The sequence below is a fragment of the Geotrypetes seraphini genome, chromosome 18, assembly GCF_902459505.1.
Source record: "Geotrypetes seraphini chromosome 18, aGeoSer1.1, whole genome shotgun sequence".
Lineage (NCBI taxonomy): Eukaryota > Metazoa > Chordata > Amphibia > Gymnophiona > Dermophiidae > Geotrypetes > Geotrypetes seraphini.
In genome coordinates this window covers 2100364-2244542 of record NC_047101.1, presented here as the reverse complement: position 1 = coordinate 2244542, position 144179 = coordinate 2100364, and the positions used below count along the sequence as shown (strand labels likewise).

The window sequence follows — 144179 nt, the reverse complement described above, 5'->3', positions numbered from 1 at the left end:
ACAGACAAGGAAAATGCTTGAAGTACAGCTTGGAGTGTGGCTGTATACATTTGAAATCTTGAGCAGACAGGGAGCTGATTTTGGGTTTGAGTAAAGCTGAACTCCTGCATTATATAAGATATTATGACTCCTGAGGCAGGTGGGTTACCACCGAAACACACCATCAAAGGAGTCGAAGTCAATTCATTTCTTTTCTCAAGCTTCAATTTGATTGAATAAACGTCTTCTGTTGGTTGGAAAACATTCTTTTGGCTTCTTCTTGTTCCTCACCCAGGGATATTCCCATTTGGGTTCTTTTCGATTCCATATCGGTTCAAGTGCACCCTTGAAATTCCTGATCACGCCATTACTGCTAAGGAATTACTTCTAAATTTAAGTCAGTGACTCTTTTCTCCCTTCCCCCCCACCCCCTCTATCCAGATACCCTTCAAGGAAATGTTTTATCCAGCACTTGCCAAGCATGGAGTTTGCCTTCAGTTCTGCTACTATTTGTTTTCAGTCGAAATGCAGCAGAAAGCCCCGGGCTGGGATTAAGAGATAAACAAACCAGCCACTGCAGAAAGGAACAGTAATGCCGTGAGCTGCTCCTGAGCCGGGAGATGCCAAACTGCTCCAAATATGCACAAGATAGATTTGTATGCAATGGAGGCAGCGCTGGCAAAAGTCTGTCACACACATTCAGTAGGGAATAGCTTGAAAACCTGTCCTGTGGCTGTGAGCGGTGCTAATTCACTCACATTGTTTCCAGGCTTAGACAAACACAAAGGAGAGATCTCTCTTTGCCCATTTGCCTCAGACTCCAGTGCATGTATTGGGTGCCTCCGTCACTTTTCTGATGCCAGTGAGACTGGCCCATTGCCAGAAATCCCATTCAAGATGAGCAGAAGGAATTGAGGGCACTGACTGCAGAGGGTCTGGGTGGAAGGAGCATTTTGGAGAGTGTACAGTAGACATGTCAATTTATCATTTGTTGGTCTATGCATTATGTAACTATAAACAGGGAGAAATAATACCCAGTGCACGATACTAATTATTATTATTTCTGTGGGATATCCTCAGTTGTGATGGTGAAGCTGACAAGAGCTGACCTCCCAGAGGAGCTGAAGGCACTACCGCTCCCGCGATTGGCCGACCTTCAATAGTGGGAAAAAAGGGTGTAAATCACTATAGGCCACGCACCATCACAGGAAATCTCTCGTCTGCTTTGAATTTTTTTTTTCTTTTATACCAATCAAAATGTGCACCGATGATAGTACGGGCTTGTTTTGGCCCTGGGTTATTAGGTTATGCATTTTACTAGATGTCAACCTTGTTACCCGTTCTGAGCTCGTTGGGGAGGATGGAATATAAATAAGGTAAACAGCTTTCCCCCCTCCAACTCCCCCCCCCCCCACACACACACACACCAGCCGCTCACATAGAGTGGCTTTAGGCCCCTGCTTAGAGAGGCTGATGTAAGAAGTCATGCATTGCAACTACCAAAAACACACGCTAGGACAGTCAAGTGATGTTATGCAAACCAACTAGACACGGCCCAGTTTTCTGCATCTTCCTTCTCCTTTCCTGTCAGGGCTGGTATTGAATCCTGGACCCCAATGGGAACGGGTTCAATTCAAGACTTCCTGCAGAAGATGTTGGTACCTCCCCCCCTGGCCCTTGTCCTGTAACTACTGAAGCAGAATCTGTGCAGCCATGATCAGGTCACAAACACAGAAACCTGATGACAGATAAAGGCCAAAAGGCCCATCCAGTCTGCCCATCCGCAGCATCCACTAGCTCCTCCTCTCTCTAAGAGATCCCACTATCCTCATAGGCCATAGAAGTCTGCCCAGAACTGTGGATCGTGTGGACTAAATAAACAACACACTGAGACTTTTGACCAGAGAACCCCAAACTGGAGCTTCCCCTGTGAACCAATAATATTTATCTAATTCCCAGGAAATGTCTCACAGCCTCCTCTTCTTCCATCTCGGAAAATGGCATTGCTATGACTGGTGTCAGTGGAGTGGAAGTGATGACTTTAGCCCTGTGGATTCCCAACTTGGGGCTTCAGTGCTGATGGTGCAAAATCAGAACTTAAAACTTCTTTTCACCTCAGAGGCAGAATCCTCCCCCACCCTCCCCCCCAGCAGCACTATCGGGAACCTGAGCTAAGCTTCAGTGCACTTTGCTGTGTTAGAGGTAATTCTGTATGCAGAATATTAGCATACATTTGCATTCTAATTGCATCAGGATTCCTGGTGATTGTGGGTCTGCTCTGATCCTTGCTAGCGGAGCACATTAATCAGTGCCCTGTGACTGGCAAGGTTTACTCCATCAGTCTGTGAGCTTTTGATCATTAAACATCATTAGATATCCTGCTTTGAAATATTAAAGGATGTTTAGAGAGGGAACAGTTTGCAGAAGTCATATACCTGGCTAAATGGCCTGGGTAAAATGTACCCCCCACCCCCCACCCCCACCACCACCACCACCACCACCATGCATAAAGATGCGGGCTGTGCATTCTTAAACTCTGCACACCTGTCAGCATCTTTTGTCTCCACCGCAGTTGCTCTTTGCCACCACAGGCAGCTGCCTAGTCTGCCTAATGGTTAAACGGGTCTGATTTTCACATTATCCATAATGAGTACAGATGAACACATCTGGATGCAAATCGCTCTCATGAATATTCATTACTATGCATGAATAGATCTGCATGCGCTGCTTCCACTGTGTGCAAATCTTGGTCATGAATATTATAGTAGATGACAGCTGATAATGGTACATCCAGTCTACCAACAAGATAATCTCATAGCATAAGGTATGCAGACTTGACCTTGATTTGTCCTTGCTGTTTTCAGAAGTCTGCCCGACACTGGCCTTCTTCTCTAGCTACTGAAGCTATCAAAGCCTCATTGCAGCCTTGATCGGGATACAGACCATAGACGTCTGCCCAGCACTGGCTTTGTTTCTCAATTACTTGTGTTGCTGTCTAATCACCGCTAAGTTTAATAGTGAAATTAATTAATATGCATGAATAGATCTGCATGCCCTGCTTCCACTGTGTGCTGATCTCTCTTATGGATATTCACTGTGGATATCCTGAAATCCTGATTGTTCGTTGTATGTTGAGGACTGGATGGAGAGCCCACCAGTCCCTCCCCCTCCCTTATTTGGTTTTGGTTGCTTGTCATTTTTTTCTCTTAGTAAGAACATAGGAATATAAGCATTGGCACACTGGGACAGACCAAAGGTCCATCAAGCCCAGAATCCTGTTTCCAACAGTGGCCAACCCAGGTCCCAAGTCCCTGGCAGAAACCCAAAGAGTAGCAACATTCCAGAGCTGAGATTGTGATGTCATAATGCCTCATTCCACCAATGCCTAAGAGCCAACCTCATCAGTGAGGTCACAATGGCTTGGATCACATAAAACATAAGAGCTGCCATACTGGGACAGAGCGAGGGTCCATCAAGCCCAGTATCCGGTTTCCAACAGTGGCCAACCCAGGTCCAAAGTACCAGGCAATATCCCAAAAGAGTAAAGCAGATTTTATGGTGTTTATTCTAGAAATAAGCAGGGGATTTTCCCAAATACATCAATAATGGTTTATGGATTTCTTTAGGAATTTATTCAAACCCTGCTAAGCTAACTGCTTTTTTTTAACCATATTCTCTGACAACTAATTCCAGAGTTTAATTGCACATTGATTGAAGAAATATTTTCTCAAATTTGTTCTAAATTTACTACTTAGTAGCTTCATTGAATGCCTCTTAGTTCTTGTATTTTTAGAAAGAGTAAGATCGAAGGAACCAGGCAAAGAGGGGGACCTGCAATCAGATGGCTGGACACATTGAGAACAACCCTGGGGATGACGCTGGAGGACCTTTCCAGACCAGCACAAAACTGATTTCTTTTTAGATCTGCAATTCATCAAGTCTCACGAGTCGATGGCACCTCACAAGAACAAAGAAGTGATTCACAAATGCTATTTCCACTCCACTCGGTATTTTATACTTAGTGGAGCATTCCTATTGGCTGTGTGTGCGCACACCATAAAATCTGTTTTACTCTTTTGGGATCTCGCCAGCTGCTTTTGACCTGGGTTGACCTCTGATGGAAATGGGATACTGGGCTTCGGTCTGTCCTATGGTCTTAGCCAAGTCTAGGACAATCAAGCCATTGTGACATCACTGCTGAGGTTGGCTCTTGGGCATTGGTGGAATGAGGCATTATGACATCACAAGCTCAGCTCTGGAATGTTGCTACTCTTTGGGTTTCTGCCAGGTACTTGAGACCTGGGTTGGCCACTGTTGGAAACAGGATACTAGGCTTGATGGACCTTCGGTCTGTCCCAGTATGACAGCTCTTATGTTCTTATGTGAGCCAAGTCTAGGCCAATCAAGCCATTGTGACATCACTGATGAGGTTGGCTCTTAGACATTGGTGGAATGAGGCATTATGACATCACAATCTTGGGACCTGGGTTGGCCACTGTTAGAAACAGGAAACTGGGCTTGACGGACCTTCGGTCTGTCCCAGTATATCAATTCTTATGTTCTTATGTGAGCTGAGTATAGGACAATCAAGCCATTGTGACGTCACTGAAGTTGGCTCTTGGGCATTGGTGAAATGAGGCATTATGACACCACAATCTCAGCTCTGGAATGTTGCTCTTTGGGTTTCTGCCAGGTACTTGGGACCTGGATTGGCCACTGTTGGAAACAGGATATACTGGGCTTGATGGACCTTTGGTCGGTTCCAGTACAGCAATTCTTATATACCTATGATCTTACTAGGAGAGAAAAATGATAAACCCATTTTCCATAAAATCGTGTAGGTAAACTCGCCAGTGTCGAGGATGCCTCCTTCCCTCCTTTACCATCTTTGGCAATTTTGAAATGCTCCATTTCTTCACATTACCTTCTAAATTAGTATATCCATTGCTTTCTAATAAGCCACAAGACAGAAACACATTTTTTCTGTCATCACTTAATTATCTCCTTTAAGGGTCACTGAGAGATCTCTGTCTGCTCTCCTGTACATGGCATTAGTAGATGATGGCCTGGGCTGTGCTAATAATTTCACCTTCCGAGGCACTAAACACAAGACAGTATAACAATAGGAAGGTCAGCTGGATCCCTGCGCTCCCTCGGGGATACCATCATCTCCCACATCTTTCTTGGGAATAAGGTGCTAAAAAGCTAGATCAGAGCAGGAAGGCTGAAAGTGTAAAGAAAAAAGTTTTGCTCTTTGTACTGGTTGTGAGAGGAATGGGGGGGGGGGCTTTTGTACATATGACTGAAGGATGCCAATTTAAAAAAATGTCATGGTTCACTGCATAGAGTTTCAGGAGAGAGATTTTAAGCCCTTCTGGATTTCTGACAAGCCCATCCTGGTGCTTTATGGGAGCTGCAGGATTCAGTTGAATTAGAAAAATCAGAGACTGCAAATACCAAATGGGCAGAACTCGCCAAAAAGACTCTCCTGCAACTGGATAACTTGGCAGTTCTGCATAAATTAAGTACTACCTGGAAAATAGAATCTCAGGCTTATGAACCTGGAGTCTCTGTAGCTGAGGGAGGTGAGATGGCTCTTCTCTATACATAGTCCAGGAGCAGAGCTGCTGGAGGGAGACCTTATAGCCAGCCCTGGCTGGTGCATTATGGGATAGAACCATGGCCTACATTGCTTTGGGATTTAAGTTTCAAGTCTCCCTCATGGAATGGATAATTTGGCAACTCTGTAGGAGCCAAAGATTTATGTATATAATGTTCAGTAGGGGATTCTTCCATTTTAAATGTTGCCATGTATGATGAACGGATTTGGTACCATATTTATGTCATATTGATACTGGTTTAGGTTATTTACATACAAGATTTCTATACTGCACTAAGTCAACCATTCTAGGTGGTTCACAAGATCACATACATAATTCAAAACATGAAACTAATAGTTATCACATTACATAATTGCTAAAATCATGACCTGGACTCTCTTGCAACCCCGCATTATCCCAATTAAGGTTTCTTTCTACTCCTCCATATCTAAATTATTTCATATGCCTGCTAATAAAGTTTTCAGTCAGAATGTGAAATCTTTTCAATCTCGCAATGCTCTAACAAGTCAATGTTTCATTTCTATGCTGGACATTTTTTTCAGATTCACAGATTAAATGATAGACGGGTAAATATCCATGTTGTAAGGAACAAGGACCTCAGACATCACATTAGTGGTGGGAGAGGGAAGCAAATTCAGGACCAGCACCTGGAGGATGTGGGAGGGAGGGAGGGAGGGAGGGGGTGCTACTACTTCATGCACTTCCCCCCCCCCCCAAACTATGCCTGTGGTAAATCTGTAGTCGCTGTCATGTGTCTTGGTCTTGACTAGATTGTAAGCTCTATGGAGCAGGCATTGAGGCGTTAAAGTCTGGTACTCAAGCTGGAACCTGAGGGAAAATCTGAACAATGACTGAGTCTAATGCCAAGCTGGAAAAGTTCAGAAGAAATAGACTTGTGTGTGTGTGGAAGTAATTTCCACTGAATTTTCATAAGCTGGCAACGGCCACTTATTTGCCTTTTATTAATAGTAAAAAGGTTTCTGTTTGCAGTCAGGTTGACATAATTTTGATAAAATGAAATGGCTAAAGCAAGGTAACAAGTCCCTCTTTTCTTTCTGCTTCTAACAATGCATCTTTGGAAAGCAAGCCGTCAAATCAGCAAGGACTTTGTTTTCCATTAAAATGCAAAAGTGATTCTAAGAGATTGTTAGAGAAGGTTTGGATTCCTGTCTTTTCCCAGTGACAGCCTAAACTGCCTCACTTTTACAGAGGTAAGTGGGTGGAGGTTAAAAAAAGCGATAATAATGACTTTCAAGCGGATGAAGAGTCCTGCGTAATCCCTTTCCTTGACTAGAACAGGAGAGAGAGAGGTTTCTTTATGGCAGTGAAGTGCTTGTGACAGTAAAGGTTGTGGATGTTCCATAATCTACCTACAGAAAAGGTCACCTAAACATAAAAACATCTCGCAGCTTTAAAAGAATGCTACATGGCTGCAACATTGTTACCGTCAACGAGAAACATCCATTCAGGGAATAATTTTGTAAACAAGAAAGTACAGAACCATGTTTTCACAAGTTCACACAGATGCTTCAAAGCAGTGTTCTTCAACCTTTTTACACCTATGGACCGGCAAAAATAAAAGAATTATTCTGTGGGCCGGCGGTTGAAGAGCACTGGGCTAAGTCGTGGGCCAGACCCCACCCATGTCTAGCCAATCTCCACCCCAGACCCCGCCCCCATAATAGTACTAATTGTAACACTATTTTTTACATTCATTTTTCAAAGATACACAATATAATCTTATTAACACATAATGGTTAACCACAAAATTAAACTATATAAAGCACACTGACAGCAGATGTAAAGTCTCAAAATTGACATAATTCAATCACTAAATTGTCTCCCTCCCTCCATGCTATGCCTTATCTTCAGGCCGGCTCCCTCTTCCTCACTGATGCAGTGCACAAAGCTGTGGGCAGCGGCTCCTTGCACGTCCTGTACCTCATCTAGAAGCCTTCCCTCTTATGTTGCAACATCAGAGAGAAGGCTTCCAGTTCAGGCGCAGGACATGCATAGGAGTAACTGCCTATGGCTTTGTGCACTGGATCAGTGAGGAAGAGGGAGCTGGCTCGAAGATAACGCCGCATCGATCGCACCGTGGACCGGCAGGAAATTTCTGTGAACCGGCACCAGTCCACGGACCGGTGGTTGAAGAACACTGCTTTAAAGAAGGAAAGGCGAAAGCAGAAAACGGGGCCAGCCACGGGGATAGGGATGTCACTGGAGCCAGACTCGAGTTAAAAAAGCTAGTGAGTGGCCATGTTTCGGCACGTGCCTTTGTCAGGGGTCCTTCATTCTCTATGAGAGTAAACTCAACCAGCGGCTTTGACTGCCCGCCCGTCCCTGGTGTTCAGTCTGGGATTGGCATTGGAATAGCCTGGTTTTTGCCATGCCAGCTACTGCCATTCACACTTAACCAGCCAGCTTATCAGGTAGAGAGGCCTGTTTTATCTTGGCATATCCGACTCAAGCCTGAAGCCATTGCAATTAGTTCAAAAATGCAGTAGCAGGGGTAATAAACGGAGGGATGACCATATAACCCCTGTTCTTACAGATCTCGCTTGATTAGCTGGTTTACTGAAGGCTTAACAACTCTTACTCTCACTCCAAGAAATGGGTCTGATTCTCATGGAAATATCCAGGGTCAAGCATAAAAAAGTAACTCAACAACCACTTTGAATTTCAACGGGAAATTTTACGTCCTTACTTAGGGTGGCAGCTGATTTAGCATTCCTTAGTATAAGGACTAGTTAGTCATCATGCTTATGTTTTACTATTAAACAACATTTAATGTTTATAAGCTATGTTGATGTTACTGACATTTTAATGTTACTAGCTAGCAATTTTGTTTGGGGGGATTAAATTCTTTATTGATTTTTCAAACTACAACTGCAAAATAGATGATTCACTTTGTACATTATATAATAAGCGCAACAAAAGTTACATATGCACAAATAAATTTCCCCCATCCTCCCATCTAATAAACAAATATATCAAACCTTCTGGAAACTATTCATAAAATCCTTGGATCAATTCTAATTCCATTCCCTTACAAATCTATGATTATGTTCAATTGACATAACATAACATAATAGCAAATTTCTAGACCGCATAACCATAAGTTCAATGCGGTTAACAAAAGATTATGCTTTGCAAAAATACAGGAATAATATAATATACAGAAATCTAATTGATTAGAAATTTAGAAAAGTTTATAGTTTTCAACAGTTTTCTAAAATGTTCATAAGACGTGGATCTAATTAATAATGGACGGAAATCTTTGTCATAGTAAGCTGCTTGGTAGGAAAGACAATGTTCCGGATGTTTCTTACTTTTACAACCCTTGAACGTAAATAGGGCGTGAGATTTTCTACTATTCTCATGCGCCACAATAACAAGATATAATGGGGCAACACCAAAAGCAACTTTATAATATAACCGTCCTAACTTAAAGATCACCCGGGACCCGACCGGAAGCCAATGCAGCTCATGGTAACAGGGAGCTACGTGGTCAGACTTCCTCAGACCATAAATCATTCTTACTGCTGTATTCTGAACCAGGGTCAATGTAGCCAGATTTTTCTTAGTACTTGTCAAATATACAATATTACAGTAGTCCAATATATTCGGAAGTAGTGTCTGAACTAGAATTGTGAAAGAAGCGGCATCCAAGTAGGATCTGATGGTCCGTAAGTTCCTTTTGAACCACTGCGTCAATCTGATTTTTTTCATAGTCAAGCACTGCCTAGTACCATCCTTAGGTTCCAACTACTGGAGTTCCCATTGAAGCTCCTTCCAGCCTATCTAGACCATCTCAAATTACCGGCGTTCCTATCATGCCATCCCCCCCCCCCTTCCTCACATCATAGCAGGAACTTATGAATTTGGGGGATAAAATAGATAAATGGTGCAGGTTTGCAGATGTAATGAATGGTGTTTAGCATGTGAATGTTTGGTCTCTCGTGTAATTTTGGGTCTATGGTTATTTAAGCAATTTTATAATTGTGAAAATATTTTTTTCTGTAACAAGGTGATAAACCAATAGTTTAATAAAATATTTGAATGTTAGTCTTGAGTATAATAGCTTTTCTGTGGAGTTACATGCACATTCATTAGGGATATCCTGAAAACCCAACTGACTGGTGGTCCCCCAAGACAGGGTTAGGAACCACTGTCCAAAGATTACCATATGGCTCCAGAAAAAGGAGAAGGACTGAGCCATCTGGGTTTTACTTCTATTTAAAGCAACGGACGTAAAGCCTGGATGTCTCGATCCATCCTCCTTTTTCTGGAACCATATGGTAACCCTACTTGTTGCCCAATCAGTCAGCAAATTTGCCTTTCTTCATAGAGTAAACACATGTTTCAGGCTGTGAGAATTTGATTCCAGCCTCTCTCTCTCGGCAGCAAGGTAAATATTTATGCCTTTTCTATTTTCACAGCTGGTGTAACTGCCAGGAAAACAAGGTCTGAGAAATGAAGAGGTGACATGGACTGTGGCAGCTTCTCTTGAGTCTAAAGTCCCTATGCTACCATCAAAAAGACACATCTAGCTTTCTGGGATGACTGTATCAATGCAGTCATCTGCTTAGAGAGAAATCGCCTCTGGGAACACCATAGATGTAGAGAAATATTAATTCATGCACGGAAGATACTCTGGTTATATGTCCACATAAAACAGCTGCCCATGTGCTAATGCCGAGAGGAGAGAAGATGACACCCACAGACCGGCAGCAAACCCTAATGATATGACTATGATGCTGTGTCATAGAATTTGGTCTTTAAGATTTTTAAGAACTTTAACTGGTCAGAACAGGTCCTCAGGATGCCAGGGAGATGGTTCCACAGTTTCACTCCCACCACGGACATCATTGCTGTTCTAAATGTAACATACCAAACGGCATTTTCCTTCATAGAGGTCAGTCTCATAGTACCGTCTGACCTCAACGCCCTCCTCGGCTGATACACCTCCCACAAATTCTGATCATCTTTTTGAAGGCGCGGCCTCCAGAATTGTACACAATATTCTAAATGAGGTCTCACCAGAGTCTTATACAGGGGCATCAAAGCCTCCTCTTTCCTATCGGCCATACCTCTCCCAGGTGTCCTTCTAGCCCTTTCCTCAAATTGTTCTGGAAAGAGTATGTTGGAGTGATCAGCATTTGTTTGGTGCGGGGAGGGGGGGGGGGGGAGCAAGTGGCTTAAAGTTGATCGGGGTAGCACAAGTCTGAAATTTTGCCTAAGCCACATAACCCCAGATTGAAGTAATACATTCATTTAATATACCTAAAAAATGACTTTGGTATGTTCATATCAGCAAATGAAGAACATTAAACCAATGTATTAGTTCCCTGCGGGGTTTCTTTGCTTTTTCATTTTGTTAATAAATATTCCCTCCTTTCTTAATAAGTCTGGGGAGGGGGGAGGCCATGATTGGTCAGTGATCTATTAAGTGAAGTAAACCTGTAACTTGCCGGGGGGGGGGGGGTCATTTGACTAAGGAACGGACTTAGTGCGCCCTAACACTGCACCCTATGGGCTCCTTTTACGAAGCCGCATCAGCGGTGTAACGCATATATTAGCACGTGCTAATTTGCTAGCCGCTACCGCCTCCTCTTGAGTAGTTTTTCGGCTAGCGCGGGGTTTAGCGCGTGCTAAAAAGTTGCGTGTGATAAAGCCGCTAATGTGGCTTCGTAAAAGGAGCCCTATGTGTTAGCATTAGCGTAAAGTCAGACCAGGAGATTACCGCCTCCTGTTTATTTGGCGTTAAGGACTTCTTTGTTGTGGATGCTCTAACCAGTACATGTGACAGCCCATCCTCTGCCCCCCACAAAACGTAATTACAACACATTTAGCATGTGCAAAGTGGCAAAAGTAAAACGGAGATGCTTCGGTGCACCTTCATGCGTTGATGCTTAGGAAAAGGGCCCCAGAGCGTTTTCACCCACTTTCCTGCAGTGTTCAAAGAAGCAGCCAAAGGTCCAGAGACAAAGACCAGCCTGCGTGCTTACAGAGAGAGGGAGAGAACCAGAACCACCATGAAAAAACCAGTCTTTTCATCTTTCCAGTCCCTTCAACTACTGCAGGAAACGCTCGTGCATGAATCATGAATGATTAGCATTTTCCCAGCAGTTTAATAAGGTTCAATGTGTCATCTGATTAGCAAATTCAGTAATCCTAAACGATGTTATCATCTTTTATTGTGTGCATAACCCACTCGCTACCAGCGTATGTTTGCCCCCTAATTAACATTAATATTTCAACTGCTTGAAGAGAGGCAAGCCTGGCTTTCTGAGTGTCCATCTGGGAAGACACATGTCAGACAATGAGAAAAAAATGATTAAAGAGCTGAGAAGGCCCAGGAACTCCAGAAACAATTGCCCGAGGCCTGTGTTCAGTAGCTCTTGCTTTGAAATTATACTGTGCATTTCGAAAGCACTCACATGAAACCTGGACCAACCCTTTCAATGAGCGTAATGTTCAAACCCCACTCTTTTGGGTCCTTCTGACAAATGTCCGTGAGTCTTTGGACCCCCCCCAGGCAGTTCATATATGCAACGTACACTTTCACCCTTAGCTCTGCCATGTATACACACACAAATGCATCCCTGGGCCAGGCTTCAGCACAGAGGGTTTCGATTTATTTACATTACAAGTGTGGCGCACTGAAGATGAAATACCTCCAGCCTGAGCAATGAGCTGTTGACTCCTGTGCTCACCTCCAAGGAAGTCTTTCAGGTGACAATATACTTGGATATGGCCTGATAGGTGCTGGATGGCATAACCCTGTTAACACAGGGCACTTCTACAAACTTGAGGTCACCTTCACAGACTTCATTAGCTCATATGTCTGGAACCCGGATTCTGGGATGCGGAATACCCAAACACCGAACTTTGTTTCAAACTAAAAAAATATATTACCAAAGTCCTAGGTGAGCACAACAGCATAGAGAAGAAACAGACGGTCACTTTACAAATCTTCGCAGAGACACAGACCCTGAGTGGGTCCTACACAAAACATTTCATTGCTTTACCTGGGTAATGCCACTGAAAGTCTGCACTATTTACATAGTGCTGAGGGAGGAGGAGCCAAGGCAGGTCTGAAGTTATCTAAACAGCACCAGTATTTAGGGCCCTTCCCCAGGCTCAATAAATCATGGCTTTTTTTATACTTTTATTTGTGAATTTACACATTACAGAACTCTGCCAAAGGACCCCCCACCCCCTTCTATGCAACATTTCCTGCTGTTTCAGTGCAAAGTGCCCCATATAGCTTTGCCAATGACCCTCACTCCTGCCTGCAACACCCTCGCTAGTCATCGAAACTGACAACAAGCTGTCTTTGGTATTATTTACAAGAGGGTCATAATCAATCTCTATTTTTGTATCATACGCTGTCAATGAATAGCCAAACTCGTAATTAATAAATGGAAATAAAAAATAGAATTTCTACAGCATCCCAAGTTCAGTCCCCTGTGATCAAGCCAAAGTTGTATTAATAGCAACCAGACTATGTGAAAGGAGAAAATTCTGAATTTGGAGGCTACAGCTGGAAAGCAGAAATCTGAAGCGGTTTCAAGAAGTCATCAAGTATCCATTGCATCAGGAAAGATGGGGGGCTCTAATTGTACCCTTCAGTTTGTAAAAGTTCAAACCTTTCAAAAGTTTAAGCGATGTTTCTCTAATCTGCAACTGAATCATTGTTCTGGGTGTGCTGGCATAAAATTAAACCCCAACAGAAAGTGGGACACTGATTTCGGAGCCGAGCGATGCAACTTCTAGAGACAAAAATCAGAGATTATATGATGTAACAGCATGAGAAGCCATTCTCTAGATTCATACTACAGTCACCTAGAGAAATGAAGAGGTATGTTACTGTAGGATTTCAGAGAAAAAGCATGCAACCCTTTCATTCTCTGTGGCTTTCAAAGGTTGGCCAAAGTGTCATTGAGGCAGTGTGAATCAACATATTACGTACATGAAATATCACATATACAATATGAACAATTTCTAATGGATGCAACTTAGATTACAGTAACAAAACAAAAGTACATTTATAATCTTAAGTCATAAGAGTGAAAAATAAGATTTCAACAGACCTAATAACCAAATATACTTGTAACAAAACTCATTATTTAAAAAAAAAGGTTTTGAATGTGGAAGTGGAGCAGTAAATACTTATGATTTTAGTTTATATTCCTATTACATGATTTACTCATTCTTCCTCTCTAATCAATAAGGGAGTGATAGGTGGCATTTAAAACTCTCTGTAGGTCACTTGTTTGCAGAGGCAACCCAAATGCAGAAAAGGATAATTACTGTTATTTCGCTTAATATTGTGAATCAAATAACTCCCTGAAGCAACTGTCAACCCGAACATGGGTCCATACTGGGCTGGAATTATTATAGATCTACAGTTATCGAGATGGAAGTACAGTTGACTTTATTTGATGGTTTAAATCTGTACCATATACTTGGCCCAGCTGAATGACTGTCCATAACATTAGCATTTGCACTCCATCACCCGCAATAGCAATTGAAAGCTAAACACCATCAATCACACACCTCAGTGTTATTGGAATAAATATTTGGCCGCAGCTTTATTATCTCTCTGAATATTATCACCATTTACAATACAATCTGTGTCCAAAACCAACAAACCCCAAAGCATATTTCACACACCCCCAGGGAGGTATTCAATGTCAAAAGTCTTTAAACTTATAACATCCCCCCCAAACGTGACCCACTGTGATGCCAGGCTATGCTTCCCCTCACAGCAGTGTCACCTATGAGTGTTACATTTATTTATTTATTAGCTGCTCATCACCCAGATCCAACTGGGCCAAACCCCATTTTCCGCCTGGCTCAAAGCTGCAACCGCCTCTCCCAACCCCCAAAATTCAACCAAACCCACTCAAGTCCACATAAACCCTGTAACCCCCTCCCCCAACACTGACACAAAACCTACCACCAGCACACATGGGAGGGAGGAAGGGATACATTTTTCCTGAAGAGGCTACTCTACTCTTCCCCTTTCCTCACAGAACTCCCTCCAACCTGTCACAACATCCAAACAATTCTATGACTGCTCCACCCCATCACCTCTGAAACCTCCCCAGTCCTTCTTCTTCCTTACAAGCTCTGTCTATTAACTCTTTCTTATCTCCTCTTATAAACTTGTCAAGCCTTATTCTAAACACCCTTGACATCACCCTGACCCTCTGCCCCCCCCCCCCATGTTAACCAAACCACCCTCCAATAAATATTACCATCAGGTGGCATCAGCTCAGCTAATGTTATGTCACAGTAGATGAATCTTGTGTTCTTCTTTAATCTATTTATGATGACGTATCCTTCATCTTTCCTCCATGACTCCGTGACACACCTCTAAGCTGAGTAAGCAGAGAATGAGTGGAGGAAATTGCAGGTGTCCTTGATTAGATAATATTTTTTGCAGGATATAGTAAAGTATAAAAAGGAGTTAAATTTGGTTAAAAACGACATTTTGGTAAGTGTACAAGAAAGCTTTATTGCATGTTCCACAGTCAAATGGTGTTTTGGATTTGGCAGATCCACAACCATTTTCTGAGTATATTGTTGATAAAGCTAATCATTTATGTGCCTGTTTTGAGATTTCTATTGTAGACATACCTTCTTGCATATCATATTGAGGGATTTGGTAAATCCGGGTCTCCATAAAGGAGTACCTAAATGGGCCGCTGCGTGTACGGATCACCGGACTAGATGGACCTCGATCTGATCCGGTGAAGGCGTTTCTTATGTTCTTATGTTATGTTCTACAATGGCTGCTTCTGCTCCACCTAACTAATATTTATTTATTTAAAAGATTTCTCAACCGCCTATAGCTAGGCAGCTTTACAATTAGCAAAATACATAAAATAAAAACAAATAAGATTCATACAAACATCACATATTACAAATCATTCAATGGAAACAATTAACTCACAGCAGTCCATGATATATTAATCCAAAAACCAAAATGTACCAGAATAATCATTCATTGGAAAGCTTCTATAAAAAGTGTAGTCTCGAGGTTTTTCTTAAACTTCTGAATATCAGAAAGAGTTCTTGGCGGTCCAGTTAATTTGTTCCACAAAATTACTCCTATAATGGAAATAGCAGAAGATCTCGTATTCTCATAGTACACTTTTGAGAAGTCCATCAACAACAATCATATCGCACCCTCAGACCGCAGAGTTCTAAGTGGTTGATAGATCACCATAGCCTGTGATAAATACCAAGGAATCCCATGGTAAATGACTTTGAACACCATACTAATGTTTTGAAAATAATACATAGGTGTGCTGGTAACCAATGGAGTTTCCTCAACCAAGGTGTTATGTGTACATAAAGATTCACTTCTCCATGTGGTTTAGAACAGGTTCTATGTCAACAGATCATGATCTAAAATACCTCAGTCCCAACTTGGATATTTCAATTCCAATCTGTATGCCCTTTCTAAAACATTGCTTCACAAACTAATGGCATTATGGTCTATTGTATGTTTGTTTCTCAGGCAACTGTGCTCCTTCACCATGTTTCACACTGAATACCAGCCAATACATACATTGGTGTTATATTAGAAAACTTTTGAGGCCTTTTGTACACCTACAGGATGAAGAATATCTATTTCATGCAAGGAAAGGGGATCCGCTTTAGGCTCATCCTGGAATTTAAAAGTAGAGCTAAAGAGACTGTTGAGAGATTAATTTTTCAGGTTATTGCAAAAGTTGAAACCTAGCTTTTCCCCTGGTGATTTTCATTCTGACCTTCAAACATTGGTTGTTGGGTTTTTTATTTTCTTCTTCCAGCTAGAGATTATACTGGCAACAGTTCTTAAATCTTTGCAGTTGGTGCAGTATGTGACAGCCAGGTTAATTCCGGACTTTTCAACAAAGGAGAACATTGCCCATTTCGGCTTCTGGTGAAGTTTCAAATTCAATTCGAAAGTGCTTTGTTTGATCTGCAGCTGTTTATGATCATTAATCAGTTTTGTGCGAACGTTAGGTTTAGGCATTCTAGAAGTCAGGGTCATTTGGAACGTCCTTTAGCGAGTTGGGTTCATTGATCTGCTATGCAATCTTGGATTTTCTCTCTGCCAGGAACTGCACTATGGAACCATCTATTGCTGGATATTACAAAAGAACCAGAGGTTCTAATTTTAGGTTTACCATTTTTGGTTGGTTGTAATTATTTTTAGATTCAGTGCTGTTTTGGAGAAAAAAGTGATATTTGGTAAGTGCACAATTTGATTTGTTTTGTGTTTCTAATGTTTTAGGCTATATGATTTTATTATGTATGAATTCATTTGGAAGTTTTATGATAGATGAACATTTTCAAAGCGATCTAAGTGGGAAGAAGCCAATCAGAGCCTTAGGCCCCTCCCCTGTGAATCCCAGAAGGGGAAGGCCTGCCATTTTGGAGTGGCGGGCCTACCAGCCAGAGGGTGTATGCATCCCTCTAGGCGGACTTTCACCTTAAAAGGTACAGGGATCTGGGAGGTGCTGGGGGTGTCACTGGGTGGGGAGGGAAGGTCCGGGGGGGGGGCAGCAGGAGGGAGTGGACATCCCTCCTGCTGCAAATATTTGCAGGGGAATTCAGGGGTGGTGGGAGGAAGTGGGCACTCCTCCTGCCGCAGACATTCATGGGGGGTTGGGTATGGTGGCAGGAGGGAGTGGGTATCCCTCCTACCAGCTGACTTTGCGGGAGGTTCGGGGGTTCCCTGCTGTGGCCGCTCAGCTGATCATATCAGGGAGATTTCCTTGCTGCAATAAGCTGAAGGCAAGGGATCAGGCTTTATTCTCTAACTGGCATCTGTGACATGAGTGCCAGTTAGGCGTCTGTCCAATAGGGCAGACGTGATTCTGTATAGGACGTTGGTCTGCGATTCTCAGCCGCTTCTTAGGCAGTTCTATACAGAATTTCCCCTGTCATGGTAATCGCCACTAGATGCCATTGGCTAACACAGCTTAGTACAAGGGCCCTTTAAGAAACTATGGCATCTGAACTTTCATCCTAATCTTTGAAAACTGATGTTCCATCCTCAGAGCCTTCGATAACCGCCGTGACACAGTTCAACTAAACCAGGGGTGTCCAATGTCAGTCCTCGAGGGCCGCAATCCAGTCGGGTTTTCAGGATTTCCCCAATGAATATGCATTGAAAGCAGTGCATGCACATAGATCTCATGCATATTCATTGGGGAAAACCTGAAAACCCGACTGGATTGCGGCCCTCGAGGACCGACATTGGACACCCCTGAACTAAACCAAGTCCCTTTCATCTCCCAAGTTCCAATCAGGTATAAATCGCCATCTCATCACTCGGATGGCGAGAACCAGAAGCTTCCATTTTTCCCTTTCAAGTATTGCACTAAATAGAAATAGAGCAAAAGAGAAAAGAAAAGGATTCCTTTATTTATTGATTAACTTTTGGAAGCAAAATCTTCTTCAGATCGAAAATGGCATTTCTTTTTTTATGTACTGTATATTTTTATTATGTTATACTGTACAGCGCAAAAATGTCAACAACAAAAATGTCAAAAACAAAAATGTCAGCAACAAAGCACAAATTGGGGCTGTACTGAATATTTAAATTTGATTTGATTTGGCTCTCGTGATTTAAATTCAAATACGAAGAATCCAGGACTCTTGTACAAAATCCTACTGAAGTAAACACTTGATCTCTGGTTCCCGCTACTAGGACTAATCATTTCGATAGCTCTGCTAGACGATCCCTGCTCTAATTAAAAGAGAGAAATAAGACAAATAGGGGTTAGGAATTTCTCAGCGAGAGAATGCTGCTGCTTTTCTGATTTCTTCATAGTCAGCCAAATAGTAAATACGCTCTTTGGGATGGCTCTGTTCCGTCCGTAGATTAACCTGCACGCATAAGCATTTAGCACGCACTAATCGGTTAGCGCACCTTAGTAATAGAAGGCCTCAGTGTTTCTTGGAAAAGTTCTAAGGTGTGGTCCATCTGCACGCAGGGTCAAACTCTTACAGAGTGATTGTCTATGAAAACTACTCAATGTTCCTCTCCACCAAAGATAGTTTTGGTCCTACAAGCTCAGCATTATTTCTATTCTACTACCACTATTATTATTAATTATTTCTATAGTGCTACCAGACACACACAGCGCTGTACGGCATCACAAAGAAGAAGAAAACAGTCCCTGCTCCAAAGAGCTTACAATCTAAACAGACAAGACAGACAAACAGGATGTCATGGATACAGTTAAGGGGTAGGGTTAATCAGTTGGCTGGGTTGAGGGCAGAGGAGTAGGGTTAAGGATTGAAGGCTATATCAAAAAGGTGGGTTTTCAGGGAAGGGGCTTGACGGACAAACTTGGGTCATTTATTCCAGGCAGGTGGGGCAACTAGATGAAAGGAACAAAGTCTGGAACTGGCAGTGGAGAAGGGCCTTTGAGAGCTAATTTTAAAAAGGTACAATCTTATTTTTTTCTCTCTTTAAAAGTGGACTAATATGGCTACCACACCACTAAACTACTGGTAATAGATGCAATGCCCGAGTCATAGTTTTGTCCAACACACCCACTATAATCCCATAACAACTGTTATGGTGAAATTTTGAATGGTTTGTTGCCAGGTCATTTTTTTCTCCACAGTTCAACATGTTACCTGTTAAAGAGCTGACAACTCTAAAAACAGGTATAGTTGGAATACTAATTTCAACTTCCAGTATTCTCCTTCACCACAAACTAAATATTACGTCAATGAAAAGTCACTGTTTAACTTAACACCTAAATCCTTGATCTCAGAATGTTAATGGAAGACTCCTATAATAGACCTTCTCAGATATTTCCTGCCAATTAACCATCCCAGTTCATAAATCTTCTCATTTCTATTTATCAGTCTCCAGTCTACATTTCTCAAGCTAATTAAAGAAATTGATGAAGCATTTCTTCGAACTACCCACAATCCAACCCAAGTCTTTCCCCAGGGAACTCACTGCATACAAATAGCTTGATCAAAAAAGATGAGAGACCCCAATGGAAAATATTCAAATGGAGAGATCAGATTGGGTCCTGCTCCAAAACAATAGACGAAGAGCCTAAAATAGCACTTTAGACGTAAACATGATTTATGAAATCACTGTCTAAAAGGATCATTTTGAAAGGGAATGCATAGTTTTAAGTTGTAAAGTATTTTAGTCATTCAAACTCAGATGTAGCTTCATATGCATGTGAATGACCGCTAACGGATGAACTTTGAACTGATGGAGTTTGGGTTGAGTGTGGGTGAAGGTCACAAGTTTGTGCATAAGATTATAATATACTGTAATTTGTTCTCGTACTTGAAAAATATTGGCACAGACTGCCTGTGTTACTACTCATGGTGCCTGTTTGTCTTGATAAAATACCCTTCACATACAGTAGATGCCTTAAAAGGTACTTCAAATAGACTCCCCCTTATAAAAATGATCTATTTTAATACCCATGAGTGGTCCAGCCTTAGTCCACTCAAAAACCTGTGACGAAGAATCAGGCAGAGCTTTTGTAAATAAAAATGATCTAGGTGCACAACGCTGGTGGAGAATTATCGCAACAGATTCACAGCTGTTATTGTTGCCCAAGTATTGACTCAAAGGTGTGGAGATGGAGATATCCCTTGCTGCATTTCAGTTTCTGCACATGCTTTCGCCTGATAATATACTGTATTTTTCCCAGTCTGAGGCATGGATATAAAATTTTTAAAAAGTTCAGTAGGGCATGGACTTTTTATAAAGAATAGGCTTCTTCGGTCCTGAAGCTCAGGGTTGCAGACCAGATCCTGGATTCTAGGGTATGACATCTGGGATAAGTTCATATCCAAACCAAAGCCCAAAGATCTCTCTCTCTGGATGGCCGTGCTTAAACCACATCCTGCTGAAAGCACCAGGTGTGTCAAACATTCAGAAGAGTGGGCTTTTGTCTCTTTCATGACGTGTTACGATAAAAACCTTTATTGAAAAATCTTGCACTGTAACTGTGGAAAATTGTAACCCATTCTGAGCTCTATGGGGAGAATGAAATAGAAAATTTAAATAAATATATGTAAACATAGCTAGCTATTTTGGCTTTTGCCTTGTTGGGGGGAGGGGGATTTTATTAAAAGCCTGTTTTGCATGGAGAAAAACCTCCTATAAAATCCTGCAGGTATAAAAATGTGGACTATGCTTAGACATTTGCAAGGGTGGAATTGAAATGTCCCTGGGTATTTTACAAAATACATGTGTATGCACACATTTGCACCTGCTTCGGAAAAGAGGATTTGTGGGTGGTAGATCTTGTACTGGGTTCATATTATACAGACTTTTTAGCATAAAACAGGTGTCTTTTTGGTGTTCCACTCGATGAGTCTCATTATAAAAGGGTCCTAAGGTGCGCTAATCTAATTTTTAAAAATGTAGGTGCTTGTCATCCAACTTCCATCCATAGAGGTGTGTATCAGTACCTACATCTAAAGTAGGTGTGGTTTATGCCAGAAGTGGACATAGGCACTGGTAGATGCCTCTATGGACATAAAAAGTAGGCACTGGAAACGTAGACCTGTAAATCCAAGACCTACATTTCCAGTACCTACTTTCAACATGGCTGTGATTCTCTAAATCAGTGTATCGCACACTAGTGTGCCTCTTGAGATTTCAGGTGAGGAGGAGAGGTGCTGGCACTGGCTGACTACCTTACAGGATGTGTGTCTCGCAGTGAGAGGCACATCCTGTAGGCATCAGCCAGCACCAGCGCCTCTCCTCTTCAGCCCTCTTCCCTGCTGGAATCCCCTACTGGCGTCTCAGGGCCTATCAGGAGGGCCTTTGTGACATCCATGCACTTCCGGATGCCTTGAGCTGCGGCCACTACGTTTAGTGTGCCATGGCTTAAGAAAGTTTGCGGGACAATTCCAACTATACTGTCTACTATTCAAAGCAATAAATGGCACAGCCCCCAATTACCTTAACAACCGCCTGAACCAAAACCTCACCACTAGACAAAGAAGAACTAAGACTCCTTTCACCTACCCCCCACTCAAAGGCACCCAGCGCAAGAAGATATTTGACAGTCTTCTAGCAACGCAAGCAGCAAAACTGGACCATACCATCTCCAACCTGATGATAACAACAAGCGACTTTAAAACTTTTCGCAAAGAAATCAAAACCCATCTACTCAAAAAATGTATTCAGATGTCATAACTCGAAACTGGATTCCCCTCAGCGTAACTCCCCTTCCTCCCCCCTTCACCAGTTACCCTTCTCTTCAAAGCCTAAAGCATGTCAACTGCTTCCCTAACTATATATACTGGAAATGCCCTATATCTCTTATTTGTACAGCATCCCGAATTGTTAGCCCAATCTTCCCTGCCGTATCCCATTCCCTAAACTGTACTGCACCATTCTTCTTGTAACTCTTCTGGAAATGTCCAGAAGTCTCTTTGTAATTATCCTGGAAATGTCCAGTTGTCTCTTTTGTAATCCGCCCAGAACCGCAAGGTTGAGGCGGAATAGAAATCATTAATGTAATGTAATGTACTGTAAATGGTGTTATTGTGTGGTTGACACACAGTCGGTGCCACTTAAAGAATCTGGCCCATGCGTGCAACCCAAAGGAAGGCATGGCCATGGATGGCTCAGGGGCATTGGGCATCAGGAATGACACCTGATTTCAGCAGCTATAATAATAATAACAATTATTTCATTTTTATATACCGCCAAAGCCATGATAGTTCGAGGCAGTTTACAAGAGGTGCTGGACAATCAGCAAAGTGGTACAATACAAAGTCATCGTATATAAGGTACAGGTTGGGAGTGGTTACACTCGACTAAACAAATTTGTTTTTATTGCTTTTCTGAAATTGAAGTAGGATGATGTTACCCAGCCAGTCGTTCCATTCACCTGGAAACCAGCTCTATAAAGGGTGCCTGATCTGGGGTGCTCTTTCTAGAATAGCATAGGGTGGCAATTTTTTTTCTGGCTCCCAAATTTGAGCATCATTATTGAGTCCAGTCCTATATGTCTAAAAGCCCATGGGGTTCTCTTAAGATTGCTCAATTTTCTGATCAGAATCATAAATGCTGTAAGTTAATAATATTTCATAAGTTAAAGCAATTTTAAGCTTTCAGTGGGTTGGTTTTGAAAGGGCTTCTCCCCCCCCCCCCCCCGAGTGAGTAGGGAGAGCATTTTCTGGATTACGGAAACCAACATTTAAAATCCTGGGGGGGGGGGGGTCCTCTTCTTTCTCCTTTTAGCAGAATCAAACTTTTCCTGCTGAATTTTTTTGTTTATTTCCCTCTGACTTTCTCATGTGTTTATTTATTTTTATTTATGTATTCAATTGTCTATCCTGTTCTCCCAGGGGAGCTCAGAATGGTTTACATGAATTTATTCAGGTACTGGAGCATTTTTCCCTGTCTGTCCTGGAGGGCTCACAATTTGACTAACGTACCTGGGGCAATAGGGGGATTAAGTGACTTGCCCAGGGTTACAAGGAGCAGCGTAGGCTTGAACCCACAACCTCAGGGTACTAAGGCTGTAACTTTAACCACTGCACCGCTCTAGAAATCAAAATGTAGCCGAAGTGAGCCAAGTCTAGGACAATGAAGTCATTGTGACATCACTGAGGTTGGCTCTTATTGGTGGAATGAGGCATTATGACATCACAATACCAGCTCTGCTTATCAGAGGCTGAAACTTTTCACACTATTATTTATTCAGTTTTCTATATTGTTCTCCCAGGGGAGCTCAGAATAGTTGACATGAATTTATTCAGGTCCTCAAGCATTTTTCCCTATCTGTCCCGGTGGCCTCACAATCTTATCTAATGTACCTGGGCAATGGGGGGGGGGGGGGTTTGAACCCACAACCTCAGGGTGCTGAGCCTGTGGTTTAACCACTACCCACACGCTCGTTCCCTGCAGTTTCTGTGTCCAGGCTTTCATTTCCAGGTTTTGTTTGTTTTTTCTACTCATAAGCAGATAGATAACGGTTGTTTTGGAAAACATTCACTTTCCTGTACAGCTCATCCCTGCAATGTTACAGGCTATAATCTCTTTCAAGTGTTTGATAAGAAGGCAAAGTAAATGGTGGGATCATTTTAACATCGACTAAGAACTTTTGCCAGGTGTATGTGGATTAAGTCATAATTTCCTTTTGTTAGTCTTTCTTCTCCCCCTTGATGTGGGCTTGTTTTCTTTCCTGTTCTGTGTGCTGATTGTACTCCAAGGATTAAAATTTAAATAATAAAAAAAAAATCGTACTGGGAAAGTGATAGTACTTTAATTCAGGGCCAGTGTTGCTTGCAAGCGTGAGCGAGCTATTTTTAGCAGTTTTTCTCTGGTGGAACTGAACTAGGAGAAACAGAGAGTGGGTGAGAGACAGCGGAAGAGAGAGAGGGAGAGAGGAGAGGGGGGAGGAGAGGGAGGCATCCTTGGAACTATTCAGCGCCGGAAGATCTTCCATTGCAGCCTACAGTACGTTTGCAAGGTCGGTACGGCTTTATTTACACCGTTTTTGCTTCCTCGGTCTATACTGCAGTAGGTCCGAGTTGAAAGAGCTTCCTGGGCCTTGCTGTGGTGCAGACATCCTTTGAAAAGCTGCCGATTCTCAGATTATGCATTAGGAGGGAGGGAGCAGAGCTAGGAAGGATCTGTGCCTCTCTCCGGTCCTGGGAAGCTGCCTCTTTCAGCACCATGCTGGCGGACAGCTCCTCCGATCTCTTCGCCCCTTGGAAGATACATTTGCAGATTCTGCCGATGTGTGGCCGATGTCAAAACAAAGCCAGCTCCTAGGGTTTGTTGTTCTTTGTACAAACCTTCCCTTCCCCGTCCTCACACGAAAGTCAGTCAGTCTCGTCCCTACCTGCATTTTAAGGATTTAGGATCTCCTGGCAAGAGGAGAGGGATACTGAAAGTCAGCATCCTGGGGTCGTAATTATGCTGGTGGGTTTGACTCCCAGATCTATTTATAGCATAGACTGGCTATGCAATTGGTCCCCCCCCCCCCCCTCTCCCATTTAGGTTCCAATGACAGGTCTGTTTATTTGTATTATTAGACTCTGTAGAAATCATACAATGCGCCTTTTATAAAACTGATGTGAGCAGGAAGCAGGGGTAGATGAGTGTTTACTGTAGCTTTAACCTTCTGGGCGTGCCTGGCACTCAGATCCTCCCCCCCCCCCCCCCCCAGCTGCCTTTGTCTGATATGTATGAATGGATGTGCAGAGTGGCCTGCTCCCACATCAAGGCCAAGGGCCCTACCGATCAAATACATGCTTCAGGATCTGGAAAGAACAGTTTGTGGTCCCTGTTTGGTTTGGTTTTAAATAAAAATGAGCTTCCAAACTGAATTTCTTTTGAAATGTAAATATCTTGTTCATAATATATATAGATACTAGCTCATTACCTGGTGTTGACTGAATATTTATTTATCCCAATCTTCCATTATCGATAGACTTGTATTCAGTGATTACGCCTGGTATAACAAGAAGTATTTGATTGTTTATTTCGTGGACATCTTCATTTTTAGCAGCAAGAATGGCCCTCTGTATGGTGCTGAACTTGGACTTAAAAGGCATTGAGAGTGTTAATCTCAATGAGCCCGAAAACTATGGATTTATACACGAATATCTGTTATTTTTACATGTCAATTACATGTCACTCCCTTCCCACAAATATGTCCCTCTCAATGGGGCTGTACTTGGACTTAAACAGCATCAGGAGTGTCAGTTTTCATCTCAGCGAACCTGAAAACTATGGGTTAGACACTAATATCTGTTGTTTTCGATCATTTTTACATGTCACCCCCTTCCCACCCCCCACAGTATTTTTTCCCCAGATAGTAAGTCATATGTATACCAAGTTTAGTTGAAATTTGTCCATGAGCTTCAGACTTATGCTGGAATATACATACACACACATGATAACAGGATGCAGTGTTCTTGTTAAGAAGTGCCAAAATCTAAGATAGAACTCTGCATTCTGTTTTGAACAGTTTTCTTTCTTTTTGTGCTAATTTTATTTTATAATAAATTGTTGCCACCGACCTCCCCCTCTTTCCCCTGTACCTCTTATCACATCCTTTATTACAATCTGTTGTAGGGTTTGGTAGCAAAGCAATTGTTATTATGTGTGTGAATTGTACGCTGCCTAGAATGGTAGAGAGAGTGCTGAAAAGTTCTCAGCCCAACCCAATTCTGAGCATTATTTTGCTACTGTAGCTGAAAGGAGTGTGGTCTTATTTCGTTACCTGCCAGTCTGCAGAAATGAAATTCTCTGTTTTGACACTGTTTCAGATCATTGAGTGAACAACTAAATCTCAGAAAGAGAAAGCTGACAACTGCTCGGCAATACCGACACAAAATGATCTCTATGGAGGGAAAAAGCCTCGGAAGTCCAGAGGGGCTCGAAGCCAAATGACAACATATATAGTCACCTCTAATTGGACTGAATGTCTTTCATCGACAAAAAAAACAAACACTCCTCCATGGTATTAAACTCTTATGGGAAATACATTTTTCTAATAATTGAAATACAAGAACATGTGAATTAATCCAACTGTCCAATACTGAGCAGGCTCTTATCCACCTCTTTTTCTTCTTGGTTGAGCTGAGAACTTTTCAGCACCCCTTCACAGATGGTGTAAGGTAGAAATTTTTAAGTAACTATGTCAAATTCCCCACAACTCTTCCACCCCATTACCATCACCCTTTTTTCTGCTCTGGTTGTCCCCTTTATCATCTAAAAAATAGACTCTTCCATTCAGGTTTTGGTAAGTGAATGTAGTAAGTGTAGATGGGCTGGAGTAGGTTTTGACGGAGATTTCAGCAGTTGGAACCCAAGCACAGTACAGGGTAGAGCTTTGGATCCTTGCCCAGAAATAGCTCTATTCTGCTTAAAACCTAACACGGATTACAGTAAAACATACATAAATCCAATCAACAGGACATCAATACATCGCATATGTCAAACCACCAGAAATATTACAATCCTATTTTTATGTGTCAATTTTTTTATTTTATAAATTTTTAAATTATAAGTATAATGCAGAAAATGTATTAGTCACTTCCAAAAATGTAATTTAACTTCTTGTTCCACCAAAAGACATAGTTTAAGCACTCATCTTATAAACCTAATGAGGCAACCATTTCACATAATACATTGGCTTGCTCAGGGGTAGATATACCTTATTAATGCTTTGCAATTTTTATATTGTTTGGTCCACAACAGAAAAACAAAATGGAAATGACTGGCAACATGAATGAGAAACTCTTAAAAATATTTTTATATTGTGACAGCGTTTCTGCACTTACTTTCAACGTTCTCTGTTTTTTCTCAACTCATTCCAATTTCTCAAAATGGCACTTGTCACATCAGATGCGCTCACTACATAAACAATTAATTAAGTCATATCGTTCATGCCTACTTAAAGAAAAATATCCCAATCAAAATCTTCATATTCACAAATCAGAACCTCTCCACATTCTTCATACGTGCTTGAAATATTGTGTACAACTAGTTCGAGAAAAATTCCCCAATCAATGTTTGTATTCAATCCTGTTCTAAAGTGTTGTGTTTGAAAATCCATTCAGCCTCAAGTTGCTGTCACCGCTTGAACTGATCTCCACCCCGATGGTGCGATTGCTGTCCATCAATTCTGAAACATCTTAAATCAGGGGTAGGCAATTCCAGTCCTCGCGAGCCGGAGCCAGGTCAGGTTTTCAGGATATCCACAATAAATATTTACATAAGAACATATGTTCTCATCTCAAGGAGGCAGTGCATACATATCCATCTCGTATATATTCATGGTGGTGATCCTGAAAACCTGACCTGGCTCCGGCTCTCAAGGACCGGAATTGCCTACCCCTGTCTTAAATCCTCAAATACATGTCCCAAAGACTGACAATGTTGTACCATCAGTTCCTTTAATAGGTTCCTGCTTAGATTAGATTTAAGTTCTAACATACAGGTTCTAAATGTCATCCCAATATATAATTTAGAATGGGGACAAATGACTCCATAAATTACAAAATCTGTTTTGCAATTAGAGAAATACTTTAACTTACACCACCTGTTGTCATTCGGATTTACAAATTCGTTTACTTGTAAGGTCATTGCACAGATCCTACATTCTCCACATTTAAAGTGCACAACAATCCAATTCTGTTGGGCTGAGAATCTCCTCTGGATTTTTACCTCTTGAAAACTGTCTTTAAAATAAGAATGTGGCTTAACTACCGTAGGTCTCATCTTTTCTTCAAAATGTTTGATATATTTGAGTATAATTTTCTGTTTGATCTTTATTCTGACTGTGCAATATCAGTTCTCTATTATTGTATCTTGCCTGCTTGTATGCCTTATTCAGCACTTTCTCAGGGTATCTCTTGATCAATTTCAATTTCAACTTTAAGTTATTGGCATGGCAGGGCATAATCAAAAATATGTCTAAGTCCGATTCAGACATATGGTACTAGACGCTCAAAGTCGGCAGTGAGAAAATGTCCAATCTCGAAAAATATGTCTACATAATACAAATACATCTTCAATGAAGCATTTCAAACTATAAAACTTTGCTGAATGTTGCACCCACTCTTATTCAAATGTGGTCATGTATAGACTAGCAATTGATGAAGCAAAAGTTGTTCCCATTGCAACTCTGCTTATTTTCAAATACAGTAGAAGCAAACAGCACACTCACCCAACTGCCACCAACCCCAAAACATCAGCAGCAGTGGTCCTGACCCGCCATTGTCCCTCACTTCTTCCTTCTAGCCCTGAAGCAGTTGCATCAGTGGTCCTGACCTGCCAACCCCATCCCTCCCCCCTTCCACCAGCCCTGAAGCAGTTGCATCAGTGGTCCTGATCTGCCAACCCCATCCCTCCCCCCTTCCACCAGCCCTGAAGCAGTAGCATCAGTGGTCCTGACCTGCCAACCCCATCCCTCCCCCTTCCTCCAGCCCTGAAGCAGTTGCATCAGTGGTCCTGACCTGCCAACCCCATCCCTCCCCCCTTCCACCAGCCCTGAAGCAGTAGCATCAGTGGTCCTGACCTGCCAACCCCATCCCTCCCCCTTCCTCCAGCCCTGAAGCAGTTGCATCAGTGGTCCTGACCTGCCAACCCCATCCCTCCCCCCTTCCACCAGCCCTGAAGCAGTAGCATCAGTGGTCCTGACCTGCCAACCCCATCCCTCCCCCCTTCCACCAGCCCTGAAGCAGTAGCATCAGTGGTCCTGACCTGCCAATCCCATCCCTCCCCCCTTCCACCAGCCCTGAAGCAGTTGCATCAGTGGTCCTGACCTGCCAATTCCATCCCTCCCCCCTTCCACCAGCCCTGAAGCAGTAGCATCAGTGGTTCTGACCTGCCAACCCCATCCCTCCCCCCTTCCACCAGCCCTGAAGCAGTAGCATCAGTGGTCCTGACCTGCCAATCCCATCCCTCCCCCCTTCCACCAGCCCTGAAGCAGTAGCATCAGTGGTCCTGACCTGCCAACCCCATCCCTCCCCCTTTCCTCCAGCCCTGAAGCAGTAGCATCAGTGGTCCTGACCTGCCAACCCCATCCCCCCCCCCTTCCACCAGCCCTGAAGCAGTTGCATCAGTGGTCCTGACCTGCCAACCCCATCCCTCCCCCCTTCCACCAGCCCTGAAGCAGTAGCATCAGTGGTCCTGACCTGCCAACCCCATCCCTCCCCCCTTCCACCAGCCCTGAAGCAGCAGCATCAGTGGTCCTGACCTGCCAACCCCATCCCTCCCCCCTTCCACCAGCCCTGAAGCAGTTGCATCAGTGGTCCTGACCTGCCAACCCCATCCCTCCCCCCTTCCACCAGCCCTGAAGCAGTTGCATCAGTGGTCCTGACCTGCCAACCCCATCCCTCCCCCCTTCCACCAGCCCTGAAGCAGTAGCATCAGTGGTCCTGACCTGCCAACCCCATCCCTCCCCCCTTCCACCAGCCCTGAAGCAGTAGCATCAGTGGTCCTGACCTGCCAACCCCATCCCTCCCCCCTTCCACCAGCCCTGAAGCAGTTGCATCAGTGGTCCTGACCTGCCAACCCCATCCCTCCCCCCTTCCACCAGCCCTGAAGCAGTTGCATCAGTGGTCCTGACCTGCCAACCCCATCCCTCCCCCCTTCCACCAGCCCTGAAGCAGTAGCATCAGTGGTCCTGACCTGCCAACCCCATCCCTCCCCCCTTCCACCAGCCCTGAAGCAGTAGCATCAGTGGTCCTGACCTGCCAACCCCATCCCTCCCCCCTTCCACCAGCCCTGAAGCAGCAGTCTTCTAATTTCCTACAGTCTTTCTGCAATTTTTCACAGTCCACATGTGTTTTAACAACTTTGAATAGTTTTGTGTTATCGGCAAACTTAATCACCTCACTTGTCATTCTGATTTCCAGATCATTTCTAAATATGTTAAATAGTTATAAATATGTTATAAAAATGTTAAATAGTGCCAGTCCCAGTTCAGATCCCTGTGGCACTCTGATACTCACCTTCCTCGAGAAAAATGGCCATTTAACCCAACCCTCTGTTTTCTGTCCTGTAACCAAATCCTAATCCACAACAGAATATTCCCTCCTATCCCATGACATTTTCATGTTCTCAAGAGTCTCTCACGAGAAACTTTGTCATCAACCAATTCACCTTCAAAGAAACGTAGGACTTCCCTTGACTGAATCCATGCTGGCTCCGTCCCACACGTCCCTTTATTGGATTCTTTATAACACTTTCCACTATTTTGCCCAGCATTGAAGTCAGACTTACTGCTATTAACATTAACATTCGCGTTCCGTCACCTGCAACTGAAAGCTAAACACTATCAATCAATAATCACACAACTCAGTTTTATTGGAATAAATATTTGGCCGCGGCTTTATTATCTTTCTGAATATTATCACCACTTACAATACAATCCGTGTCCAAAACCAACAAACCCCCAATGCATATTTCACACACCCCCAGGGAGCTATTCAATGTCAAAACTAGCTCCCATTAAGTCTTTAAATTTATAACATCCCCCCAAACCTGACCCACTGTGATGCCACGCCATGCTTCCCCTCGCAGCGGTGTCACCTAAGAGTGTTACATTTATTTATTTATTTATTAACTGCTCATCACCCAGATCCAACTGGGCCAAACACCATTTTCCACCCTGCTCAAAGCTGCAACCGCCTCTCCCAACCCCCAAAACTCAACCAAATCCACCCAAGTCCACATAAAACCTGTAACCCCCCCCCCCTCCCAAACACTGACATAAAAACCTACCACCAACATACATGGGAGGGAGGGAGACTATTCTACTCTACCCCTTACCTCACAGAACTCCCTCCAACCTGTCACAACATCCAACCAATTCTGTGACTGCTCCACCCCATCTGGTGTTCTATAATTTCCCAGATCATCCTTGGAACCTGTTTAAAAAAATCAGGTTTACATTGGCCATCCTCCAATCTTCAGTACTATGGATGATTTTAATAACAGGTTACAGATCACTAACAACAGATCGGCAATTTTATGTTTGAATTCTTTCAGTACCCTGGAGGGCATACCATCTGGTCCTGGTAATTTTCTACTCCATTTTGTCTATTTGGCTCAATAAGTCTTCCAGGTTCACTGAGAATATTTTCAGTTTTTTTGCAATGTCACCCTTGAAAACCATTTCTATTACAGATAGATCTCTTACATCTTCTTCAGTAAACACTAAAACAAAGAATTTATTCAGTCTCTCCGCTATGGCCTTGTCCTACCTGAGCTCTCCTTTTGCACCTTGATAATCTAACAGTCACACCGATTCCCTCATAGGCTTTTCTGCTTCTGATGTACCTGAAAAAGTTATTATTATGAGGTTTTGCTTTTGTGGTGAGGTTTTTTTTCATATTCTCTTTTAGCCTTCTTTATCAGTGTTTGGTTTCTAACCTGCCAGTGCTTATGTTGCTTCTTATTTTCTTCATTTAATCCTTTTTCCATATTTTTGAAAGATATTCTTTTGGCTCTAATAGCCTCTTTCACTTCTCCTTTAACCTTTCTGGCTGTCGTTTGCTCTTCTTTTTGTCTGTATTAATATGTGGAATACATCTGATCTGGGCTTCCAAGATGGTATTTTTAAATATTGTCCATGCCTGATTCTCCCCCCCCCCCCTTTTTTTTTTTTAACCATGAAAGCAGTTTTTAGTACAGGCTGGGGCAATGAATGCTCTGAGCTGCTCTCGACACTCATACAGTTTCTGTGAGCATCGAGAGGAGCGCAGAGCATTCAGTGCTTTTGTGGTTTTGCAAAAGTGAGGGTTAAAGTCCTAACCTTTGTGGCTGATTGTTTTAGTTAATCATTTTTCCCATTTTATCATAGTCACATTTTTGAACATTAAATGCTGCTACACTAGATTTCCAGTGGATCCAATATCATTACCTCTCATACTAAGCCCTGCATTGCTCTAAGGATCTAAAATGACTCCCTCTCTTATTGGATCCTTGCTGCAAGAAGCTGTCATTGTTACATCTAGGAATTTGACTTCCCCAGCACTCCCTGATATGACATTTAACCAGTCAACAGTGGGGTCATTGAATCAGCCATTATTATACCGTTGCCCCAATTTGTCTGTTTTTTTCATTCCTGTTAACATTTCATGGCATTTAAGGTGACCTTGTTCCTCTCAGCTTACTGAAACATATTACTTAAATCAAGTTATTGCTTGCCTAGGCGTTCTGCAAGCGTGTAAAAGTGAGCAATTATTACGTAATCCAGTGGACACTTTCAAGCTAAAGAAAAACACAAAAAAGTTAATTCTTACAGGAACTAGCAGTGGTGGTAAAGGACACTTTGTACCAAGCAATATGTAAATCTCTAAAGAGCAGGCCTGTCTGTTGTGAAATCCTCCCACTGACAATCTGCCTCAGGGAGGGGGGAAGGGGGCTTTCTGTACCCTCTTGCTTACAGTTCGCAGCAGCAAAGAGGAGCTGGAGGGATGAGTGTGGGCGACAACAGAATATGTGCAGCAACTTTTCTTGGGAAGTACAGCGGAGGTGTGAATCCTGCCATGTCTCCTCTCTGGATAACACAGGAACAGAAACAAGAAACAGCATAAAAAGAACTCAAGTTTTGTTTGGCTGTTTAATCCAATGGAAAGCGTGAAATGAAAGCTGAATCATGCAGTGCAAGGCAAAGTCCTGCGACTGCAGAGGGAGAACTGAAAGGTGCACCCAGGACAGTTGAGAAGGCAGAATAAGGAAGAAGAGAGTCTGCTCATAATTTTGTGTGGGACTGGGGGGGAGAGAGGAGAATATTCCCTCCCAGTAGCGTACCTAGGGGGGGGCGGTCCACCCCGGGTGCACGCCCCAAGGGGGTGCACAGGAGAGAGCTGAGTGTTCTCCTTAGGGCCTTTCAGCTGGGCGGTCCGCCCGGGTAATTTAGATGACCGCCCAGCTAAATTCTGCTGCCTCCGCTGCTGCTCAACATAAAAAAAAAAAAGCCGGCTTGAAGATTTCACCTTAGCCCATAGCAACTTATGCTCCTGGGCTTTAACGTGTGTGTGCCGGCTTCCCTTCTCTTCCCTCCGAAACCGAAAGTTATGTCCGGGGGGGGGGGGGGAGGGAAGAGAAGGGAGGCCGGCGCAGGGAGCCTATGAGCGTCGAGAGCAGCGTGGGGCATTCAGCGCAGCTCCCTGTGCTAAAAACCGCTATCGCGGTTTAGTAAAAAGGGAGGGGGAATATTTGTCTATTTTTGTATAGTTGTTACTGAGGTGACATTGCATAAAGTCATCTGCCTTGACCTCTTTGAAAACCCCCGGAATATAAATGATAATTAACATTTTCTCTGCGTACAGCGTGCTTTGTGTTTTTTAAATTTTATTGTTGGTAGATCATTTTGACTTGGTCACAAAGGTAAGGGGGAGGGAGGGAGGGGAGCTGCTGAAAGACATCTAGTAATCCTTGCAGGCTTGACTGTGCAGGGAATTATTTTTGTAAAATCATGTTTTGTTATGTGACTGGCATTATTTAGACTTTAATTTCTATGAATGAATAGAATGAAATTGCTTGTTTTTAAGTGCGTGCGCTGAAGGAAAGTGGAGAGAGAGTGGGCTGAGGACACTGAAGGGAAATGGGGAAGAGAGAGTGGGGAGAAGACGCTGATTTATAAATTGACAATTGTACAGAATATTGTTTCTTTTTATACTTCAATATAAACAATTCAAGGCTTGTGTGGATGGAATCAGGTGGTTTGCGGGGATGGGGACCGAGCTTACGGGGATTAGTCCAATAAAATGGTATTTTTTTATTTCTCATTATTTGTTTCATTTTTATTTGTTAATTTGTAAAGTGGTGATTGTTATGTATCAGTTTTTTCAAATTTACATCTACTATCTTTATATTTTGCACTGTATTAGAGGACATGTGTTACTGTTTTTGTGGTGTTGCATTGTATCCAGGGTCTGGTTTCTTGGCGGTTCAGTTTAACTTTTGTCTACATATTTCTACTTTTAGTTTGTGGCGGTTCAGTTTAACTTTTGTCTACATATTTCTATTTTTAGTTTGTGATTATTCCATATTGGGCGAGGGTGCATCTCTGTTCTGTGTGGACATAGTTTTCAGTTGGCATTGACTACAGGATCAATTGACTGTGCGGGATCTGGCTTGTTTAGTTTTACAATGTATGTGTTGGTGTTCTAGTGCTCACTGCAGTGTTTAAGATGCTGCCTTTTCCTAGGTACACTCTTGTTGTGCGATATGTGGATTGTTACTAAAAATCATATTTTTCATATAGATTGGGGGGGTGGGTGTCAAAAAATGATGGGCCCCGGTTGCCACATACCCTAGGTACGCCACTGTTCCTTCCCTGCCTGTTTGGCTTCCTTCATGAATTCTGCTACATCCAGTACCAACGGGGGTCCCTTTCTTGTGTGGGGCGCCAACGAGGTCTACACAGTTGTGTCAAGGGCTTAAGCTGCTTCTTGCTGAGGTTTGTGTTCTGTTTGAATCGAGAGCAAGAAACAATTATTAGCAAGTACACAGACAGAACATTTACTTTGCAGAAAACAGATAAATTAAGTTAAAAGAGCAAAATGTGCCTGAGGGAGCAGCAGTTTTAGAAGATAGCCCAGAATCTTAGAGTAGAACAAATGACCAGAGAGCGTTTGAAGCATCTGAGGATGGAAGGAATCAGTCATTATGCAACAGTGTCTCCTACTGGCTAGAAAAGTCCAGAGTGTCAGTTCTGCACAGAACTAGGATCTAAAGTTCAGAATGGGGGATGGAATCACTAGATGGCCGAGAGGAGGATTAAAAACGAGTGGAAACCATAACAGCAGCAAGTTGCAATCGAGCTGGATGCCCAAATGTGAAAGAAAAAGAGGGTAAATGAATAGCTTGATCACAGGTTTAGCCAGGAAGGTCATAATGGGGTCAAGATTCAGCAACTCCAGATCCCATGAAAAACTTACTGGTATGCCACGAGTGGTTTCAAAGCTTCACGTGCTGATTTTTGTGTTATTGTTTTTTATTTAGAACTTATTGAAAGAAAACTAACATAATAGTGGGTAGTAATCTTAATAAAAATACTAGGAGTTACCCATGACAAACACCTAACCCTGGAAAAGCATACAGATCTAATGTTCAAAAAAAGTATATCGGTCCTATGGAAGCTCCGCACCATTAAAAAATTCTTCGATGAATCGTCCTTTCGATTACTAGTTCAATCATCCATCTTGAGTACGCTAGATTACTGTAACATTATATATCTAGGAGCTTTTAACAAGCTGAGATTAATTCAGAACTCTGCGGTCCGGCTAATCTTTGGTTTAAAAAAATGGGAACATGTCACCCCATACTTCCAGATACTCCACTGGTGGAATCCAGAATCCTCTTCAAGTTCGCCTGCATCAGCTACAAAGCTGTCTTTGGGATGCTACCAACTTACCTCGCCTCTCAATTCATCCTGAACAGCCCTAATAAGAGCTCTCACAGAATAAATCTCTTTAACTACTCATCCCTGAAATCATGCCATTACAAGAAGTTCCTCGACAGAATGTTATCATTCCAGGCAGCGAAACTGAACACATGGTTCGTAAAACCCATACTCGAGGCCACTTCATACGCCAACTTCAGAAAATCTCTGAAGACCTGTCTGTTTAACAAATTCTAATCCTAATTCATGCCCAATCCCCCTCAGCTATCCTCTTCCCAATCCCCAAATCTCTAGACCTTAGACTAACTCATGTTTTTCCCATTTCGTAATGATATTCCAACCCAAATTGTTTTCCCCTTGTATCTTAATCTTTGACTATATACATCCTTTAGTTCAGTGTTTTTCAACCTTTTTACACCTATGGACCGGCAGAAATAAAAGAATTATTCTGTGGACCGGCATTGGTCCGTGATCCGGCGGTTGAAGAACATGGGGCTAAGTCGTGGGCCAGACCCTGCCCACCTCTACCCAATCTCCACCCCAGACCCGCTCCCTTAATAGTACTAATTGCACCTTGCACGTCCCGTGCCTCATCTGGAAGCCTTCCCTCTGACGTTGCAATGTCAGAGAGAAGGCTTCCGGTTCAGGCGCAGGATGCCCATAGGAGCCACTGCCTGTGGCTTTGTGCACTGAATTAGTAAGGAAGAGGGAGCTGGCTCGAAGATAACGCCACATCCATCGCACCATGGACCGGCAGTTGAAGAACACTGTTTTGGGCCTGATGCACGTGCTTGCCCTGTGGACCGGCAGGAAATTTCTGTAGACCGGCACTGGTCCATGGACCGGTGGTTGAAGAACACTGCTTTAGATTCAAACCAACTTGGTTCTCTTCCATTTGTAATTGTTCGACTTGTTTTTTTTCCTTACATCTCATTCTCTGACTGTATGTATCTTGTTGTAAACCGCTTTGAACTTATGGTATAGCGGTATATAAGAAATAAAATTATTATTTAAAAAATTATTATTATTAATAGGGTGAATGAATGTTTAACATGTTAAACGCTGTTGATGTGTTTTGGGTTTTTTATTTTCGCAATTTTTCCTGCGCATGTGCCCATCACTATCACCAGTGATGGGCATATGCAAATTTAGCAAATCTTCGCTGCTGTCCGCCAACCTTCGTTATGTTTTATTTTGTATGTTACAAAATGTTGTGTTGTATGTTACACCAATGTTACGTTTTATTTTGTATGTTAACATGTAACTCGCCCTGGATAAGGACGGGCAATAAATAAACAAACCTTATTAGCTTGCACGATTTTTTGAGAATGACTCTCTTTTTTTAATAAAAATGGCTGCGTTAGCAGACCATCACTTTTTAACACGTTTTTTTGAGAATCCTGGCTTAAATGAGTCCCATTTCAAGTCAGTGGCCTCCGTTTTTATTCATGAATCCAAGTATTTGATATTCTCATGGCTGTAGAAAAAGCCAATGAGCCTATGTCATCTGTCCTGTTCTTGCTGTCTCCTGTCTGGCAGCTGCCACACCCTATTAGCCTGGGTAGATGAATCTCCCAAATATCATCCTTAGTCTGACATCCAACTTCTCCACTCTGTCTCACTACCAAGCGTTGAAATCATCGAAAACACACAATTAGAAAGGTCTGTCTGAGCATCAACTTCCCATAACACCTGTAACACCTGTAAAAAGATACTGTGGGATTCCATTAAAACCATAATGAGAAAAGCCTATAGAAAATGTAGGTAGGGGAATTTTTTAAACTAATTAATATTTCCAGTGGGTCATACATTTAAAGTGAGTTTCCAATAGGGCTGGAAGAGACAAGATGAAATAAACAGAGGCTTTTGCTCTTGAAAGAAAAGCTTTAATGTGGCTTCCAGGCACCCTGCCTTTTGTCTGACAATTTAAAGGGAAGAGTTTACAGTTGATTACATTCAACCATTCCGCCATTTTATCATTCTGGAATTGCCATCAGAGCTGGCTATATTGGTGACACGCTACAATTAAGTAGAAAAAAGGATTAGGACAGAAGCCAACTTTCACCCATCACATAGTAGGAAACAAACCAATCAGTCAGATTAAATTACAGCCAACCCAAGACATTGTACAGCTTAATAGAAAATATATCAAAAAGGCTACAAAGAACCCCAACAAAACCCAAGAAGAACAGTCTCTCCAGCGTCTCCCCGAAGGTCTGCGTAGAGAAGAATTATTTAATAATGATTTAAATAATATTCAAGTTCTCTTGCATATGTTTCAAGCTGGTTTGGGGACTAGCTCCTACATATTTGCTATCTCATTTCATATTACACAGTCCCATAAGACAAACCAGAAACTGCAATCTATTTGCATATCCAAGCATTACCGGCTGTAAATACAAAACCTTCCTGGATAGAATTTTTGATGTACTAAGCAAACAAACAACAACACTGGCTAGAAACTACATCAATGGAGCTAGACTGACCTACGACGCTTTTAGAAAAGTCATAAAAACTGCCTTATTCGACAGATATATCACCTAAACAGTAACTACACCAAACACTAAATACAATTCTATTATTTCTAACATGTCCCCTCTGAAATACTTAACAAACTGTTTATTGTAATTTCTCTGAATTCACTGTAATTTCACTGACTATCTGCATACTGTAACTCGCTGTTTGTCCAGCTCTCTTAAGAACATAAGAACATAAGAAATGCCCCTGTTGGGTCAAACCAGAGGTCCATCGTGCCCGGCAGTCCGCTCACGCGTCGGCTCCTCAGGTCCACGACCTGATAGTGCTCATACCCTAAAACTGTCATACGCTTTTCGCTTATGTCCTGTAGAGTGACCTTCTATCTATACCCTGTAATCCCCTTCGCTTCCAGGAAGTCATCCAGTCCCATTTTGAAACCCAGTATTGTACTCTGTCCTATTACCTCATTTGGAAGCGTGTTCCAGGTGTCCATCACCCTCTGAGTGAAGAAAAACTTCCTTGCATTCGTTTTGAATCTGTCCCCTCTCAGTTTTTCTGAATGACCTCTTGTTTTTGTTGTCCCCGCTAGTCTGAAGAATCTGTCCCTCTCCACCTTCTCTATGCCTTTCATGATTTTATACGTCTGTATCATGTCTCCTCTCAGTCTCCGCTTTTCCAGGGTAAAGAGCCCCAGTTTGTCTAACCTTTCAGAATATGAAAGGTTCTCCATTCCCCTTATCATCCTGGTTGCTCTCCTCTGGACCCTCTCAAGCATCGCCATGTCTTTCTTAAGGTACAGTGACCAGTATTGGACACAGTATTCCAGATGTGGTCGCACCATTGCTCGATACAATGGCAGGATAACTTCCTGTTCAATGTGAACTGCCTAGAAGTTGCACGATTATTGACGGTATAGAAGAATAAAGTTATTATTATTATTATTATTATCATTATTAAAAGATCATTTGGTCATAATGGAAAGGGGAAGATGGCATTAGCTACAAAATTAAAAAAGCGCTCTAATCGATGGTCCTTCACAGAACGTAATGACCATGTTAGACAGAATGGAATGGGGGAAAGGGTTGAATAGGATGGAATTCCTGTTTGAAGGGCTCTACATATATTTATTATTATACCACAACATCCATCAGTTCTGCATGATGTACAGAAAACATACATAAAAACTATTACATAGAAAAAAAAAATGACATAATGCACAGATCAATCATTAAACTCACCGATAACTACAGTCAAACAATATAGTCTTCAGATGTTATTAAACTGCAAAATCCTTGGCCGCCCAGTGATTCCATCCCCCTCCCCCATAATACTACTACTGGCAAAGCATCCCATAGGCAAAAACCCTGAATTGAGAGCATCGAGCGTCGAATAGTCAACGGCTTCACAAAGTTACCACCTCGGCCTGGGCGCTAAGTGCTCTGACACTCCTAGGAATTCTTTGAGCATCGGAACAGCATCAGAGCATTTGGTACTTTGGGCCACTACCATGGCTTAAGGGTCCTTTTACTAAGGCATGCTAATAAAATAGCGTGCCTTAGTAGAAGGACCCTTTAGTAAAAGGGAGGGGAAGTGATTTCACCTCTAGCAGCAATTTCTACTTGTAATAATAAGCAATTCGTCTTGATTTCTGTATTGATTAGGCAACCGATAAGATTGCAACAGTAAAGGAGTCACTTGAAAGATGCAGAGCCGATTTTGTAACGTCTGAAGCCTTTTCAAATTGCTCAGTGCAATTCTAGCTTTATGTGGTAGCCCAAAGCTGTTTAAGTTCTGAAGAGCAACTTAACCAACTAAACTTTAGCCTGCTCCAGTAAACTGCATATTCAATAAGAGCTGCCATACTGGGACAGACCGAAGGTTCATCAAGCCCAGTCTCCTGTTTCCAACAGTGGCCAAACAGAGAGAAACCCAAAGAGTACCAATATTCCAGAGCTGAGATTGTGATGTCATAATGCCTCAGAGCCAACCTCATCAATGATGTCACAATGGCTCCATTGTTTTACACTTGGCTCACATAAGAACATAAGAGCTGCCATACTGGGACACACCCAAGGTCCATCAAGCCCAGTCTCCTGTTTCCAACAGTGGCCAAACAGACAGAAACCCAAAGAGTAGCAACATTCCAGAGCTGAGATTGTGATGTCATAATGCCTCATTCCACCAATGCCTCAGAGCCAACCTCATCAATGATGTCACAATGACTCCATTGTTTTACACTTGGCTCACATAAGAACATAAGAGCTGCCATACTGGGACAGACCGAAGGTCCATCAAGCCCAGTCTCCTGTTTCCAACAGTGGCCAAACAGAGAGAAACCCAAAGAGTACCAATATTCCAGAGCTGAGATTGTGATGTCATAATGCCTCAGAGCCAACCTCATCAATGATGTCACAATGGCTCCATTGTTTTACACTTGGCTCACATAAGAACATAAGAGCTGCCATACTGGGACACACCCAAGGTCCATCAAGCCCAGTCTCCTGTTTCCAACAGTGGCCAAACAGACAGAAACCCAAAGAGTAGCAACATTCCAGAGCTGAGATTGTGATGTCATAATGCCTCATTCCACCAATGCCTCAGAGCCAACCTCATCAATGATGTCACAATGGCTCCATTGTTTTACACTTGGCTCACATAAGAACATAAGAGCTGCCATACTGGGACAGACCGAAGGTCCATCAAGCCCAGTCTCCTGTTTCCAACAGTGGCCAAACAGAGAGAAACCCAAAGAGTAGCAATATTCCAGAGCTGAGATTGTGATGTCATAATGCCTCATTCCACCAATGCCTCAGAGCCAACCTCATCAATGATGTCACAATGGCTCCATTGTTTTACACTTGGCTCACATAAGAACATAAGAGCTGCCATACTGGGACACACCCAAGGTCCATCAAGCTCAGTATCCTGTTTCCAACAGTGGCAAATCCAGGTCAGAAGTACCTGGCAAGGTCCTAAAAGAGTAAAACAGATTTTATGCTGCTTATCTTAAAAATAAGCAGTGGATTTCCCCAAGTCCACCTTAATGTTAATGCCTAAGCCCAGACCTTGATCAGCATTGAATATCTGGGAATAACGCTGATGGCTGAATATTGATCCCTTTGTGTGTAAATTGTGTTAATATGTGTAAAAAGTCTTATTATCCACCCCTCCCCCTTTCAGGGCCAGAGAAGGAGAGAGATTCTGATCAGAAAGTGATTTTTCTTTCTTCTCCTGCTTTCCCCCCTTTTCTCTTTTTACAGGATTTGTCTAAAGCATGCTCAGTTCCGGCCGGGGTTTTGATTAGATCACAGACAAGACCCACAAAACGGTGAGTGTATGAAACAGTTTTCTGCTTTGTAATTTCCATGGGATATTTTCCCAGAGGTACTGGAGGATCTCCAAGGCTAAAGCTGCAAGCACGATAAGGAGGTGTTTTTGTTCAGGACTGATGGGTGAAGATTCACGTTTTGCTTGTGCTCAAGGTGCCAGAAAACAAAGGCTTTCCAGCAGTTCTTTGGGTAGATCGGACTCACTGTTTACCTGGTGAATGGGTGCTTTACTGGTGCACTGACTCGTTGATTATGGTAGTTAAGCTATGTGATTAGTTATTAATGAGTGGTTAGGCCCAACTCTCTAACTGGTTGATGACACACCTAAGAGGAGGATAATTTTCACTGCATTTACCAGTAACTAGCAATTTATGCATGTAAATGAGCTCTCTGATGACTGCTCTCCCTCACTGCATGTTGTTCCACCATGATTTGGCTGCCAGGAATTGATAGAGATGCCATCAAGTGTAACTTTAAATTCTGCTCGCCTACTTCTGTGTATAGGCTTGAAGCCTAAGTGGCTTTATGGGCTCAGAATTGACAATAAGCCCAGGAAAATCAAACGTGTGAGGTCTAAGGAGATCTGAGGGAACGGGAGGCCTTTCTCAACCAGTGGGGAGTTTGCGATGGGGAAGACTAAAGGTCTTATGAAAAACATGGATGTGGTAATTACTAGCATGATGGACACTTTTGTAAGGCTTGACTTAGTTTCATCTTCCCCAACATCCAGTGGAATAGTTGGCACCATTAGCGGTGATATAAAATCCTTAAGTCCAGTCCCTCACTCCCCTCTTCCTTCCCCTCATGGGAAGTGCCTCAGCCCCTACCTGCCTGGCATTTCATGCAGAAGCACTAATCTTCAAACCACTACAGCCGTGAATATATACTGTATTTTAGGGACGACGATGAAACCGATTTACCCTAACCGTTTCGACTATTATAGAATCAAATAGCAGATTTTCAAAGTTAAAATCTGAATTATTCTCAGGTCAGTTTGGAGGACCTGTTTATGTTGCTCTTGTATCTTTATTAAAACTTTATACGCGTCTAGCTTCATTGGATTGTGACAATTAAATTGTTCAGCTAGAAAAGATCAACAGCATTACAAGTTTCAAGTTAATTAGGATTTTATATACCGCCTATCAAGGTTATCTAAGCGGTTTTACAATCAGGTACTCAAGCATTTTCCCTGTCTGTCCCGGTGGGCTCACAATCTATCTAACGCACCTGGGGCTATGGAGGATTAAGTGACTTGCCCAGGGTCACAAGGAGCAGTGTGGGACTTGAACCCACAACCCCAGGGTGCTGAAGCTGTAGCTTCAACCACCGCGCCACACACTCCTCCATTCCAATGCGAAGAGGGAAAGAGCTCTCTGCTTTACTACAAGTTTGTAAATTGTCAAGAGACATGATTGGGACAGAGAAGGAAAATGGCCAAGAGTACCTGATAGATTGTGAACCTCTGGGGTGGCTGGGGAGTTTGTGTTGGAATTGAAAAGGTAAAGACTGAACAGGGAATCTTTCCCTGGAAAATAAGCCTGAAAGACTTTGATGAGCCACAATAAATGATGCTTTCTGAATTTATCTTTTTCTTAAGTAATTTCACAAAATGAAATATTGAAAATTATTTTCTTGCTGTTTAGCATTTGAAACCTTCTCTCTGCCGCCCTTTCCCCCCACCCCACCTTCCCTTCTTCTATACTTTTTTTACTTCCCCAGCACGAGGTTGCTGCCCGCATCGGTATCGGCACTCTCTCTCTGATGTCACTTCCGGGATCCGTGCCTAGGAAGTAATGTCAAAGGGTGAGCGGACACTGATATGAGCATGTTGGTCACAACGGGGAGAGAGAAGGGGGCCCGTGCTTGGCAGGGGGGGGCGCCACTCACCCTTCTTCAACCAGCCCATCAGGACTTATTTTCTTCCCCATCCCTCTATTGCTTCTGTCTTATGCAGGCAGTACTCGTAACATCCCTGTGCCAAGTCCTCTGGATTTCCTGGCGTGGAACCACACCAAGGTCTCCCTTTTCTTACTCAAGAAAATACTGGCTGGCCTTTCAAAATGTACCATTGCAGCCATAATTGTACAAAGTTGGTTCTTCTGAACTGCAGAACGTGATGTTGAAAAGCAACGAGTTTCTCGGGAAAACCTCTCGCTAGGCATCAGGTTGCCCTATTGTTTTAACGCACAGCCAGGCCATTCCACATACAACATAAGAGGGGAAATTCTGGAAATTGTGACAATGAAATGCACTTCGGGCCTGATTCTATAAATGGCACCTACCGGCATCCAGCGTGTAATTGCTGCTCTGCACGATTGTTAATGAACCATTCTTAATGGCGCCTAAGCAGTCGTAGGCATTGGAAGTAGGTTTTTCCTGGCTAATTTACCGACACCTACCCCAAACACCTAGCGACTGCCTATTTTATGCCCTTAACCATACCTACTTTTCAGGTGCTGCTAGACGCTACGTGGATATCTGTGCACAACCTAAACTAGCAATTTAAAAAAATGGGTATTAATGGCGTGGTCAATTAATCCACCATTTAACCCATTAACAAACAATTACGTTGCATACAAATTTTAGTTAGGCATCACCAGGCATCCATGATTAGGGCTCCTGGTCACCGTTTATAGAATCAGGCTCTTACTGCCAAATTCTTTCATGGCGTTCATGCATTTTAACCCATGATAGAGTGGTAATGAAAGCTGCTTTGGTGCAGAACAGCTTTGCCCAGGTCAAGAGCAGGTGTATGCTAGCATGCGTAAGCACACCTAAAGTGCATGCAAACATGTGCATACAGGCACATGAGATCTCTTAAGGAGAGAGGAGATAAATGATGCTGCAGATGGGCAGACTGGATGGGCCATTTGGCCCTTATCTGCCATCATGTTACAATGTTTCTATAACCATAAAGTTCTATGACATCACAATGCAGCTATAAAAAGCTTTAGCCTATAGGAAGAGGAGATGCAAATGTTAAGTCTTAGCCAATAGGGAGAGGAGGAGATAGTGGATGCTGCGGATGGGCCATTTAGCCTTTATCTGCCGTCATGTTTCTATACGTGCCAGTTTGTGAGGTCATCCAAGTGCATAAGTGAGTTTTTTCTATAAATAAGTGTGCATAATTTAGTCTATAGAAGTACCCTTAAAGAGCTTATGCTATGGTTTTGGACTTGATATCGTGTCATTCTGTTGTACAACCGAAGCAGTACTTTCTCTGTCCCAGGTCACAGGCAGCTGCAGTGGGGATTGAACCCAGTTCCCCAGTCCCTTGCACTAACTCTAGTTTCTGATTGTGAATGCCAGTTTCAAATACATGAAGGGCTTTTCCGCTGGGGGAGATGTTTTGTACTTTTGCCAAAAATAGATATTTGTTTGGTTAAGGTTCTGATTTCTTCTGTACATAATCATAACAAACGCCTTAAAAAACAGAAATATCTTTCTGCAATGTATGTTCAGAGTCTGAAGCATTTTTTAAGCCCCTTCAAGTTGCAGACAATTTTATAGAATATTGAATAATGATAGTTATACATAGAACTAGCTAATAATTGATCACCAATGCCAGTTAGCAGTTCATGTAATATGAAATTATGCGTGAAAGTGGCACTTTTCTATAATTCGCTTGCGCACATTTGCATACTAAGGAGTTCATAATCAAAAGAAAAACATGTCTAAAAACCCATCCACGTCGGCACTTGAATGACCTAAAACACAAGTCGTCTAAGTGCCAATAATCAAACTGACTTTCTGGGCGTATCCAGGGACTTTTTAGACCTCTGAATCCCGCTGCGTGCCCAGAGATGAAAGGCGCGTTTCTGAAGGAGTGGTTAGAGCAGGGCGTGGGCCAACCTAGAATTAGTCATCCTGCAGGGATGATCAACTATTTCACGAGACTTCCTAGATGAAACTTATACGTTGTGAGTTAGACGATGTAAAAGTAGGTATGTGCTAAAAAGGAATCCACACACACTCTCCCAGTAATCACTGACCCCCTCACACTGCCACAAATATCAGAATAAAAATGTACATACCTGGCTCTGGAACATCAGCCCCTGCGATAGGAAAGCCTAGTAGAGCTGTATACAGGTGTCTTAAGTAGCCTGGGGTGGGGGTGGGCTAGTGAACCATAGAGAGGAGGACCCAGGCCCATAAGCCACTCTAACCACTACATTCATGGTGGAAAATGGGAGCCCACCAAAACCTTACTCTACTGCCATAGGTGCCTCCTGCAGCCATAAGGGCTATTGGGGTTGTAGACAGGTGGCTATAGTGGGTTTTGGGGGGCTCACCATGACCTATAAGGGAGTTGTGGTGAGATGTTTGTGGCACCCTTTTTGTGAAATTCACTGCAGTGCCCTGTAAGGTGCCCCACTGCTCTCTTGCCATGACTGGGTGGCCAGACCATCACAATGCTGGCCCCTCCCACATCCAAATGGTCTTGTTCTGGGCATCTGGGACAAAATTTTGGTTGAAAATGTGGTATAAAGATAGACATACTGGCGATCTGGACATAATGAGAGACGATTTTCATGAAAAAACTTTGCTCTGGCATATCTCTCTCTGCTCCCTTCATCCTGGTCTTCCCTGGTCTTCCTTCTCAATTTATTTTCTGCCTGTCTAAATTCTTTTTTACTATTCAGTCCTCAATTTCCCTCTTTCACTGTGTCTACCTATAGCTTGCCACCTCTTTCCCTCACCCCTTCCAGTAACTAACTCTATCCTCTTCCCTCAATCCTGCATGCTCCGACCCTTCCAGCGAGAGCAGCAAACCTCCCTCCAGTAGTGTCGGCTGCTCTGCGGCTTTCTCCTGCCGATGAAGCATTACTGATGACGTCATCAGTGACACGGCAGAGGGAGGAGAAAGCCGCGAAGCAGCCGACGCTACTGGAGGGAAGTTTGCTGCTCTCGCTGGGAGGGTGGGAGCGCAATAGGGACCAGGCCGGCTGTGCACCCCCCTTAAGGCTGTGCACCCCCCCTAAGGCTGCACCAGGGGCGGACCGCCCCTCCCGCCCCCCCTTGGTACGCCACTGCTCCCTAATTAGTGCGCAAGTTTTGCCCAGGTCTTATTTGCATATCGTTTGTTTCTTTCATCATCGAGCAAAATTTATGCATTAAGCTTGCATTAGAAGCTATCAACACTTGGTTCCAACTCAAACTCTTGCATCGGATCCAGTGAGACCTTCAAGCACTCGCTGCTCTGCCTCTCCTCCCACATGAGTTATTGATTGCAAAAGAAGCCCAAGTTAGAGGTGAGTGAGTCGGTGCAGAGATTCTACATCTCCCGTTGGTACCATTCTGCTTCCATCCTTATTTTAATCCAGATGAAGTAAGTTCCCCTTACAAAATCTGGAGCCCATCTAGGATTTGCTGAAGAAATAGACTATTTTCTCTCTTTCAGAAGCACCTTTTCCTTAGCTAATGCTACATCCTGCCCTGCTTCCTGAGGTGGAGTTGCCACAACTGTTCCAAAGCCCAAGAGGGGTTTAGCACGCAGATCGCTGAAACAGTAAAATGGAAGCTGGACCTTCCAACACTGCATGTGACAGCAGAGACGGAGTACAGAAATCGCAGACAAATATGCCACTTTTCATGTAATGAAGCACTGGCATAATCCACAGCTTTTGTAAGTCCTTCGTGGCTACGACTAAACTCATCTTCACATGAGCCAGTCCATGCAGGACAGCTCAACATCGACACCTCATATCGCCCTGAGGAACAGATATCAGCTGCTACAGGAAGGTCCGGAGAAAGAGCTACAAGTAGTTGTTCAGCAGACGGTTCCAACTCCGGAATCAACAGTACTGCCCACCCCTAAGAAGCGCAGAGTGGTGGTCATCGGAGATTCGCTGCTGAGGGGCACCGAGGGACCAATCTGCAGACCAGACCTACAATCAAGAGAGGTCTGCTGTTTGCCAGGGGCCAGGATCCGGGATGTCACTGCTTGCATTGACAGACTCATCAGCCCCGAGACCACTTCCCCATGGTTCTAATCCACGTCGGAACCAACCAGGCCTGAGTTGTGACTCATCTCTTATCCAAACATGCATGTGGCAAGCTAATTAAATTATATTCTCATTCCATGCTCATAAACCTTCTCAGCAAGGAGTGTAACATGCTGAGCGGAGACGGAATCAGAATCGTAATAAAATAAAATGGGTCTTCCCTGTCCTTGAGCTCCTCTCAGAGAAGAGAACGCAAACTAGCATTTCTTATGATTCACATCATCTTTCCAAAACTCCTTTCTGCAAAGTTGAATCTTCTACATTCCTTAGGAAGAAGAGGTGTTCTGCAGAATACCTGATCTACACAAGGAGCTCCTGAGCCCTGGGCTTTCTATTTTCACACCATTACACACTGTAAAATAGATGCATATTCACACCATCGGGGGGGGGGGGAGGAGGGGGGGGAGCTGTTAAGTTAGAAAGACATTCTAGAAAACAGAAACGGAGCATTTGCTATTCATTTATGCCAGGATAGAGCTCCTCCATCTCCACGGCATCTTCCTCCCACCTCATCTAATTGCGTGACAGAGAGAATCGATGCCTGGCACAAGGTGACCCCCAAATCATCCTTGAATCACAAAGCAGTTGGGGGAGGGGAAGGGGGGTTAGGGCTGCTTTCCAGCCCTTGAGGGCACCCACAAGCAGGCAGGTCCTTGGTATCTTCAGAATATGTCTGTCATAATATAGGTAACCATAACCCCTCTTTCTGTGTCCCCAAACTAGGCCCAAGCTTTGACCTTCCAGCCCAACTTGGGCCCAGAACAGCATATTGGCAAAACATGGTCACAGGCTTTTAGTAAACAAGTGACAAGTAGCTATTACAAACCAGAACCTGAGCCAAAGAGCAAATAATGAAAAATGTTACTGCTACTTTTGCAATACTGACTCCCATTATTAGATTGAATCTCAAGTAAGATTTTGATAATTGTGCTGATCTCCCTCTCGAATCTCTAGGTAACCCTGTTCACCAAGGGGGGGGCCTCTTTATTCATCCTGTCAAAAAATTAGATTGGATTTCACAAGCAACTGCTACTTCAGCTCTGGAAATAAGAGTGGGGGGGGGACCTTTTTGTGGTTTTACAACCACACTCAAAGTGGTTCACATACAGCTACTTTAAGCACTTCCCCTGTCTGTCCTGGGGGGCTCACAATCTATCTAATGTACCTGAGACAATGGGGGATTAAGTGATTTTGCCCAGGGTCACAAGGAACAGTGTGGGATTTGAACCCACAACCTCATGGTGCTGAGGTTGTAGCTTTAACCACTAGGCCACACGGAATCCTCGTCTAAGAAATTCATCTCTTCCCTTCAGCTTTTTACTTGTCAGGCTTTTTAATAGTCAGGATGTCTCAGATTATTCTTGTGATATTAATTACAAATCCACCCCACCCCCACCACTACCTCTGTTGATGGATGTGGCAGGGCCTTCATTTCTTCCCTATCCCCTTATATCTATATTATTGCATTGTTGATGAATTTTTATGAAGCAGTAAAGATTAATTTCCTGCTTCTCCTTGCCCTCTCCCATTCCCTGCTCCTCCTCTCCTCCTCCCTGTTCTGTGCTCTTCCCCCTCCCTTGGTTTTGCTTTCCTACCGGCCAGTTTAGCTGAGTAAATGCTTTTGAAATTTGTTCTCTTGGGTGTAATTTTCAAAGTCCCCAGACAGCTTTCAGATCTGAAAATACAAAATATCCATGATTTTTCTTTTTGAAAACTTATTCAGGGACTGAAAGTCATTTTCTAGCTATGGACTTTACAGCTACTTTTTCTATGGATGGCCTGGTTCCCCTGTGTAGGCCCACTCTCATCACCAGAACCTAAGCAGGGTCAGGCCTAGCTAGTACCTGAATGGGAGACCACCTGAGTGATGTAGGCTGAGGGGTCCTATGTTGGGTAGCAGAAACATGCACGGGAGATGGCAATCCACTCCATCACAGGGCAGGTTCCTCACTCTGCATGTTGCCATGAGGCAGCAGCCAACTCCTTGGCAGGATCCATCTTTCTATGGGCAAATATTTGCTATAAAAAAAAATGCTCACATAGATTTGAAAATCCCTTTTATGTATGCAGGCAGTCCCCGGGTTAAGAATGAGTTATACTTTTAAAGTCAGATTTGCATGTAGATTTTAAGATTATTGCTGCTAACCTCTGCTGACAAAAGGGCCAACTGTCCCCGCCAATGTTCCCTCTAAGGTACAGCAGGCGCAACCACTCACTATTCTTAATGTGGCTTGAATCATTCCTGAATCTGCTGCAGGAGAAGTGTAGGAGTCTAGGCCACTGGAAATACTGCTCAGTGAAATCCAATGAAGCAGTGACCGTGTTCTTAAGTATGAGTCATACTTAAGTCAGGCGTCTGTAACTCGAGAACTGCCTGTATTTCTTCCAACCTCGGCTTCTTATCACCTGTTGGAAACTGCCCCCCTCTTCCCCCTGAATTCCCACCGAGCTTAACCCACTTGACCAATGATCACCTGTACAAAGAGAAATTCAAAGTCTTGCTCCATCTATGCTGAATAAAGGTTGGCCTGTCTTCTCTATGGTGCACATTTATATACAGGGTAGGAGTAGTCTAATGGGGAGAAGAATGAGCTGAGAGGGACCACGGTAGCTTCTTTTGATCACTTGCCTCAGGGACATACTGAGCCCTCCATGGACTAAAACTATCTCCTCTGCCTGAATGTGCCCATCTTCAACAGTATCTAAGAAACTGAAATAAGTAACTCTGAGGGATACACAGTCAAATGATTTTCCAAGAATGGAAAAAGTGCCTGCGTCAGCTTCAGCGCTCTCTCTGCCGTCACTTCTGACGGCAGAGAAAACACTGAAACCGATGTGGGCAGGAAGTTGGTGGCTGCTCCCTAAGGCCCCGATTGGCTCAGGCGCCTCAGGCCCAACCTCAAGGTTCGATTCTTGAGCCTATTCTTTTTAACATATGTGTAAGCGATATTGCTGAAGGGCTGACTGGTAAGATTTGCCTCTTTGTGGATGATAACCAAAATCTGCAATAGAGTAGACACCCCTGAAGGTGTGAATACCACGAGTGAAGCTTGAAGGATGGTCTGAAATGCAAGGTCTTGCATATGGGTTGCAAAAACCCAAGGGAACGGTACAGATTAGGGAGTGAAGAGCTTATGTGCACAATAGAAGAGTGGGACTTGGGTGTGATTGTATGTGATGATCTTAAGGTAGCCAAACAGGTTGAAAAGGTGTCAGTGAAAGCTAGAAAAATGCTAAGGTGCATAGGGAGAGGTATGGCCAGTAGGAAAAAGGAGAAATTGATGCCCCTGTATAAGACTTTGGTGAGATCTCATTTAGAATATTGTGTACAATTCTGGAGGCTCCATCTTCAAAAAGACATAAAAAGGATGGAGTTGGTCCAGAGGAAGGCTACTAAAATGGTGCGTGGTCTTCGTCATAAGACGTATGGGGACAGACTTAAAGATCTCAATCTGTATACTTTGGAGGAAAGGCGGGAGAGGGGAGATATGATAGAGACGTTTAAATACCTACATGGTGTAAATGCACATGAGTCGAGTCTCTTTCATTTGAAAGAAAGCTCTGGAATAAGAGGGCATAGGATGACGTTAAGAGCTGATAGGCTCAGGAGTAATCTAAGGAAATACTTTTTTTTACAGAAAGGGTGATGGATGCTTGGAATAGTCTTCCGGTAGAGGTGATGGAGACAGAGACTGCGCCTGAGTTCAAAAAAGCCTGGGATAGGCACGTGGAATCTCTTAGAGAGAGAAAGAGATGGGCAGACTGGACGGGCCATTTGGCCTTTATCTGTCATCATATGTTTCTATGTGTAAGCAGTAGTTTAAACCCAATTTGTAAGCATTTCTTTACAGTTATTTTTTTTTTTTTTTAATCAGTTTTGGCACCATTGTGTCTCTGGATAGGGTACTAATATCTGGTAGGACACTAATATCCTTTACTCAGCAGGTCTCAGTGTCAGCCATAGTGACAGAGAAAGACAGTCCTCAGCTAAGAACTCCGATCCTGCAATTTAAAACATTACACTCTTAGCCAAAAGACTGAAAAGCACTTATTCAGTGAACTTGTGCTGCCCATCACAGTGGTGTCCTCTGTACCTGCCCTTTCCTTTTAAGAAAAAATTCACTGCACCTGGGTTCATGAACAGGGGCTTCGGCATTGCACCATGTACCAGGAATAGCCCAGCTCCCAGGCAGAAAAATGAATAAATATTCAAATGATTTTTCAATAGCACACGTCTTCCCACACAGATCTATATCTGCACCTGAACAATACAGGAGCAGATTCTGCGCAGAGCAGAGCCCGATGGAAGTGTGCGGGAGGATGAAGGAGCTTCCTTTCCAGCCTAGGCTGTACCATTTCTCTAATCCTCCCTCCTTCTTTACACAGGAACAAAGACTGTGGAGGTCATTTTGAAAGGTTGTGTGGCATTTACATGTTAAATGCCAGTTTCACAATGCCGCTATTTCTTGTGTAGCTCCTGATTTTACCACCTCTCCGATTTATACATGTAGATGCCTTAACTATGCAGTTTGGTTATATCCCATCCTCCCCAGGGAGCTCAGAACGGGTTACACATTTACATACATATTACAGTGTTTTTAGACAAGGTGTTGGCAAACATGGCATGGCAAAGCAGTTTTAAAGGAAAACCTATTCTGCACATGGTTTGGGCATCTAGGACACTATACATGAATTAGTAAACCAAGCCTCAAAAATGTAAAAAAAAGAGTGATTTCAGTTGACTCCTTCTGCACATACAGCTTTATAAAAATCCGGCACATGCGCAAAATACATCCGTATGTTGCTCCATCACTGATTCCACGTGTAAAGCTCTAAGCGGTGCAAGTCGTGCTCGGCTGGTGCCACTGGCCCCTGCTGATAACTACAGGTGTATTTCCTGCCATCCTAATATGTACATTACAAAAGTCTCCGCAGGTAGCAGAACCTTTGTAAAATACTCAATGAATCGGAGCTACATGACAGGACTGAGCTACCCGTCTACTGGGGCAATAGTGCGCTCTGTGCCCCCATCTCTAGCCCTGCTGAAGCCTCCCAGTCGTCCTTTGCACCACCATTGCTGACTTTGTCACATGCCATCACCCCTGGGTCCAAAATTTCCTGTGTATGGTTTCTTGGGCATTCTTTACACATTGCTGAAAAGGTAACTATTTGCATCCTTAAACATATTGTGCAGACTTTGCCCTGCTCTTGTCCTTCAGCTGACCAAAACCCTGATGTTCTCCTCAACATTCCCCATCACTTCTGTTCTCCGTTGTGCATCCTGGATTCAAGTCTAGAATTTTTTGCCTTACAATTTCATTGCTAAAGTCTTGTTCACTTCTCATTTCTCATGGCCCCAAAGTATCAATCATTCTATGCCCTCTGTCACACTCCTATTTCTCTGACAGTTTTTGTGGATTGCTCTGGTTGATCCTCTCCCCTATTTATGTTATCTCACTCCCTCTTCCCTCTCTTTGGGGTCGATGTCGAAAGACTTGTGATAGAGTCACACACAGATGACTTCTGCTATGACAGGCAGAAACATAACTTTGTATGGGAAGTGGGGGAAGCCTGCTGGACATATAGGAACAACGGTTGAGCAATAAGTGCATACGTGCGCATATTGGAACAAAATAAATATTAGCTCATGCACAGAACATTTTTGCAAAGCTGGTATTTAAGCGGAGAACATAACATAATAATAGCCTTCAGTTCTATGCGGTTCAGTTTACAATGCTTAATCTTTCAAGGATTTATCCAAAGTTTTCAACAGTTTCCTAAAATTATAATAAGACGAAGCATTGACAATTAAGTGACTAAACTCCTGATCTCCTTTTGCTGCCTGAAATGAAGTGTCTTTTGTCCTTAACTGGAGGAATGGCAAAAAATTGCAAGAGACTGTTGAGAGCGTCTAGAATTGGCAAATATCAAATGATCCACCATATAATCTGCTGTGAGACCGTCTAGCACCAAATTTGAATGTTACTTTAGCTTCAATTGGAAATCAGTGCAATCTTTGCTAGTAGGATGTCACATGATCTGACGTCTTTAGATTAAAAATTAATCCTACAGCAGTATAAAGATTTCTTTTGAAGACCTGCGTAATAAATGCCGTTACAATAATCCAAAGGACTGAGAATCGGAGATTGAACTAGTAATCTAAAGGAGGAAGTATTAAACTGCGTAATTTCCACAGTTTGTGCAGATGTGAGCTGTACACACATTTTTGCTTTCCCTCCCTCAGGTGTTTTAAAGTTGCAGATGTTGTTCTGGCTGGGGAAAAAAAAAAAGAAACAAAGTGATTAACCTACGATGATCAAACTGTACTGTACACATGTAAATTAATAGCTCATTTGTCTATGCATTATGTACATCAACCTTGTAGCCTGTCCTGAGCTTGTTGGGGAGAACAGGATATAAACCAATAAATTACAAAAAGGGCATAAACTCCTCTCAAGCAACCCTTCTACACTGTCTTGGACCTGGCAAACAATTTCTCATGCTGTTTCTTGCTCTGCATTGACACAGAATAATTAATGGCCTCATTGCCGTTCATTTCAACGCAATGTGTGGCCACGTCTTCTAACACCTACCCTCAACCTCTGTCCGCAGCGATCAGCCAATAACACTTACATGCAACCCGTGGGAGCCGAGCAGATAGGCTCAGAGTAGCCTCTTTGCTAGAAACATGACAGCAGATGAAGACCAAGTGGTCCATCCATAAAATCTACTTGTCTCACATTTTCTTGAAGTCATATGCAATCCTTGTCTCTACCGCCTTTCCATGAATCTACCACCCTTTCCGTAAGAAAAGTTCTCGTAAGATTACACCTGAGTCTAAAACCATCCTATGCCCCCTCATGCCTGAGTTTTTTCTTTCAGTCAAAAAAAAAACCCACTTGCGTCTTGCCACAGAGATATTTAAATGTCTCTATCATATCCCCTCTCTCCTGCCTCTCTTCCAGAGCATTTCCAAGTGGGTAATGTGGACTAATGCTTGCTGGACAGATAGAATCAGCCTGAATAGTTGTGAGAAACGTGGGAATCTGGTGGTTTAGGCTGAGTTGAAGCAATATTTCTGAACCTCCATCACTATGATGCTGGAAGCTGACATTGTGCCCCCCCCCCCCCCCCAGTGAGATGCACAAACACAGCCTTGCTTAACATTTTACATTTCAGTGCACAGAAACAGAGCAAGTTTTGCATACGTGACTTGCTCAGAATCAAAGGCATTCTGCTTGTACAGCACTCACGTAGCGTTCTGGAGGCGGATAATGTAGGCCACCTGAAATATCAGTCAGAAGCAGCTCCCCGTGAGACAAAAGGACTTAGCATATGCATGTGCCTGCCTTCCTCCAACTAGAGAGTGGCCTGTTACAGCATTGCCCATCTAAAACGAGATTAAAGTTAGCCCTGCGCAGTCTGTTCGCACGTACAGTTCGCTGCTCTGTGAAGAGAAGGTGCTGCTGAAGGTGCAAATCTTTATTCAATAAAAACTTAATATAGCACCTGGATATAAAGCATAAAATCAGGAAGGAAATCCAACTCTACATAGGACGGAAGCGAGTACGGAGATTCCAGGAATAAGCAAAGCATCCGAGTCCCTGAAACCAAAGTCTGGTTGCATATTGTAAGCCTGAAAAGTAGTGCTCAGACTTTTCCTGGGCCACATAGTGAACAGTGGACACATATTTTGACTAATGTTGAGTAGCCATCCAATTCCTCCCATGGGGACCAGAGTCAAACTCTACGAAGACCAGTCATGACATCCTGGAATTTGGCCCTGGTGACTTATCCCTTATCCAGGAGTCCGTTTCATGAAAACACCACATTCGAGGAATTAACATGGCAAGACCATCATGTTGAAGCAGGTCCTGAGAGGGATACAGCCCCGGGCAAGGATGGCCCTAGTTTTAAATTAGACTCCTGGGGTTTTCTGCTAACCATATGAGATCACTTTTAGATGCATGATCAGGAAGAACCTGATAAGATTAAGCTTTGAGAACTAAATGTTTCCATGTTCATCACTTCATATAGAGTCCAAATTTAAGGGCTGAGATAAATTCAGACTGATTCTGGAAGGGCTGACGTTCTGAAGGTAGGAAGATGGTGCTTCAGACAGCCTTCTGTTAGTCATCGCAGATTAGTGAAGGCTTCAGGTTAATCTCTCCTCCTCAAGGCACTTTTGGTTGCTGTTGGAATGAATGGTTTCCTAGGTGACCACATGGTATATCTCTCTTCATATTATTTTCTTTATACCTAAACTGCAGAGGAAAAAGGAGGAATCGTGTACACAAGAGTTATCATGTTTACAGACTTATAATTGTTCGCAAGATTCATCGTATGCTTTTTTCATACATCGCACACTCAGTATCCCCAAGAGGAGTCCTCCTCAGTAATACAACCTCATGGATCTCAAATTGACTGTCCTCAGCTGAGCTCCCACCCTGGTCTAGACCCACAGGGGCCTCAGGCTCACTGCCCCCAAGCTGAACCCCCAACCCCCCTATTATAGATTCATGGATTTCAGACTTGCTGCTCCAAAGGTAAGCTCTTCCCCATACAACAGCCTCAGTCCCATTCTCATACCTCCTGAGCTGAACCTCACCTCCCCCTCCTCCGCTGTATTATGGGTTCATGGATTGACTCTTGATCACCTCTGGAACCCTTTTAAAAAATTGGCATTGGCCACCCTCCAGGTTTTAGGTACAATGCTTGATTTTAAAACATAGGTTCCAAATTACTAATAGATCTGAAATTTAATGTTTTAGTTCTATCAACATACCTTCTGGTCCAAGTGATTTGTTACTCTTTAGTTTGTCAATCTGATCTGGTACATCTATAGCTGCATTTGGCCTTCCTTCCACCTTTTTTAAATATATGGAATATATCTGGTCTAGACTTCCAGGACAGTATTTTTTCACATCTACGTCTGATGTAAACTATTGGCCTTCATAGCTGTTTCCGTATGCTTGGTTTATTTTTTGTGAAAAACCCAAAAAAATTATTATAGGGGCAGTAGGTTATATAACTGCAATATCAAAAAGCTCAAATGGAGCTTACCTACCAAAGAAAGCCCTAGAAGAGCTTACCTCTCTTTCACAATTATTTCACTCTTCTCTTCAATATTTAACAGTGCTTTCTCAACCAAGCAAACCAGAGAGAAGGAAAAGGCTCAGATGTTGATATGTTTGAAAGCGTCCGGGAGACTAGGACAGAATGCAGTTGCTTGGGGGATCGTAACAAGCAGTTAATTCCCCGACGCAGTGACAACCGATGCCGTGAAACGCTGACAGCATAAGAGTATAAAGAAGTTCTGGGAGTGATCTCTTGAGCATTCTGTTTAAGGAGGCTGAGTTATGAAATTAGAAACAAAAGGAAGGCATATAGAGCATTTCAATGATTTTTCAAACCTTTTATGAGACTCTTTCAAGCCATATGAGATGCTATTAATTTGTGATTGCTCTTTATCACATTATGAGATATGTTCTTTAAAAATGTGAAACACTGAGTTTTGCTAAGCATTAAAAACCAGAGGGTAGGATTTTATGCCAGTGACTGAGAAAGGGAGTTTGGAGGGATTGAATTCTTCCCGTATAAAATCTGCTCCATTGGAGCTTTTTGATATTGTTTTATTATTAATCAATTTCCTTTTTGAAAGTTAAATGCTAATGCAGTAGATCACTCTAGTTATTCAATCAAATGTGATCATTGTTATCTAATCTAACTCTCCCATTTCATTATTAGGTTCTAGCACTTGTTTACAAACACAACAACGGGTTGTTTTATTTTTTGTCTCAATAACTTGCTCAGCAATTGACAGTGATAATTTGCAATCTTTCAAGTCTGTCTACTCTATTTAAAGGTACCAGGTCTACTTTGCCTTTATTGCAATCTCTCTAATGGAATTTTTAAACTACTCTTTTGATAATATCCTTCAAAAATACTTCATTTTGAACCATCTGCTCTTGAGTGACTGTTGGCTTTATCCAGGTTCTAGTTTAAAAGGTGACATTTTGCTGCATGTTACGATCAGCAACAGCCCTACACTACCTCTGGTTACACTCAGGCTTCAATCTGCTCCCAAGGTATTCTGGATCTTACAGTCCCGATTCTGGAAAGAAACACAATAGGATGGATGTTTAAAAATAAAATTAGAGATCATGCTGGTATGATATCTCAGGCTGAGTGTAGTGGACTGCCGAATGACATCCCGTCTACTGATCACCATTTCTCCTACTGTCATTCCCACTATCTGCATATCCTCAACCTATTGCTCTATATTGTGACTGTACCTGATGCCTTCAAACATGCATTAGTTACGCCGCTCCTAAAAAAAACAAACCCTTAAATTATCGCCCTGTCTCCCTCCTCTCCTTCTTATCCAAGCTACTTGAACGTGCTGTTCACCACTATTGTCTTGACTTCCTTTCATCTCGAGCTATTCTCGACCTGCTTCAATCGGGCTTTTGCCCTCTCCATTCTACAGAAATTGCCCTTGCTAAAGGGTTCAATGACCTGCTCCTGGCCAAATCCAAAGGCCTCTACTCTGTTCTCATCCTCCTTGATCTATTGGCAGCATTTGACACTGTAGATCACTGCCTACTCATCAATACACTGTTCTCATTTGAATTCCAGGGCTCTGTTATCTCATGGTTTTCTTCCTATCTCTCCCATCGCACTTGTAGCGTATACTCTGGAGAATCCTCCTCTGCTGTCAGTTGGCATACCTCAGGACTCTTCTGTGACCTCTTCTTTTTCCTTTTACACTTCTTCCCTTGGCACTCTAATCTCCTCCCATGACTTCCAGTTCCATCTCTATGCTGACAACTCACAAATTTACACCTCTCTATGCCCAAAATTTCTACAGGAATCCAGGCCCGAGTCTCAGCCTGCCTGGCCAGCATTTCTATCTGGATGTCTCGCCACCATCTAAAATTAATCATGGCCAAGACTGAGCTCCTTATCTTTCCTCCTAAACCTGCCTCTCCCCTTCCTCCTTTCTCTATTTTGGTGGACAGCGCTCTCATCAGCTCACAACCTTGGGGTCATCTTTGTCTCATCTCTTTACTTCTATTCTTATATACAGCAGAGCACAAAAACTTGTCACTTCTTTCTATACAACATTGCTAAAATCTGGAATTTCCTTTCTGAGCATCCTGCCAAGACTTATCTGTGCTCTCCTTACCTCATGCCTGGATTACTGCAACTTGCTTCTCGTGGATCTTCCGCTTAGCCATCTCTCTCCCTTTCAATCTGTTCAGAATTCTGCTGCACACCTTATATTCTGCCAGTGTCGTTCTCCTCAAGTCACTTCATTGGCTTCCTGTCCACTTCCACGTACAGTTCAAACTGCTCTTAATAACCTACAAGATAATTCATTCTACAGCTTCTCAATATTTCTCATTTCTTCTCTCTCCCAGGAACTCCATTCATCAGGCAAATCTCTCTTGTCTGTATCTCTTTCCTCTTCTGCCAACTCCGTCCCTTCTGTCTTGCTGCATCGTATACCTGGAACAACCTGCCTGACTCTGTACATCAGGCTCCATCTCTGGTGGTATTCAAATCCAGGCTGAAAACCCACTTTTTTGAAACTGTGTTTAAGTCCTAACCCTACCAATTGGTAAAGCACCATATTTATCACTCCCTTTGTAGAAACATAGAAACATAGAAATAGATGGCAGATAAGGGCCACGGCCCATCCAGTCTGCCCACCTCAAAGACCCTCCCCTACCTTTCTTTGTGAATAGATCCCACGTGTCTGTCCCATTTGGCCTTAAAATCAGGCACGCTGCTGGCCTCAATAACCTGAAGTGGAAGACTATTCCAGCGATCAACCACCCTTTCAGTGAAAAAGAATTTCCTTGTGTCCCCATGCAGTTTTCCGCCCCTAATTTTCCACGGATGCCCCCTTGTTGCCGCTGGACCCTTGAAGCAGAAGATATCTTCTTCCATCTCGATGCGGCCCGTGAGATGTTTGAATGTCTCTATCATGTCACCCCTCTCTCTGCGCTCCTCGAGTGAGTATAGCTATAATTTATCCAGCCTTTCTTCGTACGGGAGATCCTTGAGTCCCGAGACCATCCGGGTGGCCATTCTCTGGACCGACTCCAGTCTCAGCACATCCTTACGATAATGCGGCCTCCAGAATTGCACACAGTACTCCATGTGGGGCCTCACCATTGACCTATACAATGGCATAATGACTTCCGGCTTACGGCTGACGAAACCCCTCAGTATGCAACCTATGATTTGTCTTGCCTTGGATGAAGCTTGATCCACTTGATTGGCAGCTTTCATGTCCTCACTGACGATCACCCCTAAGTCTCGTTCAGCTACCGTTTTTGTTAGGATCTCTCCATTAAGGGTGTATATCTTACATGGGTTATGGCCGCCCAGGTGCATAACTTTGCATTTTTTGGCATTGAAGCTGAGTTGCCAGTCCCTAGACCAGCGCTCCAGGAGGAGCAGGTCGTGCATCATGTTGTCTGACATTGAATCTTCGTCCGTTGGGTTGATGCCCACAACATTGCCTAGTTTGGCGTCATCGGCAAATAATGTCATTTTACCTCGCAGTCCTTCTGCTAAGTCACTTATAAAGATGTTGAATAGGATCGGGCCCAGGACCGAGCCCTGTGGCACCCCACTGATCACCTCCGTCATTTCTGAGGGAGTGCCGTTCACCACCACCCTCTGAAGTCTACCTCCAAGCCAGTTCCCAACCCATTTCGTCAATGTATCGCCCAATCCCATAGAACTCATCTTACTTAGTAACCTGCGGTGTGGTACGCTATCGAATGCTTTGCTGAAGTCCAGGTACACTATGTCCAGGGACTCCCCTACATCCAGCTTCCCCGTCACCCAGTTAAAGAAGCTGATTAGGTTGGATTGGCATGATCTCCCCCTAGTAAATCCATGTTGACGGGGGTCCCGTAGATTCTCCTCATCTAGGATTGTATCCAATTGATGTTGGATAAGAGTTTCCATTAGTTTGCTCACTATTGATGTGAGACTCACCGGTCTGTAGTTTGCCGTCTCTATCTTGGAGCCTTTCTTGTGGAGTGGAATAACGTTAGCCGTCTTCCAGTCCATCGGGACGCTGCCTGTACTGAGGGAGAGGTTGAAGAGTGCGGACAGTGGCTCCGCCAAGACCTCACTCAACTCCCTAAGCACCCTGGGGTGTAGGTTGTCAGGTCCCATCGCCTTTTTAACCTTGAGTCTTGTCAGTTCACTGTAGACACCGCTGGGCGTAAACTTGAAGTTACTAAACGGATCAATTGAGGCAACCCTTGTCTGTAGCTGAGGGCCAAGCCCCGGTGCTTCTCTGGTAAATACTGAGCAGAAGTAGTCATTAAGCAGTTGTGCTTTTTCTGAATCTTTTTCCACGTAGCCTCCGTCTGGTTTCTTAAGACGTACAATCCCTCCTGAGTTTTTACTTCTGTCACTTATATATCTGAAGAATGATTTATCTCCCTTCTTGATGTTCTTAGCTAGAGATTCCTCCATGTGGAATTTAGCCTCTCTGACAGCTGTTTTGACGGCCTTTGACTTTGTCAGGTAGTCTGCTCTAAAGTCCTGTGTTCCCGATCGTTTGTAAGATATGAATGCTTTTTTCTTCTCCTTGATGAGGTCAGAGATCTCCGCAGTGAACCACTGCGGCTTATTGTTCCTCCGCCGTTTACTTATTAATTTAACATAGCGGTTTGTCGCTTCTTGTATGGTGGCTTTCAAAGTTGTCCACATCTCTTCCACGCTATCGGTTTCTGCCTGGCTATGTAGCGCCTGGTGGACAAAGGAACCCATGTCTTGGAAATTCGTGTCCCTGAAATTGAGGACCTTGGTCAGTGTGGTAGTTTTAGTGAAACCTTTCTTAAGATTAAACCATATCATGTTGTGGTCACTGGAGGCCAAAGTGTCGCCCACCGAGACCTCTGTGACACTTTCTCCATTGGTAAGTAAGAGGTCCAGAAATGCTTGATCCCTTGTTGGGTCCAACACCAGTTGCCTGAGCCCAGCTCCCTTCATAGAGTTTAATAACCTCCTGCTGCTGCCGGAAGCAGCGGTGAGTGTATCCCAATCCACATCTGGCATGTTGAAGTCACCTAATAATACTGTGTCCCCACGCAATGTGATATTTTCTATATCTCCTATAATTTCTAAATCCAGGTCACCCTTTTGTTTTGGGGGTCTGTAGATTATGCCAAGATACAGGCATTTGTCCTTCCCTCTGGCCATATTAACCCAAAGGGATTCCCCAGTGTATTGGACATCTGTGATTCTTGTGACCTTAATGTCATCTTTAGTATATAATGCTACTCCTCCTCCCATTCTGCCCTCTCTGTCCCGGCGAAGCAAATTGTAACCCGGTATGACCATGTCCCACCCGTGGGAGTCTGTGAGCCAGGTCTCGGATATCGCCACCACATCCAGGTCGGCATTCCTTATTTCTGTTTCCAATTCCAGGATTTTATTTCCCAAACTGTGTGCGTTGACGTACGTAGCCTTCCATGTTATATTTTTGTTACATCCTCTGTAGTCCTTTTGTAGTCCTCTGTTATCTCTACCCCTTCATCCCTTTGTATTTCCCTACATAAGCAGCATGTCTGTCATAATTATACTCCAAGTTCTTTCAATCAAGGACATTCTGCGGATTTAGGAGGGCTCCCCAAAGGCCAGCATGCTTCTCCCCCATCTCCACCCTCATCCAGTGTCCCCCTGGCCTTCCTGGTTTAAACTTAAAAAGGAATTACAGCCTGAAGAGGATTGCCGGTCCTGCAGCAATTCTAACAGGCAGTGACTTGCCCAAGGTCACAAGGAGAAGTGGTGGGATTTGAACCCTAGCTGGTATAAACTCTAAACTAGTGTTTCACTCTCTCTAAGATAGGAAGCGTGCAATCAATTGAAAATCAAATGAGCAAAGCCACTGCTGTCCACTCTGGTTGTTGTTAGGAATACATTCCTATCTAGTGATCATGAATGGAGAAAGGGCCTTTGGAGACACAATGATATCAATTTAGAGGCCCAATTAATTAACCCCTAGTGACCTGAGCGACTCTTCTGTTACTGGCATTTAATTTATTGCTGCCTAGAGTATTCGTACTTCTAAACATAAGTATTGTCCACAGCGTTGGACTAATTGAGGTATTTATTACTGAACATCCTAACATAGAAAAAGTTCAATAATCCTCCGAGCTACTCTCTATGCCGACACCAGCCAGACAATCCTACAGCTGTGCTAAGCCCAGTCGTGACACTCCTGCAGCACAGGACCTGGGAGCTGAGATGTCTGTCTGTGTTATAGATATGCTGGAAGTTTCTGGAATAAGACAGAGTTCATGAATGTCTTTTGCAAGGGCAACTTCCTGGGGAAAGTCAACCAACTGTTCTTCCCAAGGAATGAGACTTGAGAAAGCTACTGCTGTCAGTAAGAAGAATGGATCCAGTTTAGACTCTTGCCAGGCACTTGTGACCCCGATTGGCCACCTTTGGAAACAGGATCCTGGGCTTAAAGAAGAGAATCTGTGTGACTGTTAGATCATCAAAGAGCCAACTAGGAGCTCAGGGAGGACAAGGCCATAAGAGAGAGACTGATGAAGATGTGGCATAGTAAACGGAGGGTAGTCCGCCCCAGGCGATGTCTTGCTGGGGGCGCTGGCACCTCTCCACCACCCCCATGCCACGCTCACGCCCTCCCTTAACTCCCCACCACCACCTCTTTAAAATCTTCGCCAGTGTGAGCAACTACTCTAGCTTCCTGCTCGTGCCGGCCTAGCTCACTCTGAACTTACTTCTGGATCACAGGGCCAGGAAGTGACGTCGGAGGGAAAGCCAGCGCGACCAGAAGACCGGAGAAGCTGCTCATGCTGGCGAAGATTTAAAGAGGTACGGGAGTGGGAAGGGAGGGAGCGAGTTTGGTGCAGAAGGAGTGGGAGGGCAGAGAAGAGGGCGTGGATGGGTTGGTGCAGGGGGGGCGCTACTGCCCCGAGTTCCTCCTACTTTGCTAGGCCACTGCCTGTACCAAAAAGGTTTTCGAGGATGACAATGTGGAAGAACTAAAATAAGATGTACTGAACCAAGTGATAAATCACCTGGACAGGATGGCATACCACTGAATGAACTCAAACATGAGATTGCTGATCTGTAACTTTTTGTTAAAATCATCATACGCAGTAGCTGAAGATTGGGTAGCCAATGTAATGCTTATTTTTAAAAAGGGTTTCAGGGGCGATCCAGGAAGCTTGACTTCAGTGGGGGCAGGATAGTGAAAACTATTTTAAAGAACAGGGTTTAATAGGACATAGTCAGAATGGGCTCAGCCAAGGGAAGTCTTGCCTCACCAATTTGCTTCATTTCTTTGAAAGTTTTCAAGTTTATTTTAAACTTTCTATCCCGCCTTAGGCAAAGCCTTCAAGATGGCTTAAAACATGTTTAAAATACACAATGTGCAGACTAATGATCCATCAAGCCCAGTAGCCCATTCTCACAGAGGCCAATCCAGATCACTAGTACCTGGACATAACCCAAGGAGTAGCAATATTCCATGCTACCGATCCAGGGCAAGCAGTGACTTCCCCCATCTCTTTCTCAATAACAGACTAAGAACATAAGAATTGCCAGTACTGGGTTAGACCTGTGGTCCATTGTGCCCAGCAGTCTGTTCATGCGGCGGCCCTTAGGTCAAAGACCAGTGCCCTATTTCAGTCTAGCCTTACTTGCGTATGTTGTATTCCAGTAGGAACTTATCCAACCTTGTCTTGAATCCCTGAAGGGTGTTTTCCCCTATAACAGCCTCTGGAAGAACATGCCAGGTTTCTACCACTCTCCTGGTGAAGAAAATCTTTGTGACATTTGTACGGAATCTTTTCCCTGCTAACTTCAGCGAGTGCCCTCTCATTCTTTCCACCTTGGAGAGGGTGAACAGTCTTTCTTTCTCTACTAAGTCAATTCCCTTCAATATCTTGAATGTTTCGATCATGTCTCCTCTCAGTCTTCTCTTCTCAAGGGAGAAGAGGCTCAGTTTCTCTAGCCTCTCGTTGTACAGTCCCTTAACCATTTTTGTTGCTCTTCTCTGGAACCTTTTCAGTAGTGCTATGTCCTTTTTCATGTACAGCGACCAGTGTTGGACACAGTATTCCAGGTGGGGGCGTACCATGGCTCGGTATAAAGGTATGATAACCTTTTCAGATCTGTTTGTGATCTCCTACTTAATCATTCCTAGCATTCTGTTAGCCCTTTTCGCCGCTGCCACCTTGCATTGTGCAGACAGTTTCATTGACTTGTCTACAAGTACTCCCAAATCTCTTTCCTGGGTGCTCTCTCCGAGTATAGGTCCGGACATCCTATATTCGTGCATACGATTTTTGTTACCGACATGCATCACCTTGCATTTATCCACGTTGAACCTCATTTGCTATTTCGCGGCCCCTTCCTTGAGCGTATTTATGTCTCTATGTAGGTCTTCACAATCCTTCTGCAGTAGCCGTGTAATGCAGCTCTGTCTGGAGACTTGCCATCATGGAATCCGAATCTGGCCACTGGGTGTCACCCTTAAGCAATGACAGCAGCTCCTTCATCTCTTCCTCCTGCACCTCAGGCTCTAAGTATCATCTGTGCGGTATTCACAGCCTCAGGCAGATCAGGAAGCTCAGGGATCAAGCTGGAGGTCTGCCAAAGGGCAGAGCACAGAACTATCAGTGAACCACCTTGCCGCTCTCTCTCTCTCTCTCTCTGTAATTGTCAACTTTGCTTATGTTCACTGCAGCTTCCCTTCATGCACTTTTCTTCCCTTTCTGAATGACATTAAACTTGTACCTATTGACGCTGGTACTGCAAAGAAGGAATATTAAAGCTGGAGAAATGAAAACTCGTGCCAATGGAAGCCACTATGCCTCACCCTATGCCTGCTTAGAACCAGTCTAGATTTCCTGCACCTAGGGTTACCAAATGTCCGGAGAAACCTGGATATGTCCTCTTTTTAGAGGACTGTCTGGGCGCCCGGAGGGATTTACCTGACAGTTTGTCTGGCTTTTGGAAGTCCTGAGCTCGGAGACCACATCTTGAAGCCTTTGAGCATGTTTGGCTGTCACCGTGATGATGTCGTATGCACGCGCGCTTGTGTGACGTCCGTGCATGCGTGAAGACTTCCAACTGCGGCCTTCGAGCTCAGGGAGGTTTGTGTGGGGGTGGGGCAGAGGAAAGAATGGGGCGGGACCAGGCATCTTCTTTTTTTTCAAAGAGGAAATCTGGCAACCCCACCTGCATCTCCTTTGCCTCCTGGTCCCTCTGCAACTGCTTTTTACTCAGATTAGCTGGACCAGGGATTGGACTTGAAGCAGAACTTATTGCCTTGTTCTGAGAAGGTTTATTTAGGACTCGGGTGTGACTTTTTCTGTGCTGAGACAGAGGGATGCCCCTGCCTGGGTGTGTGATGCCTTAGCGGGATCCCCTGTAATTGTGAAGGGATAGGCAGGGTGGAAGTTCCGCCTGTAACACAGATTCTACAAGGAAACACTCGTATGCCATCTTTCCTTCCTGAGAAGAGAGAATGTGAGACCAAAGGTCCAGGGCAATTGGAAGGTAGCTAGATAGCAAACTCCCAGTAGCGTGCTAAGGGGTGAGTGGGGGGCGCCAGCTCCCCGTCTCCCTGCTCCTTCCCCACCCCCCACTACACTGCACGCCCCTTCCCTTCACCCGTACCTCTTAATCTTCCCAGCACGAGCAACATCGGCCCTTCCTCTGGCGCCACTTCCTAGACCTGCACCTAGGATGTGGCGTCAGAGGAAGAGCCAACACTGTGGTTGCTGCTCACGCCGGAAATGTTAAAGAGGTGCGGGGGAAAGGAAGGGGTGGAGAAGAGGGCGGGGCTACGTCACTGCAAACTCCAAGGCAGGCGGCAACTGACCATAGAGCCCCTTCGTGCCATCTCAGACTAGCTTTAGCAATGCTCTGTAGGGAAACATATTCATGAGAGTCTCCCCAGACCAAACACCACCAGGCTTGGCAGGGGTCACCGGTGTCTGGGGGGGGGGCTTTTGCCACCTCTTTTCCTTCCCTGCTGAGAGAAGTCTGGAATCCAGACTCTGGATGTGGATGAGGGGTGGCCCCAAAAGGAAACAAATAAAGAATTGGAATCTGATGCTGCTCCACCAGATGGGCTCTATATCAGTTTGCGCAAAGGATGGTTTCCAAACTTTCTTCCAGCTGTGGAGATGTTTGGAGTTTTCTGGTGGTCGGAAAGGGAAAGGCTGAGCAGGCACCAAAGGTTTTCAGGTACTTGGAACCTGGGTTGGAACAGTACACTGGGCTTGAGGGACCTTCGTTCTGTCCCAATATGGCAACCCTTATGTTCTTATGTGAGCCAAGTCTAGGCCAATTGAGCCATGGTGACATCACTTTGGGTTTCTGCCTGGTACTTGGGACCTGGGTTGGCCACTGTTGGAAACAGGAGACTGGGCTTGATGGACCTTTGCTCTGTCCCAGTATGGCAATTCTTATGCTCTTAACTTTCCCCCTTCCAGTTCAATGATGTAATGAAAACTACTCGTACACCTGAAAGGTTTCATTTATCATGTGCTTCAACTCAATCATGCATTCATATCATGTTTGATTTGGCTATAAGAGTGCAAAATAAATGCTGTATACTGTACATTATATACTGCCTGCAATAAAACTTCTCATCTGGATTTAATGAGGCAAATTTGGAGTGTTTCCCCTCATGGGTTCTCGGTCTGCAGGCTACATGATGAATATTTACCACTTGTCCAAGTGGCTCAGAGTTAATCAGATTTTTAAAAGGTTATTAGTGGCTGATACTCTGTGGGCAGGTTAATTAGAAAAGAACTTTAGCTGCGGGCTCCTCATTAGTGGAAATACTTTCTGCCTCTGGCCACCCATAAAACTGGAAAAGAGAAAAGAAAGTCGGTGCCCTCTCTCCTTATCCACCCCTTAACCTGCTGGGCAGGAAGTGAGAATGGCTTGGGCGTCATTTCCAGGTCAGAGTTCAAAGTCTGTAAACTTCCACACATTTGCATTTCTTCACTGAGTTGGCTTCTCTCGTTTTGTGTTTATAAAAAGTCTTTGTTGAATGAAACACTGGGCATAAGCCAAACAAACTAGAATAAGTTATTGCCAAGATGGAACCACTCTCCTAACAGAATTATGGATCCAGAGAATTAATCACCGGCTCATCTGTCCAAAGGTATCTTTTCAGCTGAGGCAGAGTCTAGCTGTCAATTGTAATCATGTGTGCTTTGAATATCTAAAGGACCACCTGTCTGTCTTCCACATATGAGGGAGTGTTCTCCTGCTCTGCACACGGGGGACAAATTTTCCCCATCCCTGCAAGATCTCTCTATCCCCGTCCTCTCTCCTTGAGTTCTGTCTCGGTCCCTGCCCCATTCCTGCAAGCTCTGTCCTCATCTGCACAAGCCTTGAACACTTTAAAATCATAAGTGTTCAAGGCATGTGCGGTTAAGGAGGAGCTTACAGGAACAGGACAGGGACGGGACAGGGCTATTGAGATCCCATGGAGACAGGAACATTCCTCCTCCTAGTACAGGGTGCCTGTCATTGTTCTTAACATAGGAATTGACAAAAGGCTGCACATTACTACTTCTCAGCAACTGCCGTGTTGGATACATGATTATAGACTGTCCAAAATTTGGGTTGATCACACAAATACATCAAGAGGGTACCCACGAAAGTTATGGGCGATGCTAATGGTGTGAGAAAGCATTGACGGGACCTGAATGGGTGAACCCCAAACTAAATATGGAAGAAGGGAAGAACAAATATTACAAGTAATAGTATGAATGCAGTATATATCGTTATGTGTAGGGTTACCATATGGCTCCAGAAAAAAAGAGGAGAGATTGAGATATCTGGGTTTTATTTCCATTGAAAGCAATAGCAGTAAGGAAGACAATGCCCTTGTAACCTAGTATATGTAGGTAGACGCAGTAGATGTAGAAAAATCCATCTTAATGAACATAAGTTTCGTATAATTTACAGGCCATTCTAGTTCAACATTGGAGGGATTATAACCATGCTATAGGAGATACTAGATGGAGGGTAATACATCAGGTTCATATAGGGTAGGAGGATGGGAATTATGAGAGGTTAAATTTTAAAGAATAACGTTGGATTTACACATTGAAGTCAGTTACTCCCTTGGGTCTCAATAGGGCAATCAAATGGATGTCATTGGTTTAGTCTGATCTTGGGCGAGTCACTTAAGCCTTCACTGCCTCATGTACAAACTTCAGCCAAGATGTCCCCCTGTATTAAATATGGTTGTGGCATCAGTGCCTTTATCAAGGGTCTGTCTTGAATGTCTGGCACAATACACACGGCCACTCTGGGTTTAAAACTGGTGAGATATCAGTGGAAAGGTGTAAAAACTGGTGTCCAAAGCGAAGCTGAAGATCACAATTATAAAAAGCCAGAAAAGGGTAGCACAGTTGGAAGGGACCCTTCAGTAAGTCCTAACGGGGCCAGGGAAACACCTGCTGTATCTGAATATAATTCACTTTAGAGCTACCATTGAAAAGACATGAACTAAATCCAAGGAAACAACCAAAGCATCAATGGTGTACTACCTTATCAGATCTTTCCAGATCACGTCTCTGTCCCGCTGCTCCTCACTGGTGAAGGAATGTTCCCAGTTCAAGATCTCAAGTGTGTTCCCAACCTGGCACCTTCTTACCTCTGCTTTAATTCCCCTGCCTACATCCCCATCCAAAAAGACTTCACATTTCTATCTCCAAACACTTGCAATATTCTTCCTCCGAAATCCAAAGTCGCTAGCTATCTTGTTTTCACATCTAAAGCCATTTCTTCAGACTCAGCATGCATCCATATTTACCAAAATTGTTTCTTTGAAGTGGTGGTGTAGCCAGGACTGATTTTTGGTGGAGCTTGAGGTTAACATGGATGGGAATGAGATACGCTTTGAAGCAGTAACTATTTCTGGACACTATCTGCAAGAGTTCCTAGAAACCCCATTCATAATTAAATAAGTTAAGACTTATTGTCATGTCTCCTGTTATCTGTCAGCGTGTGCGATGAGCTAATGCTCTTACGTAATAAGAGATACAATCACCCTCTCATGCTTCCCACTCTCAGTCTGGAGTGTTGCAAATGTTGCCCATTTTCCCTCCATAATGTTAGCAGCAGGAAACTCGACTCTGGCATGAAGAGTCTTTGTACCCCTGTGCCGTAGGAATGGAGAACCAAGACAGTGCACTAGGGCTTATTAGAAGTGATCCATCCCCACCTAATCTCTGGTATAAATGGATCTTTTGTCACCAATACTTAAGTTTAAGAAAAATTTGATATACCACTTAAAAAATTGTCTATATAAAATCATCAGGGTGACATCACTACGACATGAACAATGACAAAAACATAGACACATTTGGAAAGGGGGAAAAAATACAATTTACGATAGGACAGTGAAATAAAAAGGTCAGTATAATGAGAGGGTTGTGCTCTTCCTTCATCGTTGTTCTTTGGTTGGAGAGTTACACATGACAGACATCTTTGAATAAAAATGTTTTTAAGTTTGCTTTAAATTTGTCAAGGGTCTCTTCCCGAAGCGACAGTGGTAGTGAATTCCAAAGAGTTGGAGCTATAACTGAGAAAATCTTTTTTCTGGTGGTATCATAGGAAAGGTGACGTAGGGAAGGAATATTCAAGATCTGAGTGTAAGGAATGATTAACCTGTCAATGAATCCTGGGGAATGTAGTACAAGATTTTATAGGTGATTCTGTGAGTAAGTGCGATTTTATTAGAAAGAGGTGTAACAAGATCAAATTCACACAATTTCCCAAAGCCCTCAACCTCTTACACCCCTGCTCTGATCCTGAAAAAGGCTGTTGGTCTCAGAGAGTAGAGTCTTTCTGGATGAAAGATGCTCTTTGCAAAGTTACGAAGTACCAATGGGAACTCCTTCTGCGCTGCTGTTGCTGAACCCACATTCTGTATGTGTCTCAGAGAAATTAAAGCCTCTTGGTTGTTAGAGGGACTCGAGAAAGAGAGTGATTTGTGAATTTTTTTCTGAAAGGTTGCGAGCTGACATTTATGCTGCGAACTGCAGAGGGCTGCAGGGTTAGAAATGATTTTAAATAAGGCTAAGAGGTGGGATGCAGGATGTCTGATAGTCTCACCCCAAGCAAAGCCAGTAAGAGGTGACCAAGGCATGGCATGGTATAAGGTGCACTTTTGTAATGCTGAATGTTTTATCTCTCTCCCTAATATCCAAAGAGAATATGCTGGCTGCCCTTCTTCAAAAGCAGAATGGAGTCGGAGAAAGTTCTAGTAATGCGGGTTTGAACAAACTTTGCCTGTGAGGCTTCCCAGGGATGAACAAGGAACACGGTGGTTTGTCTGGTTGCCTTCAAAGAAGGAAGTGGGATCTGGGTCACCTTCAGACTTCCTGATGAATATTTATTTGCCATATTATCCCCCCCTTTTACAAAACTGCAAAAGCGGTTTTTAGTGCAGGCCGGCACGCTGAATGCTCTGCGCAGCTCCCTACACTCATAGAGCCCTGTGAGCGTCGGGAGCAGCACAGAGCAGTCAGCTGGCGCTATAAACCGCTTTTGCAGTTTTGTAAAAAGGGAGGGGAGGGGTTGTTATTTCTTCTTATACTGGACTGGTAAGAGAGATCTGAACCTGCAAAGAATGTTTTTTCTGTAGCACCAGTTGACTTTTTGGCACTTATTGGTGTTTTATGACTGGAGTCTGCCCACCCTACATGGACCCTTGAGCCCATCAGCTCTGTGTATCTGCTTTCTCATGCCCTCCCCCTTGTACAGATCTCATCAGCTGCTTCTTTCTGCACAGATCCTGAGCTCTCCTGTGATTGTTTTCATGCATCTGGAGTGTTTCCCATAGGATTATAAATATTTGTGAACATTGATGAAAAGTTGACAGAATATAGAAATCAGCGCACGTCTATTACACTCTTCTCTTTTGCCATTTTTTCTCCTTCCCTGCTGTCTCCCTCCTTGTCCATCCTTTCCCTTCTTCAGCTGCTGTCCTCCTCACTCTCTTGTAGAAAAATGTGATAGTGATGCATTATGATGCCGTCTCTTTATGGAAGAGAGAGAAGGATGATCGTCAGAGGAATTTAGGATCTGTGATTCCTACTTTTCCGTTCCACTTTGTCCCACTGTCTCTTCCCCATTCCTAATCTGATTCACTGGGGAATTCAGAAAAAGTGGGGTCCACATAGCTCCTTTGGACGGACTTTGCTTGCCAGCGTTACATAAATTATCATCTGCCATCATAATGGAACTCACGGTTGCTTGGCTGTGAGTTTACAGAAGGATCTGGAAAGACCTGCGCAGTTTCCCATAAAAAAAGAAGAGAAAGGGGGGGGGGGGGGCAATCAGTGCTAAGCCGCTGTGTTCTCGTGTTAGTGTGACAGACATAATTTGTTCAAAGTGTGAGCAATTAAAGGCTGTGCCAGCCCTGATGCTGGAATAATCTGTGAACAGTCTGTACCATACATTATTCAGTAATTCAAGGCCATCGAGCCCCACACAAGGTATTCTGGGGCTTATTATCCCCCAAATCTGCCGTTTCCTTCCTGAGCACAGTACCAAAATCCTTCTGTACTAATGTGTCACCTGCTGCTCACAGGTCTGCAGCCAAACTGTCTTTTTCCACTAAGGTCTATCCAAAACTCAGCTGTGTGACAGACTTCTCCTGCTTCATTACTTCTGTTAGCTTGCATTCATGGCTCTCTATCTGCTTTGAAGTTCACTTCAAGCTACAATTACTCACCTCCAAGGGTGTTCGCTCTGTTCCCCAAGGGCCTGCTCATGACCTCTGGAGGTCTTGTACTCTATTGCCCCCTCCAATTCCGGATGCCACACTTTTCTCCATTTGAGCCAGTGCCCTGACCTTGTTCGAGTCCTGTCACTTTGAGGTGTTTTTTTTAAATCCAAAACCCCAACTCTTCCTCATGAGACAATGCCTGTCCCTCAGCTGGACTGTCTCATTTTATGCACAATGCTGTGTTTTTCTAGATGGTTATAAAAAAAATGTAAAGGATCTAGTTCGGGGCTTTTATTTGCTTATCCCCAGGCCTCGCTGACAAATTTACCCATGATTTCTGGGGTAACATAGAAACATTGCAACCTGATGGCAGATAAAGGCCAAATGGCCCATCCAGTCTGCCCATCCGCAGTAACCATTCTCTCTAAGAGATCCCACGTGCCTGTCCCAGGCTTTCTTGAATTCAGAGTCTCTGTCTCCACCACCTCTACCGGCTGCTGTTTCTTTGGATTTAGCTCACACCTTTTTTCACTTGTAGCTCAAGGGGAGTTGCATTCAGAGCAGTTCTCTAACAGGGCTTGTGCAGTTATGAGTACCTTGCACATAGAAGTGCACAGAAAAGCACGCTTTTTTTATAGGACAGCACATAAGTGGCTTCTAACTGGAAGGGGCAGACACCCGAGTGGAGGCTGGAAGGAGCATAAACTCTGGGGCATCCTTTCCGCAATGGCTGGCTCGTTTGGTTGAGGTGGGGCGGTATGAACTTCAACGTGTCCCTGGGTCTGGGACTCTGGCCCACTGTTGCTATCGAGATTTGTGGCAGAGGGCGTTGAGGGTCTGTTCCAGTTCGGAGACAGTGGGCACGGAATCCTTCCCTTGATTTTTCTTCTAGAGAGGGGCTCTCTCTCTTTTTGTTTGCTTTTTCACCGGGTAGCTGCACCTGTGTGTGTGAGGGGGTGAGTATTTGGGTGTTTGGATGTCTAGAGGTTTGAGTGCAGAGTGTTTGTTGTGGTCTGCGGTGAGTGCTTGGGATTTGCGTGTGTTTATTTGGAGGGGTTTGATATCTCAAAATGTCAATTGCGATGGGCATCCGCCCATTGGGTTTTTGTACTGAGCAACATTTGCTGTCATAGTTTCCCGTGCTGTTTTCTGGCTGCTCTGTTTTATGATTACTCATTTGCAGTTGCTAATAAAGATAATATGAAAACAAAAGAATAGACTGAAGGTGTGGCTCACTGGTTGAACTGCTGCCTCTGCACCCAAAGGTTTTGAGATCAAATCCCAGTGCTGCTCCTTGTGACCCTGGGCAAGTCACTCAGTCCTCCAATGCCCAAAGCCACAAAAAGGCAGTATTCAAGACTCCATTTTCTTTACCCTTTCCCAAGCAAAATGTCCTCTCTCATTCTGAAGATATCACTGACCAATGTCCCATGGAAGGTGATCTCCCGTAACTTCCCATGTGCCCTGAGCTCCCAAAACTTTACAATTAGGTCAGTGCATCTTCTAGTGCTTTGCCCGTGGCACATATGTTCCCACCATGTTCTTTAGGGGACTGCACCTAGATCACAATTTCACAGAATTGTTGTGACTCACAGAGACAGGAAATGTGTCACGAGATACGTAGGTACAGAGCAGACACAAAATGGATGAAAGATCTGGAATTTCACTGCTAAGTTCTTTATAAATGCTTTCTTACGATATAATAGTACTCGTCAGGGGTATCTTTTCCCTCTAAATGCCCTTAAATGAATATAGAGCCCGCTGTCCTACAGGTCTGTGGCCTGAATAGAAGGCAGAGAAGAGGGAGAGCAGGGGAATCGGAGGGGGACCCTCGCAATCTGTTCAGACAGATCCAGTGTCTTGGACAGTACTGAGAAAGGGAGGAAAGAGACAATTAGTGCCTAAGGATTAAGAAACCATGGTATGCCTTCTGCACACAAAGGGATCCTCTGCCCCCTCTGCTTAAGCACCAGCAGCCTGTAATTTCTCATTGAAATGGTTTTAATAACAACAATAATTATCATAATAAAATCTGGTGGCAGAGCCTGGCTCCCTTGTACTGGGAGAGATGCTCCACAGCCCCAGTGTTAATGACGGGATCTCTGGTTATGGCTCAGATCTGGAGCCATTAAGCTGAAATGTGAAGGCTGAATGTGCATCAGAGTTCCTGTCAAGTCTAGCTCCTGCAAACTAGTTCTGAAATTGTATCTTCACCATGAAATGTATGATTCGGTTGGATTTCCAGGTCCAGCTTTAGTTTTCTAGGGTAGCTGAATCTGGCCATGCCCCAGAGCCCCCTGGTGGGGGTGAGAGGGAAGCACAGCCATTGAATAGCAGCACCACTTGGTGGCTAGACTCAGGATGTGCACATACCTGGTTTCAGAATGAGCCATGATCTGTAGTCCCTGATTAAGGAAGGTTATTTCTATGGCTGGATTAGATGGGAGCAAAGAGAAATTTTGAGCAGCTATAAATGAAACTCATTGCACCATAACCCAATAGGGGATGGTTCTGATTGAAGCTAGGAACCCACTAAACCAAAACAAAAAAGCTCTTTGCGCTGATACGTTTTGTCACTGATGGGGATGCATTTGTATGGATGATAAACACTCAAATGCTGAACTGTCCACACTGATTGCCTGCAGTGTGCTATTGATGAAATTAGATTATGTAACGCAACACACTCGCATATCACACTGGGAAATCGAACGTTTCTGTCAAAACAGACTCCCAGTCAGACAATCAAATGCAACTGACCAGAGGACAGACCCGTGACCTTGTAAAGACAGCAAAAGCTGATTCAACTGAGCAGGAAACTGACGTGCAGTCCTTGGTAAATCTGTCAGTCTCTGTATCTTTTGCTGCACAATTATACTGTGAAGTTTTATTAGGATTTACTGGGCAGTCTCATTACCAGGCACATAATATTGTGGTCTCCATCAGCTCATGCCTTATTTGCTTTCTATTGCCAAACACTCACTATCACCCCACGGTCGTTACTCTGGCTTTGAAATCCTTATGCCCAAAATCAAGTTCCCAGAAAAAAAATCTGTCCCTGCCCAAAAACCGTGCACTTTTTGGTTTCCACGTGTCTGCTTCCATTACTACTAAACAGTGTGATAGCTGGACCTTGTTAAATCCTGATTTCATATCCAACCTTTTAAAAACAGGTTAAGTACAAAATCCGTTCTGCCACATATGGAATTGCTGATCTTTATGCACGCATTGTCATTTTAAAAGGCCGAAACATCCACTCTGGGTTCCATTTCCTACTGAGAACAAAAGGCAGGTCTTCGGCCATTTTATCTCCTCTGATGGAGACTCTTTCGAGAAAGTTTCAAGTTTTATTAAGGTTTGCTGTATACACAATATCATATACTTCAATGTGTATAATATTTTTAAAAATAGGGGACAAAACAAAACATTTTTTATACAATTGAATACAAATTATATACGTTCTAATACATAACTGATACAGAAGGCGAGGGGGAAGAACTACAATCTTTAAAAGAAGAGAAGAAACGCTTAGGGAAGAACATTTATGGTGGGAACACAAAAGAGAGAAACAAAAAAAACAAATAAAAGGGATATAAAGGAAGAAATGATCGTAGAAAAAAGAAGATAAATTTACAACCTACTCGTAGGTCTAATTAAAATCTAAAAAAAAGTGTCAGATACTGTAGAATTCCTGTACGTTTTTCCTTTTCCCATTCAATAGAGGGTAATTGAGTATTGAAAGGATCCAAGGGACTCCATATTGAAAGAAAATGATTTTACAGAGCATAGAAGAAAGGAATAAGCAGGTTCATGCTCCGGTCTGAATAAGTCAATAAGGAGGCACTGAAATGGTTAGTGATGAGGCGGAGGAATTGAAGGAAATCTTGGTGAACCTGGAAGATGTACTATGCCAAATTGACAAGTTAAAGAGTGATAAATCACCTGGACCGGATGGTATACATAGTCTGCTGTTGAGACAGACATGGGATGGTAACATGGAATGCCAGGTACTTGTGACTTGAATTGGCCTCTGCGAAGACAGGATACTGGGCTAGATGGACCATTGGTCTGACCCAATAAGGCTATTCTTATGTTCTTAATAGTGGATTACAGGACCCAAGGCAAAATGGATTCACTGATCAGTTTTTTGACTGGGTGACCAGAGAATTGGATAGAGGGAGATAGTGGATGCTGCAGATGGGCCATTTGGCCTTTATCTATGTTTCTGGATTTTCCTACTGTATTTCAGGCACAGAAATCATCCTGATTATGGCTACACAGTCTCTTTCTTCCCAAGAGAAGATTTGAAGGCTAACACAATGAAAACAGCATGAAAGCTTTGTTTCGCATCCATTTGCTCAGAGTTCTGGATTCTGAGTGGTCCAGTGGTACCAGACGGAGCTGCATCACCCGCTTTTGTGCCTAACTCATTCCTTCTTGTTGATGAAAAATGTATTTGTTATTTCTGTTTTATTATCATTTGTTCGCTGCAATGAACAGGAATACTCTACAGGGCATTTCAAGAGACTGAAAGAGCAGACTCTGCCAGTTTAATAAAGCAAAGCAAGGAAATCCACTTGCACACTTCCCGCAGTGAAGACACACGTTCCACAGCATTGGTTTGGACAGTTCAGCACGTGGTCACATTCGCCTCAATGACGGCACCTATGGTTATTAAACTGCCTTCAGTGATTCATTGATGGAGATAGAACTGTCCTTCGTTCCCATCACTCCCTGGGTGAACTATTTCATCACAGAATTTGCAGCTACACCTCCCACAGGGAGTTTTCATGGGAAAGCAATCTGACCAGGACTTCAGCCTGTATTTCCTTTCACCTACTATCCATTCAGTCGTGTCCAACCCTTGAATACTCTGTAGGCCAGTCCTTGCCATGTTTCCCTGTTAATCACTTGCTGTCCATTCCTTTCACCTAAGTGCTGCCTAATTCAGGGATGAGAGAAATAAGCAAAGCTGAAAGAGAAAAGAAGCCACTGCTCAGGGCTGTGGGATGAGGGGTCTGACCAGAGCAGTCTAGGTGCTTAGGGGGTAAACCCACTCCTATGTTTCTTACACGCATTCCATAGATCATTACATAAGAACATTCAAACTGAGGGGAGCCACAAGCACTAGGGGTCACTCGGAGAAATTGAAAGGGGACAGGTTTAGAACAAATGCTAGAAAATTCTTTTTTACGCAGAGGGTGGTGGACACATGGAACACGCTTCCGGAGGAAGTGATAGGCCAGAACTCGGTACAGGGGTTCAAGAAGGGTTTGGATAGGTTCCTGGAGGATAAAGGGATAGAGGGGTACAGATAGAACTTGAGGTAGGTTATAAAAGTGGTCAGAAACCACTTCACAGGTCGCAGACCTGATGGGCCGCCGCGGGAGCGGACCGCTGGGCGAGATGGACCTCGGTCTGACCCAGTGGAGGCAACTTCTTATGTTCTTATAAGAATTGCTGCTGCTGGGTCAGACCAGTGGTCCATCGTGGCCAGCAGTCCGCTCTGGTCAAATACCAGCACCCTAACTGAGACGAGCCCCACCTGCGTTCGTTCCGGTTCAGCAGGAACTTCTTGTCTAACTTTGTCTTGAATCCTGGAGGGTGTTTTCCCCTATGACAGACTTCAGAAGAGTTTTCTACTACTCTCTGGGTGAAGAAAAACTTCCTTACGTTTGTGTGACAATGTATGTCACAAATGAACTAAGCACAAACTTTCAGAAAGTAACGGCTAAAATTCGCAATCTTTCCACAGTGAAATTTGGAAATTTTACACTGTTGCATTATCAGGTTAAGAACATAAGAATGGTCCATCAGGCCCAGTAGCCCGTTCTCACGGTGGCCAATCCAGGTCCCTAGTACCTAGCCAAAACCCAAAGAGTAGCAACAATCCATACTACCGATCCAGGGCAAGCAGTGGCTTCCCCCATGTCTGTCTCAATAACAGACTATGGACTTGTCCTCCAGGAACTTGTCCAAACCCTTCATAAAACCAGCTACACTATCTGCTTTTACCACATCCTCTGGCAACGCTTGTGTCCTTTCATCCTCCTCACTTTCTCTACTCTCTTCCTCCTCCTCTCTTTCATGTCATTAAGGCCCCCTTTATCAAGCTGCGTCAGAGCTTCAGTAAAAGCTGTGAGGCTCATAGAATTCCTATGATGTCAGAGCATTTACCGCAGTGGCCGGAGATAAAAGGGGGCCTAAAAATTTAAGCTTAGTGCTTGGACACTGTTGCTTCCCATTTTGACTCACTAGCTCTGCAAGGTGTCAGCCTTTCTCTGGATTATACTTCTCAGTAATGCCTGGAACCAATGAGTTAATTCTGCTCCAAATTAAACCTAGGCCAATATTATATGATGACACCTCCTGTGTATCATTTCTCTTCTGCTCTGCACATTGGCCTGGAAACACAAGTCATTGGCTACCAGTCACATAGTGGTGGCTGGACAGAGATCTTCTTTTGAGAGATGTTTTTCATTCCAAGGCCCGAGTGCTTGAGAGAGGCCCAGCTAGTGACAACAGAAATGCTCCAGAGTGTTACCATCATGCTTCAGTGATAGAACATTACATAAGAACTTTAGAAATGCCATACTAGGTCAGACCAAGGGTGTAACATAGAAGCATGATGCCAGATAAAGGCCAAATGGCCCATCCAGTCTGCCCATCCGCAGTAACCATTATCTCTTCCTCTCTCTAGGAGATCTCGCATGCCTATCCCAGGTCCTCTTGAATTCAGACACAGTCTCTGTCTCCACCACCTCTTCTGGGAGACTGTTCCACACGTCTACCACCCTCTCTGTAATAAAGTATTTTCTTAGATTACTCCGGAGCCTATCACCTCTTAACTTCATCCTATGCCCTCTCATTCCAGAGCTTCCTATCAAATGAAAGAGACTTGACTCGTGCGCATTTACATTACGTAGGTATTTAAACGTCTCTATCGTATCTCCTCTCTCCTGCCTTTCCTCCAAAGGCGCGGTAGCGGCTGCCATGTAGCAAACTGCTCTTTGATGTAGCAAAAGCTCTCTGATGTCCTCTGAATCTCTTTGGGCGTCAGAGCAGTTACCGTGGCCTGCCACGATAACCCTCTTTCTAAAAGAGGGCCTTATTTGTTTATTTCTTTTATCTGCTGTAGGTGGGTTACAAAGTTTGAAACATATAACAGGTGCTAACGTAGTAATTCCCAAACTCTGGCCCTTAATGTGCAACCAATATGTGTAGAAATTACATGAAAGGGAAATTACCGACCTACTTTGAAAATTATCCCACTGCAATTTCCAGCACACGTTTACAGCTGCTATTTAGAACAAATCAAATATAATTCATGCACAAGCATTTGAAAAGGCAAACATATGCCCAAGTGCTAAGCTGCCTCGGTCTATGGGAACACCTCTGCTTGCTTTGTGTGAGTGAAACAACTCTGTCTGCTTCTCTTACCAACACACACACAGGACAGTTTTATAGCAAACCATTTCTATGCGTTAACCACTGCTTCTGCTTATAATTGACTTTGGAAATCATCTCCAAAGTGATTAGAAGAAAAAATGTGCCATAGCTTTCATAACAGTAACCCTCAAGGCATGTCAAAACCACATGTAGCAAGTCATCCATGCTGGAGCATCGTAATTGCATGCTAGGATCTAACTTCTCTCCCCAGAGGGATTATTTGTAGGTAACAAACTTTGCTTGCAGAAAGATACATCACTTCACTGATATACAATCAGTAAACTATCTGGGGCTTCATCAGTGTGTAGCAGCATAACACTCCAGGCCTTGGAGTGTTTAAGCAGGAAGGCCTGGCAGAGTCTGCGATGCACGGTAATTACGCATTACTTGGTATTTTGTTTGGCATGAGGCCACCGGCTGTCGAATGCACCTGAGTGTATAATTACAATGCAGCAAAGGACATGGCGTCTTATTACAGTTATCAAATGGATAACTCAGGAAAAAGAAAAAGTAAGATTAGAATCAATATTCCATGACTGTATAAAAGCAGCGAAGGCCCAGCGGCTTTATGATGTCACAAAGCATTCCTCTAGCTGCCCTCTGATTGGCCACTGCCAATGGCAGGAATCGGAGACTGACCTTGTAATGACCAACACTTACGGTGTGAAGGAATTAGATGTGTGGTTGGCTGCGGGGTGATTTCCTGCTCACCACATGGCCCTAACTGGAAGACATTTGGGGCTCAGTGCCACTGGGGATGAAACAACCCATTCAGTGGCATCTTATGCCCTTGATTTTGGAAGTAGCTGTGTTTCATAGCCCCGTAATCTAAACACCCTATCCATGACCATCAGAGCGTTGCAGGGAATTTTACTGGAAATATTATTCTAATAGTTCAGTTGACCCTAAGGAAAACCAAATTCTTTATAGGCTTTTATAAGACAAGCATGAATTCTGTAGAGATGGTGAGCGTGTGGAGATATTTAGAAATGTTGTGTGCAGACTAGTCTCATACTTCCCACATGGCTGAAGAATCTGGGGACACATTAACTGGAAAATTGCCCAAAAGAAATATATTTACACATGTTTGTACCTGATTTTGGTGTGGATGCTTTTTTCAGCTAAACAGAGCTGCACCTTTCACCTTCAACAGTTCACCCATTCTTTCTGTGCCTGCTCCACCAAACCCTTAGAAACACCACCCAACTATGGGTAAAAGTGTTCATGCTGATTCCCTATGCCAGTGTGCCACAAAGGCAGTTGTTTGGATCTGAAATCACAGGGAGCTCCAGTCCATCTTGAAGCTGAAGGAAGTACAACTTAGGAACAGGCTTTGGAACCCCTCCCAAATTTCTGAACTGGGCCCAGGCGCGTGTAGTTCTAGCCTTGCACTAAGCCCATACTTTCAGCTGAACTCACAATGGACAGAGTGTGGCGTAGTGGTTAAAGCTACAGCCTCAGCACCCTGGGATTGTGGGTTCAAACCCATGCTGCTCCTTGTGACCGTGGGCAAGTCACTTAATCCCCCCCTCATTGCCCCAGGTACATTAGATAAATTGTGAGCCCACCGGGACAGACGGGGGAAATGTTGGAGTACCTGAATACATTCATGTAAACCGTTCTGAGCTCTCCTGGGAGAACAGGATAGAAAATTGAATACATAAAATGTTTCTGGGTCTTGCTGCGTTTGTGTCTACACAAATGCGGCAAGACCCATGACACCAGCTGTGGAAGCCTACGAGAACTCATGATGGCCTCGGAGAACCCTTCAAAAACTGTGCATTCTCTCAGTCAAAACTCATCCAGTCTCTACCAAAAAAAATCATGCAACACACTCCTTGGGTTTTGGCCAGGTACTAGTGGCCTGGATTGGCCACCGTGAGAAAGGGCTACTGGGCTTGATGGACCATTGGTCTGACCCAGTAAAGCTCTTCTTATGATGAAATGAACACTGTCTTTGCATATTTAAAACACAAGCTTTTTTTACTTGGAAATTAATGGCTATGGGAAAGATGGACCTCATAACGGTTCAAAAGACGCCGTCCGCTTGTTCCCTCCCCTTTTAAACACTACACACAACAGCTTGTGAAAACATCACTAATGACGTGTGAAGGGGGCCAATAGAAAAACGCATGTGATATTTGAAATATAGAGAGAGTTAATGGTACAGTGGACACAAAAATTCTCATGACTGATGCGAAATGCGTCAGGACCCCGAAAGAGCTCCCAGGAAGACATTCACATTGTTTCCTCAGTACATTTAAGATAAGCACAGCTATTTTTAGTGGCTTTTGCTAACGATGTCAAGTGTTATAATTGCTATGATTGAGATAAATGACACCTTATAGTGGGCTTGAACCACACGACGGTCTCAACATTTGAACTTTCTCTGAGCACTTTTCAAGTCGATTACAGACTTCTTGAATTATGAAAAATAAGTTTGCTGGTATTTTCTTATTTCAGTATTGAATTCTATACCAGCAGCATGTTAAGTTCCATTCCCCGTTGTGTTTGGACAGTTTACACAGGTAATAATAAGAAGAACAAGAATAACTTTATTTTTGTATACCGTAATACCACAAGCAGTTCAGAGCAGTTTACAGAGGAAGAGACTGTATACCAGGGGTGTCCAACCTGTGGCCCCGTGAAGTATTTTGTGCGGCCCTGGTCGTGGGTGATGCAGTGTTTTCCTCTGCTGCCCCCGGGTGTTTACCGTCTTGCCGGCTCCCTCCTCTGTCTTGCTGCAGTGTTTGCACATGTGTGCGGCCCCAGAAAAAAAAATTTTCGGCCAATGCGGCCCAGGGAAGCCAAAAGGTTGGACACCCCTGCTGTATACAGACAGTGATGTGACAAAAAAAGACTTTCGAATTACATTAGCAAGCCAAGAGTAGTCAGGATTTATCCGGAAGCATTTCAAAGATACAACAAGACAGGAAAGGAGTCAGAGAAATTTATCAAAGAGATAGGTTTGAATTGATTTCCTGAAGGTTTGGTGGGAGGGTGCATTTGAAATGAAATTGGTAAACCATTTATTCTATTTGCCTGCTTGGAATGATAATGATCTATCAAGGAATCTCTTGTAGATACAGCCCTTCAGGTAGGCACTACGTGTGCAAGTGGTGCCTGGAAATTCAAAATGGTGCGACAGGTAGACTGGGGATGAACTTGTTATGGTTTTGAAGCAGAGGTAACACACTTCCTGTCTGTAGAAATGATTCCTGCAGGAATGCTACCATTAAAAATGATCACTCCCCTCCTTTGCGGTTTAAAGTGCTGTGTGGATTCTTCTACACTTCTCTGAGGGGTCACGTCATGAGAAGCAGCTCAGCCAGAGGCTTAAGGTAGATGGGAGACAGTACGGACGGACCCCTGTGGCACCCCACAGTTCAGTAATGATGTGCTATTGCTGAACAGAACTGATCGTTGTCTGTCTGACAAATAGGATTTGAACCATTTAAATGCTGTTCTTTCTGAGATCTCAGCTCAGAAATTCAGAGTGCTTTGCAATAAACCATTCTGGCTTTGTCTCCTGAGACACTGACAATCTGAAGAATCTCTTCATAAGGGCTGTGAAAAATGTCTCTAGGTTTAGACTTGGCTGAAATTCATCCAGGAAAAGGATGTAGACAGTCCATTCAGAATAGTTACCTTTTTCACTATACAGTACTTCACTTTGTATTCTCTTCTAACAGTTTTGGAAGCCAACTAACACCTTGGAAACTGCAGAGGGATATTAGATGAAGTGTTAATGCTTTACAATTCCTATTTCATCACCTCGGTTCGATAAGGCTTCAAAATTCTCACATCTAGCTTCTAAGGACGCGTAGTCATTTGAAGCAAAATGTTTTATATTCTGCGCTGTATGATTTTTCCATCTAAAATGATACAAAACCAGCTGAAAATATCACTTACCTCATATTTCCCTTCTGCATCACAAAATCAGTACCCCAGACAGTTGGCTGTGTCAGCTCACAAGTTCTTAAAATTGTTTAATAGTTTAATCACACACACCCCTTTGACAAAACTGTGAAAGCGGTTTTTAGTGGAAGCCGGCGTGCAAAGTTCAAAGGAACTCGGGAGCAATGCAGAGCATTTAGCGCCTGCACTCAAAACCGCTTTTGCGGTTTTGTAAAAGGGGAGGTTCAATTTGATATTCCACCCTACATAAAATATCAGGAGTCATAGAAAATTATAACATAAGCATAAATACACACGCATTTAATATTTACACACATTTAAGAGAACTATAACAATAGCACACAAAATTAAATTAAATTAGAAAAAAAATATTCTTTACATCAAGAAGAAGCAAATATGTTTTCAACTGTTTCTTAAAACTAGATAACAAGCATTCCTCCCTTAAAACTATTGGCAACTCCTTCCATAACAAGATGGGCTTCCTTTGCAATTGGCATAGCCAACAGCTGTGAACCTGCCATCAAGAATACCTCTGAAGCAAAGCCAGCTCACGAGTGTATTGACACCAAATATTGATATATTGGTCTAAATTCCAAAGGTAGCCAGTGGGAGTGCAAATACAATGAGGAGACTGTATCATATTTTCCTAACCCCCACCCCCCCCAACAATCACAAACCCACACTCTATAGTGTTCAAAGTCTAGATGGTAAATAATGTGGAAACTGAGGACCATTAAGAAGTATTTTGACCTAGAGTCCTTCGGTTGCTAGTTCAGTCTACTACCTGGGACTACTGTAATATAGTTTACTTGGGGTTACCAAAAAAGATTTTATTAGTTCAGAACGCTGCAGTTCGTATGATCTTTGGGCTTGATCATGTTAGTTCTTTTTATGTAAGATTGCACTGGTTGCCTTTTGAGGCTAGAATGTTTTTTAAGTTTGGGTGTTTACTCAAGCCTGCTCTTATCTTACCTTTAGGAAATCTTTGAAAACTCATTTATTTAATAATCATCAATATTGATCCAAATCCAAATGTATACATTTGAGATAGTGCTTTTTCATTTTTAAAAAATTACGTTTTTAATATGCTCCTCTTTTTTAAACCAATACTGTATTTAATTAATGCTGAATCTATAATAGTTGTGATTGTGTGTTTTTTCTGATATTGTATTTTTAACTGAAATTGTCTGTTTTTCCCTGTTGTGAACCGCCTTGAACTACTGGTGGGGCGGTATACAAGAAAATAAATTATTATATATAACACATTACTAATCCATCTTTGACATCAAAAGAGAATAAAGAAATACGTGCAAGATCTCATCCTTGAAATTTGCTTGTACCAGGTGCAACATCCTTAATAAAGCAAATCCCCTTCTAATCACCTTAGAGACTTGTTTCTCAAATGTTAAGTGGGCATCTATTATTCCTCCCAAATAACAAAAATCCTCACTAATTTCAACCTTTCCCTCTAAATTCTGTGGAAGGGCCTGCAGAATTGGTAAATGGCCTTTTAACCAGCATGCCTTCATCTGTGCAAAATGTAAGATCAAATGATGTTTTTTAAACCAAATATCTACCATTTCTAAACAAGTATCTAAGCAACTGGAAAGTCTGGATTATTTGAATTGCCATATGTTATCAGCAGTAAATCTGCTTGTATGTAGATCCCTACTGGCAATTCCTGCGGCACCAAATAAAGATGAAATAATATTGGTGGGAGATATGAACCCTGCAGTACACTACTCTCCAGTCTAATTACTGAGGGCAGATCTCTTTTATACTTAACAAAAAGTAAAGTTATTCACATATGACTCAAACCATTTCAACCCTGTTCCCTGAAATCCAACCAAAACCAACTGTTGCAGCAATAATCTGAGGTCAAATGTATTTATTTATTCAATTTTCTATACCATTCTCCCAAGGGATGCAACAGTTAAATCCAGTAAGACTGCAAGGACTACCTGGCTTTTGTCTAATTTGTCTTACGTCACCCATCAAGTTTCCATGCTATGCCCTCAACAAAAGCCCGATTGCAAGAGGTTCCAAATCCCCTTGCCAATAACAAAGTCCTCTACCTCTCTTAATACTAACCACGCTAATATTTATGCAGTTACACATAAATTAGATATCATCTTATAATTAGTAACATCCATATTATCACCCTTAGAAGTTTTCATAACTGGTGTAATAGCTCCTGTTTCCATTCACAGGACACAAAGCTCCCCATCCAAACTTCCTTTCATTATACTGTACCATTCCTTCATTAATCATTTATCCATGCTCTTTAACCATGACATGGGAACCTTGTCTAAAACTATTTTAGTCCCTTGAAACTATCTAAGAATTCTTGCCAAGATGGAACTCTAAATTCTTCAAATAACCCTTTGCCCATCCTTTGATCACTAATTAGCTTCTCATAATCCTGATCATTAATACTTGCTCGCCACCTGTTGTCTCAAAACCTCTACTTTGTCATGGAAATATATGGCTAATTCCTCTGCAGATGGATACGATTGCACACTACCTACTCGAGCCCCCTTCATCATTGTACGCAAGACCTTGTATGCCATACATTCAGGATTTAGTGCGTCCTTCACCAGTTTCTGATAAGATGTTTGTGCTCACTTTACCTCCCATGCATAAAACCAACATGCATTATGAAATTTGTCCATACCATCCACATCTTGCCAATTCTGCCCGCCTCAATTGCCTTTTTAGTAACCTTAATCCCTCATGATACCAACCCCTACTTCCAGCTACCAACTTGTTCTTTTAAAGGCAATTGTTCAAAATCCTGAGGTAGAAATTAATTCAAAGATGGTAAGGTATGCATCAATTTCTACTGCCACAAAATCACGATAACACAGCTCCTCCTGAGGCACTTGTTGCCAATGCTTTATTGTATTTTTCAATATAAATGACAGTCCATGGAGGAGACCTTACCATCACTAAACCAACAAAGAAAAGGTCTTTAGAATGGCCACTAATTTGAATTGCCTTATTTTCCAAACCGAAATCTATTAATACTTCCAGGAACTTTTTGCTGATTAAAATCCTCTAATATCATGATTTGTGGCTCACTATTGCCTGAAATATCAAATCCCAATCCTTCATATTCAAATGCTTGCAATTTCAGTACGGATAGATGACTGACTAATGAAGAGAGGAAATGGTCTAGCCTTCAGCATATATCCACTCACCAATCTGCCTGGTTGTCTTGAGTGTCTGAACAATAATATAGAGAAAGAAGAAACATGTAAAGGCCATCCTATGAATGAACATAAAGGAGGAAAGAACCTAGGCTGCTGGTGGAGATTGCACTATCAGAGGATGAAGAAAAGAGAACAGGCAGAAGCTGGAATGGAGGTAGATTTTGGGTGGGGAGAAAGCTGGTAGGCACAGGAGACAATGCTAGGATAGGAAGGTGTTCTTACTCTTAACTCATTGACGTTTATAGAACCGACTGTCCTCCTAGATATCCCTGTCAAGCATTGGAGCTGAACCCTTCATAATTCTCCTTAAGTTTGGGAATAAAGACAGTTTAAAACCTAATCAGAACTTTACTAAAATATGTAAAATTATAGCAAGGATATTGTACAAATCAAGATAATTTTTGACTTCACAAAATATTCTTTTGGGATCTTGCCAGGTACTTATGACCTGAGTTGGCCACTGTTGGAAACAGGAGACTGGTTTTTATGGACCTTCGGTCTGTCCCAGTATGGCAGCTCTTATGCTTTTATGTGAACCAAGACATTGTGACCTCACTGATGAGGTTGGCTCTTAGGCATTGGTGGAATGAGGCACTATGACGTCACAATCTCAGCTCTGGAATGTTGCAACAGGATCCTGGGCTGATGGACCTTCACTCTGTCCCAGTATGGCAGCTCTTATGTTCTTATGTTTGTATGTTCACAGAAAATTGCAGAGAAGCTTGAAAAGTAAAGATTTTGCAGTACTTAATGGTGCAGAATCCCAGATCTCTCTCAGGTTTTGGTTTCCTTGTGAACTGGAGAGTGCATTAGTACAGAAACTGTACAGCTTTCACGCATGCGCGCGCACACACATATCCATCCTTGTATTCACAAACACTTTTGCACCCTCTCCATCCCTCCCTCTCTTCTATTCAGAGTTACTTAGCAACCCTTAAATAAACCTATTTTCCCTTTTCAAAACAGTGCAAAGGTTATCTACTAACCTTTCCTTCATATTTCTAAAGTATTTGATCTCCTTCAGCAAGATTTTTAGATGCTAATTAGCTGGCATTTGGCGACGCAGCTGCTCAACATGTAAACGAGCTCACAGCTATCAACATATTTGCTGTATTTGATGTTTCAATTCTATCCAAATTGTTTTAGATTCTCAAACAAAATAGTGTTACTTATGTTATAGACAAAAGAAGATTATGAAAAAGTTATTATTCAACAAAACCAAATGTTAAATCCAGTTCCCAGCATCTCCACCAGTCCTTGTTCTCTTCTCTAAGGGCCTCTTTCATGGAGTTCCTATGAGCGTCGGGAGCAGTGCGGGCCATTCAGCGTGGCTATCCTGAGCTCCTATTTCCTTCTGGCCACAAATGCTACGGTCCTTCTCAGGCCTTCATCAGCCACTAAATCTGTTAACTTACATCAGCATAACAGCCATAGCCCACTTAACCGAATAAAAGTCAAGCAAACGCTAACAAGCAGTCTGGGGAGGTAGGAGAATAAGCTTTTATTCCTCACAGAAACCAGCTGCTTTCCCAAAATACACTGCCTCTAAGTTTAGTCAGTCCTGAGTCCTTCACGTCCAGCCCGGCTTCTGAGAGAGTTTTAAGATGCAGCCTTTTCACTTATTCCTGTTCAGTGGGTTCCTACCTCCGTTGGGAATAAGTTACAGTCCTCCCCTAATCCTCCATGTCCTGGGACCTCTGGTTCTGATCCTGGCTCTACCATTTAAACTCTCCTCGTTTACTTCCTGGTTTGGCACTTTCCTCCCCCCCCCCCCCTCTCTTGAAGCTGTCATTGCCTTTCTTCCGGCTGTCCAGGAGGGGGCGTGCTGGAGGTTCCTCCAGGAAGCCTTCTGTCTGAAGAGCTGAACTAACCCAAGGAAGGGGCAGGATTGCATAGCCTCTGTCCCAAGCAGTATAATATTTAGGTTTCTCTATTTCATTTCTTAGCTGCTTTTGGTACTTTCAGTAATCCAAATCTCCTGTCCATTCTAGGTTTGCCTGTACAGATATGGAGCTATTTATTTTATCCTTTCATTCTGTCCTTTTCTTTGTCTAGACTTTTGACCTGTTCTTGTCCAGATCATCTTTTTTTTCACCCTACCAGGACTGTCCTTCTCTGTGCTAGTCACGCTATGCCACTGTACTGGAGCTCCTGGCAGCCTTTGTATGGTGCTCCACCAGTCTGTTATTTTGTCTGCCCTACCTCTAGGTCTACTTGAATATTGTCCTGCTTTCTTGAACTTGAATGCCTCTAAAGCTGAACTCTTACTCCCAGTTTATTACCTAGTAGGTTTCTTGGGTGTCACCTATTTCTCCCTCTTTATCTCACATCTTGTCCAAAATCTATGGCACTCCGCAGCAAAGTTTCGTGCAATCTGTGTTTCTTGCCTTGCTTTCTTCCACTGGCATTGAGTTCTGCATTCTCTTCAGAGGTGAGGATGATTCTTTCTGATGCATTCATTGGTTTTCTATTCTCCTTCACACTTCTTCCTAGGACATTAACACGCTCTTTCTTCCTGCTCCCCATCAGTGAAATCAATGACTCCTGATATTCAGGACACCCCCCAGTCTTAATCTATTCTATGGTCAGCTAAATCACTCTTCTTACAACTTGCCAGTCCAGAAACCCACATGTCAATTGTTCTGGTTTGTTGACCTTTTCAATTCACTTTCCTTTGTAGTTCAACTTCACACTTCCTTTCCTGAGTTGCTCTTGTAAAGTGTCCTAGATAGGATGCTACAGAATATATTTATATTTCAAACTTCATTCCTTTCATCTAGCTGCCCCCTATGGAATAAATTACCTGAGTTTGTCCGTCAGTCCCCTTCCCTTATTTAAAAGCAGACTGAAAACACACCCTTTTTTTATATAGCCTTCAATCCATAACCCTACTCCCCACTGCCCACCAACCTAGATAGCATATTAACCATTCCATGACATCCTGTTTGTCTGTTTAGATTGTAAGCTCTTTGGAGCAGGGACTGTCTCCTTTGTGACTCTGTACAACGCTGCGTATGTCTGGCAGTACTATAGCAATAATTAATAGTACTAATAATAGTATTTACAACATTAGTAAAATGACTAAATATAAGCTTAAATACAATCATTGAGGTAAACTGAATCCTAGTGATAGGAACTAACATGAAACAGTATCAGAAATACACAAATCTGACAGCACTGTAGAATGTCAGTGCAATACAATCAATACTATAATAGACAGCTTGGAAGAATATTCAAATAACAATGGCAGCCTGATACCAATGAAACACTAATATTGCACCTATTAGAACAGTTGATATACAAGGTGACCATAAAATAACTGAATACGGGACAACTTATATGATAATTCCACTCATTTCTTTAAAAAGTGCGGGTCTGTGAATGTCTATGGACAGACTTCCAATGTATATGGGAAAGTATGTTCTATAGGGTAAACCCTCCCCAATCAAAACCATTTAGCTGTATCTGAATCGTGTTCAGTGCCTCAAAGAAAGAAGGACTTTGCAATAGCCAGTGTACCTGTTACTGAAATGTATGGAAAGCCAAGCTTACAATATTATGGTAATTCCAGTTTTAAAATCTCATCAGGAAGATTTCCCTTTTCATTGGCTGAGAACAGAGAGAAGAACTCAGATGATTTAAGACATGATATAATTGTAATTCCATGGGAGGGTTGGTTTTTCCTCTTTGTCCTCCTAAATCCGCCTCTCCTCTTCTCTGTTTCAGTGGATAATGCTCTCATCCTCCTCGTTTCATTGGCCCACAACCTCGGGGTCATCTTTGACTCATCTCTTTGCATAACCAACAGATCGTTAATACTTGTCATGCCTTTCTCTCCAACATCATTAAAATCTGGCCTTTCCTTCATCCATACTCTCGTCACCTCTCACCTGAATTATTGCAACATGCTTCTCACAAGTCTTCCGCTAAGCCATCTCTCTCCCCTTCAATCCCTTCAGAATTCTGCTGCCTGCCTCATATTCCCTCAGGGTCATTATGCTCATGGTAATCCTCTCCTCAAGTCGCCTCACTGGCTCGCTGTCAGTTTCCGCGTACAGTTTGAATTCCTCTTATTAACCTACAATTGTATTTACTCAGTATCTCTCCCTATACTCCACTCCGAGAACTCCATTGATGGGTTAAGTCTCTCTTGTTGGTACCTTTCTTCTCTTTGGCCAACTCCCAGATCCATCACTTCTGCCTCGCTGTGCCATGTGCCTGGAACAACCTGTCTGACTCAGTATGTCAGGTTCTGCCTCTGGCGGTTTTCAAATCAAGGCTGAAAGCTCACTTTTTTGAAGCTGCATTTAAATCCTAACCCATTCCCTCCATAATCCTCTCCCCTATCCAAACAACATGTACAGATTCACCCGTTTTATCCTGTGAGTCTGTCATAATTAGACTGTAAGCTCTCTCGAGCAGGGACCGTCTCTTATGTGTTTAATGGACAAAATGATACAGGTGCTATACTCGGAGAGAGCCCCCAGGAAAGAGACTTGGGAGTACTTGTAGACAAGTCAATGAAACCATCTGTGCAATGCACGTCAGCAGCAAAAAGGGCAAACAGAATGCTAAGAATGATTAAGAAGGGGATCACAAACAGATTAGAAAAGGTTATCATGCCATTATACTGGGCCATGGTATGCCCCCACCTGGAATACTGCGTCCAACACTGGTCGCCGTACATGAAAAAGGACATAGTGCTACTCAAAAGGGTCCAGAGAAGAGCAACAAAAATGGTTAACGGACTGGGGAGTTGCCATACAATGAGAGGCTAGAGAAACAGGGCCTCTTCTCCCTTGAAAAGAGAAGACTGAGAGGAGACATGATCGAAACATTCAAGATATTGAAGGGAATTGATTTAGTAGAGAAAGAGAGATTGTCCACCCTCTCCAAGGTAGAGAGAACGAGAGGGCACTCACTAAAGTTAGAAGGGAAAAGATTCCGTATGAATGTAAGGAAATTCTTCACCCAGAGAGTGGTAGAAATCTGGAACACTCTTCCGGAGGCTGTTATAGGGGAAAATCCCTTCAGGGATTCAAGACAAGGTTGGATAAGTTCCTACTGGAACAGAACATACGCAAGTAAGACTAGACTCAAATAAGACACTGGTCTTTGACCTAAGGGCCACTGCGTGAGCAGACTGCTGGGCACGATGGACCACTGGTCTGTCCCAGCAGCGGCAAATCTTATGTTCTTATGTAGCACTGCTATAGAAATAATAAACAGTAGTAGTAGCAGTATTTAGTCAAGGTTTGGCTAATTTCTCTTGCCATTTTCAGTCTCCCTCTCTTTACCATTTCACCTTTTACCAGCTTCCCATGTCCTAGTCTCCTCTTCTCCACCCCTTTCTCATGTATTCTAGTCTTCTTCTGCTCATCCCCCAATCCAGCTTCATCTAATTCACTTGCGGGATGAACATTAGCCCCTCCCTCCGATTAATGCTCAGAGTTGCGCATTCTTCATCAGCACAAGCACAATAAATAAGGGAAGGTTAATTGTGAGGCAATTATAAGAAAGGCAGCACAGCTACAACATCCACAAGTCCTTTGTAGCCATGGACCTTGTAGTTATCTTTCAAAGAGCACATTCCTTTTGAAAATTGACTAAGAGGCCTGGAAAATGATGAATATGGATTTGAAATGTGCTAGAACCTGGAAATGAGTCCCTAAATTTGGCTTAAAGTGTGCATACTGTGGAAAAGCCAGAATGTAATATTAGCCTGACTGAGAGGGTCAGTTCCAGGCAGTCTAATTTGTGGATAAATATATGTATTTATTCATTTAGATTTATTAGTTATCCAATCTTCAAAGAACTCTGGGTAACAGGCAATATAGCATAAGAAATATGACAACAGTAGAAGTATAAAAAAACAGATAAGTGAAATTCAGTCAAACCAAAATAGAAAATATAAAGCCTACAAAAATCAGTAATTAGCTGTTTCAGTTGCTATTTTTAAAAGATAAATTGCTTTGAAACTTGTCCTCTATGAGGCTGTTGGAGGAAGTTCTTCCATCCTTCTTTCTTAAACTCCTCGGTTAACTGAAATTAAAGATGAAAACTGTCTTTCTCGGCACATTCCCTGTGCCCAAGGAGGAGTCACTGAAAATTGATGTAGCAAAGCACAAGTTGATATTAGAGAAAGAGAAGATAAATGGCCATGTGAACGAGGAGCAGCTTGAACCCAGCCACCTCAGTGCTGTCTCGGTCACCTCATAAGGCACATTTTTGGGCTTACAAATAGAGAAAAATCACACATCACAAATACACGTGATAAAATATACTTTAATATGAAACTCAAAAAAATTAGAGAGTACAAATGGAAAGAAAGAATGAATTATGAGTTTGGTGGTGAAAACCAGATCTAAACAGTCTGAACAGCTCAAACCATTAAGGCTTTGACATTTCCATGACTAATTTATGAACTCCTGTAGCCTTAGTGGGAAAAAAATCTAAGAAGCCCTTGCTGTTATTTTTCTAGCAGTCAAGCATGATTAATATTAGAGAGCAGAGATGACAGAAATAATGAAGTATCTCATTAGGAACTTTGCAGGAAGGTTAGATGTTGGACAACTGATCTTGGGATATGGGGACATGTATACCAATACTCCTGATCCTTGTAAACCTTTTCTAGGCTCTCAGTCGCTTCTTTCCATTCTCTCAGCCACACACAAACCCTGGGAGAACTGTGAACACGCTACATAAAAATGAAACATTCTGGGATTCCTGCTAGTCAAGAGTTGTGTCTCTAAAGGATCTTAAAAAGCTAAGTACGAACCGACACAAACTGGCTCTACCCATCAGTTTGCAAGAAGGACGGTTTGGAAATCTCCATTTGAGGAAAAAAAGCGCACTAGAGGGGAGAAGGGAGAAGGGAGGGGGAGGAGGAAGAAAGCTCTGTGGCAGAGGAGGAACTGGATGTGTTTGTAGTCTGCAGCTGGAATAGGACGACAGACTTTCACTTTGCTGCCTTGTAATGAATTAGAAAGCTGAGGACCCCGCACTAGTGCTTGAGACACATTCACTCTCTTTGCTAAACAGTCTTCTGGGCCATCCAGGTTAGTGATTTCCTTCTTTGCTGCAATTAGATGTTAGCTTCTCAATAATTGTGTTGAAAGTGGCTTTGCAACCATGCTGTGAAAATTGAACGGAGAAGCTTTGGTGCTGAAAGGACAGCTCCTTTTGAACCGGCTTCTGAAAGCTAATGGGCTGCCTAGAAGATTCACCCCAAACAGAAGAAAAACCATGAAACTCGGTGCTCACTCTTGATAAATAAGAGAAAGTGTCCTTTGTCTAGAAAAGGGGATTTTTTTAAACACTGAGCACAATAGAATCAAATCTATATCCCTGCTCTGTTTCTCCCGTTGGATATGTCCAGCCTAGTACGTGAGGCTCTCTCTCTTAAAATCATCTATTATGATCAAATTCAAATGTACGTATATATTACACAGGTGGGGGGGGGGGGGAAGAGAGAGAGAGACTGATAGTCAATTTATGAAGTGGAAAATGCATTCTTTCTCTCTCTCTCTCTCTCTCTCTCCTGCACACATGCACCAAGCTGTGAGTGGACAGTTCAATATGTCTTATAGATAGATATTATCTAGGAATGTATTTTCATATAAAGATTCCTGTTATATATGGTAAAAGAACCTGAAATCCTTCACCTTCTCCAGCAAGATAAGCTGCAGCTTTCCTACTTCTATTAGCAAAACCTACCCACTAGAATTTCTAAGAGGGATTTGTGCCCTCTGCTAGCCAGTTCGAACTGGCCTTTGGCTAGATCTGACTTTACTAGATTTGTCATTAATTGGCTTTCTGAGATGCTCCCCCTCCCCTCACGACTGAAATTTCAGAGTCTGGAGAGTGTCTAAGGTTCTGTAATAAGACTCTGATGAGATGTTCAAATCTTTGCTTTTCTGCATCAGTGAAGACAGCAAGAAAAGGTACTAATGGAAACCCAGCACTCCCAAAAAAAGTGATAGAAGTCCACAAGAGTTAAAAGAATTTGTGCCAAATTCTATATTTCTTTGATTTATTATGATTTAGCTTGGGCATTTTTCAGTTCTAGCTCAATGCAAATCTAAGTTTGCACCTAAGACAATGAAGGGTTAATGGCTTCCCAAGGTCATGAGGAACTGGAGTAGGCTCAGACCCCCTACTCTAACCCTTAGGCTACTCTCCACATGAAGAGGCTTTGTCATGAGCTATCTAGACCCTACAGGTCCCTTCTTCAGATGTTAATTATTATGTGACTAGCCAGACCTGTTGAAAATTCAGTGGCATATACAGTGTTATGGATTGCAGGTACTCATCTCTCAGTGCAATCCCGATACACTCTGCCTGCCCTCCTCAGCCTGACCCCCTTGCTGTCAGTATGATTCTAGCACCTTCTTCTGGCACAGACCTGACTATCACCAGTACACCAACAGCCTAATGACTAGAGAAGCTGGCTGAGAACCTAAGGCTCAGTTCCTGCATTATCCACTGATCCTCCTTGTGACCTTGGAAAAGTGAGTTCATTCTCCACTGTCTAAGGTGCAGCTTACTTTTAAGTCCACTTGGAAAGGGAAGTAACTTCTGTACCTGATTGTAACATGCCTTGAGCTGAGATTTAGAAAAAGCAAATAAATTTAAAATCTAAATTTAAATCCAATTCTCGGCTTCCCACAAGCCCTAGATTTATTTCCGCTGCCAGTCATCCCATGTCACGGTGTGATTTATGGATCTGCCTGGCTGAATCAGCAGCACCATTGACCCCTTGCAGTGTCTGACAAAGTTGTCACACGTTACCAGGAAGAAATTAATCAAAGGAAGGGAGGATGCATATGGCAACAGCCCATGCCCCATAAAATGGCCCCACCTTCCGACCAAGTATATGCACATGCTATACTCCATGCATCAAACCTACTTCTTGGAAATACAGGTATACTTATGTGTTTGTGTATACTTTGGTTTAGCATGTGTTCAGGGGTGTATTTCAGAGTGCATGACAGTTGTTCTCATGTGTGCCCCCAAATACTGTGCTGTATCTTTAGCACAGCTGCTTTCTTTTGTGTACTCAAGCTACGGATTTGGTACACACTGATGATAACAGGACGATGTGCATATAATCCCTCCCAGAAGCTGCTGCAGCTGAGATCATAAATAAATAGAAATGAGGCTGGTCCTCTGTGTGCACATTTCTGCTAGGTGGCACCATGTCATCACCCTACCCATTTCAGGTGCAAGCGCTGTTAATCAGTAAACCTGAAATCCTGTCTGCAGAATCAAATTGCCTTGCTTTCTCCTGCATTTTCTTCTAGGATAATAACACTCCCTTTTAAATTCTTGCTTTTTTTTTTTCTTTTTCTTAATCAAGTATGATAATGGCAGCCCATCAGTATGCAGAACCACCCAAATCTGGAATCATCATTGCTTTGGAAAACACATTGAGGCTAGAGGCACTGATTACTTCACCCTTTTGTTGCCTGTTCTGTAAAGAAAAGTAACATAGAAATAGACGGCAGATAAGGGCCACGGCCCATCCAGTCTGCCCACCCTAATGACCCTCCCCTACCTTTACCTTGCGAATAGATCCCACGTATCGATCCCATTTGGCCTTAAAATCAGGCACGCAGCTGGCCTCAATCACCTGAAGTGGAAGACTATTCCAGTGATCAACTACCCTTTCAGTAAAAAAGAACTTCCTGTTGTCACCTCGCAGTTTCCCGCCCCTGATTTTCCACGGATGCCCTCTTGTTGCCGAGGGACCCTTGAAAAAGAAGACCTCTTCCTCTGCCTAAGTACCTAAGTGGCCATGAATGCCCACAACTGAATGTCACACCTTATCTTTTAAAATTACACTGGCTTCGAGCCAGGCCACGTTTTGTTAGAAAGCACTTTATGGTTTATGACGTACCTCAACAAATTTCTTTTCATACGTTCTTCCCAAAATCCAACTTTTTTGGTGTATTTCCTTCAATAAGGGGCTGTCTGAAAATGAAATATGGGAAAAAGATGTTATCAGGCTGCTAAGGGGGAAGAAAAGCTTATCAATAGTAAAGGAAACTTTTGAAAACCTATTTGTTTAGACAGTTTTTGGGGAATGATATTGATTGAATGTTAACCTGTATTATTTAAATACGTGCTTCACTGTAAATATACAGTTTTCTCCTATATGAACCACATAGACATAAAGTATTATGTTATGTTATCTTAAATTGCCATATTCTGAACCATATAAGGGAACATGTGCACTCATTTCACCCATGTAAACACCTTCTGCCAAGTGTGTGCCATCAACGCATGCTTCGTATATTCCTTTTAGCCACTATCCTACTAGAGCTCATTTATGTGCAAATGGCTACAATTGATATGGAGACCCAACACAGTCCGTGTTTCGGCTCAGATGAGCCTGCCTCGGGGTCACAGAAATATATCATTAGCCAATCTTCTTAGAATAATGAAGGGAATCAATAAATGAATACAAGCGAATCCCATGAACTGGATCTATCTTTAAAATGAACCTTTCTGTCCAATGAGTAATCTGTTGATACTGTTAGAACAAAGCGAAAAAAACCCCGGTATCATAAGGGGTTAATTCTTTTAAGATCCCAAATGTGAAGAGCCGAGTGTCTCTGGCAGAAACATCCATCACAGGAATCTTTGAAATCATATAAAGAGTCAGTTAGGTTCTACTCTACAGAAATTAAAAGAGCAAAAAAGGAATATTATGCCAACCTGATTTACAGTGCGGACAATAAATCAAAAACACTTTTTTCTATTATGTCCTCTAACAATAATAACTTAGATGAAACCCTTTTACCATTGCCTGAAAGCTTTGCTACAATCTTTACAACTAAGATTCCAAACCTTCAAAGTTCTGTAAATATGGATGCTGATCTAGTTTCTGCAGATTGCCATCCCAATACTGGAATGGCTGTTTGGTCCTCTTTTGCATTCCTTAATTGATTCAACTATCCAAAACCATATCTCAGATACACCTAACTATTTCACTTTCAGACCCGCTTCCCTCAAGCTGGGTGAAGTTTGATAGGCATGGTTTAATGCCTTTGGTACTCCATCTCATAAATCTTAGCCTTTCTTTGGGTGTTGTTCCTGCTCCATGGAAAGTTGCAGAAGTATCTCCAATTTTGAAAAATTCATTGGTTATAGGATATCTTCTGGAAATTTTTCAACCAATATCTAATCTCTGTATCATCTCTAAAATAACAGATAAAATTGTTTTTGATCAACTTTCAGATTTCATTGATAAAAAAACTTAACTTACATCTAATCTAATCTAATCCTTAGGTTTGTATACCGTATCATCTCCACGTTCGTAGAGCTCGACGCGGTTTACAGTAGGAGAAATAGGAAGGAACTACAACAGAGGGTTAGAGGTAGAAGTGTGAAGAAAATTTAGAGGACTTGGGATGCCAAGATATAAGAGTTTCCTTGATTCCTCGACAGACTGGATTTAGATCACATCATAGAACAGAAACAACTATTACAGCTGCACTCGAGTCTTGATGCAGGCAAAATTGGCTTTCTAGTATCTCTTGACCTTTTGGCAGCCTTTGATTTGGTCAATCATTCAATACTCATTTAACAATTAATATCTATTGATATCTCTGGTACAGTTCTAGTTTGGTTCAAATTATTTTTCACAAATCAGAAATTTAGAGTTAATACCTCTATCAATTCATCTTCTTCCCTCTTTGAACTGGATTGTGAAGTTCCACAGGGGTCTATCCTGTCACTATTGTTGTTTAATATATTTCTTAGTCCTCTCGCTATATTGATCCAAGAATATAGATGACATTCTCTTGGTCTTTCATCTAACTTAGATCTAACACCACGTCAACAATGCACCTTTGCAATCTCAAATTGGCTTAAGGCACATGGAATGATCCTGAATCCTTCTTAAACGACTATTTGTTGGGTTCCAGGCCTCCTGCCATTACCAAAGATTGATAGACTTGTGCCCCCCTCTCCTAAATTGGCTCATTACAAATCCACTCGAAAATCAGCCTATTTTATTTCCCCTTTTTCCTCTTTAGGAAGACTGATTAGAATTAGATGGCACAATGAGATATATTTGTGATTGGTTACTTGTTTGCTTGTGGACTTTACTTTTATTTTTTGGCATTCCTTTTCTTTGTAGCTATGTATAAATTGTAAGCCGCTATGACCTTTTGCATTGGCGAGGTGTCAAATGAATAATAAACATAAACTTTATATAAAGGGTGCCAGATGTACATTTCACCATAACCCTCTTATAATTTATGGTGAGCGCTCCAAAACTCCCCCCCCCAACCTACTATACCCACCTGTCTACCACCCCAATAGCCGTTATGGCTGCAGATGGCACTTATATGGCAGTCGAGTAGGATTTTGGTGGGATCACAGTTTCCACCATAAATGTAGTGGCTAGAGTGTCTTCTGGACCTGTCTCCTCCTCTCTATGGTTCATTAGCCCACCCACCAGACTACTTAAGACACCTGTGTTATGCTCTACTAGGCTGCTGTTCTAGAGACAGGTATTTACTGTTTCATTCAGATTTTGGAGGGTGGGAGAGGTCAATGACTACTGGGGGGAGTGTGGGAGGGTCATAATGTAACTCTCCAGTAGTCATCTGATCAGTTTGTGTATATTTTTGGCACTTATATGCTTTTAAAACAGGTCTAGCTCACAATGTCTAAGTTCCATCCAGGTTGTCTTGGGAAATGTTTATTACCCAAAGCCCACCCAGAGCATACCTCCAACACACACCCTTTACTCATGAATGCACAGAAACTAGGATGCCTTCAAGATTTCCAGAAAACCAGCTTAAAAAATCAACACTTGGCCATGCTGACGATTAGGACATCAAAGTGCCAATTTAAGCCTTTTTGGACATCTTAATGTTTTGAAAATGCCCCTAATAGCCACTTAAGTCAACATTCAGTACTTAATGCACAAAGATAGGACAGACTTTTTATGTGGCCCCCATTTCTGCACTTTATCTGGCCACCTAAAAACGTAATATCAACACTTCAGTGGTCAAGTGCCAACTCTTCCCCTGGAACGCCCCCAACACAGCTGGCTTTGAGTTAGGTGCTAACCATGAATTTCAACAGCACATACCCAGTTAAGTGCAGCGAATATTAGTGGCTAGTTCTGATCAAGCATCTTGACCAGTCAGCAGGCAGCTAAACCACTCTGAATATTGTTCAGATAGGTAGTTAAATTTATATACCATTTTCCTTTCAAAAATGACGGTTCAAAATTGTTTATATATTATTACAAAAATGAAACAATAAAAGCAGGGAAAAAGAACAATCAACAGATAGAGCCAAATACTACAGATTAAATGATAACATAAAACACAACATAACTTTATTCTTCTATACCGCCACAATCATACGACTTCTAGGCAGTTTACACTGAAGAGAACTGGACAATCAGCGATTTACAAAATATAAATAGTAAAAGTACAACATATTTCTCAAGGATAGTCAGTATAAAATTATTACATTTAATAAGACTTCTATTTAGGAAATAAATCTATCAAACAATGCAGTCTTAATTTCTTTCCGAAAAGCGCCATAGGTCAACCTAGCTCCATTGATAGAGTTGCCTAACCAAGACTGCTGTTTACTTGCTTGAAACATGAATGTTCTATCCAAAAAGGACTTGTATTTACAACCAGTGATCCTTGGGTAGGCAAATAAGTTACAATTTCTGGTTACCCGGTAGGAAACAAGTGTTTTTTTTTTTTTAATTCTTTTCTGGATATCATAAAGCAGGATTCAAATCTTAGATCAATGGGCAATTTGTTCCATAATTCTGGTCCAATGATCCCAAAGATCTTTTCAGAATTTTTTTTTTTTTGTAATCCTGGAACTTTCAACAAATTCCTCTCAAAACAATCCCCACTTCTTCAGTGATATGTTGGCTCCACTCATTTCTATACTTCAACAAATTGTCCTGAGCAGATCACAGAGACTGAGGGAAAATACAATTGAAGTCTACACAATCCTGAGTGGTGTAGAATGGGTACAAGCGGATCGATTTTTTTTACTCCATCAAAAATGACAAAGACTAGGGGACTCTCAACGAAGTTATAGGGAAATACTTGAAACGTAGGAGGAAATATTTTTTCACTCAGAGAACATTTAAGCTCTGGACCACGTTGCCATAGGTTATGGTTAGGGCGGTTAATGTAGCTGTTTTTAAGAAAGGTTTGGACACTTTCCTGGAGGAAAAATCCATAGCCTCTTATTGAGATTGACATGAGGGAAGCTACTGCTTGCCCTGGATCAGTAGCATGGAACGTTGCTACTCTTTAGGATTCCAGAATCTTGCTATTCCATGGGATTCTGTATGGAATGGGGCTACTATTTGGGTTTTTGCCAGGTACTAGTGACATGGATTGGCCATTGTGAAGACAGGATACTGGATTAGATGGACTATTGGTCTAACCCAGTAAGCTATTCTTATGTTCACATAGGACTTAAGTTTCTCCTCTACGTACCTGGGTGCAAGTCCTTAAGAATCCAATTGAACAGTGTGAACTTAGGTCTCTATCTTTCATTAGAACATAAAAATATCCACACTAGGTTAGCCCAACAGTCAATCTAGCCTAGTGACCTGCTTCTAGGCCAGGTCACAAGAACCTGTCAGAATTTCATATTTTGGAGTCCCATTTCAAGTCTCACTGTGTGAAATCTGTACGAATTAGATGTCCTGTTTAGGGCTCTGGACTTCAGTTATTTTCATTAGGTTTCTTTCCCAAATTCATCTTTGTTTTATTTTATTTGTAGCATGTGTTATTTCCAAATAACATATGCTAAAAAAAATTTAAAATCATGTATATTGCTGGACTGTTTTTGGTTGGCTTTAAGTAAAGTGAAACAAGGTTGGGGTTTTTTTAATGCATAGAAATATTTATTACCCTAAAGTAGGGTAAGGGGAAAAGTTATTAAGCTGCATTAGAGCAATATAACTTGTGTTATTGACCTCTTATCAGTCTATGGCTGTCAATAATAGTTTTAAAGCCGATGACCACTGGATCCTTTGGCTGGGTGCTGACTTCTAATGTGGAACCTTAGATCAAGTACATAACCTCAACTATTATTTTCATTTCACTCCATATATCTGCCTGTGTCCTACTGATCTACCTGGATCAGCAACTCTATTGAATGTCCATATCAAAGTGTCCATTCCAACTTCTTGGGTAAAGGTGAAATAGAAAACCTGATTAACATAGCATAACATTGTGTGCAGGGGATTATGGTGTGCAAATATTTACATAAGAACATAAGAGACCGAAGATTCATCAAGCCCAGTGTCCTGTTTCCAACAGTGGCCAACCCAGGTCCCAAGTACCAGACAGAAACCCAAAGAGTAGCAACATTCCAGAGCTCTTATTGTGATGTCATAATGCCTCATTTCACCAATGCCTAAGAGCCAACCTCAGTGATGTCACAATTGCTCGATTGTCCTAGACTTGGCTCACATAAGAACATAAGAATTGCCATAGTGGGACATACCGAAGGTCCATCAAGCCTAGTGTCCTGTTTCCAACAGTGGCCAACCCAGGTCCCAAGTACCAGACAGAAACCCAAAGAGTAGCAACATTCCAGAGCTCTTATTGTGATGTCATAATGCCTCATTTCACCAATGCCTAAGAGCCAACCTCAGTGATGTCACAATTGCTCGATTGTCCTAGACTTGGCTCACATAAGAACATAAGAATTGCCATAGTGGGACATACCGAAGGTCCATCAAGCCTAGTGTCCTGTTTCCAACAGTGGCCAACCCAGGTCCCAAGTACCAGACAGAAACCCAAAGAGTAGCAACATTCCAGAGCTCTTATTGTGATGTCATAATGCCTCATTTCACCAATGCCTAAGAGCCAACCTCAGTGATGTCACAATGGCTCGATTGTCCTATACTTGGCTCACATAAGAACATAAGACTGTCATACTGGGACAGACTGCAAGTCCATCAAGCCCAGTCTCCTGTTTCCAACAGTGGCCAACCCAGGTCCCAAGTATCTAGCAAGATCCCAAGAGTACGACAGATTTTTTGCTGCTTATCCTAGGATCATGCAGTGCATTTCCCCAAGTCCATCTTATAATAGCTTATGGACTTTTCTTTTAGGAAATTATCCAAAACTGTTTTTTAAACCCTGCTAAGTTGTTTTCACCACATTCTCTGGCAACAAATTCCAGAGTTTAATTATACTTTAAGTGAAGAAATATTTTCTCCAGTAAACAAGCAATTCACATCTACCTTTTTCACTCCACCCAGTATTTTATAGACCTTTATCATAGCTCCCCTGCACCGTCTCTTCTCCGTCTGAAGAGCCCTAGCTGCTTTAGCCTTTCCTTACAGGAAAGTCATCCCATCCCTTTTATTATTTTTATTGCCCATTTATGTACTTTTTCTAATTCCGCTACATCTTTTTTGAAATATGGTGACCAGAATTGCACACAGTATTCAAGGTGCAGCCATACCATAGAACGATACAAGGGCGCTATAACATTTTCATCTTTGGTTTCCATTTCTTTCCTGATAATTCCTAACATTCTATTTGCTTTCTTGGCCGCCACCACTGCACATTGAGCTGAGGATGCCTAGATCCTCTTCCTGGGCAGTGACTCCTAACATAGAACCCAGCATCACAGAGCTATAGTTTGGGTTCCCTTTTTCCCACATGCATCACTTTGCACTTGCTCACATTAAACCTCATCTGCCATTTTGACACCCAGTTTCCCAAGGTCCTCTTGCAATTTTTCACAATCCTCTTCTGACTTAACAAGTTTGAACAACTTTGTGTCATCAGCACATTTAATTATCTCACTGGTTATTCCCATCTTTAGATCATTGATAAATGTGTTAAAAAGCAGCCATCCCTGGGGAACCCCATGGTTTACCCTTCTCCACTGTGAACATTAGCCATTTAACCCTCTGTTTTCTTTTTGCTAAATCTAATCAAGGCATTTGCCAAAGAGCTGTTTCAAAACGTAAGACATTATGCAGTTAACTGATATGAGACTGAAAGCTCTTCTTCCTCAATGCATAAATAAATGACATATGGACCAATTGATTCTGAAAATTGGCTTCTTAATTTATGTATTTCCAAAGAAATATTGATCTGTTGCAAAAAATGAAAAATACTGTTTATAGAACCTTCATCATACTAACTAGATCCTGCCCCCCCTCTCCCACCCCCCTAAAAAAAATGAGATCCTGGAGAGGACAGTGTTGATATGAAATGGTACTATAGGTTTGTACGAAACCTTTGACTAGCAGTTGAACAAGTTCTCTCTCTTGTTAGTTGTGTTCCTTTTGTGTTTGGGGGAGACGGTTGCTGCTCACGTTACAGCAATTGGTGCCTGCTGTCATTTCAACCAGAGTGCTTGTGGAGAAGACTTTGTCATAGGAGAAAGCAATGTGTCACGAATGTGTCACAGGAGAAAGCAAGCCAGTGGAGAGATGGATATAGTTGGATTTCTTTATTTATACCCTGCCATCACAATAGAGTACACACACAAACAGAATCACATACAGTACAACAAATTGAACATGAATAAAACATCATAGTAAAGCCTCCTGAAATTACAAAGAGGCTACCAGCACCTCGCATCAAAAAACTATAAATCTTACAGAAGAGGCATTTCTTCAACATTTTCTTAAAACTACTCAAACTTGTTTGCTGTCGTAAATATCCCAGAAGTTTATTCCATTCTGCAAGCTCTAGACACAGCTAGCCGCAACTGTTTCACTGTCGGAATATATAGGTCATCGTGAGTCACCGAGCGCAACAGGCGCCGTGGTTCATATGGCAGAATGCTATCCATCAAATGTTTCGGTGCCTTATTGTATATACGAAGTTGCACCATGATTAGTCATTTATAACGGATTCGATGTTCTAATGTTAACCAAAACATAGATTGTATGAGCAGACTATTGCTGATCTTATTTTCTTCTTGCATGGTTTAGAATTCCACTAACTAATTTGGGGAGAGAGAAGTATTTTATGCTGAGTACATTAATGAATAGTTCAACACATTCGGTGCCCTGCAGAGTACTGGTAAATTTTCAAAATACACATATGTGCATGTTTCCACTCTGAAAATTACCCAAGATCCTCCTGTGCATTTCCATATGCTCTGCACCATGCACAGGTTTTCTGGGCTAATTTATTTGCATATTCATGTGTTTTCATAAGGATTAGGGCTACCATATGGGTCCAGAAAAAGGAGGATGAATTGCGACATCTGGGTTTTACTTCCATTGCTTTCAGTGGCTTCCGTTCCTTTTGTTCCCGGAATTTTATCCCATAGAGACTCTACCTTATTTTTCATTTATGGCATGTTCTCTCCGGTAGACTCAATTCCGTCTTTGATGAATAGGGCAATACCTCCACCTTTTTGACCTACTCTGTCTCTGCAGTATAGCTTGTATCCCGGTAGCACAGTGTCCCAGATATTTTCCTCGTTCCACCAAGTTTCTGTGATGCCGATGATGTCAAGGTTATCTTTTTGTGCCATAGCTTCCAATTCAGGCTCCTTGCATTCGTCTACATACACTTGAGTTTGTGGCCTGTTACTTTCTTGCATTTCCTTCCCTCTTGTGTCCCTTTCGATCCATCAGGATTTCTGTCTTGCCTATGATCCGGTGAGTCTTCCCCGCTATCTTCCTGCATGGTATCCTCTGGGTATCATTGACTCTTGGTCGACTGTTGGCTTTCCCCTTCTTCCTAGTTTAAAAACTTCTCAATTTCTCTCTTGATGTTGCTTGCAAGTAGACTCGTTCCATCTCCACTAAAGACTGACATTCAAGAAATCCGAAACATCTGATGAGCTGATGTTTCTGGTTATTATTTTAAATTATTGTGTAACCTTTTGTGACCTGCATACAGCAGCAGGGGTGGGGGGGTGGGGAGAGGGGGGGAAGGTGACTGGAGGAAGCAGAGAGAGAAGCCGTAGTGAACTGAAATCAGTTACTGTATCAAATGCTTCTCCTTATTTTGCTAACAAGAGAAATATATTCTAATAAATAAGTCTTCAATTGATATCCTGGGACCATATAAAAAGGGGATTTCATATATGCAGAATATACTCTCAATAGGGATTATAGGAACAGAATATTATTATAGAGGCAGATTAGACATCAAAGCCAAGGCTGGCAGGGGGCTGTGGAGGGTCCTCTGAACTTGAAAGTGCCCCCACCCCCTCCTACAGACACGACAGCATTTTTTCACCAGTTCAGCTCAGTGTGGGTAGTAACAATCCATCACTACCACCCCCTATTAAAAAAACAAAATTGGAATGTCCTTAGATGGCTAACATTTGAAAAAATGTTAATTTTTCTGAATCCAATACATCTGTTGCCATTTATGGATAAATTTCCATTTAAAAATAGTTAAGTCATCAATCCTGAACATATTCTTATTCTACAGAGCTATTAATGCCGATATTAGGGAAAGGAATCAAGTCCCCCTGTGGTTTAGCAGTACCTTGACTCTCGACTTTTAACCGATATAAAGATACTATGTCAATTGAAAAGGATTCAGGTCCCAATTCCTGCCCCATACTTTCTCTGTCTCTGTCATATGTAAGTCAGGTACCTGGGGACACATCTTAAAGACCAGAAATCGTCTTCCAAATATGTCCGTCTTTTATTATGAGTTTCACATCTTTTATACGAATCAGGTTTGTCAGCATGTGTCAGCATGTGACGTAAATACAAACCATATATGGACACAGGTCACATGAAACTTTAAACACATCAGCATTTTTCCTATCTAGAGATTGAAGTCCACAGAGGGTCAGAAAAAGCCTTAACCAGCAGAGCCCCTAATCTAAATCTGTCTGTAAATACGGCTTAACAAAACAATTGAATTCACTTCACATTATCTCTGTTTAAACATTACCTGTCCTTGTACCATCTTCAAAGAAGGGAAAGATAAACAGGGCCTACCTTTGCATCTTTAAACAACATATGCCTAAGGACACTTACTAAAGTTCTGATACGTGTCCGTTCAATTCCCCTCTTACGTCATGTAAATGACGTCACAAATACACAGCATGAGCTGGAAGGGAGTGATACCCTAGGTATGTCTCTCAAGGAGGGGTTTTTTAGGAGCTGTAATACGAATAACACAGTACATGAGCAGTCAAGACAAGAGTGCAAATAATAAGAGATTATGCATTCAACTAAAATGCTGATCCCAAGAATTAGATAAATCAGAGTTACATTTGGACTCAGCAAAGAGGTCTGCTAATTTCTGAATGTCCATAGTAGGACCTATATTGTCAGAAAGAACAGTACAACAGCATAAAATACTGAGGAGAATTTAACAGAATTCTCAGCTAGAATCATATCTAGGGCCATATGATTTTGAGAACCATCTGAGAAGTGGAGCCTAATTGATCAGTAATACCTTGCAAGGCGTCCCTAGAATAGTTCACAAAGCGTTGCTGATTATAATAATTTTAACTAATCCGATCAACATTCTTATTAATAGTAATAAAGGGAATAAGGAACTCAAACCCAGCCTTAACCTGAGCTCGGGCCTTAAATTCATCTGGGACCCCTCTTGGGACCCCTATAGCATCTATGTATACATGTGATCAGATTTATATCAAGACAAATAAAAGGAAAAACCATGTGAATAGGAAGGATGCCTTTCAGAAAGATATGCAGGAGCATAGTAACCTTAACTAAAGTGCACTGGCCTATCCACTGGCTGGGTAGCTTAACAGGGAGCCAAAAGTCTCCATAAAGCCAGTAAATATCAAATCTGATGCAGCAAAAATGGGGCATACCTATGAGCCAAGACAGAACAATAACCTGGGGGTAAATTACCTACAAAACTACCCTGTGTCAGATTAGAAACATGACATGTGTAATTGCCCTTATAGATGGTAACGGCAATATCAAGCTTTTGTTGTCCTGGCAACAAAAGGTATTTAGAACACTGCAGTGCACAAAGGGGATAGGTAAAATTAGAGGAGATACTGGTAAATAACCCAAAAAAGCATGGTTGGATACCAGGAGGGAGGTCCAGAGGTACGGTTCCTAGATGGGGTCTAGCTTGAGCACATATGTAACAATTACTCTTATTATGTTGATCAGCAGTGAATTTCATCCATTCTAACCAAAGGTTAGGTTCTGAAAACCCTACCTCAACAGCCACAATATCTTCAAAAGTGGGATTGGCAATAGCCATCATGTCAGTAAGTTTATTGAATGTAGGGGCCAGTGGGTTAGTATTTTTTGGGGCCCCCACAAAATGGCGGGAGAGGATGAGTGGAGGTAGATAGATCCCATAAGAAAACTGATGGGTCGGATAGCTAGACCCACCCTTAAACCACATGTCCATAATGTACATACCTTCATCAGTAGGTCTAGGGTTGTCAATAGTAAGAGAAAGCTTAATAATTTGTACAGGAACACTTTTCCTATAACAGTGTCCAACCTTATGAAGGGTCGTACAAGTAAGCAGTGATTTACCATTTTGGTCCACTGTTTTTCAGGGTATTTTCTAGTTTATAAACCCAGTCAGTATCAATATTCCACCCTACCACTCCCCAGAATGCACACTTATCCCCCCAACGTAAGTCAGTAACATATACATATATGTCCTTAGTTTTAGGAATCTCTGAGGACCAATGGCACAGCCTTGGGATATCAATTGATGAACAGTCCACAATGTCACAGGAGAAGGTGGCAACTTGCACACTGCTGGAATTATACCAAAGGGTAGCATCGGTCTTTTCTGGATTCCAATTGAAGGACAGCCTTTGCGAGGGAGTAGTCCAGCTTGACGTCGTGTTCGCAAAGAGGTGTCGGGGGTGCTGTTTACAGCAGGAGTGTCATTTACAGATGGGTATGGGCAGAAAGTGTCGTGGACCCAGAACACATCATCCCTGTAGACCCAGTTAGAAATGATCCATACAGGGAGAAAAACTAGCAGCAGCGGTGCCAGTAAGAGAATGATAAAGTTGGTAGAATGCTGCAATGAGATCATCATGTTGTTCCACTGGAGGAGGTGAAATCTGCGCAGGGAAGACTTGCTTCTGGGGTTTTAGGTTAACCCTCTTCAAGCGACTTGCGTGGATCCAAACAGGAAACTCCTCAGTGAGTGCAGCGGGCCTGGTCACAGCGATCACAGTAGTGGGAAGGCCAAAGGGGAAGTCCGTCTGCTTCCGATCCTTGGAAAGCTGCTGGACAATCACCAGGCTGGAAAAAATGGGTAGGAATCTGTGGAGAGAAAGGAGAAGTGCAAGACACGTTTCTTTGAACAAGCCCTAATATTTCAATTAGCTTTTAGACGTATTCCTCCTGTATCAAGGGAAAATCTACCCATGGGGCGGGGAAAGGTCATCCCGTGAGAATCTCAAAGGGAGAGCAGCCAGATGTCTGTGCATACAGAAAGAGATACTTGAAAAGAGATGCTTGGAAAGCATTCCAAATATCATTCAGCAGCTGTACTCCAATGTGATCCAAATAAGAGATAGAAAACAAGAGAAACCATGTTGCCTGTACTGAACGTGGCAACATGCAACAATACCAATTCATTCACTTAGCATAGCCATGGCAAAAGAGAGACGATACTCACTTGCTTAAGGTTCTTAATTGAACAATCCAAAAGGATATGTTTTTATCGTGCTGCATATAACTATTATGCACTTCAGAGAGACCATACTGATGTACTGAATGTATTCAGAAATGTATATTGAATGGATCATATGTAGGGAACACCACGAAATAAATGCTGTATAAAATAAAGCTTTTTCTTATAACCCCTAACTAAACTATATTCAGAATATAAAAGCTAAAAGTAAAAGAACATTGCGCAGTTAGGCTAGTAAGAAGTGGAAAAAGAGCTCTAGAAGTGGCCAATATTATGTATCCTGGGGTACCCACCAAACCAAAACAAGTAGACATGACACAGACAAAACATAAAGTTTTAAGCGTGGAGCTATTACTCCATCTGTCAAGTGTGCAGGGCTGAATCCAACTCCGCAAACAAACACATTGACATAAAAAAACCAAAACTACAAATAATGTATATCATAACCATCTCATATTTGGAAAAAGGGCATAAAGCTAATGTCTCTTTGGAGCGTCTCTATCTCTGCAGTGATAAAGAGGACCCATGGAAAACATTAGAAATATCTGTGCCAAAACGGATCTGGGATGGCTATGTATAAATCCGGAAAAAACATTTTAAATTAGCAACATCCTAATTTCAGCTAAAACAATAGAAAGGAATTGTATTTTCCAATTTATTTTCAATTCACAACCGTGCCAGCTGTAATTATCGAGCTATATATCTCTGTATCAAGGAGCAAAAGGTCAAGAATGAAAATATCACTAGCAAGAAGTTAAAATGTCGAGCGAGCACTACGATAACCAATACCATGATATTGGGCAATGAATAAGGGAGAGCTAGCAGCTGGTATCCAGGGTTTCCCCTCTTTGCACCAAAGTCCGTCTAAAAGGGCGGCTTTGGGCACCTGCCAAACGCCAGGCATCAAATTCAGAGGAAGCTGTGAAAAAAGAGAGGAAGAGAATCCTGTTCACCCGTGAGACCCAAAAGCCCATTTAAAAGAAGGGCTTGAACATCGTGAAGAGTATGAAGGGTAATGGGGTGACCTAGGGTCAAAGAAATAACCATCTCTACCACCATAGCACAAGCAGCCAGGGAACTTGAACAGGAGTGACTATAAAAAAAGGCAACAGAGCGTAATTTACCGCCATGTTCTCCCTTCATGGTGTTACAATAGTCCCAAACAAAGAGATAAAACATGTGGGCATAAGCAGGAAAACCCAAACTTGAGCTAGAAACCAAAGCACATCTTAAATGTCCAACATTTCATAAGTCCATCTGATAAGAGCAGTCATTTCAGAAACCAGGGTCTGTCTCAAAATCTGGTCATAGAAGGAACAAGCAGAGATCCATTGGCGGCAGTGACCAATCATAGCAAGAAAAGTAAGCATGTCTTTCTTGTTAGCTGGGTGGGGCAGACCCAGAATAGCAGCAATGCAGAAAGTGCAGATTTTCCTCTGACCATGAGACAGGACAAAACCCAGGTATTTCACTTCAGATGTACACCAGTGCAGTTTATTTCATGACACCTTGTGACCACACACAGACAACCATTATAAAAGGTGAAAACTATCAATCGGACAGGTCTCCTGAATTATGGAACACAAAAAGTTGTACAAAATGAGAATATGACCATGAGGGGCAGTGCATGACTTGTAGAATAGCCCAAAGGACATTCCACACTAGGTATACTGTTGCTTAAAGGTGAAGGCAGCCTCACCAAAGGGACTAAAAATAAAACATTCTTTAGGACAATGACAGAAAAAAATCATTGGCTGCCGATGGAATGGTGGAAGAAACATAAGTGCAATGAGAATTACCAAAACACTAACAGCCCTAAATCTAGGACGAAACAGGGAATGCCATCAGCTTTGACAACAAGAGCGATGGGCGTATTATAAGAAGAGATGGTGGTTTTGATAATGCCGGAGAAAAGTCAAGAGACAAACAGTGGAATCTCACCTTACTGCTTGATAAAACCAAGAATGAGTAACTTCAAAGAAGCACTATAGGGGGTCAGTGGAAGCCCAAACAGAGAAGTCTGGGGGAAGGGACAAAAACATTCATGCACAGACCCTGATAATGAAAGCAAAGAACAGATTAGCTTTGCTCTGCACAAGAAAGAAAACCTTTAAAACGGAATTTTTTTCTTTTTCTTGTTTCTTTTTTTTTTTTATGATCCAGCACAGAACACAAAGGAAAAGAAACGCACAAAATTAGTCAGGATCAAAAGGAAGACAAGAAATAGTGCTTGTGTACAAACTACAAGGGAAAGATCTTAGACTGATTCAAACAGCGCTTTCAATTCATTCCACATAACAGCATGTCCTACCTCAGTATTAAAGATTGGTGACACAGAAAGATGGGAGCTGAAGGAAAAAATGTCATACATACACACAGCCGTACAAGTCTCATTTGTCTAGGAGTAAGTGCCTTTATGACTCATTACAAAACCCAATATAACAATGCAAAAATATTCGCTTATCTTACCTTATAAGCGAGGTACAGTAATAAGAGACAATAAAATCTTATACTCTATAAAAGTTTTAACCTTACAAATGACAGAGTGGGCAGGGGGGTTCTATAAATAATTTCATTCTTTCCGAAAGAATGGCAGCTGCTTATATATTCATGAGGGGCGCTTACCGAAAGTACCCCGAGATTTTTCCCAAAAAAACTCCATAATAGAACCCAAAGCTTGAACTTAAAATAAAGGGTGGGTACAGGTCACCACTACCCAGTGAGTATTAAAGAACAGAAAAAATTCAGAAATACTCACAAAATACCGGTGATATCATCTGCCCATCGCGGACAAGCCCCCAACTGAAAAGGATTCAGGTCCCAATTCCTGCCCCATACTTTCTCTGTCTCTGTCATATGTAAGTCAGGTACCTGGGGACACATCTTAAAGACCAGAAATCGTCTTCCAAATATGTCCGTCTTTTATTATGAGTTTCACATCTTTTATACGAATCAGGTTTGTCAGCATGTGTCAGCATGTGACGTAAATACAAACCATATATGGACACAGGTCACATGAAACTTTAAACACATCAGCATTTTTCCTATCTAGAGATTGAAGTCCACAGAGGGTCAGAAAAAGCCTTAACCAGCAGAGCCCCTAATCTAAATCTGTCTGTAAATACGGCTTAACAAAACAATTGAATTCACTTCACATTATCTCTGTTTAAACATTACCTGTCCTTGTACCATCTTCAAAGAAGGGAAAGATAAACAGGGCCTACCTTTGCATCTTTAAACAACATATGCCTAAGGACACTTACTAAAGTTCTGATACGTGTCCGTTCATCAATCTAAAAGCATTTGGGCTCTTTCTCACTTAATCATCGAAGGAAGATTATTTTTGGTTGATGAATTAGAGCATATTTTGGAGCGTACTGAATTCTATAATAATCTTTGGCACAATGCCTCAATACCTCTTAATTCTCTGTTATCTACATATAGGGAGGCATCTGGTCTCTCCGACTTCTCTAAGATTATAGGCTCACTAATAAAAAAGCGTCAAAGTTTTATAAAATAGTAAGGGAGGTTGATAGAGAGAAAGATGTCTCCTTTGATTATATATGGTCTGGTGACCTAAATGTAAACCCCGGGAAGTTGGACTGAAAATCATTCTGCAAGGCCTACTATGTCAGCATCTATTTGTCAATCCACCTATTTTACTTTACATAAAGCATATTGGACCCCCACTAAAATGGCTAGGGCAGGGGTTTCAAACTCAATCTCATTAAGGGGCCGAAATCCAAAACACAAGCTAAGTCACAGGCCAGACCCCGCTTAATCTCCACCCCAGCCCCCGCCCCCATAATAATACGAATTAAAACACCATTTTTTCCATTCATTTTTCATAAATACATACATAATATCATCTTAACACATAATGGTTAACCACAAAATTAAACTACACAGAGCACACTGTATGCAGCTGCTTCTCAACATTCATTCCTACCAGAACACAGATAACCCCATGCAAATACAGGACCAAAAATAAAAGTACTAATATATACAAATGAAACCCTAAGATTCAAGACTCTGCATGCAGTACCACCCCCAGAGAAAAAGAAACAAATGCATTTCTTCCTGAGCAGATGAAAATTCAAACACTAAATTGAAAATAAAATCATTCCCCCTACCTTTGTAGTATCCCTCCCTCCATGCTGTGCCTTACCTTCTGGCCAGCTCCAACCTGGCCGTTTTATGTGGCCCGTGGTCTGAATCAATGCCCCCGGTGTTATGGACGGCTCCCTCCTCTTCACAGCCGCAGTATGCACAAAGCCACGTGCAGCAGTTAAGAACATGCAACCTGCGCCTGAACTGGAAGCCTTCTCTCTGACGTCGCAACATCAGAGGGAATGCTTCTGGATGAGGTGCCAGATGTAAATTTATTGGACAGGTATTTGGTTCAGAATTCAAGTGATAATGCATATGAATAATAATGTGTTACCTTTTTCATATAAATCTATCATACTGCGTTCTACAAACCCAGATATCTCGTTACCAGCATCATTCAATAAAATCTTAGTTTTGAAATCACTGGGCTAGAGTCGAGGTTCTCAACTCAGTCCTCAGACACACCAAGCCAGTCTGGTTTTTAAGATACCCACATGAATATACATGAGATAAATTTGCATGCATTGCCTCCATTATATTCAAATCCATCTCCTGAAAACAATGACTGGCTGGGTATGTCCTAAGGACTGGTTGAGAACCCTTGGGCTGGAGGACAGAGTTTCCTAATGTCATGAAGACCAAGCTAATCCAGACCTGGTTTTACCACTCTGCAGACATAGATTTCTTTTGCTTTGATTTTCTTAAGAAATTCAATATTGCTAGCGTTACCATATAGCTCCAGAAAAAGCAGGATGGATTGAGATATATTGCAATCAGAATGGCAAGTCGATGCATGCAATAAGATAGCCTAGCCCAATTCTTATAACATGGAGTCAAGTGACAACCCAAGGGAACTGTAAGCTCTACTGAGTAGGGACTGTCTAGTGAACATTTTACTGTACAGTGCTATGGGAATGATAAGTGGAAGTAGCAGAATGATACTGTTGGCTCTGGGCTGTTCTAAATTCTCTCCAAGGACCTGGAGTTTCTTGGTGTTGCTTTATTACTGTCCTCTGATACATAAAGAATAGCTTAAGGCCTCGATTGGCTCAGATGCCTAAGGTCCCTCCCTCCTGGGAAGGGCCTTAGGCCCCAACCCATGCATCTCAAGATGCACCAGGAAAGGGAAGACCTGCCAATTTTGCAGTGGCGGCCTGTGGAGCAGGAAGGACTGGGCATCCCTCCTGCCAGTTGAGGTGTCATGCACAACCTCTGTACCATTAAAAAAAAAGTCCCAATGGCTGAGTGACAGGAGGCTGCTTTGGGGCTTCCCCTCCCCTGCCACTCAGCTGTTCAAGCTTCTCAAACCGGTCGCTCATATAGGGAGTGATCAAACGGGATTCTGGCGAGCTTCCGTGCAAATCATTTGCATGGAAACTTGTAACATCACTATTCCAGAGTCAGCCAAAAAATGGGCCAACAGCAACTCACATAGTCTTAACGACCGTGTTTTGTGCATCTAGCCCTCAGTGTGTTTCTCTTTGCTTAGGTACAGAGAGAAACCAGAGTATTTATAGACAGCAAAGAAGAAAAAACTACAGATGCTAATCAGCTACAAATGATCTGTCAGTCAGCTTTTAAGTGCTGATAAGGGAGAGTTTGATTGCATTAAGTGCACAGCTGAAAGCCCCCTCTGCTAACAAGCTATTAGCTCCCTGACCTGCATGAGATGGTTGACTATAATAGTTCTAAAGCTTTTGGGCCTTCTGCATTTTGCTCCACCCTAGAACAAGTCAGGAGTTCTTGCTGACTGCTGCTGAGGTGAGGATGGCAGTTCCCCTTCATGCTACCCATCTGCTCTCTCCTTCTAACAGACCAGCATTGGGACTGAACTATTCCAGGAGGTTGCAAGTAGAAATCAGTCATCCCATGTGTCCAGCACTCAGCAGGAATCTCATTTTGGAAAGGATAGCAGATGTCTGCCATTTTCTATGTGAATTTTATGCTGGGTTTCCAATGAGGGAGATTTTAGATCAGTCCTGAGCTTCTAATGACCTCAGCCTGCATTTCCACAGGTAGAATCAGGGACTACAAATTCCACACTGCTTTGGGATGTAAGTGTAAAACCAGGACTGGACAAAAAGTCTCCCATCTGCATAGCAATGGCAGTTCTCTCTGTGCACCTTAATGGGAATGTGGCATTAGTGTGCGTAGCAAACCTGTACTTTGCTGGTTGAGTTCCTTTCTCTTCCCCAAGAGATCAACATTGCTAAGCAGCCCTTTCAAAATATCCTGTCGCTCATCACCTGAGGCCAGAAATAAACCCAGCCCCACAAGCAGAAAACTCAGCTGTGAAAAACTGAGGAGCAGAAAGAGGTGGTAAAAACCCCACAGAGGAATGAGTGAGTTCATTGTGTCAAGGGAAAGTCTTCACACTCTCACCCGAGTTATTTCTACAAACTCAAAGCTGTTAGACTTCAGAGGACTATAAGGTGTTTCTGTTTGTTGCATTCTAGGTGAGCCCTGATTGCAGAACCCACCACAGTCACTGGATGAAAATCTCTTTATTTAGGAGAAAGCACTAACCAGGGCCAGAAAATGGATTTTGTGATGAAACAAGCTTTGGGGGGTAAGTATGTCTCCTATGCATCCTCCCACTGCATGCTCTGTCCCATTAGAGCTAAACCTTTAAGTCAATGTTCTACGCTCTCAAAACTCTTCCATCAGGATTGAGGGGGCAGTATTGTTATACTAAAAGATCATTTAAAACTATTCCAGAATTCTGGATAGCTATAATTGTACCTATATAATATCTTGTAGTAAATGGCCCCCCTTATGTCCAATTTACAAGAAAATCATGACTACAAAGTCCCAGCTTTAAAACTAGGACATCTCTTTGACCTTGAATCTATATACGACCACTGAGAAATGAAGTTTAGTGCAGATACTTGTAACAGGTCATTAACACCCTGGCCGCAAACTTCCCACTGCTGCCACTGTCTCCCACTTCCACTCCTCGACAACTGTATCTGATCATTTAGGGAAGAATTAAGAAAGAGCGCCAAAATGGGATTTCACATGGAATTAACATTATAGAATTTGCACAGTTTTGCACCTAACATTTAGATAGAAGCACTTACACTACATCAAAGGCTCCTTCCACATCTATGCCCCCTAGAAGTCATGGGCAATAGAATTTGTGCACCCAGCTTCTAAAATAGTGACTAAGGGCAGTTGCATGTGTAACAACTAATTGCTGCCAATAAATCCAATAATTGGCTGTTAACTCCAATTAACAGTCAATTATAATATTTTATATTGTGCATGCAACCAACCTCATTATATACATTGCATGCAAAATTTGCTCACTAAGCTAAATTAGGGCATGCAAATTTATAGAATTAGTGTGTAGTCATGACATAAACGGTTCCTTCATAAGGACAGACCATGTGCCACTAGGGCATCAGTTGATGCAGAAGATGCATGGAAGCTCTGTCGCTGGCAGATAAATCCATATGTCCTAGGCAATCTGCCCATGTACATCAACCACTCAGCTTTATATTCTCTTCCTCAGAAATCCTCTGTTTGTCTCATGCTTTGAATTATGTTACTGTTTTCCTCTCCACCAGTTCCACTGAGACTGTTCTTTGCATCCACCACTCTTTCCATGAAGAAATATTTCCGTAGATTACTCCTGGGTCTACCCCTCTCGCCTTGATTCTATGACTCCTTGCTCAAGAGCCTCTATCCTTTTGAAAAAGGCCCACCTTCTGTGCACTCATGTCTCTATCATGTCTCCCCTCTACCATCTTTCTGACAAAGCATACAAACTTAAATATTTAAATCCGTTCCCATATGGCTTATAATGAGCATAGCCATGTTTAGTAGCTGCTTTCTGGACTGACTACATTTTTTTTCAAGGTCTGGTCTCTAGAATTACACACAGTCTTACACAGAAGCACTACCACCTCATTTTTACCTGCTGGCCATTTTTAGTTATTTATTTAAAGAAATTATATTCCACTCTATCAGAACAAACAAAAAGAGACACTGGAGATGTCAAATCCAACCTGTGGTCACAAATCCTTTATTTGCAGTTTGTATCAAAGTATTATAACGAGTCTTTAAAAATTGCTAAAACAGGCAAAGATCCAAGAGACAAAGTCCTAACTAGGATCCAAGTTGCGGCGATACCATCGCTTTTTTTCAGACGCTGCAAGTTTATAATTGTCCCCTGAGGAAGGCAATGGTATCGCTGAAACTTGGATCCTAGTCGGGACTTTGTCTTTTGGATCTTTGCCTGTTTTAGCAATTTTTTAAATTGACATCTCCAGTGTCTCTTTTCGTTGGTTAAGCTTTGCCTCGTGGCTTAGAACCTTTTTTCCTTCTCCCTATATTCCACTCTATCAACATTTCTAGGCGGATTCCAACAAATATGCATAATTTATAACAAATAAATTAAAACAACAATTACTTAATAAGCTTCAAAACATTTACCATCCCTTTTACAACATCTTGATAGCGTTTTTTAGTGCAGGCCGGTGCACTGAATGCTCGGAGCTGCTCCCGACACTCATAGAGCTCCTATGAGCGTCGGGAACAGCACAGAGCATTCGGCCCAATGGCCTGCGCTAAAAAACGCTATCGTGGTTTTATAAAAGGGGAGGGTTAATGAAAAAATATATATATATAGGAAATCTGCCTTGATATACCTCCTGCGTATCCTTTTTTTCTTTTGTCATTGCCTTATATATCTACAGATATGATCTTTTCTTGCAACTCAAAAGCATGACTGAGCTGGAGTGGACAAACTGTGATCTGCAGATGCTTTGTTTTTGGCCAACATTGCATTACAGATTTTTAATTAACCCCTTCTGGCAACACCTAACACATGTCAAGCTGCCAACACCATCATTCAGAGCCCAGAATATATTGATATTTGTGCACCATTAAATATGGACATTCTGAGTTTTTAATAATGGGGCCAGCACACATGTTTTGAATACAGGTAGTGGCACAATGATAAATAGAAGAGATTTGCTTTACCTTCTTTGTAAGAAATGAAATATATGGATATTACAGCACTGCCCAAATTACACCACTGGGAATACCTATGCATGGAATGGGGCTCATCATCAAAAGTTAAATATGTCTAAAAACCCACCCAAGTTGGCACTTGGACGATCTAAAAGGCAGGTCATCCAAGTGCTGATAATCGAAACAGCTTTTTAGACGTAACCAGGGACCTTTTACGCCTCTGAATCTCGCTGTGCACCCAAAGCTGGAGGGATGTGGGTGGGATGTGGACTGACCTAGACTTAGGGCCTGTTTTACAAAGCCGCACTAGCGGCTGCTGCGCAGTAACGGCTCCGAAGCCCATAGAGATTTAAAGGGCTTTGGGGCTGTTGCCGTGCGGCTTTGTAAAACAGACCTTTAATCATCCTGCAGGGTTAATCAAAGTTTTTCCAAGACTGCCTAGATGGACCTTATACGTTGTGAGTTAGAAGATGTAAAAACACGTATAAGTGCCCAAAATGTATCCGAAGTGACCAGAGAATCACTGCAGGGATAAAGTAAAGATCCACACACAAATACCCCATGTTTACTGACCCCGTCGCACCCCCACAAAATTCAGAATAAAAACGTACATACCTGCCTCTGGAATATCAGCCTAATAGAGCTGTAGAGATGGCTTAAGTAGTCTGGGGGGTGGGCTAGTGAACCATAGAGAGGAGGACCCAGGCTCATAAGCCACTCTACCCACTACATTAATGGTGGAACATTTGTTCCCACCAAACCCCCAAAATCCTACTCTACTGCCATATAGGTGCCACCTGCAGCCATAAGAGCTATTGGGGTTGTAGACAGATAGGTATAGTGTGTTTTGGGGGGCTCAACATGACCTATATGGGAGTTCTGGTGAGATGTTTATGTGGCACCCTTTTTGTAAAGTTCACAGCAGTGCCATATAAGGTGCCCCACTGCTCTCTTGCCATGTCTGGGTAGCCTGTCCATCACAATGCTGGCCCCTACCACATCCAAAAAGTCTTGTTCTGTATGTTTGGGACTTGGAAAAATTTTTGGTCAAGAATATGATATAAAGATAGACATAGTGGTGGTCTGGACGATCAAACGCATGGATGTACAGACAGACGATCTTTGAAAAAATATATATTTGGTTGTACATTTTGAGAATGGACATTTTGGGCAGCTAGCGCCCTCCATCCAAATCAGACTTAGACATTTCTATTGATTATGCCCCTCGATGTGTATAAGTGCAGGCTGTTTTTCTTCTTTATATTTATGTACATCTAAGCAGCCTCTTTTTACTGCTTCCTTGAGACTCTTTACTTTTTGCAGCGATCCTCAGCGAACACAATATACACAATATACAGGCACTTTGTTACTTATCTTCATTTTTTTATGGTATGTCCCAACTTTTTTCACCATGGACCCCTGACGAAGGTTTGTCCGAAACACGGACCGTGTCGGGTCCCTTGATAGGTAAAAGGATTTTATTTTACTTACTTGCATTTTAATTTTGGTACAATAAATTTTTGCCTGCATCTTGTACACAGTCTGCAGTTTTGTTTGTTTCTCCTGCACATCTAAGCAGCCATATAATTTTATAAAATCCATATTCCATGATAAAGTAAGGTTTTCTATTTATAAAACTTTATAACATTACCCTCACAATTCAGAACATATTTCTTATGTTCTTATAGAGGAAAAATCCATGGTCTTCAGTTGAGACAGACAGGGGGGAAGCCACTGCTTGCCCTGGATCGGTAGCATGAAATATTGCTACATTTTGGGATTCAGGAATCTTGCTATTCCTTGGGGTTCTGTATGGAATATTGCTAACTCTTTGGGGTTTTGCTAGGTACTCGTGTCTTGGATTGGCCTCCGTGAAGACGGGCTACTGGGCTGGAAGGACCATTGGTCTGACCCAGTAAGGCTATTCTTATAGTCTTTGTTTACCATATGATTTCATTTGGCTCAAACCTTTTCCAGTTGTACCTCAAGGCAAGCTGCATTCAAGTATTTTCCTGTCTCCAGAGGGTTTACAACTGAAGTTTATACTTCAGGGAATAGATGGTTAAGTGACTTGTCCAAGTGGAATCTGAGCTTGGCTTCTCTAGTTCTAAGCCTGCTGCTTTAACAAAAACCAAAAAAAAAAAAAAAAAAAACCCCAAGCGAAAGGTGTCATGGAGCTTCTGCAGCATTTATGTCAGACTGTCCTTTGCACCTCGGCATATGAATCCACAAGATTAAATTGCTACTCATTCAAAGGCAGCAGGTACAGTAAGCCATAACTGTCTAGGAATCATTCAGCACCATGGATAGCTCCATGGAGGCCGTTCATTCTGGAGTCATAAGGCAGACGGTGGAGCCTTAGCAGAGAAGCTTTCAAATACAGACTGTGACACTCAGCACGGCAGTAACAGAGCAGAGGATGAGAAGCCAGCACTACTGTTCTTCCATCTGATCCAGTTGAAATTATGCCACTATTCTTTCTGGATTTCAAAGCAGCCCATATAACCTGGGCTAAGGTCAAGAGTAAAGTTCATGACCCTTCTGGTCATAATTGAAACAACCTCCTACATTCAAATTATTAATCACAAATAGGTTTACCCCTGTGATATTAACCAGACTGTGCCACAGTGGTTGCACCAGAATTTCAGCAGCAGTGTGCGGTGAAATGCTTGTGAAAACACAGGATGGACCACTCCATGCGATTTAAACAGACAAGACCCTCTCCTGCCCTCTAAAACCATATTTATTACATGTGAATTTATTTGCATTTTTCTATATTACCTTATGTTTGTTTTATGAATATTGTATTATATTTTTAACCATGTATTTCTGCTCTGCATACCCTCACCCCTGCCCTCTTTCTCTGTCAGCTGACACTACCTCCCCTGACAACCAAACCTCTTCTTTCTTTCTAAAAAGAGGGAGTGCCTGGCTGTCTGAATAATACTGGTATATGTGAGACCAAGGAGCAGATCATTGAGCTCCTCCCAAATGTGCAGACCTGATCTGTATAAAGCTAATAGTGAAAGCCCACTTAACTTGAGGAAAAGGCTTTCATTTCATGGCTTTTTTTGTTCTTGTTCTTTATCCTTACTGTGCTATTTTTCACCATACATGATCTGTGGCATGTTTTTATAGCATTTAGAATTAAGTAAGTTGACCCTCCTTTATGGCCCTTTAAATCAAAAAGGCTGCCGAGTAAGGAATTGAGTGAGTATCCCCTCCCAAATAATAGCAGAAGCTGCTCTCAGTAGCACACTCCTCCAGTGAACTCTCTCAAACTGGGACGTCCCACCCCAGCAAAAGGAGCGAACAGGAGTCAGTGAACTCCAAGTCCATCGCAAAGATTTCTGGAAGATGGCATTCTGCCCCAAGCAATGGGTGTAACAGATGAGAATTGCTCTACATTCTGCTGAGAACATTCAAATTGAAATGTCCTTTTTCAGAGCTCAAAAAATAAATCTGCCATCATACTCCAGTCCTGTCCTGCTGCACCCCGATGCATAATCAGGCTGACATACCCCAGCCCCAATCCCAGTGGCATTTTTCTAGTGGTATATTGCTAAGAATTGCTGTTTTAACATCTTGCCATGTTACGGTATAGACCTGAACTGACATTGCAACTCTTTTTCTAAGGTCAGGAGGAACAGATAAAGCAGGAACTGCAGATACCTGTACAAGATGCAGGCAATGTTTATTTAATCAAACCCACAAAGTGTTGCACACAAACAGACCACCTTTTAACAGATTGTGGGACCCAACGCGGTCCATGTTTGCGATCACTTGTCTTCATCAATTTTGCCTGATTCTATGATGTCCGAGAAAATTGTTGTGTTACTTTGACCACCATACCTAGGGACCCCTGATGAAGATAAGTTGATCGAAACACGGACCGTGTCGGGTCCAATGATCTGTTAAAAGGTGGTCTGTTTGTGCACAACAATTTGTGTATTTGATACAGGTGTCAGAAGTTCCTTTTTTGTTTTCTATCTACTGTGCCCTTACTGCAGATCTGTTGGATTTTGTTTTTTGTTCAACAGATAAAGCAGGAACATTAGTGAGTCTTCCCTGTTTGGACAAAAGCTCTTCTCAGTTTCAGCTGTTCCCCCATCTCTCCTTACAACACATCTGTTTTCCCATCTCTCCTTATAACACATCTGTTTTATGATATGTATTTATATTCTAACAGGTGCCACTAAAGACATGGGCAAAATGCTGGGTGGAGAGGAAGAGAAGGACCCTGATGCCCAGAAGAAGGAAGAAGAACGCCAGGAAGCTCTCAGGCAACAGGAAGATGAGAGAAAAGCCAAGCACGCTCGGATGGAGGCTGAAAGAGAAAAAGTGCGACAGCAAATTCGGGATAAGGTACCACTCTCCCCCATTCTTCCTCTTATACATAGCCACAGCAGTGGGGCATCACACAGAAGTAAAGAAATTTGTAAGGGAACTGGCACAAAGTCCCCCTTCACCACTCTTCCTTTGCACATAATACAGCATAGCTTATAGCAATCGTATGCCACCATGATGCTGTGGAATACCCATGGATATTTGAGGGGGAGGGGAAAGTTACTGGGTCAGTGCTTTCAAATACCATCAATTCACTTTATCATTTAAGCACTGAAGGGCAGCATTAAAAGGATGCACAGTTTGGTATAAATTGAACTTTAAAAAAAATGCCAAACAGCAGAGATAACCAAAATATCAATTTGAAGACAAACAGAAAAAACCATAAGAAAGTCCTTTATTTAAAGCAATGCTGTTCACAGAAATTGTCCGTATTTGTAATACCATATATACTCAAATTTAAGACAATCCAAATGTAGGTCGAGGTACCCTGCCCTGGTGGCAGCCATTCAGTGAGCGGTTCAGTGCAGGGCAAGAACGTAAAAAGCTCACTCCTTTCTGGTACGCCACTGGACCACAAGAACTCACAGCAGCCATTCAGAAGAGCTCAGCGTGGGGCAGGAGCACAGAAAGATCACTCCTGCCCGGTACACTGCTGGACCACCAGGGATTCAAAAAGGTACATGGAGGGTGGGAGGGGATACAGCATGCCCAATGGAGACCTGCAACAAGTCCAGGAGGGGGTGGGCGCTGACCCGAATATAAGATGAGACCCCCGTTTTTGGGCCATTTTCTTGGCCCAAAAATCTCAGCATATATTCGAATATATACGGTATAAGTGAACAGTCATGTGTGAGAGGCACAGTATCCATGAGCTAGTGGAGGCTAGTTCTATAGAAACGTCTTACCCAAAGAATTCATTGCACTTTCAGGACCTCAGACTGCTTATGGGGCAATTCTGTGAGCTCACGTCTGGTGCTATGCATGGCAAAGGTGCCTTTAATTGGTGATTCCACACATAAGTGCACTAGGCTGAATTCTAAGTGCTTAACTCCAAGAAGGGTTTAAGCATGGGAGGAAAATGGGCAGACCATAGGCATGGCGCCAAGTAACATGTAACTTATAGAATGCCGTCGGTTATATGCATCAACATGGTGCACGTGGGTGTGACCATTGACATGGTGTAAGGACTGGTGCCTATGTTTTGGCACGTAGGTTTGCCCCAGAATTCTACAATGACAGTCATGCCAAGGTGCCATTAGTGCTCAATTGCTCCCCACTGTAGAACCCAAATTGACATGCCAAAATCTAGAATTTGACTTGCTGCCTATGCATATGAGGTTTCTGATTATCTGTCGTTCCCCACCCCCCCCTTCACTAAGGCATAGACAGTTTTTAAACTCCAGGCTGGAGACGATTCTAGCCTAACCCTCAGTGCTTTTAGGCTTCCTCCCAATCTCTCTTCTGTTCAGTCCAAGGTGACCTTGCTCAATGTTGCAATCCAGAATCTTGCCAGGAATGGGACTGCAAACGTCCAAGTGGCACAAAGCCTGGGGAAGCCATATGGCCACAGAAACATGAGCCAAAATTGTCAGCAAGTAGTACTCTGTAAGAACTGCCAACCAAAGTCCTCATTTTATCTGCATTAAATAAATGCAATAGGCACCAGACTGAGGCGTCAGCTTTTACCTCTTCCCACAACTGGAGGAAAGAGCTATCTCTACCGTAGTATGTTTCAAATTTTATTAAAATTTCTTATACCAGTCAATCAAATTTCTGAGTGGTGTACAATTAAAAAAAATTTTACAAAATTGACCGCATGGGGAGTTAATAAGACAAATAATACACGGACATAAGACAAACAGGAACAGGAGGCTGTTCATGCATGTATGCACCTGTTTTATGCAAAGTAAGGGAGATTCTGATGCAATTATTATATCTGATGTTTTCCAACCACCAAACAGGACTTTTTTTGTTGTTCTTTTGCAAAGAAATACAACTTGTATAGAGAGAGGCAGAGCACCATGAAGGAGCTCATTAGCAGAGCCGTCAGCATACAAGTAGAGCCTGCTAAGGTGCTGTATTGAATGTGGTGAGGAAACTGTGCAGACATTATTTACCATGTGATAAGGCGAGGTGTAATCACAAGAGCGCCTCACTTTTCAGCATCAAAAGCAGAGCCACACTGAGATGGTTTTATCTACACCTTCAGCGGTTTCCAAACTAGAGGTCTTGGAACAAAGATCTAAAGAATAAAGGTTGATCAAGACCACAAGGCAAAGCTGTCCCTCGGTGATGTGCAGAAATCTAAGATTCACATGATAAGGAAACCCAAGACCTTGCATTACAGTCTCCCATTTAATTTCCTGTCATTTTTTTTTTTTTAATGAAACAAGAAACATTGAAATTTCTTTCATTTCAAAACAAAAGTTGCCATAAGCCCTAGACAGATTCATTCTCTTCCTCTTCTTGCCAAAAAATATAGCACCCGTATCCCCTTATTTCACAAAATGCCCTTTATCCCATCCTTGGGTCAACAGAAGCTCATGGAGAAGGAGTGACCCCCCCCCCTCCCCAGTCACTCCTGCTCTGCTGTTGGTATTTTTCAGCCTGAGGTTGGCACCATCAGCTCTGTGGTTGAATCAGTCCATACTACTAAGTGAAGCCAGCATTAGATCAACCACCCCATTTTTAATCACAGTAGAAGTTAGGTAGGATTAATTTGAAATCACTCCCGACACCATTAAATCCACAGCTGGGGTAAGGTAGGGGGGGAGGGATTCAGAAGTGCAGACTGGCACTGAGCTCATGGGGATAATTAAACTTACACAGTGTTGACAGGGATTGGGAGGCTGAATTCAAGCTAATCAGTCAATTTTTTCATGGTTGGATGGTTATTTTTTTCATTTCATTTATTGTTTATTTTTAAAGAAATGAAAAGAAATTATGTTCGGTTGACATCCCTGGGGGCTGAGATATTTATTTCCATAAGACAGAAAAGAAATTCTCAGTGTGATCTCATGGTAAGAAAACATCATGATAGAGGAATACTAGGTGGCATGGAGAGAGCAAAATCGGTAGAAAAATGGTGGTGAGACTTCATCGGAAGTGTTGTGTCCAATTCTGTAGGAACTTCTCCAAGAGAACATATGCAAACTGGAGGCTGTCTAGAGAAGAGTTGCATAAGCCCTAGAAAGTGAGGATGAAAGAACTGGCATTACCTAAGGGTGAAGAAAGCATAAATGATAAGAGACTCCAAAACTTATTTTACGCATGCCTATAAGAAGACCTCAAAGGCTCTTTTAAGCATGGAAGTGACATTCTGGGACAAGAAAATGTCATTGTAGAAAGCCAAAACATGGTAGAGTTAGAAATAATATTAGAAAATATTTTGGATGCATGGAACAGCCTTTCAACAGGCATGCTGGAGGGAAATCAGTACCAAAATGTGAGAGAGCGGCAGATAAATAGAGAGGATTCTTAGCTAGAGGGAAGTAACTGAGAAGCCGGAGCTGAAATAATCTACAATCACATCATAGAAGGGAGAGAGTGCAGACCAAAGGCATCCCTCAGTCTTTGATTGTATGATGTGAAGATTCAGGGGCTTTCATTTGAGTTTGAAGTCTGTTTCTTTTCTGATGGATTTTCCATGGTAACTTCATGTTGCAAAAGTGAGTTATAAGTGGACACGGTGAAAGCCAAGAACTTAATTCCAATCTTTTTGGAGAAACTGGAATCCTCAGATGGGGGTCTAGGGACTCCATATGATATCAGAAGTATTTCTTTATTTATACCCCGCCTTTCCCAAGGTGAATCACAGTAAAATACATACACAAACAAAATCACATACAATACAACAAATCAAACATCAATATAACATAGTAATAATAATGTAAAGCCTGCTAAAATTACAAAGAGGCTATAAATCAAGACCCATATTTCATCTTACAGAAGAGATGTTTCTTCAATATTTTCTTAAAACTACTCATACTAGATTGCTGTCTTAAATATCCTGGAAGCTTATTCCACTCGCGAGGACCCACACACAAAAATATGCTAGCTCTAGACACGGCTAGCCGCAACTGTTTCACTGTCGGAAAGTGAGACAACGGAATTCAAGAGCAGTGGCAAAATGTTCGAAATCTCTTAGACATCGTGGCTGGGGGGCAATTTTGGCACTGCAGGAATCATTTGAATACAATGGGAGCCATGATATGCAAATGAGGTTCCCATTGTGTTCAATGATTTCTATGGTGTGTGATGCAACAGGAGGGGTTTGCCAGGGTCCCAAATCTAGGGTTACAGCAGAACAGGGGACTTCATATGGGTTTAGATGTATGAACAGAAATAAATTGCAAGGCATCAGCAAGCATTTCCTGCAAATATACCTCACTGAAGTAAACCCTTCTGGAAGATTCTCTAATATAACTATTTGTTGAATTGTATGGATGTCATTGTTTGGAAGGTTTGACCTACTGCTTCATCCAGAGAATTAGAGTTGTGGCTTTATCTTTAAAAGAAATCATATACTTCCACAGCTGTCCTTTCCTATACAAGAAAATTGAAGTGAGATCTGCAGTCTGCAAGGGGGAACTGAATTCTGGGATTTTGTTGTGCAAAGTCACCTCATCATTGTGTATGGTGAGATGATTCTGGAGAAATCAGGCCGTGATGTCGACTTCCAGATCAGAGCAGGATAAGGGAAGGAATGTTGTGAGATGTTGCTAGAATAGTCCTTGATTCATTAGAACTAGATAGAAAGAAGTAGTAAAGCCACTCAGCTTGTTTATCTGATGAGACCTAGTGGAAAATAGTAAGTAAGACTGGTGTAAAGGCTTCTCTAGTGCATGGTGTTTTAAGAGAGGAAACATAGGATAGATCTCTCCGAAAGACGTATTGGGACCACGCACAGCTCTTTAGAAGACTCCAGTATCTGAGCTGATTTTAGCCAGTGTTATGAGATTTGGTTCTATCGTAGATATTGACGCATTCCATTAGGAAAACCACAGAATTGCCCTAGAGAGCGAACATTCTCATTTAACATCAATGCATCAAATGGGTTCCACTGATTTGTGGCTCATGAGGTAAAGTAGGCCTGTGCAAATGTTCTGCTCTCTACTTCCTTTCATTAGGCCCTTCTACCTTTCAAGGCCTCAGAAGAAGTGAGCTATTAATGGATGAAGGCCTGTTCTGAAGCTTCAGATGATGAAATGGCAAACCGCAAGGGTTGCAGTCAACGCAGAACTGTACGTCTGTAATTGCCAGGCCTCCCAAACAGTCTAGCATTCCCTGGCACAGTCACAGCAACCCAGAATGTTTAAGGTTGGGGGAAAAATATTCCAGCCATACAACCTTGCTGTCTGCCAACCAGCCTAATTTCTGGTGTCATGGCTATGTTTCTTCCTCTGCTGAAGTCTCATTTCCTATCTGGGTTAATAGAAGACTATGTTAATTGGACATCATTGTCAACGTAAAAAAAATCATGAATTTGATTCAGGAAGAATTTGCTGCCATTTTATTAGGAGCTAGAGGACATTTTTAAACATCCTCCTTCCTCCTTCAGATACTACACCTCACTTAAAAGTGATGAAACACTTAAATCAGAGTTTCTATGATTTTTTTTTTTTTTCCATCCATTCCAACACAGTACCAACTTCTTTTCTTCCATCCTGCCTAGGTCTGGTTGGTCACCAATCCCACCCCAAGTCTGAGACTCAGGGCACAATTGTAGTAAATTGCATCCTCTCTCTTTCTCCCTGTGGGTTATGAACCGACCTTGTGCAAAAACAGCCAAAATCCGTTATATCAATGGAAAGGTTCGCAGCTAAGGGTGGACCACAATTCCACAGACAAACCGGGAATGTCCAAAAGCAAGAAATGTAGAGCGAGTCCCTGGATGGTCAGGAGGAAAGTTATTTTTAAAAAATTATTTATTACACAAACATAATCCAATATACAAAATCATGAAAAGACAATATAACAATCTATAGCAGCTAATGCAATAATCACACTATGTCTTCAGTGCTTGGCTGAAGGGCCAGACCCAACACAGGCCATGTTTCGGCAATAATTTGCCTTCCTCATGTGGGAACCTTAGTTGGATTGAGAAGCATTGATAGCTGGGTGAAGCTGTCAACTTAATGCTGTTGAAAAGAACAGTCCTTTCATACCGGCATGACCACTATTGTTTTTCACGCTTCACAAATAGCAGATAGGGACTTGTTCCACATTTGTTGCTTTTGGACAGACCTTGTGCAAGTCAGAGTTAGAAAATTTTTCTGCCATAGATTTGAATACCTCCCCAGGAAGCACACATTGAGACACCGTTGCTGTTGGTATCAATTGAATATCTGGGGTCTCGGATGTATAATTACTTAGCATGACGCTAACACCCACAAACACTGTGCCCAGAGAAGTGTCAGGAAGGAGACAGATAGGAGCATGTTCTATGCATCTTAACATCTCAAAGCGATGACAATTGCAGACTGACAGCTATTTAACAGCCTGAAAGCTCCCTGGCATGTCTGAAAGATTTCTGTCTAATGGCAGATCAAAGCACAGTCACATCACATCATTTCAAGGTTGCAGGAAGGTCATTTCATTGACGCTAGAGCACGCCTTCTACTCTGACAGCTGAGCTGTGAGAGCAGCTCCAGGGAAGGCAGTGAATGAATGAGTTTCCCTCTAGAAGGCTGGCAAGAACTCAGAGACCCACTACAAGTAATCTAAGGGCAGGGGGAGCTTCTAGTGTTGCAATTAAAATGCAGCTGCTTCATGCAGAAGAAGAGCAGAAATTGTAAACAAATCATTTTGCAAATGTGACCTAAAAAATGATTGTGAAATCCTCACAGGTCTACCTACAGAAGTACTTCCACATTGAGGACACAGCCCCAAATACCACGAAAGCTCAGGGAAATAAAAATATAAGACTTGCCCAACTGGAACAGACTGAAAGTCCATCAAGCCCAGTAGACCATTTCTAATTGTCACCAGCTAGATCCCAAGTAGCAAAACAGATTCTACGCTGCTTATCCTAGGAAAAAGCAATGGAGCTGGGGCCATTTCTTCAGATCGACAAGATCTTCATGTCTGTGTGTATCATGAGCAGGTCTTAAAACTCAGCTGTATGTAAACCGCATGTGGCCTGTACCTTTGGGTAGGTGACAGAACTACTTGTATTATTCTATCAAAGCATGGTTGAGGCTCATAGATATGAGCTTGCACGATCTGGGATCTTTAATATTGCCAACAAGAGTGGTTATCTCCTCAGATCTGCAGGACCAGGTCCATTAATTCAATAATTTTCCAAGACCTTTATATACACCACATCTAGCAGTGTTCTCATATCCTTTCAGCTCAGATAAGTGGAGATGAGAAGGTTTCAAAGTCGCTTTCAATTTGTGAAATCTCACTCTTTGGTTTTTTAATAAAGGTAAAATACTTTCCATGGGGATTGGCTTTTTGTCTCAAGTTTTGATGACCTGAAGGGGGCTCTTAGCCCTTTAATAGAGCTGGTGCCACAGTGACTCCACGTGACGAGAGGGGTTGATGGGAAAAGATTTCCCCTCTTTTGCTTCAAAAAATATCAAGCCCACCAAATGAAAAGAAACCGAGACTGGATGAGGAATTTCACCGCAAAAACATGAGGTAGATTGGCTTCACCTGCTGCTGAATCTGACACGCTGACCAGTGGCCCATTTCTGCTGATGTGTGCTTTGTTTACAGAACATCTCCAGTTCCAATTTTCCACTATGAATCCAGCCAAAAATGAGTGTTGCAAAGATGTCTGGGAAACATGAATGAGTTTCTTGGCGGTCATAATGCATTCAGAATCTTAGCTGCCTGTCAACATTTTCACAAGTGGAGTTTTGCATGGATTCAGCATTTGGGTGCATTTGGGGTATCTTTGCATAATTTTCCAGGCCCATCAACCTTTCTGAATTAGATTAACTACTGCCAGCCTCCTCTCCAGTACAGTGACTCTTCCTCCTTTATGGCCACATCTTGTCCTCTTTGAGGTCTGACTTCATTCTCTGAACCTCGCACACTCTACAGTCCATTTTCTCCTTTCAGATCAGTCTTTGCCTGGCATTGTCCTGTGCTGCTTCCATATGTTTTCCTCTTAGGACATCCCTCTCCCCTTTCTAACCTTTCTGTATATTGAAGCTTTAACCTTCTACTTTTAAAACTAATAGGAGGAAATATAATTTCAATCAGAGAATAGTTAAGCTCTAGAACGTATTGCCAGAGGTTGTGGTAAGAGCGGATAGCGTAGCTGGTTTTAAGAAAGGTTTGGACAAGTTCCTGGAGGAAAAGTCCATAGTCTGTTATTGAGAAAGACATGGAAGAAGCCACTCCTTGCCCTGGATTGGTAGCGTGGAATGTTGCTACTCTTTGGTATTCTACAATCTTGTTATTCTTTGGAATTCCGGAATCTTACTATTCTTTGAGATTCTGTATGGAATACTGCTACTCTTTGGGTTTTTGCCAGGTACTAGTGACCTGGATTGGACACCATGAGGACAGGCTACTGGGCTAGATGGACCATTGGTTTGACCCAGTAAGTCTATTCTTATGTTCTCCTGTGGCTGGAACTCAGGTTCCAGACTGAATGTATGCAGATACGAGTGACTTATTGTGTGCATGGTACCTATCTCTGGAGGCCACCTGAGCTGCGTGCACAGGGTGCACTTCTTTCAAGTGACTTGATCCACTGCCAGTCTCAGGTGAGAGGAAAGAGTTGGAATGCAAGCTTACTATCACTGTGCTATCAAAAGCTGGGAGAAGGGAGAGTGGGGGGGGGGATTCCAAGTGATGCTGAAGCAGGGGAAGGGAGACTAGTGGAGGATACTGGTGCTGGGCAGTGGAAGAAAGAGAGGGAAATCTAGCTTCTGTTGGGACTTGAGGATGGAGAAAGAGGGGAGAGAAAGAGAATGCTGCTGGGGTTGGGGGAGAGTTTGGAAAGAAAGGTTGCCCAATATGAAAGAGCAGAGAGGGTCTGCTGGACCTGAAGAGGTAGAGAGAAGGCTGCTTGGGCTGAGGTGAGAAGAGATAGAGGGAGCTGAGGGAGAATAGAGGAGAGAAGGGAGCTGCTGGGATAGAAGAAGTGGGTTGTTATGACTGCGGGTAGGAAGAGAGGGGACAATGCTGGAACTTGAGGGTGGAGAGGCGGATGCTGTGCCAGAGTCATTATATGTAGGTTCTTGTATAACGGTTCAGGAGGGAATCAGGCTGAATAATCAGTGAGAGTACCTAATACCCTTGTATCATGTCTCTTTGTTTATATATACCTCTTATCAAAGGAGGTTGTTGAAGCAGTTTTCATTCAGATACTCAAGCATTTTCCCTACCTGTCCCTGGGGGCTTACAATCTAATATACCTGGGGCAATGGAGGATTAAGTGACTTGCCAAGGGTCACAAGGAGCAGCAAAGGACTTGAACCTACAACCTCAGGATGTCGAGGCTGTAGCTCTAACCAATAGACCATATAAATATGTGACCCACTGAGCGAAACGGTACCAAAAGTGGCTTAGAAATAACAGAGATAAAGGCTGGAAAAGTTTGGAGGAGCAGCTTTCATTTTTGTAGGGTCGTAAGAATGGGATGAATTTAGGTTCTACAGCCTATAAACTGCAGGTACCTCAACGTGATAGATGTAATTAGTCCATGCCTGAGGCTGAAATTTGGCAGGATTAAGCAGATGATATCCCTCTATCTTGTGGTATAAATAAGTCACATGCCGACTATATTGTTGGTAACTTTTTGCTCAGCAGGTCACATACAGAGAATGATACGGTGACAAATTTTTCCCTGTCCCCGTGGAACGCGCTTCCAGAGGTTGTGATAGGCCAGAGCACAGTACAGGGGTTCAAGGAAGGTTTAGATAGGTTCCTAAAGGATAAGGGGATTGAGGGGTACAGATAGAAGCAGAGGTAGGTTATAGAAATGGTCAGGAACCATTTCACAGGTCATAGACCTGATGGGCCGCCGCGGGAGCGGATCGCTGGGCGCGATGGACCTCTGGGCTGACCCAGTGGAGGCAACTTCTTATGTTCTTAACTCATTTTCCCATCCCATCCTGGAGAGTTCTTTTCCTGTCCCTGCTGCATTCTTGCAAGCTCTGCCCTCATCTGCACAAGCCTCAAACAGGGCAGAGACAGGGATAGTGTCCCCGTGTCATTCTCACATATCGATTAGCTTCAAAATAGATGGTCATCAGAAAGTGGTTGGCCATTTCTTGTGATATCTGAGTCATGTGCTGGTTCGCAGGAGTTGTGAAGGAATTTGTTTTTCTGGAACCGAGAAACTGCTAACTTTGAAGGGCTGCTGCTTCTCCCAACGTACACTGTCCTCGAAAAAGAGAACATTATCCACATGCCCTTTAGAAAAAAACATGAGGAGCAGAAGCCAAATTGCCACATCAGTTCAGGCCAGTGGAGTCATTGCCACATGCTCAGCATCTGGTAATAAGATTCCCCCTCTTAAGGGTGCATGCCAAATATGGGGTTACCAGACGTCCGGATTTCCCTGGACATGTTCTCCTTTTGAGGACATGTCCGGGAGGTCCGGACAGCTTTTCAAAACCCGGCACTTTCTCCTTCGGGCAGGAGGACAAATGCGCATGCGCTGATGTCCTGCCCGATGAGAGCAGGCAGTGCGGGGCAGGGATGGGGGCGGGTCTAGGGGTCCAGATTATCCAGTCGTAAAATCTGGTAATCCTAGCCAAATATGCATGCATCTCTGCAGGAGCACTGAGTGAGCTGAGACAGAGGGAGAGTTGTCATTGGCAGAGCTGGGATTAGAACCTCCTGCTGCTGGAACCCTCTGCAGTGTGAACTGATCTTTCCGCATGTGTCATTTGTATCTCTGGTTCTTTGTGGATGTAGTATGGACTGAAGAAGAAGGAAGAGAGAGAAGCAGAGGAGAAAGCCGCCATGGAGCAACCCTGCGAAGGTAGCTTAACCCGTCCAAAGAAAGCCATCCCAGCTGGCTGTGGCGATGAGGAGGAGGAAGAAGAGGAGAGCATTCTGGATACCGTCCTCAAGTACCTGCCAGGACCCCTGCAGGACATGTTCAAAAAGTAGTGGAGGTCAGGGTGCCATGACACCACACTGCCCAAACCATTTCTTCAGCTTCATTGGAAGGCAAACAAAACAAAATTTCTCTCATCCCTGGACAATGAGGAAAAAAAAAAATTGAATTCCTGCTTTAGCTGATAGTTTTTTTCATTTAAGTCATTAAGGATCTCGGAGCCAGTGTGCCACATGTCGTCTGTCCAAAACCATGGGTCATTTCCCATGAAGCTTCCATCAAAGTGACCAAGCCCACAATCCATTCCATTATGAATTCCTCAAAACGCAAGGAGAAAGTTCATGGTATCACAGTGAAGTAGAACCATATCACTGCTTCTAGATCCCAGAAGATGATCACACAGTAGAACACAGTAGAATTAGCATTTTGTGTGATAAAAGACATCAACAGCAAGGAGTGGAAGCAGTTGTCGGCTGATACTGTTAGTCCACACACACACTCACGCCTTCTCACAATACTCCCTCTTAACCAATCCTAGCAGTTCAAGTCCTTTCTCTGCTACGTCAACTGCCGGGGCTGTGTTTCACTGGTGAGCCCTGGATATCTGGAGGTAGAGTTGCTGATCTGGAGAGCCTAATAGGGATTGAACAGTGCAGTCTCAGCCCAAGAACACATTGGATGGAATCAGACTGTCAGTGGGTTCTCATCCCTCACCCCTGAAGCATGAGGGGACTAGTCGATTAAATGCTAGATGGGCAGTTTAATCCTTGGATCTACTACTTGAGCCCCAAACTGTCCTAGGGCCCCTCAGACTGGGCATGTCCAGAAGAGAGGGTGCTCTGATCTCCACTGTCTGTGCCGAGCAGCTGCTGATTAGAATGCTACCTCCATCTGTCTGATACGCTTTGATCTCATTTAATTGCTACCCAACCCCTCTTCTCCTGCAGTAACACTTTTAACGCCATGATGTGTCAGATACATGAGTGTGATCTTAGCGTCTGGCAGTGCCAGCGTTGACCTTCTGCGTCCTCTAACACCCCTACATTTCTGGGTGATTGAACCCAGCACCCTCCAGCATGAGAAAAGCTCAGATCTCCCTACATCATAAATTTCATCTGCTCTAGAAAACAAAATAAGGTATCGAGGGGAAAGCACACTGGACTTCTTCCTCATCGTAAGTGGCACAAGATGCTGCTCAGGGATCCACGAGTCGTGTCCTTGACAGTATTATGTGACCCTCCCCAGCAGACTGACAGCATGCACGGACTGGCTCCGAGATCCTTCTCTATCACAAGAGGTTTCCTGTGACAGACTCTGTGACTAGCACATGAGAACATTTGTGCCTCTTTTTCCTGTAAGCCATGCATAGGGATCTCCAGCAGTGGAGCAAGGGATGATTTGGGCGGGCTGGCCCTGGCTTTTCTCCACAGGTGACCCCTAAACCTCCTGCTGGGTATTGTTCTTATTAAACAGCTGCTCGATTTATTTTTTATTATTATTATTATCAATATTCTTTGTGCTTCTATAATTGTGTTTTCATTTTGTGCCATAGAGAATGACACGGGGACAAATTTTTCCCATTTCGCCTGATGTCTTTATCCCCATCTCATCCCCACGAGCTCCGTCCTCATCTGCCCAAGCCTCAAACACTTTAAAATCTTAAGTGTTCAAGGCTTGTGCAGTTAAGGCAGAGCTTGCAGGAATGGGACAGCAACAAAACTCGCCCATGGGGATGGGGACAAATTTGTCCTGTGTCACTGTCTAATTTTTCAGACTCCAGTTTTGCACTGCCTTAATTTTTTGCAGAAAGAAAAGTCCTGCAACTGTTCTGGTTCTGAGTCAGCCATTTATCTCCTCCAAGCTCACAAGTTCTCAGGGAAGATTGCAAACAGCTCTGAATATTCATCAGCTGTATTTTGCATAGTAGACTAGACCTGTTTGTGGCCCTCCAGGACTGCAGCCGAAGACGCTGTTGTAGCACATTCCTTGCAAGGATGAATTATCCTCAAGAGAATGGCCAAAAGGCAGCACCGGATGTCAGCCATTTGGACTTTGCTAGCCAGGGGCCTCTTGAGTCCTTGGCCTGCTTCCTCTATTTGTGATCTTCTTATGGTCTAGAACAGGGGTGGGCACACTGTGAGTCCACAGACAGAAATGAGACTTTTCTGACCCTCTCATCTCTTTCAAATTTGCATTCCAATGCTTTAGCCTGGTTTTGCCAATATCCTCAGCAAGGGCATGTCATAAAATGTGACAGCAGCAGCCAGCTGTAGGGTAGCAGCAGCAATAAGTGAGTGGTAAGGACTTCCCACCCATCCCAGAGCAATGTTAGGAAATTGTACTTTACGCAGAGGGTGGTGGATGCCTGGAATGCGCTCCCGAGAGAGGTGATGGAGAGGAAAACGGTGGGATGAACACAGAGGATTTAGAATCAGAAAATAATATTAAATATTGAACTAAGACCAGTATTGGGCAGACTTGCACGGTCTGTGTCTGTATATGGCTGTTTGGTGAAGGATGGGCTGGAGAGGGCTTCAATGGCTGGGAGGGTGTAGATGGGCTGAAGTAGGTTTTGACGGAGATTTTGGCAGTTGGAATCCAAGCACAGTACTGGGTAGAGCTTTGGATTCTTGCCCAGAAATAGCTAAGAAGAAAAAATTTAAATTGAATCAGGTTGGGCAGACTGGATGGACCATTCGGGTCTTTATCTGCCATCATCTACTATGTTACTATCCCCCTTCCTCAGAGGTAGGAATGGTGGAAGTACAGCTGAATATTTTCAGTCGGGTGGTGTGACAGATAAATGAACCAAATAAATCAATAAAATTGATTGTGATATAGCTGTGAAAGAAGGTGAGAACTAGTCAGTCCCAGAGGTTGAAGCCCTAGGAAAAGATCTCTTCCCCTAACCGTTTGAAGAGGGGCATGCCAAGATCAATATTAACTGTTGGGGATATTCCCAGAGGTTTCTCATTCAGTTAACATGTGGAAATGAGCTGCATTTCAGGTAACAGCTACACCTGGTGAGTGACGTTATCTGTAAGGCATAGCCTTCGACCATTCATTGCCCTATTGCTCAGCAGCAGCATGAACCGCTGAGGCGTTGTGTTCCCTTTTAGCATGGCCTAGTGCAGAGACTTCTGAATTTGCAGACTTGAAGACTGATTTACTAAGAGCCAAAGGGCCAATTAGAGATTCCTTTAGTGATCATTGGGCTTCAAACTTTTTTTTGCACAGTCTCCCTTCTCTCCCCCTAACTCACCAATGGGAGATCTGATCCCTTGCAGGATTCCCAAAGGAGGCATCCCCTGTTTCCTAACAATCAGAGCTCTGAGGAAGATCCTAATTCCACTAGCACAGCTCTGAGGGAGATCCCTGCTCCCAGGCTCCTTAGGCCCCCGGAACAGGCAGAAATCAATAATGTGGCTCAGTGGAACCATTAGCCCACCCCTGACCTAGACAAACTAGCACCAGCTGTAGGGTCAAACCTGCATACTGTCTGTCTTAAGATGCTCAGTCACTCAGAAGTCTTGTGTGGGCACCTTCTGATGGCAAAGCCTAAATCACGTCCTTGTGTGCCACCAGCCAACACAGCAAAAAGGAGAAAGTGGAAGAACAAATCCCTTAGCCTGCCAAAACTGAACTGCAGTCTCAAGAGTCTGTGCTAGCATGTGGCTAGCTTTCTTCTGGAGGATCTGGCAGTTGGGGGTGAGGAGGAGATTAGCTGACAAAGACAGAGGAAGGCTGCAGACTTTTCTCTGGTTCAGATCACCTTTCGCTTGCATGTTCCTATGAAATGCTGCGGGTTCACCGAAGTTTCATGGAAATCAGCACTTGAACTTTTTCATACAAAGATATACAGAGTTTAAAAAATCATCTCACTGTGCTTTTTAAAAGCAGCCTAGGTTATAAACGGACAAAGCACTTCTCTGCCTTTTATCTTCTTTCTACGCTGACTTTAGCAGGTCTTGTTTTCTGGAGTCATTGGGTGAGTAGACCAGCACCTTTTTTCCAAATGAGGAGATGATGGTAATTTCTGTACAGGTCTGGTCTCAAGACAGTCTGTTGTGGAAATTTAGGTGACTGCACTGTTAATATTATAAAGCAGGAAAATTGTGAAGGGACATAGCATCACAGAAAGACTCCTCTAGATGGAAAAGGAGAAACAGGCAGAGAAATGGGGAGGTGGGGGGGGGGGGGCTCTAGGATTTAATGTCTTACACATTCCAATAAGTCTGTTTGACTGACAAAAAGCAGTTTCATGTCTTTGGACCAACCACAACTGAAAATGGACCAACTGTTTTGACAATGTTTCTATTCTGAATTCCTGTTTCTGTAATGTGTTATTACTTGCTTCAAACCTGTTTCCCTGATAGTAAGTCATTGACTGCTTGGCATTTAGTGGCAGGCTCTGAATGGTGGCTGCCACCGACTAGCCCGAAAGAGCGCTGAGCAGGTGGCATTAACCACGTGATTTTCAGCTCCTTATCCAGAGAGCACCTTGGACAGGTGTTTGGATAATCTCTGACTGCACATGGACCGTCCCAGCGCCATCCGGCTAGTGCTGAAGCGGTCAGAGGAAATATTCAGCTGCACGGTCCAGCCAAATATTCCTCTCACCAGTTCTTATCTGGGCTACAATCACTCCTGCCTTTGAATCCTGAGCCCTGTCTTTTTATACTTTTTGGAAACTGCTACTTCTGTCTGTCCCTTCATATAGTCTCATCCGTGAGAAAGAGCAAAAGCATTGATGATCAAGGCCATTGCTGATCCGCTTGCTCCCTTCACTCCTGCTTTTCTCCCACCAGCTACTTCCTGCCAAGCTGCATTAGTGGCTACTTCCGGTTTCCTTTTTGTTAGCCAGTCAAACCATTCAGCTGCATCTCTCTTTCAGGCTAAATAGCTTCAGTGTTTTGAGTATTTTGGATTCTGTCTCTGTTGTTTTGACCAGACCAAAGTGATTTTCCTCAGTGATTTTCATTCCTTTGCTGCATGGAAGACATTCTACTTCATTGGAAAATCTCAGGTATTGGGTTCTTGTATTTCTCTGCAAGTGAGGAATATGCAGGCATCTTTGAAGATAGTTTTGTTTCTACCTGTTTTGAACCTAACAGGTAGGATGAGGAGAATAAGGTAGATTACTTTGGCATAGGGTTACCATATGACTCCAGAAAAAGGAGGACGGATTGAGACATCCGCGTTTTACTTTCATTGAAAACAATGGCAGTAAAACCCAGATGTCTCAATCTGTCCTCCTTTTTCTGGAGCCATATGATAACCCTACAAGTTTTGGCATCAATGTTGCCAAACTTTAATTTAGTTTATAAAGTAGAGAAAGTTTGAACAGCACTATCCAGATAACTTAAGAACTGCTACAGCCATAAGACCCAGTAGGAGGTAGATCGAGTGTGGATGGTCTCAGCTAGGGTTACCATATGGCTCCAGAGAAAGCAGAACAAATTGAGACATCTGGGTTTTACTTCCATTGCTTTCGATGGAAGTAAAACCCGGATATTCAATCTGTCCTCTTTAACCTTCTCATCAGACAAGACTAGCTGGGTCCTCAGGGGAATCATTCAACCCTGATGTCAAGATATACTAGCAAGGTATTCCTCACCTGAAGGGACCCTACAACTACTAATGCAGCCACACAGGTCTCCTGCTAATCTCTGGATAACACCTGAGCTGCTGGTTTCAGAAATGTTACTACAGAGACGGCAGCAGGATAGTTCTGGCTTGTTTAAGCAAAATGTGTTCATGCGAGGGTTTGCTACAGGACAAGTCGCTATATTAAGGCATCGGATTCTATGTAGTGTGTGCCCAGGAATCCTGCCTAAGCACAATGCCTACCTTTTTTAAACATTTCTACAGGGTTGAAGATTTCAGCTTCCAAATGAACACAACTATTTTGCAAGTTTGTAGAACGTTTCTCAGCACACTATAGTAAAGCTAAACTCTCCTGATTTGTGTTTGGGTGGGTCTCCCAAAACGCACTTCCTTACAGCCTTTGAATGAAAAAAGGAAAATATTTCACTTACCCCACCCCCCACCTCCCTTTTATAAAAGCGTAGCATAGTTTTTAGCACCAGCCATGGTGGTAACAGCTCTGATGCTTACTATGAGCGTAGGAGCTGTTACCGCCACGGCCGGCGCTATAAACTGCGCTACGCTTTTGTACAAACGGGGGATAGTTCCCTAAACCTACAATGAGGCATTAACACCACCCACAACTCCAGACTATTGCTAAGAAGAAGCCCTGGGTATGCAGGTCCTGTCTCATGGTTTCGCTCTCAGTAGTCAGAGATGGGTCAACATCTGGTGGAGTTCCCCACACGAAAGGGCAGGTTCACTTTAATTCACAAGCAGGTGGAAAGAGTGGCTGGATTGTATTTTTAATCCCATCTGTTAACTATCAGATATTTTCTCATTGGGCAAATAGCTGTGATCCATGAGGGAGGGGTACTGCTGCTGCATGTCAGCCTCCCCCCCCCCTCCTTCTCAAGTCATTCCTATTGTCACTCTTTCAGAATCTGTGGCCTGAGGCTCATTTCCAGCACTAGGGCCAGGAATGCAGTGGTCAATGAGAGGGATTGATGATTTTGATCCTGCAGGAGGTAAAGCCATAGACTTTTTCAGGTTTGTTCTTAATTCTGTTATATGTTTGCTGTTCAGACCCTCAGAATGAGAATTCAAGCACACTGTGCAAAAGAAATGAAACTGGTAAACGGGTGACCACACCAGTCTATCATCTTCCTGTTCCTTAGGACTCGGAGCAAAACCTCCAGTTTTGCTTCAGCAATGGCTTTCTTGCATAAATCAGAAGAGATGAGCTATTTTCAAACACCTCTTAAATTTCAGTATTGGCATCAGCGAAACATCCATCATGGCCTTAAATTCAGAAAGAATGTTCTTACATGAGGGTTGGGACTTTCTTTGGAGACAGCAGCCTGATGTTCTTCGGAGGGGGGGGGGGTGGAACCAAATCTGACAAACTAGAAGACTTGCTCTATGCCTATAAAGCCCCATGCAGATCACAGGGAGCTTACAGAGAGCAAAAGTTTTCAGAAAGCAATGGGCATTCAATTAAACAGAGAACTCTACAGTTGCTGACTAAAGCAAACTTAGTACAGAAATGTTTTTGCTGTTAGCAATGTTTCTTAACGAACAATAGTTCTGTCCTTGCAGTGACACCATTTTGTTCCACAAAATTTGTCTTCTGCATCGAATCATAGTGACATCCTAAACAACCTTCATGGCTACTGCCAACATGGAAACCCAATATTTTATTCAAAAGATACTTTCCAGATTTTCAGGCCATGTGTATAATTCACCAATGTTTTTCCTTTTAATGAAAATTTTACTTTAGAGAGAAAAACATTGAAATTATTCTATCTTTAGAAACAAGGGGACAACAGAAAGTGGCCCCTGCTCCGGTCAGTTCTGTTAATGGTGCCACGTTTAAGAGCACACTCTTATTAACCTTCCCTCATTCTGGTGTTGGGAAACTTCTGGCTCTTTCCTCTCTGGTTCCACCAATTCACCATTTCTATTTCCATAAAGACACATTGAATGCTACAGTTGATGGATTCATAGTTCACCATTTCTTACTTTGTCAAGAGAGCAAATCCATTCCATTAACACCCTATCCTTTTTTCAATAGTTAAAGCCATATCAGTTAGACCGCAATACTTTAGAAAAAGTAGAGGGAAAAACAGAAGGAAAAAAAGATTGTGTTCTGTGTACAAAAGGGTGGGTTAGATATTCTGTTTCATGCCATAAGGGACCTTCTCTGTGTGCTCATACAGTATGTGTTGGGGTTCTTAGCCACTCTGTTGACCATGGTTCATGTGTTTTACAATTGTTATCAATGGTTGTCTCTGTAACAAACTAAATCCACTTTGAGCTCTTTCCCATACATTGTTCCATTCCGTCATCTCAACTTGTCTAGAATTACCAAACTGGATGGTCACTATATGTTTTAATGAAAACCTACAGAATGTTGAGTGATGGATCTGGAGTAGGATATGAAGGAAGTTTAGTACATGAATTACATATACTAACAGAGGCAAAATCATCACATGCTCTCCTTGTATCTGTGCATCATGACCTTTTAGTACAAAGGGATTTTGACCCCCCGTAACCTAGCTGTGGTTTCAGTGCCCCATGCATAATTATTGAGTATTATTTCTTGCAGTGTGCATTTAGCCTATTAAAAGGATATGGGACAAAGGGCTATGAAGCCCACAATGGCTTCACAGAGGAAAACCCACTTTTGGGTTTCCTTTCCTTTTTCTACTAGATGTAACACTGGCCTGCTCAACAAAGTAGATAAGGAGGACTAGGAAAGATGTTCTACTTTGCTCTTGTACTGAGAGGCCTCAACTGCATTCGGCACTAGATCCATCATGAAGGTTATTTCTGAGCATCACAATAAAGCAGGACTATGTTTTAGGTGGCAGCTTTGTGTATACAGGTCTTATGAGCAGGAACTGGAGAATTTCAAATACAGTCATCCACATGAAAGTGAAAATGGGAACAGATCAGGCTCCATCACCTGATCTCAATGTTGGAGATTATATATTCTTGACAACAGCAAAACCATAGCGCTGTACCCAGTGCTTCATTTCATATTGCTTCAGTTTAAATTTCTGTAACTTTAGTCACGTATGATACAAGGGGAATATGAAATGTTGCCTCTAATTCCAGTTGTGCAAGCACAGTTACTGTGGGGAACCTTAGGATCCTTCAAACCATCCCAGTGGTACAGAGGCATTGCCAACCATATAATGAACATAAGAAGATAAGAATAGCCTTACTGATGCCAGCTTTCAGGGGAACGGGGCAGTGGGAACCTCTCCAGCACAGGGTGACAGCTTTGTATCATTCAGACCTATGGTGACCATCCATCTTACTAGTCCTTGAAAAAAAACAAAACAAAATACCAATTTAATAAAGAGTTGTGTTTGTCTTGTATTCTGAATCATTGTCTAAAAACCCAACACGGTGATTAAAAAAAAGTGTGTATAGTTTAAAAAATTCTTGTATTTACTAAAAAGCCATTGCTTGTTCTCCTGATGTTTGTAACATTTTAAAGCTAAGAGACAAAAAGAAAAAAAAGAAAAGAGAAATCTCAACAACTGGTGCAGATGGTTGTTTTTTTTTGCTGTGGTTTTTTGTGTAGTTTTGTATGAACAATTCTGTGTTGGTGAGATTCCAAAAGGAATTCACAGAACCATCAAATCAGCATCTGAATGGTACAATTTGTGTTATTTGATTTCTTAAGTATGATGATCTAGAAAAAAATGACAATAATACAGGTTCATACGGTATCATCACATAAGCTATGTTGGCATGGATACCTTCCTATTTGCCCAATTTCTTGATCATCCAACCCTTGTTTGAACAAAGGGAATCCTCTAGTCCTGCCAACCCATTCCACCCTTTGGAATGTAAAAGGAGGGTATTCAGATGATCATTTTCCTCATATCAGCCCTGGTCACATAAACAGGTCAAGCCAACAGCTATCAAAACTCTGGCCAATCCTTGTGCAAAACTACAAGAAATTGTATAAGGAAGGCACGAATCCCCCCTCGTTTCATGTACACCCAAAGGACTCTGATCTTAGCAGTTGCCTAAGAAGTGGCTGCCATTGTGTGTCAATCACGCATTGGCGACCTTTAGAGAACTGCGCCTTTTTTTCTGACAGACGTCTTCAATGTAGGCCAGCATTTTACAGACCTACATTAAAGGCATCTGTCTTGTACCTATGAAGTCACATAGGGACATTTACGGACACCCAAGGCTACTTCTTGTGAAACCAAATCCATGCTGGCCTTCAGCATCAGTAGGCATGCCTAGACACCTCCGTAGGTGCAAGCCAGATACCTATATTGTAGACGTCCTTTGCGGCATGAATTAAAAAAAAATATGTGCATCACGATTGACTGGTGAGATGGTGGTAGGATGTCTACCACCACCTACAATCAGGACGCTGTTTGTAGAATCAGCTCCCAAGTGCATAAGTAAGTTATAAAATGTTAGCATGTCTGCATATATCTGTGATGTCAGATACATCAGTGCTAGTATTCGAAAACTTTAGTGGACAACTTACTTACCAAGTAAATGCAAGAAGGTGTTCACAGGGGAAGGCTCTTGGGTGGGGCTATTAACAGTGTTCACAGAGGTAACTTAGGTTGCGTGCTAAAGTGCCCCCTTTAGACACACACATTTAAGTGTGCTATTGACAAGGCATTCTGGGTGCACATAATTGTAGGCCTATTTCTGCTGACTTAACACTAGAATTCTATAAAAACACATACAGTATGTGGCATAAATCTGGCAGCTATAGAATTGCCACTGAAATTGCTGAAGAAAGAGAACAGGTAGAAAGCAAGGCCGGCTGATATGAACAAAGAGTTCTTGCTTGTG

General features: G+C 42.7%; 1 protein-coding gene across 2 annotated transcripts; it reads left to right on the top strand.

Annotated features, from left to right (window-relative positions):
* Positions 1–41243: 41243 nt before the first annotated feature.
* On the top strand, positions 41244–135187 carry CPLX2 (complexin 2). Of its 2 annotated transcripts, none has more exons than XM_033926860.1 (4): positions 41244–41306; positions 115855–115967; positions 122565–122740; positions 133607–135187. In XM_033926860.1, exons 2-4 carry the CDS (start codon positions 115937–115939, stop codon positions 133802–133804), a joined length of 405 nt encoding a protein of 134 aa, XP_033782751.1. In that variant the 5' UTR covers positions 41244–41306; positions 115855–115936; the 3' UTR covers positions 133805–135187. The 2 variants fall into 2 exon arrangements, with proteins under 2 accessions (XP_033782751.1, XP_033782750.1); XM_033926859.1 differs by lacking the exon at positions 41244–41306 and adding an exon at positions 115121–115159.
* Positions 135188–144179: the final 8992 nt, after the last annotated feature.

Coding starts and splice junctions, on each gene's coding strand:
- CPLX2 (XM_033926860.1), top strand. CDS start 115,937: ATGGATTTTGTGATGAAACAAGCTTTGGGGG. Junction 115,968..122,564: donor GATGAAACAAGCTTTGGGGG/GTAAGTATGTCT, acceptor ATATTCTAACAG/GTGCCACTAAAGACATGGGC. Junction 122,741..133,606: donor GACAGCAAATTCGGGATAAG/GTACCACTCTCC, acceptor TTGTGGATGTAG/TATGGACTGAAGAAGAAGGA.